The sequence below is a fragment of the Callospermophilus lateralis genome, chromosome 15 (genome assembly GCF_048772815.1).
Source record: "Callospermophilus lateralis isolate mCalLat2 chromosome 15, mCalLat2.hap1, whole genome shotgun sequence".
Classification (NCBI taxonomy): Eukaryota; Metazoa; Chordata; class Mammalia; order Rodentia; family Sciuridae; genus Callospermophilus; species Callospermophilus lateralis.
In genome coordinates, this window is record NC_135319.1 from 9051015 (window position 1) to 9195193 (window position 144179).

Genomic DNA, 144179 nt, shown 5'->3' on the forward strand with positions numbered 1-144179 from the left:
CGCGGGCAGGCATTCCATGCAGGTTCAGAATTTGAAGTAATTTATGGTAAAGCCAAAATTATCTTTTCATGGCTTTGTGGCATGATGGCTCCCAATTTTAATAAAAGATCAGGTTGGGTCTACAATTCCCCCCTTTTCTCTGTGTCCCTTTCAAATCTTTGATAGATTAGGCGAAGAGCACTGAGGAAATTTTAATCCCTCAGGTAAGAGTCTCCAAATTTTTAGAACTCACCCAAAACCGATCTCCCTGATTTTACCTGACTTAATTAATTACTTATAGTGATAGTCTATTTATCTTTCTCTCCATTGTTGTAAGAAGAGTGGCATCACTAATTTTTTCTTCTTCTGTCCTGAGACAGGGTGACGTGAGTGGGCTCGGCGTGAGGGACATGAATTGCCTATTAGAAGTCAGTTGAGAGACATGAGTTGCCTTTTCGAAGTCAGTTCAGTTTGAAGTCAGGTTGGGGAAGAACAGGTTGTAAAGTCATCTGTGAATGGGTTCTTCTATGAGTGAAACAAAAACCATGAGTACTGAATAAATGTTGCAGCAGCTAGAACATGTCACTGTATAGAAATTCCCTCAACAGTCTTTAATATCCCCAGTTATCAGGACTGTCAACTTAATATTTAACTTTAAGTGTTACAGTTGGCCTTCCCAATAATACACAGTTTAATAATTTAATGTCAACTGATCTTGTAAAATCCTTTTACTAGTATGACCTCTGCGTCTAATAGAGAAACCTTTAATTCTGTTACTCAGGGCTGGATCATCGTACTAGCAAACACCAAGCCTACCTGTGTAGGTTAGGAATATCTGTAGGTCTTAAACTGAAAACTTCTGCCTGTGGCAGCTCTTCTTGATAGTCTCTTTTTATTAGTATTAGGCATTCCTGTCTGAGAATCCTTCTTTGTAGCCTCCAGTCTTATTTATTTTGGGAGGATAAGATAAAGTGCATACCTTAAAATATTATTATTATTATTATTATTATTATTATTATTATTATTATTATTATTTAAAATGCTCAGGAATGGCTGTATTTTGGTCTTAACTGTCTTTGCTAAGTGTTTAAGATGAAGCAGTCAAACTGACTTTTGTTTCTATCTATTGTTAACAGTCAGCTGAGCTTTTGTGGGAATCAATTCTGGGGAAACTTGAGAGGAGATTCTCAGTTCTGCTAGTGCCATTTGCGCTAGGTGGATCCAGGTCTTGCTTGACCATTTGGCTTCCCTCAGAAGCATCAGGGATGTCTCCTTTCTCTGATGACTCTCCTGTTTGTAACAAATGCACTGATTGGCTTTCTGTTCTCCAGTGGTCTCATTAATCTCCCTGATCAGGAGGTTATGTGGCTCAGAGTTGCAAAGCTCTTTAGAGAAGTCCCCTGTTCCCTGGATTCAGACTGACTCAGAGGGCAAGAGCCAAATATTGGTTTTCTTGGCCCTTTTCATTTAACATTAATTTTAAATCCTAATCTTAAACATCCAGCAAATAAATTTTAACAGCCTTATACTAAGAGTACTGGGATTTAATGTCTATAACTTTATAATTACCTTTTTATTAATTGGGATCTGTATTATTCTGTCTGTATTGTAGTTAATGACTTATTATCTTGAATAAACCCATGTTGTGTTCTTAAAGCAACACATTTGTAAAACACTAACAGAGAATCTTTAGATCACTTATAAGAAAATTTCAAACTAAAATTAACAAAAGTAAAAATACTTAGTTCGTGTAATATCTTCCCTGAATTTTTTGGCTGAGTTATACATTATATCCCCTGTTTGAGATCCTAGGAATATTGACAATAAAAAAGCTTTTTAACATAACTTTAAAGAAATATTATCTGACCTACTGGTTTCATAGTCATTCTCACATGTAGTAAGATGGGACACACAGCCTTATCTCAGGTAAGGCAGGGCTCTATATAAATCTTAAGTATTTTAGTTCAAAAGCTGATCTTTATTTTTAAATATCATTTGACAAAGTTTACATAAATTGTTTGAGGTCACATGAACATTAGCTAACACCATATGATATCACATTTAAAACATGAATTAAAGAAAGGCTGAAAGTTTTTAACCTTTACAAAGATTAGGCTCTCATTAACTTAAAAATACATTTAAATTGTTCCCCAATGTAAAAAGTAACATAAAACTTTACATATCTTATTGATAACAGGTAAATAAATCCACAATATATTTTTTTTACCACACAACTTCAGAGCACCAGCTTGATATAATGCTCTTTTAACGTTTCTACCTTACAGACTTGCATACCTGTAAGATATAAAAACATTAATAGCATAACAATTACATTTATGTTTCTACATTAATCAAGTTTGGCTTTTAAAGAAATGGCAGTACAGTGCTCAAAAATAACAGTTCTTATTTAATCAGTTGTTTAATTTTTATGGTTGCTTGCTCTAGAAAACATAAATCTTAATAAACTCAATTTTATGGGTAAACTTATGTTTTAAGAAATTTTTGTCTCATTAACACATGACTGATTTTTACAATCTTATACAGAGTTTACTAAAAAAATACAGATCTTAGTAAATCAATCAGATATCTAACAAAAGTACTCATGAATGAGTAATCCCATATCAAATTTACTTTACTTATTTATCAAAAAGTTAGAGAAATGTATTGAACAGTGTAAACCATTTTTATGTTGAAGGAAAGGTACTAGAGCCAAGGCATATTAGACATTTTGTAGATGTTAATATTTTGTTAGATGTTTGAACACCTAGAAAACTTTGTAAGCTTAAATTTAAAGACATTTGTTTTTATCTCTTTTTCCAATTTAAATTGAAACATTTAAATCACGTGAATTAAAGATCTTTGGATCCACTTTTTAAAATTTGTTTTTATGAGCGCTTTTTTTTATGAGCGCTCCTTATATATGTTAATTTGCGTATCATATATATGATATACGGACATATGTATTTATAGACATACAACACATAACAAAATTGTGCACACATAATAATAGTAAAGGCCTTGTAGCTTTTCGCAGGTGAAATCTTTATTGCAATGTTTCAAAAAGTCCACAGTTGGTCAAAGATAGAACTGATCAGAAAAACATTAACCTAGGTCTGTATGCTCAAAATCATGAGGTCAAAAAACATAAAGTATCTAAGAAAAAAAATAAGAGTCCTAGAAAAAATGACTTGCCAGTAATTAGTAAATACCATACAATTTACCTTTTTTTCCCTTAGACCTCAAATCAGTCTCCTACAAAGCTTGCAGGCTTCTTTCATTTGCATTTCAACATAAGTCATGGCTGAGGTCTGGAAGGAGCAGGGAAAAAACTGCTATTCTGAACAGGCATCTCAGGACTAAGGCATTTTAACCATAATTTTCAGGTTCGGATGTTGAAAATTATGATACAAGTTTAAGATACAATTCACAAAATTTTATAACTTTACATCTTGTTTTGTCAACAGACACCATACTATGATTTACTATCCATGTCCAAATTAATGCACTGGTACACACAGTGACATTTTCCCAGGCTACCCAATTCAAAATTGGTGAAAAAAAAAAAAGACTGTATGATTGGGAAGTTTCTTGCCAACTTGGAAGTAGAGTTCTTCAGTTATCCATCCTAAGTATTTAAGTTCTCTGGCATGAATTATCTGAAATCATAAACTAAACAATTACCTAAACCCGACTTTTAACTGAAAGATTGTGCAATGCTTCAAAAACCCATTCAGATACCAGATTGTTAAAATAAAACATCATCATTTAGACACACATTCAGCTAAGATCATTCCCAAAAAACAATTTATAATATCAACACATTATTGCACATGCCTTAAAGGACCAGAAACAAAGACACAATACAGACAGAAAGGAGGTCCAGACTATGGCTGTCAGACAGAACCCTTTAAACCAGAGCAGATAAGAGAAAAATCTCCTATACCAGTGGGACCATAGATGTCCCCACAAGGGGACCAGATGTTTTCACAGAGGGGCAATCTGAAATGTAAAATAAAGTGTCTCCATGGTGACTTTACTGCATTTAGTGTCCCCTTTTTCTTTTTCTCTTTTTTTAACAAGACAGAGGTGGCATAATCCTTACAGTGCAGGGAAGGAAAGAGGTAATTCCCTGAATCAACAGTGCTTTGGCAGCTGCTGGGAGTCCCTCAGTTTCTCCTTTTACATACAGAAGTAGCTCCTCTGATTCAGTTCCACACCAAGCATGCTCTATCTCCTAACATTTCAGTAGATAGCTCTCACAAAGTTCCGGGGCGGAGGGGGGGTACAAGATTTGTAACTTAAAGTTTGGTTCCTGACCTTGAAGCCAATTAATACCAATTTAATAATGAGGACTGGGTTTTGAGAAAAAGAAAAAAGGAAGTTTATTGCTTGGCTAACAAAGGAGAAACACAGGGGACTCTGCCAAAGTTGTGACTCTCTTTATCTGGAGGGACAAGGGGTTTTAAAGGAGTTTCACTTGTTAACCTGGGAGATACTCTGTTCTTAGGTCCCCAGCAGGCATTTTCCTCTGCAATGGGTGTGCTCCAGGCAGCCAGCTAGGGGCTTCTATCATCCTGCTTTACAAAGGGGGATAAAGTTCATTGCAGTTCCTTAAAACACAGTCCAAAGGGGTGTCAGGCTTACTCTCTTTATTTCTGAATTTCATGTCCAATATACTTAAGTTTTTACCACCAAAATCACACAACAAAACGAACAAAAACAAACAAAAAACCAAAAACTAGAACACAGAACACAAATAAACAGAAACCCGGCGCCTAAACACAGAAAGAGGGGAACAGTGCAACATCTTGCTAAAGCTCCAGGGTAGGAGCGCGTGCGTGCCCGTCGGCACCTCTCTACAGTTCCAGAGGAATTCCCTACAGAACAGAACAGAGGACAGAAAGATTCTCGTTACTGTCCTGGACAGAAGTATATGTGAGCCTCCCCGTGCCACATATCTGTCATCAGAAGAGATCTCCCTTAACCGGATATCAGATGTTATAAAGGAGCCACTTACCTATGGAGGCCTCCTCAATCAGGTGCTTGCTAATAGTTTTAGTGCAGAGGATCACTGCAGTGCTCCCTGGACTAAAGGCTCTCTTCCAAATATAAAGAAGAGGGACCAAATCAGGCCTGTGTGGAGAGCGGTTCCTTGGTGCCTATGGTTGATATACCATTCTAATTTGTGAAAGTGCCACAGAAAATAGGGTAAGCCTCCTTCTCATGGTACGCTTGAAAGCAACTGTTTGGATAAAGTGGTTGCCAAGGCAGTGACCTCATTCAGTTCCTGAAGGATGTGACCTCACCTCAATCCCTTGGTAATGGAACTCTCTGAACTTGGGATCCAGGAAGCCAGGCACACAGAGTCAGTCTCAGTCCCAGTCCCAGTGTCTCACTTGCTTCAATTTAGCAAGGACAGAGTCAGTCTTTCTTGGTACCTACTGATGTGAGGATGGCCAAATGCCAGGAGTTCTCTGAAGAGGGGCCTTTCCTGAAAAAGCAGGTAGTGGTTCACAGCTGGCTCCTGAACACTTCACAAAGTTGGACAAGGCACCAGATCTGAGACAGGACACGCCATATTGGGGGAACATAGTATGTCCCAGCAGTCAGAGGATACTCTGGAGAGTGAGAGACCTACTTGGGGAAGGAGGTGCCTTTGTGGGTGTGGATGTGTGTTTGTGGTTTTGTCTCATGTTCTGAGAATAGGCAGGAAAGTTGGTTTGTTTGGTTTGGAGTGAACTGTTTCTAGTAAGTTGTTTCACAAGGCGAGTGTTTCTATGTCTGTGTATCCCACTGTGTCCGTGCTTGTAGACATTAGAAAAGAGAATGCAACAATGGGTGTTTCCTGTCAAGTAGAAAGCTTCCCAGCATTCATCCTGCCCAATTTATGAATGCACTAGAGCTTGCCTTATCAATGGGCAACACCTGCTATTTTCCTAAGTTCCTGTTTTCTCATGAAATCTAGCCACTCTCCAGAATAGGTTCATGCATTTGCGTCCACGATATGTACCACCTCCAAGCACTGTGACATGGACATGTACTGGATAGCTGAAGAGAATGGCAAGCATCTCAGAAAAGTCAGATATCAGTGTGACCCGGAAAGTCTCAGTAGAGAAACCCTGCAAAGGGCCTTTTGATTACCTATTGTTCTGTTGCCCTGAATGTCAGGAAGGTCTTTGCCTCAGGCCACGCTTTTTTGAAGCCTGAAGAAAACAGTTTTCAAACGGAAATGAATGGGCATCAGCTTTTGCTCTTTGCTTAAGTGCATTGTAAAGGGATGTGTCTGAGTCAGCCTCTTGGCCCTGTGTGAGCCTGTGGATTAGATTATCATCACCTGATGGATCTATAGAAAGATCCCATGTGTGGATCCAAAATCAAAATGGCCAAAAAATCAGTCATTGTTGATGAAGTCTCTCCCATTCCTCTGTAAGGTTCCTGACCTCCATCAAGTGAGAAAAGGGATACATTGGGTCAATTGAGTTCTTCAAAGCCCTGCAGATGCTAGCCCATAGGTTCTTGGGTTTTGTTATGAATCCAATTCAAATAAAGAATCTAAACCCCACAGTCAGTAGGCCTCAAATTGAAGAACAGAGCTGTATTAATGGCAGGCATATTTGATCACTCCTGGTTCACAGGAAGGGTGTCCAGGCCACTCTGACTTTTGTCAAATGAGGGAAAAGGGAGATTATTTGGGACACTGTCTTGTGCTGCGCCTCTCATGGAATCCTCCTGCCAGAAGTAATGATGAGTGTCTATTTGGAAGAAGATGACTGCCATTTGGGAGTGTTTTGGATTTAATTGTGGTCATTTGTGTGGCGGTTGGTAGAGATAATTGAGTCCACCTTGTCTTGAACTTTGGTGTGATTCCCCTTAGAGACTGTGTTTTGGAACTGACCTCTGAGAAGGTACAAGGTCCTGTGTCATTGTATATCCATATTTCTGGGATATCTCTACGGAACGTAATTCAAAGCTAAGTATACCAATCAAGGGCCAAATGAACTTCTGGGCTTCAAATCTTACCTAGATTTCTGTTTTCATACTTATATTGAAAGGTTAATAAAATAGGTACTTGTCACTTCCTGTTTTTCTCTATGCTTAATAAAACACTGTTGAAATCTTGAGAACTGTTTGCTATTCTTGTTCCCTGAATGTGCTGCCCCCAACTGCCAAACTGCAGAATGTACTCCATCAACCATTTGCACGCAAACCGCCCACTCGCCCTTACCCATCAATAAACTTTCCTCCCTGCCCTCTCCAAGGAAAATATATAATCACTTCTTAAGCTGTTCTCAGGGCTCTCTGCTGTATTCAAGTGAGCTCTGAGCCCTTGCATGCCGGACTCCCAATAAACCCTTTGCTGTTGCATTAGACAGTCTCTTGGTGGTCTCTTCCACTGACACTCACCCGACCTTTACTTCTGGCGGCCCCAGCGAGATCCGGCAGCTGCAGATGAAAGACCCCCAACGGGCTCCTCTGGGGGTAAATAAGGCCCCTCTTTCTGGTTTCAGGATTCAGGTTAGGGTTTGACAAAATGGCTATTGGTAAAGAGCGTGAGCTCTCTCCCACAGTGGCTGACACACATGTCACAGAGCCACAGGCCATGTCCCTGGGGGATGGACTCGGGAAATCGAGGGACCATAGTCTCCTCGACTCAGTGATATTTTCTTTCAGATTCGGAATTGCCAGCCCATCAGGTTTTGTCGGCTACTCAGTCCTGGTCTCAGTATTGGACGTCCATTGCCTGTCTTTATTGTCTTGTCTTGTCTGTGTCATGTGTTGTTGCTTTCACTGTCTGTGTATATTTAATTATGGGACAGAGCACTTCAATGCCTCTGTCCCTGACCCTTAATCACTGGACCAAAGTCTGCTTAAGGGCTCAGAATCTTTCTTTTTCAGTAAAACACCAGACCTGGCAGATTCTGTGTCTCAGAATAACCCACCTTTGTAGTCGGATGGCCCCTAGAAAGATGTTTCTACTTCGCACTAATTTGAAAAGTCTGAGATATTGTCTTTCAGCCGGGGCCACATAGCCATCCAGATCAATAGCCATATATCTTAACTTGTCAGGATCTCTTCAAATCTTCTCCTCCATGGGTGAAGCCTTTCCTTGTCCCTGCACCCACTCCTACTCCTTCCCCTACGATTCTATCTCTCAAACTCTCTGCTCCTCAACCTCCACCCTCTGTTCTCCCTGAGTCTCAAGACTCTACTCGTCCTTATCCTCTGCCCTTGTCCCCCAACCCCCAAAACCCTGTAAGTAATTCCCCTGCTGCTTACTCAGCCTCTCCACCATTCGAGGAAGCCAGGATGGCCCAGCGCCCTCCAGATGACTGTCCAATGGCACACACAGCCCCTCCTTCCCTGGAGGAAGCTGGCCCGGCTAAAAAAACTCAGAGAACTCGCCAAAGTTTTCACACCTGCCTACTTGGGATGACTGCCAACAACTCCTAGGGACTCTCTTCATGACAGAGGAATGAGAGAAAAACCTCCTGGAAGCTAGAAAAAAATATCCTCGGACCTGATGGGCGACCAACACAACTTCCCAACATAATCAAAGCCGGCTTCCCCTTAAACCAACCCAACTGGGACCCCAACACCTTTGAAGATAGGGAACATCTGTCCAATTATTGCCAGGCTCTAATAGCGGGTATCGAAGGAGCCACTAGGTGACCAACTAATTTGGCCATGGTAAGAGAAATTATTAAAAGGCCTGATGAATCTTCCTCTATGTTTCTAGAGAGAATTATGGAGGCATATAAGAGATATACTCCTTTCGATCCTCAGGCAGCAGATCAAAAGGCATCTGTCACGATGGCCTTAATTGGGGAAGCCGCCATGGATATTAAAAATAAAAGTTAAAAGAGAGATTTAGTCAGAGAAGCCGAAAAAGTATACTATAAGAGAGAAACAGGGAAAAAGAAAGGGAGCAAAGGGAGGATGAGAGAAGCAAAAGAAAGACTAAGGCATTGACTAAGATCCTGGTCAAAACAAGAAAGAGCCCAGAAACTAAGACATAAGGTGACAGGAAGGGATACCTGGGCCCGTGCCAGAGGCCACCCCTGGCCTCAGATCAATGTGCCTACTGTAAAAAAAAAAGGACACTGGGCCAAAGAGTGCCCTATAAAGAGACAGACACGCCAGCCAGCCATTCTGACTCTGGAGGATGACTAAGAAAGTTGGTGCTCAGATTCCTTCCCCTAGCTCAGGGTAACTTTTGAAGTGTAGGGGACCCCAGTAAACTTTGAAGTGAATACAGGAGCAGTATACTCAGCCCTTAAGGCCCCATTGGGCCATCTATCAACTAAAAGGTCTGTAGTTCAAAGGGCTAATGGCAGTAAATATCAGGCTTAGACTACTAAGAGAACCATGGACCTGGGGAAAGGAAAAATCCATCACTCCTTCCTAGTAATCCCAGAATGCCTGCACCCATTGATGGGCAGAGATCTTCTCACCAAGCTCTGGGCCAAAATAACTTTTTACCCTGAAGGCCCCCAAAAGAAATTTCTAAATCCTTCAGTAAAAACTCCTATAGTCACGGCTTTAACTATATTAGAAGAAGATAAACATCCACTCTTCACACCCCCCAAGACTGATCAAACAGGCAAGCTACCCCAGAAATAGATAACAGATTACCCAGATGCCTGGGCAAAAACTGCTGTGTTAGGCCTGGCCGTGAAACAACCTCCAATAACAGTGGAGTTAAAAACCTCAGCCTCCCCCATCAATGTCAAATAATATCTTCTAAGCATAAAAAGCTAAAGATGGGATAAGGCCCTATATTCAGAAATATCTGGCCTTAGGGGTCCTAAGGCCCTGTCAATTGGCCTGGAACACTCCCCTGCTATTAGAAGAAAAAGCCAGGAAACGGGGACTATCAACCTGTTAAAGACCTAAGAGAGATCAACAACAGAGTGCAGGACATTCACCCCATGGTACCTAATCTGTTCAATCTGCTTAGCACTCTGAACCCTGAGCAGAAATGGTATACTGTTCTGGACTTAAAACAAGCTTTCTTTTGCTTGCCTCTGCATAAAGATAGTCAGTTGCTGTTTGCTTTTGGGTGGGCAGTCCCAGAAACCGGAAAGTCTAGTCAACTAACTTGGACTAGACACCCAGAGGGGTTCAAAAACTCCCCCACTCTCTTTGATGAAGCCCTCCATAGAGATCTCAACAATTTCAGAACTACACACCCCGAAGTCACCCAGCTTCAATACGTGGATCACCTGCTACTGGCATCCAACACCAAGGAAAACTGTGAACTGGGACCCAAGCACTATTATCCGAGCTTGCTCAACTCGGGTATAGAGCTTCTGCCAAAATTGCCCAATTTGCCAGCAAGAAGTAATCTTCCTTGACTATTTCCTTAGGGGCGGTAAACGATGGCTCACTGAGCCCAGAAAACAAACCGTTGAGCAGATACCAACCCGATCATACAGCAGACAACTAAGAGAGTTTCTTGGGATTGCTGGGTTTTGCAGGTTATGGATAAATGGGTTTGCGTCCTTAGCTGCTCCTTTATACCCGCTGTTAATGGGAGATGCCCAATTCCAATGGACCCCTGAGTACCAGGAAGTTTTAGATAACATCTAAGGACACTGACACTGAACGCCTCAACTTTACTGAGCTCAGCCTGCAATTACAGAAAGCCCTACACTAAGTTAAAAATGTACGTCAACTCACTCACCTTGGTTCAAAGAAACTGCAGGCATTCCTGTAGGATTAAGAACAGAGTTTTCCACTAACCGACTCACAGCGAAAGGAAATAACTGAACCGGTAACAAAAGCCTGTCGGGTCAGTCAATTGTTTAATGCTTACCCTTCCAAGTTTCTTAGAGGAAAGCACCTACGAGGAACCAGACCAGGACAATTCTGGGAAGTGGACATTACTGAAATTAAGCCAGCAAGGTATGGACTTAAATATCTCCTAGTCTTTGTAGATACATTTTCAGGATGGATTGAAGCCTTACACACACACACACACACACACAGAAAAAAAAAAAAAAAAAAAAAAAAACAACGGCGCAAATGGTTCTCAAGAAGATCCTGGAAGATATTTTTCCAAGATACGGTCTGTCTAAGGTAATAGGGTCTGATAATGGACTTGTGTTCATGGCCCAGGTAAGTCAGGTGTGGATTAATTGTAAATTACATTATGCTTATATACCCCAGAGCTCAGGAGAGGTAGAAAAAATAAATAGAACCATTAAAGAGACCTTAACAAAATTAAGCTTAGAGACCGACATAAAAGATTGGATTATGCTCTTGCCTTATGCACTGTTTCATGCGAGAAATACTCCTTCTGTTTCTTTGTGTAACCTCACCCCCTATGAAATTCTCTATGATACCCATCATCCAGTAAGGGACCTAATCCCCAACTCTAAGGCCTAACAATCCCTTCCACACCCCTTGCTTGACAGACTTAAAGCCATTGAAAGAACTCAGTGATAACTGTGGAAACAGCTGGCCACTGCCTACCAACCTGGGGACGAGGGGATTCCACATCAATATCAAGTAAGAGACTTCGTCTACATAAGACAACATCAGGTGTCATCCCTAGAACCCCGCTGGAAAGGAACATACCAGGTGCTACTTATAAAACCTACAGCGGTAAAAATGGACAGAATCACTTTTTGGATCCATGCCTCTCATCTAAAGCCTTCGCTGTGTCCAGACTCTGGTTGGAAAAGACTGGTAACCATTTCAAATTGTGTATTCGCTATGTGGACAAGACAATAGACTCTCCCCTTGGCCACCAGTACTCCTAACCCTCATCAGCCTTTTCAGCAGTGAAGGCTGGTCTCAAATCCTACTAGACAAGAAGTATGGTATATCTCGCATACATCCCCCTTAGGGACCTGGTGGCTATCTCTCCACCCAGATATTTTTCAGCTTGGTATAGGTCTTTCCTATTGAGATAACCCTGATGAAGAGGATCCCACTAAAGTTCCATTAAATCCCTTCCGTTCCATAGATAATTGAAACAAACATTATGGATGCACGGAAACGCGAGCCAGATTCAGGTTGGCTAGCCTAGATTACTATGCATGCCCGGCGGACTATCAAAGCCACAAACAGCCATGGCTGTGTGGGGGAAAAGCCAACTTCTTGTGTAACTCATGGGGATGTGAGCATACAGGGGCTGCCTGGTGGAACCCAAACTTTTCATCAAATTCAGTACATAGCATTGGCCATATTACCAATTAGACAACCAAAAACTATGGCCCCCATAGGGTTCTCTAGATCCTCAAATTCTGCGTGACATTTTTAACTTCGGCAAGTGCTCAAAAAGGGAAAATTCCCCTATGCGGAATCCTTTTCCCTCCTTCACTCACATCCTGTACTATGCTTCTCCAATAGTTCCTCACCCTCAGCCTTCTGCTCTAGACTCTCTGCTGTCACTCACACCTCAGCAACCTGATTTCTCCCCTCCAATTACTAGATCAAAAACCCCAACCTCTGCCAGTTCTCAGACCATTGCCCCCTTGCTGAGGTAGCAGGTACCGAGGTACCCCTCCACTCACTCACTCCTCTCTTTTTCTGTCTGTGCCTGCACTAGGTCCCACCAAGTCCTCTAAGAAGCTAAACCAAAGCTCAAACCAGCTGAGAGGAGCCCTCAGACCCCTATCCAAGATGTAATAAAAATGGCCTTTAAAATTGCTTTGTCATCACTGAAAACAGGTTTCTAAGAATTTAAAGTCCCTCATAGGCTTTTTGGAATACTCACTCCCATCTTCACCTCTGCTCTACCTGTTCTACTGTTCAAGTTTTGTTCTAGGAAAATCCCAAACCCCTTTTCTATTATTCTTTTACATCTCATCTTCCTCATTCTCAGATCCACGGAGCTGATCTCAGCCTCGCCTTCCCCGTCTTCCCCCTCTGTACCAGGTCCATAGATATGTCTTAAATAACCTTCTCCAGAAGTCTTCACCGAGGCTTACATTAGGTCTTTCAGCAAAAGAGTCCCTCTGAAAGAGTTCAATGTAGATAAACTTCCACTTTTCGTGTTGCCCTGTTCTACTTGGCCACTGGCTGGAAAAATCACCACCCCTAAGCTTGACACCGCCTTACTAGGTTTTCACAAAATATGTGAACAAAGCCTCTGGCCTTGAGCTGGGGCTTCACAGAGATGACTACATTTCTAAGATAAAAAAGTTACCAACTGGGCTTCATGGTGACAGCTGGCAGGGAGAAAAAAAAGAGACAAAAAAAGCTCTCCCTTTCCAAGGTGTCCTTGAAAAGTTAACTTGCCCAGAACAGAGGAACAAAAACAGAAACAAAAACTGATTTTTTGTGAATTTCTACAGACTGTGAACTTCTGATCCACTTCCCTTACATGTTGGGTACAAATTCTAAAACTACCGAAACTTGGGGTTCAGGGGATTAATTGATTACAACAGAAGCAATGCCCTCTAAATCCGGATGCAACAAAATAAGGCTGTTTTCCTGTGTTTGGTGCTATCTTAGGTCCCTTTCCTTGTCCGTCCCTACAACAGTATAATTCTATACACTTTAACATTATTTATGTTTTCATATAATGGTCAATATATGTGATTAATTATGTAATGATGCAGATGTTTTCCAGAGTTCTCTATGATGACGTAGGTTCATTTAAAGATCAAATAGGGGGGCATACAACCCGGTTCCACTGGGAACCTGTATCCCTCACTTTAGCCATCCTATTAGAAATAATAGTTGCTGAAGGGGTGGGCTAGTCCATGAGGCACAACAAAGACACAATTAGAAGCAGAAATAGGCCAAAGCTTAAAGACATTAAGAACCGACATCACAGCTTTACAGGAATTTTAACCTCTCTCTTTCTGAAGTTGTTTTACAAAGCAGGCGAGTGTTGGACCTCCTCTTCATGAGAGAAAGGTGCCTTTTTGCTTGCATTGAGGGAAGAATGTTGTTTTCATGCCGACAATACTGGAGTTGTAAAAGAATCTATGAGTAAATTAAGAAAACGACTTGAAGAGCGTCAAAGAGAGACAGAGGCCCCAAAAGGGAGGATTGAGTCTTGGTTCACATAGTGACCTGATTAACTACGCTTTCATCTGCCATGGCCGGTCCATTAAAAATCCTCATATTATTGTAACTGTAGAACCCTGCTTGCTCAACCGTGTAGTTTTCTTTCTAAACCAAATCGAACCTGTTATTAATCCTAACCATACACTGGTCTCTCAATCTAATTTTACAGAAGAGCACGGACAGAATTGGTATTAAAATACAGGAATATAGAGGATCTTCCACCTGCTGAAAACCTCAAAGGTCCACGCAGAAATGATCCCTGGAGAAGATGTAGGCAAGTATGAAGGACCTGAGAGAGCAAGTCTTCCATGGCAAACAACCTGCTCAGGATGAAGGGATGTGTCTGAATCAGCCACTCTCTTCTTAATGTAGAGAAGATGGACCAAAGCAGGCCTGTGTTGAGAGCTGCTCCTGCATGCCTATGGTTGACATAGCTCTCGGACCTGTGAAAGTGTCACAGGAAGTAGGAGCAGCCTCCTTCTCATGGGAACCTTGGAAGCAACTGTTAGGACAAAGTTGTTGCCAAGGCAGTGACCTCATTCAGTTCCAAAAGGAAGTGACCTCACCTAACTTCCTTGGTGATGGAACTCTCTGAACTTGGAATCCAGGAAGCCAGGCACCCAGAGCCAGTCCCAGTCCCAGTCGCAGTGGTCAAACTTATTTTGATTTACCAAGGACAGACTCAGTCTTTCTTGGGACCTACTGATGTAAGGATGGCCAAATGCAAGGAAAGCTATGAAGAGGGGCCTTTCCTGAGAAAGCAGGCAGTGGCTCACCGCTGGCTCCTGACAACTTCACAGAGTTGGCCAAAAAGACCAGATTTGTGACAGAACAGGCTATTTCCAGGGAACATAGTAAGGCCCACCAGTCCGAGGACACTCCGGATAGTCACAGACCTACTTGGGGGAAGGAGGTGCCTTTGTGGTGTGGGTGTGGGTTTGTGGTTTTGTCTCATGTTCTGAGAATAGGTATGAAAGGCGGTTTGTTTTGTTTGGAGTGAACTGTTTCTAGTAAGTCATTTGACAAGGCGAGAATTTCTATGTCTGTGTATCCCACTGTGTCCATGGTTGTAGACATTAGAAAAGACAATGCATCAATGAATATGTCCTGTCTAGTAGAAAGCTTCACAGCATTCATCCTGCCCTATTTATGAATGGACTGCAGCTTGCCTTATTGATGTGCAACACCTGCTCTCTTCCTTAGTTTCTGTTTCATTCCTGAATTCTGGCCACTCTCCAGAATAGGTTCATGGTTTTCTGTTTAAGATATGTACAACCTCGAAGCTCTGTGACATGACCATGTACTGTATAGCTGAAGGTAATGGTGAGCATCTCAGAAAACTCAGATATCAGTGTGACCAGGAAAGTCTCAGTGGAGAAACCCTGCTTGGGGCCTTTTGTTTACCAATTCTTCTGTTGCCCTGAATGTCAGGAAGGTCTTTTCCTCAGTCCACCACTTTGTGAAGCCTGAAGAAAACAGTTTTCAAATGGAAATGAATGGGCATTACCTGTGGCTCTTTGCTTAATTGCTTTGGAAAGCATGTGTCTGAATCAGCCTATTTACCCTGTGTGAGGCTGTGGCTTAGATTCTCAGCTCCTGATGGATCTAAGGAAAGATCCCATGTGTACATCCAAAACCAAAATGGCCAAAAGAGCAGTCCTTGTGGATGAAGTCTCTCGCCTTCCTCTGTAACTTTCCTGACCTCCATCAAGTCAGATTAGGGATCCTTTGGGTCAAATGAGTTCTTCAAAGCCCTGCAGAGGCCAGCCCATAGTTGCTTGGGTTTTCTCAAGACTCCAATTCACATAAAGAATCCAAACCCCACAGTCATTTGGCCTCAAATTGAAAAAGTGGAGCAGTATTAACGGGAGGCCTATTTAATCTCTTCTGGTTCACAAGAAGGGTGTCCAGGCCACCCTGAATTTAGGCAAATTAGGTGCAAGAGAGCTTATTTTGGACACGGTCTTGGGCTGTGCCCCTCATGGAAAACTCCAGCCTTAGGTTATTGTGAGTGTCTATATGGAAGAAGATGAGCGCCACGTTGGAGTGTTTTGGTTTAAATTGTGGTCATTTGGGTGGCGGTTGAAAGAGATGACTTGGTCCACATGTTCTTGAACACTGGTGTGATTCCTTTAGAATCTGAGTTCTGGAACTGACCTCAGAGAAGTATTGCCATGAATAGTGTTGAAATTTTCAGAAGCCAGGCATGAGCGTCACCCTTGGAAATTGAGTTCTAGGCCCAGGGTGGCTTTCCACAGAGCACTGAGCCTCTCAGCCAGGATACCACAAATTTTATTCTGAAAGACTTGGCACCCATAGTTGAGAGTCAAAACTCATATGGACCTCACATTGTAGACCCAAATGGGCATAACATCATATGATCTTTTGGCCACTCTTTGGGAAGCCTTACCTGTGAGTGTTCTCCAGAGATTTCATTGAAATGAGCTTCCTAACCATTTAATGGTTCATGAAGGAATTGAAACTCACAGTGCCTCCAACTTCATCCTTGAAAAATGGCTAGATAAATACCATGAAATTTTTGAATTTCCCAACACCAGGTGGCACTGGAAAACCTTTTGATGTCCTGTTGCTGATCATGAATATATCAGACAGTGCCTTGATTGACTGGGTTTCATGTAAATGGTGTAGAACAGAGATGCCAGTAAGTTGAACTCTGTTGAGTAGTAGGTTAGAGCAGTGGTGGGCAGGTATGTGATAAAACATCTGTGGTGGGGCCATGTGGATCTTCCATTGGCTTCCAAATGGCTTGTGACTGACATGGTGCATCCAGCAGAACCTTCCATGTAAAGGCAAGTTGTTATATGGAGAGGTTTCACGACATTGTTCAGAATTAGGTTGCTATGGTCAAGGGGGCAAGATATGTGGGATAGGATCCCGGTTCTTGTATCCTCCTGCAAAACCTGACCCACCATACATGACAGAACTTCCTCTTGCACTGTGACCCAGTTGAACTCCTTGTATTTTGTGAAGCAAATACCAAACTTCCAGTGCAGCAGGAAGAAACACCACGAAAATGGAAGATAACCATATGCCTTCACAGTGCACACCGGCACACAATTAGCCCCCAATGGCCACAGTTTACCTAAAAAGAGAATTCAGCACTGCTGCCTCATGTACATTGGGAAGTAAGAAACCATGTCCTCCAGGTCTCATAGATGCAGACCAAGCTTCTATGGTCTCCCTAGAAAGGAAGCTAAAGCTCTTGACAACAACATATTTTTCAAGTGCCCAACCTCACAGGCAGTTTCTCAAGAAGTCTCTAGGCCAGCAGACCTCCATGTTTGTGGAGTTTTCACCCTGTCCCATACTTTTGGAAACTACTCTACCACTTCCAAGTTTGTGAGCATATTCCATTCCACATATTTATTCACAGATTTTCTAAATCTTCTCCTCTAATTGTGTCTTACTTGGGGTGAAGCAATTGTCAAGGCATTGTTCTGGTTGAGAGTGGGAATAATTTTTTGTAGCACATATTTACATACACATTGGATTCATTGTTCAATTTTCCATTCGAAATACTGAATCCTTGACACTAACCCATACCCTACTAGACTCTGAATACTAATTCTAATATGATGGAGAAAAATAACCCAAACAGAATAGAAATACTAGCACTTCAGAGGAGGCATTTTGTATAGTTGGTCTTGCCTTTTGCTTGATATAGGGTAGGAGTTATAAATCTTGCCAATTTTTTGTTGAAATAGTTCTGCATGTGTTTTTAAAGTTAACACATATGTGAATTCCTGTCTCCATTTTTCTGTAGACTATTCAGCACATGTATTTTTATACGCACATATAGAATCCTACCTGGTATCACACGTATATTCTTGAGAGGTGGCTAACTTGGCAGATACAAAGTGTGAGAAGAGATCACTCCTCATTAATGCTTTTGGAACTGAAAATTCAGACTATGAGTGAGCTTCTTAGTTGAAGAACATTATACATAAATCCATGTTCAGTAAAATTAATATTTTTGGATCTGTGGATGATATATATTTCACAATGAATTTTAATTGGCATATATATTGCTACTTTTTAATGTCTCTGTGTGTGTTTTGTGTGTGTGTGTGTGTGTGTGTGTGTGTATATATATATATATATATATATATATATATATATACTCTCTAGATTTTTCAAAATATAAAATATATGTGTCCTATTATACACTCCCTAAATTCATTCGTGTTCATGTATGTGGTTTTATATTAAACTTTTCATAAGATTATTTTAAAAATATTCATCCACCTGAAATACATATTTGTTTTCTAGTACTAAAAAGTTACTTCAGTGAATGGTGCAAACAAATCCTTATATTTTTACAGTAGCTGACCCACTTTAACATCAATGCAAGTAGATTCCTATGGGACATGATGTGTATTTTGACGTTCATTTTTATTAAACACTGGTACATTACTATTTCTGCAGTTTTTGTACAACATAGAATATACATTTCATCCACAAGTTCACAAATTTAAAGAAATTTGTAACACATTCAATCACGTCCTGCTTCAGAAGATATGTATTCCTCCTCTTTTTTGACTGGTCATTTCATGAGACTTCTTTCCAAACACATTATTTTCGATTTCCATAATCAATTTTGAAGCAAAATTCACATACTCTTTATGATAAACCACAACCATAATATTACCATTAGATGTATTACTGGTTGGAATGAATGTATATATATCAATATATGATTCCTGTGTATTTTCAGATATCAATTCAATCCATTATTTAAAGTTGGAACAAGTTATATTATTTATTCGCCGTATGGTCTATTCATGCATTATCTCTATATTCATACATACATGGTACACCTATATGTACCCCCAATACTAATTTATACCCCTTCAAAATATTGCTCCAAGAAATGTTGCAAGAAATACTCATGTCACCTGATCTACATATACGTTTTATCACAGTAATATTTTGGATACAAAATGCAAAGTCACACTTATGTTTGTACCAAAGCCTAAATGGAATGTGAGTATGGATTATGAAAATCACTGATGTCCACGTTGCCTAATGCTCTCAAATGTCAATCCTATTGGTGACTACATATTTGTTACTTCCTAAAATTATATATTCAATCTCAAGCCTGTTGAAAATGTCTATTGCTATCACTCACTTTATACTTTGCCTGATTTCCTAATGTCTCTATTGATATCTGCTTTCCTACATATTTTCCCCAGTTCATCACTGTGACTGACTCTTCACATGTGCTGACATTTACATTTTCTGTCTACGTGAAAACCTATTGCTAAAGAACTATTTGTCCAAATGCTATACTCACACTTTTTTCTAATCCTAACAACTATCTTGCTAATCCTACTGACTCTCCCTCTTTGAATGGTTGTTCTCCTCAACATTCAATCATCCAAGGTATCAGGTCCTATGCCATTGTGCATAGATTTATCTGAGACATCTGTGCAGAACATAATTAAAAGCTAAGTATCCCAATCAAGGACCTAATGCCCTTCTGGGCTTCAAATCTTACCGAGATTTCTGTTTTCATTCATATATTTCACCTATATAACCTTATAAATATCGCAGGTTCCCAATACCATTATTCATCCAGCAGAATGATCCTAACCCAAATCAAACATGTTATTAACCGTAACCATACACTGTTCCCTCAATCTAACTTTACAGAAGAGCAGGGACAGAGTTGGTCTTACAATACAGGAATGTTGGAGATCTTCAACCTGCAGAGAACCTCAAAGGTCCATGCAGAAATGATCCCTAAAGAAGATGTAGGCAGCTATGAAGGACCTGAGAGTGCGAAAGTCATCTTTCATGACAAAAAAAAAAACAGGTCAGGATGAAGAGGTGTGTCTGAAGCAGTCTCTCTCTTCTTAATGTAGAGAAGATAGACCAAACCAGGCTTGTGTGGAGAGCTGTTCCCGGGTGCCTATGGTTGATATTCCATTCTAGCTTATGAAAGTGTCATAGGAAGTAGGGGCAGGATCCATCTCAGGGACCCTTGGAAGCAACGGTTAGGACAAATTGGTTGCCAAGGCAGTGACCTCATTCAGTTCTAGACGAAGTGACCTATGTCACTTTCTTGTTGATGGAACACTCTGAACTTGGGATCCAGGAAGCCAGGCACCCTGAGGCAGTCCCAGTCCAAGTCCAGTGGTCTCAAATGTTTGGATTTAAGAAGGACAGAGTCAGTCTTTCTTGGCAACTACTAAATTGAAGATGGACAAATGCCAGGAAAGCTCTGAAGAGGGGCTTTACCTGAGAAAACAGGCAGTGGCTCACCGCTGGCTCCTGATAACATCACAGTTTTGGCCAAGGAGACCGGATCTGACATAGGACAGCCCATTTTGGGGGAACATATTATAGTCCACCAGTCGGAGGACGCTCCAGATAGTCACAGACCTATTTGGGGAAAGAAGGTGCCTTTGTGTGTGTGTGTGTGTGTGTGTGTGTGTGTGTGTGTGTGTTTGTGATTTTGTCTCATGTTTTGAGAATATGTAGGAAAGTCGGTTTGTTTGGTTTGGAGTGGACTGTTTCTAGTAAGTCCTTTGAGAAGGTGAGTGTTTCTATGTCTGGGTATCCCACTGTGTCCGTGGTTGTAGACAATAGAAAAGAGAATGCATCAATAGATGTGTCCTGTCTAGTAGAAATCTTCGCAGAATTCATCCTGTCCAATTTATGAATGGACTGCAGGTTACCTTATGCATGGGCAACACCTACTACCTTCCTACGTTCCTGATTTCTTCCTGAATTCTGGAAACTCTCCCATAGGCTCATGGTTTTGTGTTCAAGATATGTACCTCCTCCACAATCTGGGACATGGCCATGTACTGGATAGCTGAAAAGAATGGTGAATATCTCAGAAAACTCAGATATCAGTGTGACCAGGAAAGTCTCAGTGGAGAAAATCTGCTTTGGGATTTTGCTTACCTATTGTTCTGTTGCCCTGAATGTAAGGAAGGTCTTTGCCTAAGGCCACACATTTCCAAAGCCTGAAAAAAACAGTTTTCAAATGGAAATAAATGGGCATCACCTGTGGCTCCTGGCTTAATTGCTTTGCAAAGGGATATGTCTGAATCAGCCTCTTAGTGCAGTTTGAGATTATCGCTTAGATTCTCAGCACCTGATGGATCTAAAGAAAGATCCCATGTGTGCATCCAAATCCAAAATGGCCAAAAGAGAAGTCATTGTGGTGAAGTCTCTTGCCTTCCTCTGTAAGGTTCCTGATCTCCATCAAGTGAGAAGAGGGATCTTTGGGTCAAGTGAATTCTTCAAGCCCTGCAGAGGCTAGCCCATAGGTGCTTGGGTTTTCTCATGACTGCAAATCACATAAAGAAACTATACCCGACAGTCAGTATGCCTCAAATTGGAAAAGCGGAACAGTATTAATGGCAGGCCTCTTTGATCAGTCCTGGTTCACAGGAACGTTTTCAAGGAAACACTGACTTTAGACAAATGAAGGGCAAGGGAGCTTATTTTGACATTGTCTTGGGCTGTGTGCCTCATAAAAACTTCCAGCCAAGGTTATGATGAGTGTCTACATGGAAGAAAATGAGGGCCATGTGGGAGTGTTTTGGTTTTAATTCTGGTCATTGGTGTGGCGGTTGGAAGAGATGACTGGGTCAACTGGGCTTGAACTCTAGTGTGTTTCCACGTAGAGACTGAGTTCTGAAACTGATCTCAGAGAAGTATTGCCATGAATTGTGTTGGGATTTTAGGAGGCCATGCATGAGAGACGCCCTTGGAACCTGAGATCTAGGACTAGAATGGCTTTCCACAAAGAACTGGGAATCTCAGCCTGGATATCACATGATTCTATTCTGAAAGACTTGGCAGCCATTGTTGAGAGTCAAAAGACATAGGACCTCACATTGTAGACCTCAATGGTCCTGGCTTCAAGTGACCTTTTGTCCACTCTTTGGAAAGCCTTGCCTGTGAGAGTTCTCTAGAATTTTCTTTGAAATAAACTTTCTAAACATTTAATGGTTCCTGAATAATTGAAATCCACAGTGCATCCAACGTCATCCTTGAAAAATGGCTAGATAAATACCACAAAATTTTTGAAATTTCCATGACCAGGTGGAACTGCAGAAACTTTCGATGTCCTGCTGCTTATCATGAGTGTACCAGACAGTGCTTTGATTGACAGGGTTTCATGAAAATTGTTTAGAACAGAGATGCCAGTATTTTGGAGCCTGCTGAGTAGTGGGCCTAGAGTAGTGGTGGACAGGTGTGTGATAAAACAAAATGGTGGGGCCATTTGGATCTGCCATTGGCTTCCAAATGGCTTGTAACTGACAGAGTGCAGACATCAGACCCTTATATGTAAAGGCATCTTGTTATGTGGCGTAGTTTCAGGGCAATGTTCAGAATCAGGTTGCTATGGACAAGCGGGCAATCTTTGAGAGATAGAAGCCTGGTTGGTGAATTTTCTTGCAGACCCTGACCCACCACACGTGACAGAACTACCTCAAGCACTGTTTCCCAGTTGAACTCCTTGTATTTCGTGAAGCATGACCCAAACTCCAAGTGCAGCAGCAAGAAACACCATGAAAAGTGGAGGATGACCAAATGGTTTCGCAGTCCACACTGGGAGACAATAAGCCCCCAGTGGCCACAGTTTACCTACAAAGAGAGAATTCAGCACTGCTGCCCCATGTTCATTGGAAAATACGAAACGTTGTCCTCCAGGTCACATAGATGCAGACCCAGCTTTGAGGGTCTCACTACAAAGGAAGCTTAACTCCTGACAAAAACCTATATTTCAGTGCCCAACTTCACTGGCAGTTTCTTAAAAAGTTTTAGGCAAGCAGAGCTTCATGTTTGTGGAGTGTGTACCCTGTCCTTACTTTTAGAAACTCCTACACGACCTCCAAGTTTGTGCGCTCCTGAGCATTTTCGATTCCAGAAATGTAATCACAGATTTTGTAACTCTTCTACTCTAATTGTGTTTTCCTTGTGGCGAAGGTAATGACAAGGCATTGTTCTGGATGAGAGTCGGAAGATTAATTTTCCTATTTTCCATTTGAAATTCTGAATCCCTGACACTAACCCATATTCTACTAGACTCTGACTACTAATCCTAATATGATGGAAGAAAATAACCCAAACAGTACATAAATACTTGCAGTTCAGAGTTGGACTTGCCTTTTGCATGATAAAGGGTAGGTGTTATAAATATATTCAATATTTAATTGAAATAGTTCTCCATGTGTTTTTAAAGTTAACAAATATGTGAATTACTGTCTCCCATTCTCTGGAGCCTATTCAGCACATGTATTTTTATATGCACAAATAGAATCCTACAAGTTATCAAACGTACATCCTTGTGAGGTATATGACTTAGCAGATACAAAGTGTGAGAAGTGATCACTCCTCCTAAACGCTGTTGGAACTGAAAATTCAACCTATGGGTGAGCTTCCCAGTGGAACAACATTATACATAAACCCATGTTCACTAAAATAAATGTTTTTGCATCTTTATGATATATATTTCATGATGAATTTCGATTGGCATATATATTGCTACTTTTTAATGTCTGTGTTTGTTTGTGTGTGTGTGTGTGTATATATACTCTCCATATTTTTAAAAATATGAAATATTTGTGTCTTATATACACTCCCTAAATTCATTCATGTTCATGTATGTGGATTAATAATCAACTTTTCACAAGATTATTCTTAGAAATATTCATCCACCCAAAATACATATTTGTTTCCTAGTACTGAAAACTAACTTCAGTAAAAGATGCATACAAATCCTAATATGTCTACATTAACTGACCCAGTTTAACATCAATGCATGTAGGTTCCTATGGGACACGATGTGTATTTTGACGTTAATTTTTATTCCACACTGGTACATTACTATTTCTTCAGTTTATGCACATCTTATTATATATATATTTTATTCACTAGTTAGCAAATTTATAGGCATTTGTTTCACTTTCAATCACTTCCTGCTCCAGAACACATGTATTCCTCTATGTTTCTTGACTGGTCTATTCATGAGACTTTTTTCCAAATATATTATTTTCGATTTTCATAATCAATTTTGAACCAAAACTCACACACCCTTCATGATAAACCATAACCCTAAGATTATCGTTAGATATATAACTGGTTGGAATGAATGATTGCATATCAATATAAAATTTCTTATAAATTTTCAGATATTTATTCAATCCATTATTTAAAGTGGATCCAGTTATATTATTTATTCACAGTATGGTCTATTCATGCATTATGTCTATATTCATAGAAACAGGGTACACCTATTTGTACCCCCATACTAATTTGTAAGTCTTCAAAATATTGCTCCCAGAATTGGTGGAAGAAATACTCTTGTCACCTGATCTACATACACATTTTATTACAGAAATATTCTGGACACAAAAAGCAAAGGTCACACTTACAATTGTACCAAAGCGTAAATGGAAAGTGAGCATGGATTACTAAATACATCCATGTCCAGGTTGCCTAATGCTCTCAAATATCAATTCTATTTTTGACTACATATTTGTTTCTTCCTAAGATTATATATTCAACTTCAAACCTGTTGAAAATGTCTAACCCTATCACACAATTTATACTTTGCTTGATTTCCTAATGTCTCTATTGATATCTGCTTTCCTATATTTTTCCCGAGTTCATCATTGTGACTGACTCTTCACATGTGCTTACATTTACATACACTCTCTACCCGAAATCTTATTGCTAAAGAACTTTTGATCCAAATCCTATACTCACTCTTCTTTCTAAACCTACCAACTACCTTCCTAATCCTACCGACTATCAGTTTTTGACTGGATGTTCTCTTCAACATTCAATATCCAAGGCACAAGGTCTGATGCCAGTGTATATTGATTTATCTGAGACATCTGTGCTGCACATTACTCAAAGCTAAGTATCCCACTCAAGTCCCCAATGCCCTTCTGGGCTTCAAATTTTACCTAGATTTCTGCTTTCATACTTATGTTTCACATATATACTCTTGTAAATATCGCATTTTGCCAATACCGTTATTCATCCCGCAGAATGATTTGTAACCCAAATTAAACATGTTATTAACCCTAACCATACACTGTTCCCTCAGTATAACTTTCTTAAGAGCAGGGACAGTGTGGGTCTTACAATATAGGAATGTAGATGATCTTCCACCTACTGAGAAACTCAAAGATCCATGGAGAAATGATCCTTGCAGAAGATATAGGCAGCTATGTAGGACCTGAGAGAGCAATAGTCATCTTCCATGGCAAACAACCTGGTCAGGATTAATTGATGGTCTGAATCAGCCTCTCTCTTCTTAATGAAGAGAAGATGGACTGAACCAGGCCTCTGTGGAGAGCTGTTCCCTGGTGTCTATGGTTGATATATCATTCTAACTTCTGAATGTGTCACAGGATGTTGGGGCAGCCTCCATCTCATGGGAACCCTGGAAGCAACTGTTAGCACAAAGTGGTTAACAAGGCAGTGACCATATTCAGTTCCTGAAAGAAGTGACCTCACTTCACTTCCTTGGTGATGGAATTCTCTGATCCTGGGATCCAGGAAGGAAGGCACCCAGAGCCAGTCCCACACCGAGTTCCAGTGGACTAACTTGTTTGCTTTTCCCAAAGACATAGTCAGTCTTTCTTGGTACCTACTGATGTGAGGATGGCCAAATGCCAGCAGAGCTCTGAAGAGGGGCCTTTCCTGAGAAAGCAGGTAGTGGCTCACTGTTGGCTCCTGACAACTTCACAGAGTTGGCCAAGGAGACCAGATCTGAAACAGGACAGGCCATTTTGGGGGAACATAATATGGCCCACCAGTCAGAAGACAATGCGGATAGTCACAGACCTATTTGGGGGAAGGAAGTGCCTTTGCCGTTGTAGGTGTGAGTTTGTGGTTTTTTCTCATGTTCTGAGAATAGGTAGGAAAGGTGGTTTGTTTGGTTTGGAGTGGACTGTTTCTAGTAAGTCGTTTGACATGGTGAGTGTTTCTAGGTCTGTGTATCCCACTGTATGCGTGGTTGTAGACATTAGAAAAGAGAATACATCAATGGATGTGTTGTCTCTAGTTGAAAGCTTCCCCACATTCATACTGCCCAATTAATGAATGGACTGCAGCTTGCCTTATGGATGGGCAACATCTACTATCTTCTAAAGTTCCTGTTTTCTTCCTGAATTCTGGCAACTCTCCAGAATAGGCTCATGGTTTTGTTTCCCAAATATGTAACACCACAAGGTTCTGTGACATGGCCATGTACTGGATAGCTGAAGGGAATGGGAGCATCTAAGAAAACTCAGATTTCAGTGTGACCAGTAAAGTCTCAGTGGAGAAACCCTTCTTTGGGCCATTTGCTTACTTCTATTTCTATTACCCTGAATGTCAGGAAGGTCTTTGCTTCAGGCCACACCTTTGTGTAGCCTGAAGAAAACTGTTTTCATATGGAAATGTATGGACATCACCTGTGGCTCTTTGCTTAATTGAATTGGAATGGGATGTGTCTGAATCAGCCTCTTGTCCTTGTATGAGGTTGTGGCTTGGGTTCTCAGCACCTGATGGATCTAAAGAAAGATCCCATGTGCTTCCAAAACTAAAATGGCCAAAAGAGCAGTCATTGTGGATGAATATTTTTGCCTTCTTGTTTTAGGTTCCTGACCTCCATCAAGTGAGAATAGGGATCCTTTGGGTCAAATGAGTTCTTGAAATCCCTGCAGATGCTAGCCCATATTTGCTTGGTTTTCTCATGACTCCAAATCACATAAAGAATCTATACCCTACAGCCAGTAGGCCTCAAATTGGAGAAGTGGAACACTTTAACAGCAGGGATATTTGATCATTCCTGGTTCACAGGAAGAGTGTCCAGGCCATCATGATTTTAGGCAAATGAGGGGCATGTGAGCTTATTTGGACACTACCTTGGGCTCATAGAAACCTCCAGCTAGAGGTTATGATGAGTGTCTACATGGAAGAAGATGATGGCCCTGTGGGAGTGTTTTGATTTTAATTGTGGTCATTTTTTGGCTGATGAAAGGGATGACTGGGTCCACCTGGGCTTGAACTCTGGTGTGATTCCCCTTAGAGACTGAGTTCTGAAACTGACCTCAGTGAAGTATTGCCATGAATTGTGTTGGGATTTTAGGAGGCCACGCATGAGACTCACTCTTGGAAACTGAGATCTAGGCCCAGGGTGGTTTCCAAAGAGGCCTGAGAATCTCAGCCAGGATATCACATGATTTTATTCTGAAAGACTTAGCAGCCATATTTGAGAGTCAAAACCCACATGGACCTCACATTGTAGACGTCAATTGGCCTGGCTTTAGGAGACCTTTTGGCAACTGTTTGAGAAGCCATGACTGTGAGAGTTCTCCAGAGCTTTCATTGAAATGAACTTTCTCAACACTAAATGGTTCCTGAATGAATTGAAACCCACAGTGCCTCTAACTTCATCCTTGAAAAATTGCTAGATAAATACCATAAAATTTTTGAAATTCCCATGACCAGGTGGCACTGCAGAAACTTTTGATGTCCTGTTGCTGATCATGTGTATACCACACAGTGCCTTGTTTTTGACTGGGTTTCATGAAAATGGTGTAGAACAAGAGAAGCCAGTAATTTGGAGCCTGCTGAGTAGGAGGCCTAGAGCAGTGGTGGGCAGGTGTGTGATAAAACATCATGGTGGAGCCATGTGAATCTGCCATTGGCTTCCAAATGGCTTGTGACTGATATAGTGCAGACATCAGACCCTTATATGTAAAGGCATCTTGTTATATGGAGAGTTTTCAGGGCAATATTCAGAATCAGGTTGCTATTGTTATTGGGGCAAGCTATGTGGGATAGAAGCCTGGTTGGTGCATTCTCCTGCAGACCCTGACACACCACACGTGACAGAACTCTCTCTAGCACTGTATCCCAGATGAACTCCTTATGTTTTGTGAAACAAATACCAAATTCCCAATGCAGCAGCAAGAAATACCACGAAAAGTGGAGGATGACCAAATGTCTTCACAGTCCCCACCAGGAGACACTTAGCTTCCAATGGACACAGTTTACCTACAAAGAGAGAATTGAGCACTGCTGCCTCATGTTCATTGGAATATAAGAAACCATGTCTTTCGGTCACATAGATGCAGACCCGGCTTTGATGGTCTCACTACAAAGGAAGCTAAAGCTCATGACAACAACATATATTTCAAGTGCCCAACCTCAGAAGCCGTTTCCCAAGAATTCTTAGGCCAGCAGAGCTCCTTGTTTGTGGAGTGTTTACCCTGTCCTTTACTTTTGGAAACTCCTCTACCACCTCCAAGGTTGTGAACTCCCGAGCATATTCCATTCCATATATGTATTCATAGATTGTCACACTTTTCTACACTAATTGTGTTTTACTTGGGGCGTAGGTAATGTCAAGGCATTGTTCTGGATGTGAGTGGGAAGATTTTTGTGTAGCACATATTTACATACACATTGGATTCATTTTCCAATTGTCCATTTGAAATACTGAATCCCTGACACTAACCCATACCCTACTAGTCTCTGACTAATAATCCTAATATGATGGTGAAAAATAAGCCAAAAAGAGAAGAAACACAAGCAGTTCAGAGGACGCATGGTGTATAGTTGGAAATGCCTTTTGCATTATATAATGTAGGAGTTATAAATCTAGTCAATTTTTTGTTGAAATAGTTCTACATGTGTTTTTAAAATTAGCAAATATGTGAATCCCTGTCTCCCTTTCTCTGTAGCCTATTCAGCACATGTATTTTTATATGCACATATAGAATTCTACCTGATATCACTCGTATACACTTGTGAGGTGGCTGAATTGCCAGATGCAAATTGAGAGAAGAGATCACTCCTCCTAAATGCTGTTGGAACTGAAAATTCAACCTATGGGTGAGCTTCCTAGTTGAAAAACATTATACATGAATCCATGTTCAGTAAAATGAATATTTTTCGATCTGTGGATTATATACATTTCATGATGAATTTCTATTGGCATATATATTGCTACTTTTTTTTCTTTTATTGGTTGCTCAAAACATTACAAAGCTCTTGACATATCATATTTCATACATTAGATTCAAGTGGGTTATGAACTCCCATTTTTACTCCAAATACAGATTGCAGAATCACATTAGTTACACATCCATAATTTTACATAATGCCCTATTAGTTACTGTTGTATTCTGCTACCTTTCCTATACTCTACTATCCCGACTCCCCTCTCTTACCATCTTCTCTCTCTACCATACCTACTGTAATTCATTTCTCTCCTTGTTTATTTTCCCACAACCTCTTATATGTAATTTTGTGTAACAATAACTGTCTCTCTCCATTACCATACAATTTCCCTCTTCTCTCCCTTTCCCTCCCACCTCATGTTTCTGCTTAATGTTAATCTTTTCTTCATGCTCTTCCTCCCTGCTCTGTTCTTAGTTGCTCTCATTATATCAAAGAAGACATTTGGTATTTGTTTTTTAGGGATTGGCTAGCTTCACTAAGCATAATCTGCTCAGTGCAATGCATTTCCCTGCAAATTCCATGATTTTGTCATTTTTTAGTGCTGCGTAATTCTCCATAGTATATAAAAGTCATATTTTTTTATCCATTCATCCATTGAAGGGCATCTAGGTTGGTTCCACAGTGTAGCAATTGTGAATTGTGCTGCTATGAAAATCGATGTGGCAGTATCCCTGTAGTACGCTCTTTTAAGGTCTTCAGGGAATAGTCCGAGAAGGGCAATAGCTGGGTCAAATGGTGATTCCATTCCCAGCTTTCCCAGGAATCTCCATACTGCTTTCCAAATTGGCCGCACCAGTTTCAGTCCCACCAGCAATGTACAAGAGTACCCTTTTCCCCACATCCTCGCCAGCACATGTTGTTTTTTGACTTCATAATGGCTGCCAATCTCACTGGATTGAGATGGTATTTTAGGGTGGTTTTTATTTGCATTTCTCTTACTGCTAGAAATGGAGAGCATTTTTTCATGTACTTGTTAATTGATTCTATGTCCTCCTTTGAGAAGTTTCTGTTCAGGTCCTTGGCCCATTGGGTTATTGGTTATCTTATTGTCTAATTTTCTGAGTTCTTTGTATACTTTGTATACTCTGGATATTAGGGCTCCATGTGAAGGGTGAGGACTAAAAATTTGTTCCCATGATGTAGGCTCCATATTTACCTCTCTTATTGTTTCTCTTTCTGAGAAAAAAAATTCAGTTTATGTAAGTCCCATTTGTTGATTCTTATTATTAACTCTTGTTCTATGGGTGTCCTATTAAGGAATTTGGAGCCTGACCACACAATATGTAGATCGGAGCCAACTTTTTATTCTATCAGACGCAGAGACTCTGATTTGAATCTAGCTCCTTGATCCACTTTGAGTTAATTTTTGTGCATGGCGAGAGGAGGGGATTCAGTTTCATTTTGTTGCATATGGATTTCCAGTTTAGCCAACACCATTTGATGAAGATGCTATCCTTCCTCCATTGCAGGCCATTAGCTCCTTTATCAAATATAAGATAGTTGTAGCTTTTTGGATTAGTCTCTGTGTCCTCCATTCTGTACCATTGGTCCACCCGCCTGTTTTGGTACCAGTACCATGCTGTTTTTGTTATGATTGCTTTGTAATATAGTTTGAAATCTGGTATCGCTATACTGTCTTATTCACACTTCCTGCTTAGAATTGCTTTTGCTATTCTGGGTCTTTTATTTTTCCGTTTGAATTTCATGATTTCTTTATCTATTTCTACAAAAAATTCCTATGGGATTTTGATTGGCATTGCATTAAACCTATAGAGAACTTTTGGTAATATCGCCATTTTGATGATGTTAGTTCTGCCTATCCATGAACAGGGTATATTTTTCCATCTTCTAAGATCTTATTCTATTTCTCTTTTTAGGGTTCTGTAGTTTGCATTATATAAATCTTTCACCTCTTTTGTTAGGTTGATTCCCAAGTATTTAATTATTTTGAGGAAATTGGGAATGCAGTGTTTTGACTCATTTTTGTTTCAGAAGTTTTGTCGCTGATATACAGAAATGCCTTTGATTTATGCATGTTGATTTTGTATCCTGCCACATTGCTGCATTCATTTATTAGTTCTAGTAGTTTTTTCTGTAGACCCTTTTGGGTCTTCTATGTATAGAATCATGTCATCTACAAATAGTGATAATTTAAGTTCTTCTTTTCCTATTTTTATGCCTTTAATGTCTTTCATCTCTCTAATTGCTCTGGCCAGTTTTTCGAGAACTATATTGAATAGAAGTGGTGATAGAGGACATCCCTGTCTTGTTCCAGATTTTAGAGGGAATGCCTTCAATTTTTCTCCATTCAGAGTGATGCTAGCCTGAGGATTAACATAGTTAGCTTTTACAATGTCGAGGTAAGTTCCTGTTATCCCTAGTTTTTAAAATGTTTTGAACATAAAGGAATGCTCTACTTTTTTGAATGGTTTTTCTGCGTCTATCGAGATGATCATATGGTTCTTATCTTTAAGTCTATTGATGTTGTGAATAACATTTATTGATTTCCATATATTGAAACCTCCTTGCATCCCAGGGATGAATCCAAGTTGATCATGGTGCACAATTTTTTTGATGTGCCTTTGTATCCAATTCGCCAGAATTTAAATGAGGATTTTTGCATCTAGGTTCATCAGAGATATTGGTCTGTAGTTTTCTTTCTTTGAGGAGTCTTTGTCTGGTTTCAGAATAAGGGTGATGTTGGCCTGATAGAATGAATTTGGCAGAGCTCCCAGTTTTTCTATTTTCTGAATAACTTGAAAAGTATTGGTATTAATTCTTCTTTAAAGGTTTTGTAAAACTCTACTGTATACCCATCCGGTCCTGGGCTTTTCTAAGTTGTTAGTCTTTTGATTGCTTCTTCTACTTCATCCATTGATATTGGTCTCTTTAAATTGTCTGTTTCTTCCTGACTCAGTCTGGGCAAATCATATGACTTAAGAAATTTATCGATGTCTTCACTATTTTCTATTTTATTGGAATACAGGTTTTCAAAATAATTTCTAATTTGCTTCTGTATTTATGTAGCATCTGTTGTGATATTGCCTTTTTCATCCCGTATGTTAGTAATTTGAGTTCTCTCTCTTCTTCTCTTCGTTAGCATGGCTAAGGGTCGGTCGATCTTATTTATCTTTTCCAAGAACCACCTTTTAGTTTTGTTAATTTTTTCAATAGTTTCTTTTGTTTCAATTTCGCTATGATTTTAATTATTTCTTGCCTTCTGCTACATTTGCTGTTGTTTTGCTCTTCCTTTTCTAGGGCTTTGAGATGAAGTGTGAGCTCATTTATTTGTTTTTCTTTTCTATTTTGAGGAATGACCTCCAGGCGATGAATTTACCTCTTAAAACTTCTTTTCATTGTGTCCCATAGAATCTGATATTATGTGTCTGTATTTTCATTTATCTCTAAGAATTTTTGATTTCCTCCTTTATGTCTTCTGTAACCCATTGATCATTCAGTAACATATTCTTCATTTTGCATGTGATGTATGATTTTTTCTTCCTTCTTTTATCATTGATTTCCAGTTTCATTCCATTATGATCACAAAAAATCATGGTATTATCTCCACCCCTTTATATTTACTGAGGGTTGCCCTATGGCATAACATATGGTCTATTTTTGAGAAGGATCCATGTGCTGCTGAGAAAAAAAGTATATCCACTTAAGGATGGTTGATATATTCTATATATGTCAGTTAAGTCTAGGGTATTGATTGTGATATTGAGTTCTATAGTTTCTTTATTCAACTTTTGTTTGGAGGATCTGTCCAATGGTGAGAGAGGTGAGTTGAAGTCACCAATAATTATTTTATTGTGGTCTATTTGATTCTTGAACTTGAGGAGAATTTGTTTTATGAACATTGCAGCACCATTATTTGCTGCGTGAATATTGATAATTGTTTTGTCTTGTCGGTGAATGGTTTATTTTAACAGTATATAATTTCCTTCCTTATCCCTTTTGATTAAATTAGTCTTGAGGTCGATTTTATTTGATAGGAGGATGGCCACCCCTGCTTGCTTACGAGGACCGTGTGCATGGTATAAATTTTCCCAATCTTTCACCTTCAGCCTGTGTATGTCTTTTCCATTCAGATGTGTCCCCTGGAGGCAACATATTGTTGGATTTGTTTTTTTTTTTTTATTTCAAGTTACAAGCCTATGTCACTTTATTCGAGAGTTTAAGCCATTAACATTTAGAGTTACTATTGATATATGGTTTGTACTGCCACCCATGTTTGCTTATATCTTTTTTTTTTAATTAGTTTGTTTCTCCATGATTAGCTTTTCCCCCGCCCTCTGTCATTACTGAGGCACTTCTCACTGATGGTTTTCGTTGTTGATTTTCATTTCTTCCTCGTGTAGTGTTTTGCTCAAGATGCTTTGCAATGCTGGTTATCTGGCTGCAAATTCTTTTAGGTTTTGTTTATCATGAAATATTTTTATCTCGTTGTCTTACCTTAAGCTTAATTTTGCTGGATACATAATTCTTGGTTGGCATCCATTGTCTTTCAGTGTTTGAAGTACGTTGTTCCAGGATCTTCTCACTTCCAGCATCTATGATGAAAAATCCATTCTTAACCTTTTTGGTTTACCCCCGATTGTAATGATTGTAATCTGCCTCCTTTCTCTGTAAGCTTTTAATATTTTCTCTTTGTTCTGTATATTGGATATCTTCATAACAATGTGTCTTGGCATTGGTCTACTGTGATTTTGTGTGCTTGGTGTCCTGTAAGCATCTACAATTGTTTATCCGTTTCCATTTTTATTTCTGGAAAGTTTTCTGTAATTATTGCATTCAGCAGGTTTCTCATTCCCTTGGTTTGAATCTCTGTACCTTCCTCTATCCATATGACTCATTAGTTTGTTTTTTCTTTATGTTATCCCATATCTCTTGAATGTTTTCTCATAATTTTTTACAGCATTTCTTTGTTGGCTAGACTTTTTTCAAGATGATATATTTTGTCTTCATTATCTCACATTCTGTCTTCTACTTGCTCTACTCTGTTAGTGATACTCTCAATTGAGTTTTTAATTTCTTTTATCATTTCCTTGATTTCTAGAATTATTTTTTGATTTTTCTAATAATCTCTATCTCCTGATAAAGATGCTTAATTTCTTATTTTATCTGTTTATGTAATTCATTTTCAATGCGTTCTATCACTGTTTATTTTTGCTGTGTCGTATCCTCTTTAAGGTTCCATTTCATCTGTCTAAGGTATTCCTTGAGTTCTTTATATGACCATTTTTTTGATGACTCTAGGTGCTCCTGAATATTTAGGTTGTCATTCATTGTTCGTACTCCTTTTCTTCCTTGCTCTTTTATGCTGCTCATGTTACTTCTTGTTCTGTTTGACTACTGAGTTACTGCTTACTCTTATAAATTTATTTGATGCTTGGGAGGAAAGATATTAGAAGGGAAGGGAGAAGTCACTAAAGAGAATGAGAGTAGGCAGGTAGAATTCAAGGAAGGGGGAATAAGAAAATTGAAAAGAAATAAAAAGACAAAAGAAAAAAATACAAAATAAAGAAAGAAAATTTTAAGTAATAGTGATGATTAAAAAATTGAAAATTAAAATTTAAAATAATAATAATAATAATAATAAAATAAAAAATTAAAAAATTAAAACATTAAAAAAAGTTAAAGAACAACAACAACAAAAATGAAAATGAAAGAAAAAGAAAAAAATACAAATAAAAAAATAGTAATAATACATGCAGTCCTAGAGTTCAATTAACTTCTCTTCCAGTAGGTTGAGCTGTGCGCACTGGGTCAAGCTTCTCCTCTCAATAAGTGGGAACCAATCACTGTGCAGCAGCTCTTCCTCCCAGATTGGGCGGGTCTCCAATCCTGAGTGCCTAGGGCCTTCTCTTGTGCTTCCTCAAGCCAGGCACCACTCACCTGTGACGCTCACCACAATACTGGTTACAAGCCAGGCCTCTGCTCCTGGTAGCCCTGTTTCCATGAACGCCTGGGCACACTCTCCTTGTTTGCCTCCCTCAGACCCTAAGTTTGTAGAGCTTGGGGCTGAGAACCCCCAGCGAATTTGCTTGCCCTTCGGGAGCCATGACCCCGGTAGGTGGTGTAAGAGACCTCAATTGTCAGCACTGGTGGGAGCGGTAGCCGGGAATTCCACGCCGCGGGTCCCGAGCCAATCTTGATTCCCTAGGTCTGGGTATCGCGCTTCTTGGAGAGCTGGGAGGGGCCATTACGGCAGAGGTGGGAAGGGCCCTTGAGGTTTTCCTGCTGTGTTGAGAGAGATGGCAATGGGATTACACACTTGTCGCGCTGGTTTCAATGAAGTTATCTCCTCCGACAGTGACATCAGTTCTCTGCCATGGTGGTATCCCATTCAAATGGTGACCGTTCGTTCCCTTTGCTGGGTGACCAATGCAACAGGTGGGTCCTGACTATCTCTCCCAAGCCCCATTTCAATCCTGTGACCACTGCCTATGGAGGCTCAGTTGGCTTTTAACTCTGTCACTTCAGAAAGCCCGACCAGTTATTTCAGCTGGAATATTAGTGCTGAGTCACAAAAACCAGATGAATCTAAGCTTGAATGCAGCCAATCCGGGCTTTGTGTGTGTTCTGAGGGGCCCAGACTGTTCCCCCCAGATTCACAACAGGTTATAATAAACTTTCCACAAGATTATTTTCAGAAATAATCATCCAGCTGAAATACATATTGTTTCCTTGTACTGAAAACTAAATTCAGTGAATGGTGCATACAAACCCTATTATTTCTACAGTTACTTAGCCAGTTTAAAATCAATGCAAGTAGATTCCTAGGGGACATGATGTGTATTTTGACTTTCATTTTTATTCAACACTTGTACATTACTATGTCTTCAGTTTATGCACATCATGGGATATATATTTCAGTCACAAATTAGAAAATTTATAGGCATTTGTTTCACGATCAATCACTTCCTGATTCAGAACACATGTATTCCTCCATGTTTCTTGACTGGTCTTTTCATGAGACTTCTTTTAAACACATTATTTTTGTTTAACATCATCACGTATAAAGCAAAACTCAAACAGCATTCATCATAAACCATAATCCTAATATTACCATTAGATATATAACTGGTTGGAATGAATGATTGTATATCAATATAAGATTTCTTTTATATTTTCACATATCAATTCAATCCATTATTTAAAGTGGAATCAGTTATGTTATTTATTCATAGTATGGTCTATTCATGCATTATCTCTATATTAATAGACACAGGGTACACCTCTTTGTACCCCTAATACTAATGTATACATCTTCAAAATATTGCTCCCAGAAATGGTGAAAGAAATACTCATGTCACCTGATCTACATATACATTTTATCACAGTAATATTCTGAACAAAAAAACATAAAAATGTCACACTTATGATTGTATCAAAGCCTAAAAGGAAAGTGAACGTGGATAACTAATAACATCCATGTCCCGGTTGCCTAATGCTCTCAAATGTCATTCCCATTCGCGACGACATATTTGTTTTTTCCTATGATTATGTATTCAAACTCAACCCTGTTGAAAATGTCTAATCCTATCACTCACTTTATACTTTGCCTGATTTTGTAATGTCTCTATTGACACCTGCTTTCCTACATATTTTCCCCAGTTCATCATTGTGACTGACTCTTTACATGTGCTGACATTTACATTCACTCTCTAAACGAAACCCTATTGCTAAAGAAGCTTTTTATTCCAAATCATATACTCACTCTTCTTCCTAAACCTACTGACTATCTTCCTAATCCTACTGACTATCCCTTTTTGACTGGATGTCCTCTTCTACATTCAATCATCCAAGGTACAAGGTCCTATGCCACTGTATTTCGATTTAACTGAGACAATTTTACAGAACATAATTCAAAACTAAGTATCCAAATAAAGGGCCCAATGCCCTTCTGGGCTTCAAATCTTTCTTAGATTCCCGTTTTCATACATATATTTCACCTATATATTCTTATTTATATCGCAGGTTTTCATTCTCATTATTCATCCTGCAGAATGATTCCTAACCCAAATCGAACATATTATTAACCCTACCCATACACTAACTTTGCAGGAGAGCAATAACAGTGTGGGTATTAAACTACAGGAATCTAGGGGATCTTCACCTGCTGAGAAACTCAAATGTTCATGCAGAAATGATCCCTGGTGAAGATGAAGGCAGCTATGAAGTACCTCAGAAAGCAAAAGTCATCTTCCATGGCAATCATCCTGGTCAGGATGAAGGGTTGTGTCTGAATCAGTCTCTCTCTTCTTAATGTATAGAACATGGACCAAACCAGTCCTGTGTGGAAGCTGTTCCCGGGTGCTTATGGTTGATATAACATTCTAACTAGAGAAAGTGTCCCATGAAAATCAGGACAGCCTCCACCTCATGGTATTTTTGGAAGCAACTGTTAGGACAAAGTGGTTGCCAAGGCAGTGACATCATTCATATCCTGAAGGAAGTGATCTCACCTCACTTCCTTGGTGACGGAACTCTCTGAACTTGAAATCCAGGAAGCCAGGCACCCAGATACAGTCCCTGTCCTAGTCCCAGTGGTCTGACATGTTTGGATTTACCAAGAACAGAGTCAGTCTTTCTTGGTACCTACAGATGAGAGGATGGCCAAATGCCAGGAAACCTCTGAAGAGGGGCTTTTCCTGAGAAAGCAGGTAGTGTCTCACTGCTGGCTCTTGAGAACTTCACAGAGTTGGCCAAGCATACATGATCTGAGACAGGAGAGGTCATTTCAGAGGAACATAGTATGGCCTACCAGTCAGAGGACACTCCAGGGTGTCACAGACCTACTAGGGGGAAGGAGGTGCCTTTGTGGGTGTGGGTGTGCATTTGTGGTTTTGTCTCATGTTCTGAGAATAGGTAGGAAAGGCGGTTTGTTTGGTATGGAGTGGAATATTTCTATTAAGTCCTTTGACAAGGCGAGTGTTTCTATGTGTGTGTATCCCACTGAGTCCATTGTTGTAGACATTAGAAAAGACAATTCATCAATGGATGTGTCCTGTCTAGTAGAAAGCTTCCCAGCATTCATCCTTCCCAATTCATGAGTGGACTCTGGCTTGCCTTATGGATGGGCAACACCTACAAGCTTCCTAATTTCCTGTTTTCTCTCTCAATTCTGGTCACTCTCCAGAATAGTATCATGGTTTTGTGTCCAAGATTTGTACCACCTCCAAGATCTGTGACATGGCTATGTACTGGATAGCTGAAGGAAATGGCTAGAATCTCAGAAATCTCAGATATCTGTTGACCAGGAAAGTCTCAGTGGAGAAACCCTGCTTTGGTCCTTTTGCTTACCTATTGTTCTGTTGAATGTCAGGAAGTTTTTTGCCTCAAGCCACCACTTTGTGAAGCCTGAAGAAAAGAGTTTTCAAATGGAAATGAATGGGCATCACCTGTGGCTCTTTGCTTAATTGCTTAGAATTGGGATATGTCTGAATCAGCCTGTTGGCCCTGTGTGAGGCTGTGGCTTAGATTCTCAGCACCTGATGGATCTAAAGATAGATCCCATGCGTGCATCCAAAACCAAAATGGCAAAAAGATCAGATATTGTTGATGAACTCTCTTGCCTTCCTCTGGTAGGTTCCTGATATCCATGAAGTGAGAATAGGGATCCTTTGGGTCAAATGAGTTCTTCAAAGCCCTGCAGAGGCTAGGCCATAGGTGCTTGAGTTTCATGACTCCAATTCACTTAAAGAATCTAAACCCCAAAATCTAGAAGGCCTCAAGTTGGAGAAGCCAAGCAATATTAAAGACAGGCCTATTTCATCACTCCTGGTTCAAAGGAAGAGAGTCCAGGCGACCCTGACTTTAGGCAAATGAGGGTCAGGGAGCTTATTTTGGACACTGTCGTGGGCTGCGTCCCTTATGGAAACCTCCAGCCAGAGGATATGATGAGTGTCTATATGGAAGAAGATGAGGGCCATGTGAGAGTGTTTGGTTTTAATTGTGGATATTTGTCTGGCGGTTGGAAGAGATCACTGGGTCCACCTAGGCTTGCACTCTGGTGTGATTCCCCTTAGAGACTGAGTTCTTTTACTGATCTCAGAGAATTATTGCCAGGAATTGTGTTGGAACTTTAGATGGCCATGCATGAGAGTTGCCCTTGGAAAGTGACATCTAGGCCCAAGTTGACTTTCCACAGAGCACAGGGAATCTCAGCCAGGATATCACATGATATTATTCTTAAAGACTTGGCAGCCATATTTGAGAGTCGAAACACACATGGACCATACATTGTAGACCTCAATGGGCCTGGCTTAATCTGACTTTTGGCCACTTTTGGAAGCCTTGCCTGTAAGAATTCTCCAGAGATTTTATTGAAATGAGCTTCCTCACCATTTAATGGTTTCTGAGTGAATTGAAATCCACAGTGCCTCTAACTTCCTCCTTGAAAATTGGCTAGATCAATACCATGAAATTTTTGAAATTCCCATGACCTTGATTGACTGGGTTTTATGAAAATGGTGTTGAACAGAGATGCCAGTAAGTTGGATTATGCTGAGTAGTTGTACTAGCGTAGTGGTTGGCAGGTGTGTAATAAAACATCTGTTATGGGGGCATGTGGATCTGCCATTGGCTTCCAAATGGATTGTGACTGACATTTTGCAGCCAGTACACCCTTATATGTAAGCGTATTGTTATATGGAGAGGTTTTAGGGCAATGTTCAGAATCAGGTTGCTATGGTCAATGGGGCAAGCTATGTGGGATAGAAGCCTGGTTGGTGCATTCTCCTGACGAACCTGACCCACCACACTTGACAGAACTTACTTCAGCACTGTGTCCCAGTAGAACTCCTTGTATTTCATGAAGCAAATACCACGAATAGTGGAGGATGACCAAATGGAATTACAGACCACAAGGGGAGACACTTAGACCCCAGTGGTCACAGGTTACCTACAAATAGAAAATTCAGCACTGCTGCCTCATGTTCATTGGAAAATTAGAATCCATGCCATCCAGATCACATAGATAAAGACTCAGCTATGATGGTCTCACAACAAATGAAGCTAATGCTCCTGACAACAGCATATATTTCATTGCCCAACCTCAGAGGCAGTTTCTCCAGATGTTAGGCTGGCAGAACTTCATGTTTGTGGAGTTTTTACCCTGTCCCTTACTTTTGGAAACTCCTCTACCACCTGCAAATTTGTGAACTCCTGAGCATTTTTCATTCCACATATGTATTCACAGATTTTCTAACTCTTCTCCTCTAATTGTGTCTTATGTAGGGCAAAGGTAATGTCAAGGCATTGTGCTGAATGAGAGTGGGAAGATTTTTGTGTAGCACATATTTGCATACACATTGGATACATTTTCCAATTTTCCATTCGAAATACTGAATCCCTGACACTAACACATACCCTACTAGACTTTGACTTCTAATCCTAATATGGTGGAGAAAAATAACCCAAACAGGATAGAAATACAAGAGGTTCACAGGAGGCATGGTGTATAGTTGGACTTTCCTTTCGTATGATAAATGGTAGGTGTTATAAATCTAGCGAATTTTAATTGAAATAGTTCTCCATGTGTTTTAAAAGTTAACAAATATGTGAATAACTGTCTAACTTTCTCTGTAGCCTATTCATCACATGTATTTTTATATGCACATATAGAATTCTACCTAGTATCACTCGTACATTTTGTGAGGTGGCTGGCTTGGCAGATGCAAATTGTGAGAAGAGATCACTCCTAATAAACGCTGTTGGAACTGAAAATTCAACATATGTGTGAGCTTCTTATTTGAACAACATAAATCCATGTTCATTAAAATGAATATTTTTGGATCTGTGGATGATATATTATTTCATGGTGAATTTCGATTGGCATACATAATGCTACTTTTTAATGTCTGTGAGTGTATATATATATATATATATATATATATATATATATATATATATTCATTCTCCAGATTTTTCAAAATATGAAGTATATTTTTCTTATTATACACTCCCTAAATTCACTCATATTCATGTATGTGGATTTATAATCAAGTTTTCACAAGAATATTCTCAGAAATATTCATCCACCTGAAATACATATTTGTTTCTTAGTACTGAAAACTAACTTCGGGGGATCATATGATGGTGGTGAAGGGAGTGCATCACCCCCATGTACCGCATCACTGTGCAGAAGAATGACGAGTTGTAACGGCTAAAACCTATCTTGTTAGAAATTTCCAGCAAAATTGGGGTGCTCCAAAACCTAGTGGACATATTTCCATCTCACGAGGATCAGCTGTGCGGGCTCAAACACGAGTGATTTGTCCTCACGGAGGGTCATGCTGCTTATTCAGGAAATCGGTCTGCGGCTAGAGTCTGCGGCTTGCACTGGGAAACGAAGAGTTAGCAATGCAAATATACAGCTGTGTGGATTCTGTGGGCTCCTGCCAGGTAGGCAATCACTGTGCTAAGTGCTGAATTCTGGGGTTGAGACGGGGAAGGATGCGGTCCAATTCGGTTCTCCACACCGGTCAGACCACAGAGGAAGCCAGCGGCCACCATCTTGGAGAGTTGATGTCACCATCCCTGTTTTCGACTGATCGAAGCTCATTCAGCTATAGAACAGGTAATTTCAGGATGCCATTCACCTTTGTGTCGCAGACAAATTACTCAGGCTCAGTGCTAAAGAACCTGCAGAAACTCCGTCTTGGAGCCTGCTCCTATTAGAACATACACCAAGCCCAGAGCGGCCGAATTCCGCCTCTCGAAACTGATCTGGCCCAGGGCTAAAGAACGTGAGGAAACTGCTTCTCGGTCCGGGTCTTGCTGAATACTGTGGAGGTAAATATCAACCGAGCCTTCATAGGCAGTGGCAAAAGGATTGAGACGCGGCTTGTGAGGGCCGGTCAGGACTCACCCATTGCTTTGGTCACCCAGAAAAGGGAACGAAATGCTGCCTTTCTCATGGGATACCAACATGGCAAATTTCTGATGTCATCAGAAAGCAGCAGAGGAGATAACTTCATTGATACCAGCAGTGACAGAAACAGTTGGTCTCCTGGTGAAGAAAGGGAGTCACAAACACCCGGGTCTCTCTCACTTTGTCATCAAGCCAGAGGGGCAGAGCAGAGCAGCCGCCCGCACCTGGAACAGACCCAGTGACACACCTGCATGGTAGTCACATCAACCCAATTGGAGTAGAGGCAGAACAGAGCCGCCGCCCGTGCCCAGAACAGGCTCAGCGACCCGCAGGTGTGGTAGTTACGTCACCCCAATTGGAGTAGTTGCAGAGCAGAGCCTTCTCCCGCACCTAGTACAATCCCAGTGGGTAACCAGCATGGTAGTCACATCACCCCAATAGGAGTAGGGGCAGAGCAGAGCCTTTGCCCATGCCCAGAACAGGCCCAGCAACCTGCCGGCATGGTAGTCACGACACACCAATTGGAGTAGGGGCAGAGCAGAGCCACCACCCTCGCTCACAAGGTAGCAGACCTGCACCTGACCAGAAGAAGAGGCCCAGCGGCCTCCTGACGCGGCAGACACTTTACCCCATTTGGAGTAGGGGCAGAACAGATTTGTAGCCCGTGCTCACAAGGTAGGCTGACCTGCGACCAACCGGTGGACCAGGCCCAGCGGCCCACCGGCGTGGTAGTCACGTCACCCCAATTGGAGTAGGGGTAGAGCAGAGCCGCCTCCCGTGCCTGCATGGTAAGCAGACCTGCGACCGATCAGAAGAACAGGCCTAGCGGCCCATCAGCGTGGTAGATAGATCACCCCAATTGGTGGAGCAGCACAGCCACCCCCGCCCCTGCAAGGAAGACTTTTCAAATATACAAGAGCAATATAAATATATAGGGGGAAAATTTCAAAATCACAACAGTTTCACCAAGCAGAAAGAAACGCGAGCAGTATGAAAAGACAAGGAAAAAAGAACCACAAGCAATGCAGGTCAACACAACTTTAGAAGAGGTAATAGCTGCAGCAGATGGAATGTCAGATAAAGAACTCAGGATATACATGCTTTGGATGATCTGGAGTCTCAAGGAAGACATTAGACAGCAAAATCAGACAATGAAAGATCACTTCGACAATGAATTACATAAACAAATCCAAGAAGCAAAAGATCAACTATACAGGGAGATAGAGGTTGTAAAAAATAACAAACAGAAATCCTAGAAATGCAGGAAGCAATAAACCATCTTAAAAACTCAATTGAGAAAACTACCATCAGAGTAGAACACTTAGAAGATAGAACATCAGACAATGAAGACAAAGTATTTCAACTTGAAAAGAACATAGACAGCTCAGCAAAACTGTTAAGAAACCATGAACAGAACATCCAAGAAATATGGGATAACATAAAGAGACCAAACTTAAGAGTCATTGGGATACAGGAAGGTATAGAGGTCCAAACCAAAGGAATGAGCAATGTATTCAATGAAATAATACGAGAAAACTTCCCAGACTTGACGAATGAGACAGACTCCCAAGTTCTAAAAGCCTACAGAACGCCCAATGTGAAAAATCATAAGAGATCCACACCTAGACACATTATAATGAAGATGCCCAACATACAGAATAAGGAGAGAATTTTAAAAGCTACAAGAGAAAGGAAGCAGATTACATTTAGGGGTAAACCAATCAGGATAACAGCTGATCTTTCAACACAGACTCTGAAAGCTAGAAGATCCTGGAAGGACATTTTTCAATCACAGAAAGAAAATGGGTTCCAACCATGTATTGTGTATCCAGCGAAATTAAGCTTCAGGATGGAAGATGAAATTAAAACTTTCCACGATAAACAAAAGTTAAAAGAATTTGTATCTAGAAAACCATCTCTTGAAAACATTCTTGGCAAAATATTACAGAGTAAATGGAAAATAATGAAATATTTACAGAGTAAATGGAAAATAATGAAAACCAACAGTGGGAGGTAGGACATTAAAGGGGGGAAATAATCAAAGAGGAAAACAATCCATGTTTAATAACATAAATAAACAAATATGGCTGGAAGAACAACCCTTATCTCAATAATAACCGTAAATGTTAATGGCTTAAACTCACCAATTAACAGACACAGGCCAGTAGAATGGATCACAAAACATGACCCAATAATATGCTGCTTACAGGAGACGCATTTGATAAGAAAAAGACATACATACACTGAAGGTGAAAGTTTGGGAAAAATCATATCACTCATATGGACTTCGGAAAAAAGCAGGAGTGTCCATACTCATATCAAATAAAATAGATTTCAAGCCAAAGTTAATCAAAAGGGATAAAGAGGGACACTACATACTGTTCAAGAGTACCATACACCAGCAAGATATAACAATCATAAATATATGTGCCCCAAACAATGGTGCAGCTATGTTCATCAAACAAACTTTTCTCAAGTTCAAGAGTCTAATAGACCACCATACAATAATCATGGGAGACTTCAACACAGCTCTGTCACCACTGGACAGGTCTTCCAAACAAAAGTTGAAATAGAAAAATATAGAACTCAATAACACAATTATTAACCTAGACTTAATTGACATATATAGAATATACCACCCAACATCAAGCAGTTACATTTTTCCTCAGCAGCACATGGATCCTTCTCAAAAATAGATCATATATTATGTCACAGGGCAACTCTTAGACAATATAAAGGAGTAGAGACAATACCAAGCATCTTATCTTATCATAATGGAATGAAAATAAAATCAATGATAAAAGAAGGATGGAAAAATCATGCATCATTTGGAGAATGAACAATTGGTTACTGAGTGATCAATGGGTTATAGAAGACATCAAGGAGGAAAATAAAAAATTCCTAGAGAAAAATGAAAACACAGACACAATATATCGAAATCTATGGGACATATTGAAAGCAGTTGTAAGAGGAAAATTCATTGCTTGGAGTTCATTCCTTAGAAAAAGAAAAAACCAACAAATAAATGATCTCATACTTCATCTCAAAATCTTAGAAAAACAAGAGCAAACAACAGCAAAAGAAGTAGAAGGAAAGAAATATTAAAATCAGAGCAGAAATTAATGAAATTGAAACAAAAGAAACAATTGAAAAAATTGACAAAACTAAAAGTTGGTTCTTTTAAAAAATAAATAAAATGGACAGATCCCTAGCCATGCTAACGAAGAGGAGAGAGAACTCAAATTACTATCATACGGGATGAAAAAGGCAATATCACAACAGATATTTCAGAATTACAGAAGATAATCAGAAATTACTTTGAATCCTTATACTCCAATATAATAGAAGATAGTGAAGGCATCGAAAAATTTCTTAAGTCATATGATCTGACCAGAGTGAGTTAGGAGCATATAGACAACCTGAACATACCAATACCAATTGAGGAAATAAAAGAAACCATCCAAAGACTACCAACTAAGAAAATCCCAGGACCGTATTGGTATACAGCAGAGTTTTACAAAACCTTTAAATATGAACTAATACCAATACTTTTCAAGCTATTTCAGGAAATTGAAAAAGAGGGAGATCTTCCAAATTCATTCTACGAGGCCAATATCACCCTGATTCCTTCACCAGAGAGACACTTCAAAGAAAGAAGACTAAAGACCGATATCTCTAATGAACATAAATGCAAAAATCTTAAATTAAATTCTGGCGAATCAGATACAAAAACATATCAAAAAAATGTGCACCAAGATCAAGTAGGATTCATCCCTGTGATGCAAGGAGGGTTCAATATACGAAAATCTATAAATGTTATTCACCACATCAATAGACTTAAAAATAAATACCATATTATCATCTAGATAGATGCAGAAAAAGCATTCGACAAAGTACAGCATCCCTTTATGTTCAAAACTCTCGAAAAACTAGGAATAACAGAAAGATTCCTCAATATTGTAAAAGCAATCTATGCTAAACCGCAGGCTAGCATCATTCCTAATGGAGAAAAATTGAAGACATTCCCTCTAAAATCTGGAACAAGACAGGGATGCCCGCTCTCACCACTTCTGTTCAATATGGTTCTCAAAAGACTGGCCAGAGCAATTAGACAGATGAAAGAAATTAAAGGCATATAAATAGGAAAAGAATAACTTAAATTATCACTATTGCAGATGACATGATTCTATACCTAGCAGACCCAAAAGGGTCTACAAAGAAACTAATAGAGCTAATAAATGAATTCAGCAAAGTGGCAGGATATAAAATCAACACGCATAAATCAAAGGCATTCCTGTATATCAGTGACAAATCCTCTGAAATGGAAATGAGCACAACCACTCCATTCACAATATCCTAAAAAAAAAAATGGGAATCAACCTAACAAAAGAGGTGAAAGTCTTATACAATGAAAACTACAGAACCCTAAAGAGAGAAATAGAAGAAGATCTTAGAAGATGTAAAAATATACCCTGTTCATGGATAGGCAGAACTAACATCATCAAAATGGCGATATTACCAAAAGTTCTCTATAGGTTTAATCCAATGCCAATCAAAATCCCAAAGGCATTTCTTGTAGAAATAGAGAAAGCAATCATGAAATTCATATGAAAAAATAAAAGACCCAGAATTGCAAAACAATGCTAAGCAGGAAGTGTGAATCAGGCGGTATAGCGATACCAGACTTCAAACTATACTACAGAGCAATAGTAACAAAAATAGCATGGTCGGGGCTGGGGATGTGGCTCAAGTGGTAGCGTGCTCGCCTGGCATGCGTGCGGCCCGGGTTCAATTCTCAGCACCATGTACAAACAAAGATGTTGTGTCTGCTGATAACTAAAAAATAAATATTAACAAAAAAAAAAAATAAATAAATAAATAAAATAGCATGGTACTGGTACCGAAAAAGGCAGGTGGACCAATGGTACAGAATAGAGGACACAGAAACCAATCCACAAAACTACAACTATCTTATATTTGATAAAGGGGCTAAAAGCATGCAATGGAGGAAGGATAGCATCTTCAACAAATGATGTTGGGAAAACTGAAAATCCATATGTAACAAAATGAAACTGAATCCCTTTCTCTCGCCATGCAGAAAAGTTAACTCAAAATGGATCAAGGAGCTTGATATCAAATCAGAGACACACTGTCTGATAGAATAAAATTTGGTTATGATGTACATACTGTGAGGTTGGGCTCCAAATTCCTCAATAGGACACCCATAGTACAAGAGTTAATAACTAGAATCAACAAATGGGCCTTACTCAACTAAAAAAGTTTTTTCTCAGCAAAAAAAAAAAAAAAAAAAAAACAATAAGAGAGGTAAATAGGGAGCCTACATCTTGGCAAGAAATCTTTACTACTCACACTTCATATAGAGCCCTAATATCCAGAGTATACAAAGAACTCAAAAAATTAGACAATAAGATAACAAATAACCCAATCACCAAATGGGCCAAGGACCTCAACAGACACTTCTCAGATGAGGGCATACAATCAATCAACAAGTACATGAAAAAATGCTCACCATATCCAGCAGTCAGAGAAATGCAAATCAAAACCACCCTAAGATACCATCTCACTCCAGTAAGATTGGCAGCCATTATGAAGTCAAACAACAAGAAGTGCTGGCAAGGATGTGGGAAAAGAGGTACACTTGTATATTGCTGGTGGGACTGCAAATTGGTGCAGCCAATTTGGAAAGCAGTATGGAGATTTCTTGGAAAGCTGGGAATGGAACCACCATTTGACCCAGCTATTCCCCTACTTGGTCTATTCACTAAAGACCTAAAAAGAGCATGCTACAGGGACACTGCTACATCGATGTTCATAGCAGCACAATTCACAACAGCAAGACTGTGGAACCAACTTAGATGCCCTTCAATAGAAAAATGGATAAAAAAATGTGGCATTTATACACAATGGATTATTACTCTGCATTGAAAAATGAAAAAATCAAAGAATTTGCAGGGAAATGGATGGCATTAGACTAGATTATGCTAAGTGAGGCTACACAATTCCTATAAAACAAATGCCAAATGTCATCTTTGATATAAGGAGAGTAACTAAGAACAGATAGGAACAAAGAGCATGACAAGATGATTAACATTAAACAGGGATGAGAGGTGGAAGGGAGGGAGAAGGGAAATTGCATGGAATTGGAAGGAGACCCTCGGGGTTATACAAAATTACATACAAGAGGAATTGAGGGGAAAGGGAAAAATAATACAAGGGGGAGAAATTTATTACAGTAGAGGGAGTAGAGAGAGAAGTGGGGAGGGGCGGGGAGGCCAGGGGGGATAGTAGAAAGGCAGCAGAATACAACAGACACTAATATGGCAATATGTGAATCAATGGATGTGTAACTGATGTGATTCTGCAATCTGTATACAGGGTAAAAATGGGAGTTCATAACCCACTTGAATCAAAGTGTGAAATATGATATATCAAGAACTATGTAATGTTTTGAACAACCATAAATAAAAATTAAAAAAAAACTATCTTTGGTGAATAATGCACGCAATTCTACTATTTCTACAGTAACTGACCCAGTTTAACATCAATGCAAGTAGATTCCTATTGGACATGATGTGTATTTTGACGTTCACTTTTATTCAACACTGGTACATTACTATTTCATCAGTTTATGCACATAACAGGATATATATTTCATTCACAATTTAGAAAATTTATAGGCATTTGTTTCACTTTCAATCACTTCCTGCTTCAGAACACATGGATTCCTCCATATTTCTTGACTGGTCTTTTCATGAGACTTTTTTCCAAACATATTATTTTCGATTTCCATAATCACTTTTGAAACAAAACTCACACACACTTCATGATAAACAATAACCCTAAGATTACCATTAGATATATAACTGGTTGGAGTGAATGATTGTATGTCAATATATGATTTCCTATATATTTTCAGATATCAATTCAATCCATTATTTAAAGTGGAACCAGTTATAATATTTATTCACAGTATGGTCTATTCATGCATTATCTCTATATTCATAGACACAGGGCACACCACTTTGTACCCCCAATACTAATTTATATGTCTTCAAATATTGTTCCCAGTAATCGTGGAAGAAATACTCATGTCATATGATCTACATATACATTTGATCACAATATTTTTCTAGGCACAAAATGCAAAGATCACACTTATGATTGTACCAAATACTAAATGGAAAGTGAACATGGATTACTAAAACGATAAATGTCCAGGTTCCCTAATGCTTTCAAATGTCATTCCTATTGGTGACGACATATTTGTTTCTTCCTAAGATTATGTATTCAATCTCAACCCTATTGAAAATGTCTAATCCTATCACTCACTGTATAATTGCCTCATTTCGTAATGTCTGTATTGATATTTTCCTTTCTACATATTTTCCCCAGTTAATCATTGTGACTGACTCTTCACATGTGCTGAAATTTACATTCACTCTATAACCAAAACCCTATTGCTACAGAACTTTTGCTCCAAATACTATACTCACTCTATTTCCTAAACCTACTGACTACCTTCCTAATCCCACCGACTATCTCAATTTGAGTGGATGTTCTCTTCTAAAATCAATCATCCAAGGTTTAAGGTCCTATGCCATTGATTATCGATTTATCTGAGACATCTGTGCAGAACGCAATTATAAGCTAAGTATCCCAATCAAGGGCCTAATGCCCTTCTGGGCTTCAAATCTTACCTAGATTTCTGTTTCCATACTTATATTTCACCTCTATAATCTTATAAATATCGCAGGTTCCCAATACTATTAATCATCCTTCGCAATGATTCGTAACCCAAATCGAACATGTTATTAACCCTAAACATACACTCTTCCCTCAATCTAACTTTGCAGAGGAGCAGGGACAGAGTTTGTCTTACAATACAGGAATGTAGGGTATCTTCCTCCTGCTGAGAACCTCAAATGTCCATGCAGATTTGATCCCTGGAGAAGATGTAGGCAGCTATGAAGGACCTGAGAGAGCAAATGTCATCTTCCATCGCAAACAACCTTTCCAGGATGAAGGGTTGTGTCTGAATAAGCCTCTCTCTTGTTAATGTAGATAAGATAGACCAAACCAGGCATGTGTGGAGAGCTGTTCCTTGGTGCCTTTGGTTGATATACCATTCTAACTTGTAAAAGTGTCACAGGAAGTAAGGGCAGCCTCCATCTCATAGGACAAAGTGGTTGCCAAGGCAATGACCTCAAAGAATTCCTGAAGGAAGTAATCTCACCTCACTTCCTTGGTGATGGAACTCTCTGAGCTTGGAATCCGGGAAGCCAGGCACCCAGAGCCAGTCTCAGTCCCAGTCCCAGTGGTCTTATTTTTTTGATTTACCAAGGACAGAGTCAGTCTTTCTTGGTACCTACTGAGGTGAGGATGAACAAATGTCAGGAAAGCTCTGATCAGGGGCCTTTCCTGAGAAAGCAATTAGTGGCTCACCGCTGGCTAGTGACAACCTCAAAGATTTGGCCAAGGAGACCATATCTGACACAGGACAGGCGATTTCATCAGAACATAGTTTGGCCCACCAGTCAGAGGACACTCCCAATAGTCACAGACCTACTTGGGGGAAGGAGCTTCCTTTGTGTGTGTGGGTGTGTGTTTGAGATTTTGTCTCATGTTCTGAGAATAGGTAGAAAAGGCGGTTTGTTTGGTTTGGAGTGAACTGTTTCTGTTAAGTCGTTTGACAAGGCCAGTGTTTCTTTGTCTGTGTATCCTACTGTGTCCGTGGTTTTAGATATTAGAAAAGAGAATGAATCATTGGATGTGTCCTGTCTAGACTCAACTTGCCCAATTTATGAATGGACTGCAGCTCGACTTATGGTTGGACAACTCCAACAATCTTCCTAAGTTCGTGTTTTCTTCCTGAATTCTGGCCACTCTCCAGAATAGGCTCATGTTTTTTTTGTCCAAAATATGTACCACCTCCAAGCTCTGTGATATGGCCATGTACTGGATAGCTGAAAGAAATGGGAGCATCTCAGAAAACTCAGATATCAGTTTGACCAGGAAATTCTAAGTGAAGAAACCCTGCTTTGGGCCTTTTTCTCACCAATTGTTCTGTTGCCCTGAATGTCAGGAAGGTCTTTGCCTCTGGCCACACCATTGTAGAGCCTAAAGAAACAGTTTTCAAATGGAAATGAAAGGGCATCACCTGTGGCTCTTTGCTTAATTGGTTTGGAAAGGGATGTGTCTGAATCAGCCTTTTGGCCCTGTGTGAGACTGTGGCTTAGATTCTCAGCACCTGATGGATCTAAAGAAGGATCCCATGTGTGCATCCAAAACCAAAATGGACAAAAGAGCAGTATGTGTGGATGAAGTCTCTCGCATTCCTCTGTAAGTTTCCTGTCCTCCATCATGTGAGAATAGTGATCATTTGGTTCAAATGTGTTCCTCAAAACCCTGCAGAGGCTAGCCCATAAGTGCTTGGTTTTTCTCAAGACTCCAATTCACATAAAGAATCTAAAACACACAGTCAGTAGGCCTCAAATTGGAGAAGCAGTGCCATATTAATGGCAGGCCTATTTGATCACTCTTGTTTCACTGGAAGGATGTCCTGGCCACCCTGATTTTAGGCAAATGAGGGGCAAGGGACGTTATATTGGACACTGTCTTGGGCTGCACCCCTCATGGAAACCTCCAGCCAGAGGTTATGATGATTTTGTAAATGGAAGAAGATGAGTGCCATGTGGAAGTGTTTTGGATTTAATTGTGGATATTTGTGTGACAGTTGGAAGACATAACAAGGTCTACCTGGGCTTGAACTCTGGTGTGATTCCCCTTATAGACTGAGTTCAGGAACAGATCTCAGAGAAGTATTGCCATGTATTGTGTTGTGATTTAAGAGGCCATGTATGAGAGTCACCCTTGGAAACTGAGATCTAGCCCCAGAGTGGCTTTCCACAGAGCACTGGGAATTTCAGCCAAGATATCACATGATTTCATTCGAAAGACTTGGCAGCCATAGTTGAGAGTGAAAACACACATGGACCTCATATTGTAGACCTTAATGGGCCTGGCTTAATGTGACCTTTTGGCCATTCTTTGGGAAGCCTTGCCTGTGAGGGTTCTCCAGAGCTTTCATTGAAATAATCTTGCTCACCATTTACTGGTTCCTGAATGAATTGAAACCCACAGTGCCTCCAACTTCACCCTTGAAAAATGTCTAAATAAATACCATGAAATTTTTGAAATTCCCATGACCAGGTGGCACTGGAGAACCTTTGGATGTCCTGTTGCTGATCATGGATGTACCAGACAGTGCCTTGCTTGACTGGGTTTCATGAAAATGGTGTAGAACAGAGGTGCCAGAAAGTTGCAGCCAGCTGAGAAGTGGGCCTAGAGCTGTGGTGGGCAGGAGTGTGATAAAACATCTGTGTTGGAGCAATGTGGATCTTCCATTGGCTTCCAAATGGCTTGTGGATTACATGAAGCAGCCAGCAGACCCTTGTAATTAAAGGCATCTTGTTATATGGAGAGGATTCAGGGCAATGTTCAGAACCAGGTTGCTATGGACAAGGATGCAATGTGGCAAGTTTTGAGGGATAGAAGCGTGGTTGGTGCGTTCTTCTGCAGACTCTGAACCACCACACATGACAGAACTCCCTCCAGCACTGTGTCTCAGTTGAACTCCTTGAATTTCATGAAGCAAATACCAAACTCCCAGTTCAGCAGCAAAAACCCCACAAAATGTGGAAGAGGACCAAATGGCTTCACAGTCCAACGGGGAGACACTTAGCCCCCAGAGGCCACAGTTTACCTAAAAAGAAGAAAATCAACACTGCTACCTCATGTTCATTGGAAAATAAGATACCATGTCCTCCACGTCACATAGAGGCAGACCCAGCTTTGATGGTCTCACTACAAAGGAAGCCAATTCTCCTGACAACAACATATTTTTCACGTTCCCAAACTCAGAGGCAGTTGCTCTAAAAGTTTTTAGGCCAGCAGAGCTCCATGTTTGTGGAGTGTATACCCTGTCCCTTACTTTTGGAAACTCCTCTACAACCTCCAAGGTTGTGAACTCCTGAGCATTTTCCATTCCAGATATGTATTCACTGATTTTCTATCTATTCTTCTCTAACTGTGTCTTACTTAGGGTGAAGGTAATTTCAAGGCATTGTTCTGGATGAGAGTGGGAGGATATTTGTGCAGCATATATTTGCATACAAATTGGATTCAATTTCCAATTTTCCTTTTGAAATACTGAATCCCTGACACTAACCCATACCTACTAGACTCAGACAACTCATCCTAATATGATAGAGAAAAATAACCCAAACCTATAGAAATACAAGCAGTTCATTGGAGGCATGTTGTATAGTTGGACTTGCATTTTGCATTATACAAGGTAGGAGTTATAAATCTAGTCAATGTTTAATAGAAAAAGATCTCCATGTGTTCTTAAAGTTAACAAATATGAGAATTCATGTTTCCCTTTCTCTTTAGCCTATTCACACTTGTATATTTATATGCATATATAGAATCCTACCAGGTATCACACGTACATCTTTGTGAGGTGGCTGACTTGGCAGATACAAATTGTGAGAAGAGATCACTCCTCCTAAACGCTGTTGGAACTGAAAATTCAACCTATAGGGAGCGTCCTAGTAGAACAACATTATACATAAACTCATGTTCAGTAAAATAAATATTTTTGCATCTGTGGATGATATATATTTACTGATGAATTTCGATTGGCATTTATATTGCTACTTTTTAATGTCTGTGAGTGTTTTGTGTGTGTGTGTGTGTGTATGTGTGTGTGTGTATACTCTCCAGATTTTTCAAAATATGAAATATATGTGTCTAATATACACTCTCTAAATTCATTCATGTTCATGTATGTGGATTTTTAATCAACTTTTCACAAGATTATTCTCAGAAATATTCATCCACCTGAAATACATATTTGTTTCCTAGTACTGAAAACTAACTTCAGGGAATGATACATACAAATCCTAATTATTCTACAGTAACTAACCCAGTCTAACATCAATGCAAGTAGATTCCTATGGGACATGATATGTAATTCTTTATTCATTTGTATTCGACACTGGTACATTATTATTTCTTCAGTTTTTGCACATCATAGGATATACATTTCATCCACAAGTTCACAAATTTGTAGGCATTTGTTTCAAATTTAATCACTTTTTTCTTCAGAACACATGTATTGTCAGGGTTTCTTTACTGGTATTTTCATGAGTCTTCTTTCCAAACACATTATTTCCATAGTCACTTTTGAAGCAAAACTCACACACTCTTCATGATAAACCAAAACACGAATATTACCATTAGATGTATAACTGCTTGGAATGAATGATTGTATATCAATATACGATTTCCTGTAATTTTTCAGATATTAGATCAATTCATTTTTTAAAGTTGAAAAAAGTTATATTATTTATTCACATTAGGGTCTATTCATGCTTTATCTCTATATTCATAGACACAAGGTACACCTCTTTGTACCCCCGATTCTAATTTTACATCTTCAATATATTGCTCACAGAAATGGTGGAAGACATACTCATGTCACCTGATGTACATATACATTTTATGAAAGTAATATTCTGGACAAAAAAATGTAAAGTTCACATTCATGATTGTACCAAAGCCTAAATGTAAAGTGTACATGAATTACTAAAAACATCCATGTCCAGGTTGCCTAATGCTGTCAATTGTCAATCCTATTGGTGACTACATATTTGTTTCTTCCTAATTTATATATTCAAACTCAACCCTGTCGAAAATGTCTAATCCTATCACTCACTTTATACTTTGACTGATTTCATAATGTTTCTATCGATATCTGCTTTTCAACATATTTTCCCAAGTTGATCCTAGTGACTGACAGTTCATATGTGCTGACATTTACATTCACTCTATAATCGAAACCCTATTGCTAAAGAACTTTTGGTCCAAATCCTATACTCACTCTTCTTTCTAAACCTACCAACTATCTTCCTAATCCTACCAACTATCCCTTTTTGACTGGATGTTCTCTTCTACATTCAATCATCCAAGGTAAAAGGTTCTATGCCATTGTATATCGAATTATCTGAGACAACTTTGCAGAGCATAATTCAAATCTAAGTATCCCAATCAAAGGCCCAATGTCCTTCTGGGCTTCAAATCATACCTAGATTTTTGTTTTCATACTTATATTTCACCTCTATATTCTTGTAAATATCGCAGCTTCCCAATACCATTATTCATCGCACAGAATGATTCATAACCCAAATCAAACCTGTTATTAACCCTAAACATACACTGTTCCCTCAATCTCATTTTACAGAAGAGCAGGGACAGAGTGGTTTTTACAATACAGGAAAGTTGGGGACCTTCCACCTGCTGAGAACTTCAAAGGTCGATGCAGAAATGATACCTAGAGAAGTTGTAGGCAGGTATGAAGGACCTGATAGAGCAAAAGTCATCTTCCATGGCAAACAACCTGGTCAGGATGAAGGGATATGTATGAATCAGCATCTCTCTTCTTATTGTAGAGAAGATGGACCAAACCAGGCCTGTGTGGAGAGCTGTTCCCGGGTGCCAATGGTTGATATACCATACTACCTTGTGAAAGTGTCACAGGAAGTAGGGGAAGCCTTCATCTCATGGGACCTTTGGAAGCAAGTGTTAGGACAAAGTGGTTGCCAAGGCAGTGACCTCATTCAGTTCCAAAGAAAGTGACATACCTCATTTCCTTGGTGATGGAACTGTCTGAACTTGGTATCCAAAAAGCCAGGCACCAAGAGGCAGTCCCAGTCCCAGTCCCAGTGGGCTCACTTGTTTGGATTTACCAAGGACAGAGTCAGTTTTCTTGGTACCTTCTGATGTGAGCATGGCCAAATGCCAGGAAAGCTCTGAAGACGGATCTTTCCTGAGAAAGCAGGTAGTGGCTCACCACTTTTTCCTGACAACTTCACAGAGTTAGCCAAGGAAAGCAGATCTGAGAGAAGACAGACCATTTCAGGGGAACATAGTATGGCCCACCAGTCAGAGGACACTCTGGATAGTCACAGACCTACTTGGGTGAAGGAGGTGCCTTTGTGAGAGTGGGTGTGGGTTTATTGTTTTGTCTCATGTTCTGACAATAGATGGGAAAGGCGGTTTGTTTGGTTTGGAGTGGACAGTTTCTAGTAAGTCGTTTGACAAGGCGAGTGTTTCTATGTCTGTGTATCCCACTGTATCCATTGTTGTAGACATTGGAAAAGAGAATGCATTAATGGATGTGTCCTGTCTAGTGTAAATCTTCCCATAATTCAACCTGCCCAATATATGAATGGAGTGCAGCTTGTCTTGTCAATGTGCAACACCTGCTATCTTTCTAAGTTGCTGTTTTCTTCCTGAATTCTGGCCACTCTCCAGAATAGGCTCATGGATTTGTGTCCAAAATATGTACCACCTCCAAACTCTGTGACATGGCCATGTACTGGATAGCTGAAGAGAATGGCGAGCATCTCAGAAAACTCAGATATCAGTGTGACCAGGAAAGTCTCATTGGAGAAACCCTGCTTTGGGCCTTTTGCTTACTTATTGTTGTTTTGTACTGAATGTCAGGAAGTTCTTTGTCTCAATCCACCCCTTTGTGAAGCCTGAAGTAAACAGTTTTCAAATGGAAATGAATGGCATTACCTGTGTCTCTTTGCTTAATTGCTTTGGGAAGGGATGTGTCTGAATTAGTCTCTTGTCCATGTGTGTGGCTATGACTTAGATTCTCAGCACCTGATGCATCTAAAGAATGATCCCATGTGTGCATCCAAAACCATAATGACAAAAAAATCATTCATTATGGATGAAGTCTCTTGCCTTTTTCTGTTAGGTTTCTGAACTCCATCAAGTGAGAATAGGGATTCTTTGGGTCAAATGAGTTCTTCAATTCCCTGCAGAGGTGCTTGGGTTTTCGCATAACTCCAAATCACATAAAGAATTGATACCTGAAATCTGTAGGCCTCAAATTGGAGAAACACAGAAGTATTAACGGCAGGCTTATTTGATCACTCCTGGTTCACAGAAACGGTGTCCAGGCCACCCTGACTTTAGGCAAATGAGGGGCAAGCGAGCTGATTTTGGACACTGTCTTGGCGTTTCTCATGACTCCAATTAACATAAAGAATCTAGACCCCTCAGTCAGAGAGCCTCAAATTGGATAAGCGGAGCAGTATTAAGGGCAGGCCTATTTGATCACTCCTGGTTCATAGGAAGGGTGTCCAGGCCACCCTGAAGTTAGGCAAAAGAGGTGCAAGAACCTTATTTTGGACATTTTCTTGGGCTGCACAACTCATGGAAAACTCCAGGGAGAGGTTATAATTAGTGTCTATATGGAAGAAGAATAGGGCCATGAGGGAGTATTCTGGTTTTAATTGTTTCCTTTTGAGTCGCGGTTGGAAGAGTTGTCTGGGTCCACCTGGACTTGAACTCTGGTGTGATTCTCCTTATAGACTGAGTTCTGGAACTGACCTGAAAGAAGTATTGCCATGAATTGTGTTGGGATTTTAGGAGGCCAGGCATGAAGTTGCCATTGGAACCTGAGATCGAGACACAGGTTGGCTTTCCACAGAACACTGGGAATCTCAGCCAGGATATTACATGATTTTATTCTGAAAGACTTGGCATGCATTATTGAGATTCAAAACACACATGGACCTCGCTTTATAGACCTCAATTGGCCTCGCTTCATGTGACTTTTTGGCCACTCATTGGGTAGCTTTGCCTGTGAGAGTACTCCAGAGCTTTCCCTGAAATTAGCTTCCTAACCCTTTAATGGTTCCTGAATGAATTGAAACCCACAGTGCCTCCAACTTCATCCGTGAAAAATTGCTAGATAATTACCATAAAATTTTTAAAATTCCCATGACCAGATGTCACTGGAGAACCTTTGATGTCCTGTTGATGATCATGAGTATACCAGACAGGGCCTTGATTGACTGGGTTTCATGAAAATGGTGTAGAACAGAGATGCTAGTAAGTAGGAGCCTGGTGAGTAGTGGGCCTAGAGAAGTGTTATGCAAGTGAGTGATAAAACATCTGTGGTGGAGCCATGTGGATCTTCCATTGGCTTCCAAATGGCTTGAGACTGACATGGTGCAGCCATCAGACCCATATACATAAAGGCATATTTTTATATGGAGAGGTTTTAGGGCAATGTTCAGAATCAGGTTGCTATTGTCGAGGGGGCAAGCTACGTGGGATAGAACCCTGGTTGGTGCATTCTCCTGGAGACCATGCCCACCACAGCTGACAGAACTCCCTTCAGCACTGTTTCCCATTTGAACTCGTTGTATTTCATGAAGCAAATACCAAACTCCCAGTGCAGCAGCAAGAAAAACCACGATAATTGGAGGATGACCAAGTTGTTTCACAGTCCACACGGGGAGACACTTAGCCTCAGTGGCCACAGTTTACCTACAAAGAGAGAATTCAGCACTGCTGCCTCATTTTTATTGGAAAATAAATAACCATGTCCTCCAGGTCACATAGATGCAGATCGAGCTTTGATTGTCTCACTACAAATAAAGCTAAAGCTCCTGAAAACAACATATATTTTAAGTGCCCAAACTCAAAGGCAGGTTCTCAAAAAGTCTTTAGGCCAGCAGAGCTCCATGTTTCTGGAGTGTTTACCCTGTCCCTTACTTTTGGAAACTCCTCTACCACCTCCAAAGATGTGAAATCTGGAGCATTTTCCATTCCTGATAGGTATTCACAGATTTTCTTACTCTTCTCCTCTAATTGTGTCTTACTTGGGGCGAAGGTAATGTCAAGGCATTGTTCTGGAGGAGAGTGAGAAGAATTTTCTGTAGCATATATTTGCATATACATTGGATTCAGTTTTCTATTTTCCATTCAAAATACTGAATCCCTGACTCTAACCCATACCCGACCAGACTCTGACTACTAATTCTAATATGATGAAGAAAACTAACCCAAACAGAATAGAAATACAAGCAGTTCAGAGTAGGCCTGGTGTATTGTTGGACTTGCCTTTTGCATGATAGAGAGTTGGAGTTATGAATCTAGTCGATTTATTGTTGAAATAGTTGTCCATGTATTTTTAAGGTTAACAAATATGTGAATTCCTGTCTCCCTTTCTCTGTATTCTTATATGCACATATAGATTCCTACCTGGTACCACACATACATTCTTGTGAGGTGGCTGACTAGGCAGATACAAATCATTAGAAGAGATCACTCCTACTAAACCTGTTGGAATTGGATATTCAACCTATGGGTGAGCTTGCTAGTTGAACAGCATTATACATAAATCCATGTTAAGTAAAATTAATATTTTTAGATCTGTGGATGATATATATTTTATAATGAATTTTGATTGACATACATATTGCTACTTTTTTGTCTGTGTGTGTGTTTTGTATATATATATATCAAAATATGAAATATATGTGTCTTATATACACTCCCTAAATTCATTCATCTTTATGTATGTGGATTTATAATCAACTATTCACAAGATTATTCTGAGAAATATTCATCCACCTGAAATTTGCCTAATGCTCTCAAGTGTCAATTCTATTTGTGACTACATATTTGTTTCTTCCTAAGATTATATATTTAAACTCAACCCTGTTCAAAATATCTAATCCTATCACTCACTTTATAATTTGCCTGATTTCGTAATGTCTCTATTGATATCTGCTTTCCTACATATTTTCCCCAGTTCATTACTGTGACTGACTCTTCACCTGTGCTGACATTTACATTCACTCTCTAATCGAAACGCTATTGCTAAAGAACTTTTTTTCCAATTCCTATACTCACCCTTCTTCCTAAAAGTACTGACTATCTTCCTAATGCTACAGACTATCCCTTTTTGACTGGATGTTCTCTTCTACATTCAATCATCCAAGTAAATGTGGGGCGAGCTTCAGAGGAGGAGACCACCAACAGACTATCTCATGCAACATCAAAGGGTTTTTTGGGTGTCCAGCATGCTGGGGCTCAGAGATCACTTGAATAGAGCAGATAGCCCTGAGAATAGCTTAAGTAGAGCTATACTTTCCCTGGAGAGGGCAGGGAGGGAATTTTATTGATGGGTCAGGGCGAGTGGGTGGTTTGCGTGCAACTGGGTGAGGGAGTACATTCTGCAGTTGGGCAGTTGGGGACAGAACATTCTGGGAACAAGATTTGCAAGCATTTCTCAAGATTTCAACAGTGTTTTGTTAAGCATACAGAAAAACAAGAAGTGACAAGTACCTATTTTATTAACCTTTAATTCCCCACTTCTTCTTCTGGCTACTTTTAATCATAAAAATGATCATTGGAGGGTGTCACATTCTATGTCTGCTAGTGGGGTATTACCATAAGTTTAACTCGTCCAATTTGAGTCTGGAAAAAAGAAATTACATGGTTGAGCAAACAGGGTTTTATAGTTAGCAATAATATGAGGATTATTATTGGACCTGCCAGGGTTGATAAAAACGTAGTTAACCAGGAGGAGTGTGTGAACCAAGACTCAAGCCACCATTTTTGGGCCTCTCTCTCTTGTTGATGCTCTTCAATGTGTCTTTTAAATTTACTCATAGATTTTATTACAACTCCAGTATGGTCAGCATAAAAACAACATTCTTCCCTCAATGCAGCACAAAGGCCCCCTTCTCTAATGAAGAGGAGGTCCAACTCTCAACTGTTCTGTAAAACAACTTCAGAGAGAGAGGTTAAAGATTCATGCAAAGCTCTGATGGAGGTTTCTAATATCTTAGTTTTGCTCTATTGCTGCTTCTAATTGGGTCATTTGTTGTATCCCATGGACAATGGCAGTGGTTCCTGTGCCCACCCGTGCAGCAACTCCTATTCCTAATAGGATGGCTAAAGTGAGGGATACATGTTCCCAGTGGAACCGGTTGTATGCCCCCCCCTATTTGATCTTCAAACGAACCTGCGTCATGATAGAGCACTCTGGGAAACATCTGCACCATTTCAAAATTAATCACATCTGTTGACCATTTCATGAAAACATAAACAATGTTTAAGTATATAGAATTATGCTGTTGTAGGGACAGAAAAGGCAAGGCCCCTAAGATAGCACTGAAGACAGGGAAACAGTCCTATTTTGTTGCAACTGGATTCAGAGGGCATTGCTTCTGTTGTAATCAATTAATCCCTGAAACTCAAGTTTAGGTAGTTTCAGAATTTTGTACCCAACTTATAAGGGATGAGGCTCAGAAGTTTACAGTCTGCAGAAGTTCAAAAAAGCAGTATTTGTTTCTGATTTTTCCTCTGTTCTGGGCAAGTTAAATTTTCAAGGACACATGGGAGGGGGAGAGCTTTTTATTCCCTTTCTTATTTTCCCCCTGCCAGCTGTTACAACGGAGCCCAGTTGGTAATTTCTTTATCTTAGAAATGTAGCCATCTCTGTGAAGCCCCAGCTGAAGGCCAGAGGCCTTGTTCACATATTTTGTGAAAAACTAGTTAGGGGTTGTCTAGCTTAGAATTACTGAGTTTTTTAGCCAGTGGCCAAGTAGAACAGGGCAATACAAAAAGAGAAAGTTTATCTACATTGAACTCTTTATAGAAACTCTTTGCTGAAAGTTCTAAAGTCAGCCATGGTGAAGACTTCTGGAGAAGGACATTTAAGACTTTTCTGTGGGCCTGGTACAGAGGGGGAATACGGGGAAGGTGGGGCTGAGAGAAGCTCCAAGGATCTGAGAATGAGGAAAAAGAGAGATGTAAAAGAATAATTGGAAAGGGGTTTGGGAATTTCCTAGCAACAAAACTTCAGCAGTAGAACAGGTAGAGCAGAGCAGAAAACAGGAGTGAGTATCCCAAAATCCTGTGAGGGACTTTAAATTTTAGTAACCTGTTTTCAGTGATGACAAAGCAACTTTAATGGCCATTTATATTACATCTTGATTAAGGGTCTGAGAGCTCTCCTCAGCTCGTTTGAGCTTTGGGTTAGCTGGAAAGAGGACCTGGTGGGACCCGGTGAGGGCACTGACAGGAGAAGAGAGGAATGAGTCGGTGGAGGGGTACCTCAGTACCTGCTACCTCACAAGTGGGCAATTGTCTGAGAACTGGTGGAGGTTTTGGTTTCTGATCTAGTAATTGGAGGGGAGAAATCAGGTTGCTGAGGTATGAGTGACAGCAGAGAGTCTGGAGCAGAAGGCTGAGGATAAAAATCTATTGGAGAAGCATAGTTCAGGATGTGAGTGAAGGAGGAAAAAAGCTTCCACATAGGGGAATCTCCTTTCACCCTTTTGAGCACTTGCAGAAGTTAAAAAGGTCACGCAAAATTTGAGGATCTAGAGACCCCTCTGGGGGCCATAGTTTTTGGTTGTCTACTTGGTAATATGGCCAATGCTGTGTACTGAATTTGATGAAGTATTGGGGTTCCATCAGCCAGCCCCTGTATGCTCACATCTCCATGACATACAGAAGAAGTCGGCTTTTCCCCCACACAGCCGTTACTGATTGTGGCTTTGATAGTTTGCCGGGCAAACATAGTAATCTAGGCTAGCCATCCTGCATCTGGCTCGCGTGTCCCTACATCCATAATGTTTGTTTCCATTATCTATGCTACGGAAGGAATTTAATGGTATTTTAGTGGGATTTTCTTCATCAGGGATATCCCAATAGAAAAGACCTATGGCCAGCTGACAAATGTCTGGGTGGAGAGATGGCCACCAGGTCCCTAAGGGGGCTGTATGCAAGATAGATTATACTCTTTTCCAGTAGGATTTGTGATCAGCCATCGCTGCTTAACAGGCTGATGAGGGTTAGGACTACTTGTGGCCAAGGGGAGAGTATATAACCTTATCCACATGGCGAATACACAATTTGAAACTGTTACCAGTCTTTTCCAGTTTCCAGAAAGATTCTGGACAAGGAGCAGGCTTCAGATGAGAGGCATGGATCCAGGAAGTGATTCTGTATACCTTTACCACTGTAGGTGTTATAAGTAGCACCTGGTATGGTCCTTTCCAGCGGGGTTCCAGGGATGACACCTGATGTCGTCTTAAGTAGATGAAGTCTGTTATTTGATATGCATGTGGAATCCCCTGGTACACAGTTTGGTAGGCAGTGGCCAGCTATTTTCACAGGTATCACTGAGTTCTTTCAAGAGCTTTAAGTCTGTCAAGCAAGAGGGTGTGAAAAGGATCCTTAGGTCTTACAGTTGGGCTTAGGACACTTACTGGACGAGGGTCACCATAGAGAATTTCTCAGGGCGTAAGGTTAATCAAAGAAACAGAGGGATTTTTTCTTGCATGAAACATTGCATAAGGCAGGAGCATAGTCCAATCTTTTATGCTGGTCTCTAAGCTTAATTTCGTTAAGGTCTCTTTAATGGTTCTATTCATTCTTTCTACTTGTCCTGAACTCTGGGGTCTATAAGCACAATATAACTTCCAATTAATCCCCAGGTTCCTGGCTAAACCCTGACTTATCTGGGCCATGAACATCGGTCCATTATCAGATCCTGTTACCAGCTTAGCTTCCTCCAATGGTAGAGATGCTTAGTCAGCAGCAGGGGAATCACTTAGAGTGTGTTGTGTGTTAGGGGATGAGGGCAGGGGATAAGGAGGGGAAGAAGAGTCCAGTAGAGTCAAATCTTGTGACTCAGTGAGAACAGAGGGTGGAGGAGGAGGAAGAGGTGAGGGTTTGAGAGATCATGGGGGAAGGAGTATGAGCAGAGGCATGGGCAAGGAAAGGCTTCACCCATGGAGGAGGAGATTTGCAGAGGTCCTGCAAAGTTAAGATATATGGCTGTTGATCAGGATGGCTATGTGGCCCTGGCTGAAAGACAATATCTCTGACTTTTTAAATTAGTGGGAAGTAGAAAGATCTTTCTAGGGGCCATACAACTCCAAAGTGGGCCATTCTGAGGCACAGAGAGTCTTCCAGGTCCAGCGTTTTACTAAAAAAAGAAAGATTCTGAGCCCTTAAGCGGACTTTGGTTCAGTGATCAAGGGTCAGGGACAGAGGCATTTAAGTGCTCTGTCCCACAATGAAAGGTACACAAACAGTAAAAGCAAAGACACATGACACAGATAAGACAAGACCATAAAGACAGTCAATGGACGTCCAACACTGAGACCAGGAATGCGTAGCCGGCAAAACCCGATAGGATGGCAATACTGAATCTAAAACAAAATATCACTGAGTCGAGGAAACAATTGTTCCTTGATTCTCCGAGTCCTCTGCGGGGTCCCCCAGGGAGGTGCCCTGTGTCTCTGTGACACGTCTCTCAGCCACCGTCGGAGAGACCCCAGGCTCTTCATCGCCAGCCATTTTGCCAAGCCCTAACATGACACCTGAAACCAGAAAGAGGCACCTTACTTGCTCCAAGAGGAGCCCGTTGGGGTCTCTCATCCGCCACTGCCGGAACTCGGTGGAACCTCAATATGTAAAGGTCAGGCGAGTGTCGGAGGAAGAGACTACCAAGAGACTGTCTCATGCAACAGCAAAGGGTTTTTTTGGGTCCAGCTTGCTGGGGCTCACAGCTAACTTAAATAGATCAGAGAGCTCTGAGAACAGCTTATGCAGAGCTTACACACATTTCTTGGAGAGGGAAGGGAGGGAAGTTTACTGATGTGTAAGGATGAGTGGGCGGTTCACGTGACACCGAGTGAGGCAGTACATTCTGCAGTTTGGCAGTTGGGAACAGTACATTCTAGAACAAGATTAGCAAACATTTCTCAAGATTTCAACAGTGTTTTGTTAAGCATACAGAAAAACAGGAAATTAAAAGTACCTATTTTATTAACCTTTCACTACCGACTATCCCTTTCTGACTGGATGTTCCTTCTACATTAATTCATGCAAGGTACAAGGTCCTATGCCATTGTATATCGATTTATCTGAGACATCTCTGCAGAACGTAATTCAACGCTGCATATCCCAATCAAGGGCCCAATGCCCTTCTGGCCTTCAAATCATACTTAGATTTCTTTTTTCATGCATATATTACACCTTTATATTCTTATACACATAGCAAGTTCCCAATACCATTATTCATCCAGCACAATGATTTCTAACCCAAATCAAACATGTTTTTAACCATAATCATACACTGTTCCCTCAATCTAACTTTATAGAAGAGCAGGGAAAGAGTTGATTTTACAATACAGAAATGTAGGGAAACTTCCACCTGCTGAGAACCTCAAAGGCCCATGCAGAAATGATCCCTGGAGAAGATGTAGGCAGCAATGAAGGACCTGAGAGACCAACAGTCATCTTCCATGGCAAACAACCCGGTCAGGATAAAAAGTTGTGTCTGAATCAGATTCTCTTCTTAATGTAGAGAACATGGACCAAAACAGGCCTGTGTGGAAATCTATTCCTGGGTGCCTATGGTTGATATACCATTCTAACTTGTGAAAGTGTCACAGGAAGTAGGGGCAGCCTCAATCTCATGGGACCCTTGGAAGCAACAGTTAAGACAAAGTGGTTGCCTAGACAGGGACCTCATTCAGTTCAGGAAGGAAGTGACCTCACCTCACTTCCTTGGTGATGGAACTCTCTGAACTTTGGATCCAGGAAGCCAGTCACCCAGAGCCAGTCCCAGTCCCCGTCCCTGTGGTCTCACTTATTTGGATTTACCAAGGACAATCAGTCTTTCTTGGTACCTTCAGACGTGAGAAGACCAAATGCCAGGAAAGCTCAGAAGCGGGGCTTTTCTTGAGAAAGCAGTGAGTGGCTCACCGTTGGCTCCTGAGAAGTTCACAAAGTTTGCAAAGGAGACCAGATCTGAGACAGGACAGGCCATTTTGGGGGAACATATTATGGCCTACAAGTCAGAGGACACTCCGGATAGTAAAAGACCTACTTGGGGGAAGAAGGTGCCTTTGTGGGTGTGGTTTCGGTTTTGTGGTTTTGTCTCATTTTCTGAGAATAGGTAGGAAAGTCAGTTTGTTTCGTTTGAAGTGGACTGTTTCTAGTAAGCCGTTTAACATGGGGAGTGTTTCTCTGTCTGTGTATCTCACTGTGTCCGTGGTTGTAGACATTAGAAAAGAGAATTCATCAATGGATGTGTTGTGTCTAGTAGAAAGCTTCTCAGCATTCATATTGCCCCATTTATGAATGGACTGTAGCTTGCCTTATTGATGTGCAACACCTGCTATCTTCCTAAGTTCCTGTTTTCTTCCTGAATTCCGGCCAATCTCAAGAATAGGCCTATGGTTTTGTGTCCAAGATATTTACCACCTCAAAGCTCTGTGACATGGCAATGTACTGGATAGCTGTAGGGAATGGGGAGCACCTCAGAAAACTCAGATATCAGTGTGACCAGGAAAGTCTCAGTGGAGAAACCCTGCTTTGGGCCTTTTGCTTACCTATTGTTCTGTTGCCCTGAATGTCAGGAAGGTCTTTGCCTCTGGCCACCCCTTTGTGAAGCCTGAAGAAAACAGTTTTCAAATGGAAATGATTGGGCATACCCGTGGCTCTTTTCTTAAGTGCTTTGAAAAGGGATGTGTCTGAATCAGCCCCCTGGCTCTGTGTGTGGCTGTGACTTAGATTCTCAGCACCTGATGGATCTAAAGAAAGTTCCCATGTTTGCATCCAAAGGAAAAATGGCCAAAAGAGCAGTCATTGGGATGAAGTCTTTCGACTTCCTCTGTAAGATTCCTGAACTCCATCAAGTGAAAATAGGGATCCTTTGGGTCAAATGAGTTCTTTAAAACCTGCAGAGGCTAGCCCACAGGTGCTTGGTTTTTTCATGACTAAAATTCACATAAAGAATCTAAACCCCACAGTCAGTAGGTCTCAAATTGGAGAATTGGAGCGGTATTAATGGCAGGCCTATTTGATCACTCCTGGTTCACAGGATAGGTGTCCAGGCCACCTTGACTTTAGGCAAATGAGGGTCAAAGGAGCTTATTTTGGACACTGTCTTGGTCTGCACCCCTCATGGAAACCTCCAGCCAAATTATGATGAGTGTCAATATGGAAGAAGATGAGGGCCATATGGGAATGTTCTTGTTTGAATTGTGGTAATTTGTGTGGTAGTTGGAAAAGATGACTGGGATCACCTGGGCTTGAACTCTGGTGTGATTCCCCTTAAAGAATGAGTTCTGGATCTGACCTCAGAGAAGTATTGCCGTGAATTCTCTTGGGATTTTACTAGGCCAGGCGTGAGAATCGCCTTTGGAAACTGAGATCTAGGCCCAGGATGGCTTTCCACAGAGCTTGGGGATTCTGAGCCAGGATATCACATGATTTAATTCTTAAAGACTTGGCAGCCCTAGTTGAGAGTCCAAACACATATGGACCTCACATTGTAGACCTCAATGTGTCTGGATCCATGTGACCTTTTTGCCAGTCTTTTGGAAGGCTTTTCTGTGAGTGTTCTCCAGAGCTTTCATTGAAATGAGCTTCCTCACCATTTAATGGTTCCTGAATTAATTGAAACCCAAAGTGCCTCTAACTTCATTTTTGAAAAATGACTAGATTAATACCATGAAATTTTTGAAATTCCCATCACCAGGTGGCACTGGATAAACTTTGGATTTCCTGTTGCTGATCATGAGTGTACCAAAGAGTGCCTTGATTGACTGGGTTTCGTGAAAATGGTGTAGAACAGAGATGCCAGTAATTTGGAGCCTGGTGAGTAGTGGGCGTAGAGAAGTGAACTTTAGGTGTGTAAATAAATATTTTTGGTAGGACCACCTGGATCTTCCATTGGCTTCAAAAGACTTGCGACTGACATGGTGCAGGCAGCAGACCTTTATATGTAAAGGCATCTTGTCATATGGAGAGTTTTCAGGGCAATGTTCAGAATCAGGTTGCTATAGTCAAGGGGAAAGCTATGTAGGATAGAAGCCTGGTTCGTACATTCTCTTCACGACCCTGACCAACCACACATGACAGAACTCCCTCCAGCATTTTGTCCCAGATGAACTCCTTGTATTTCGTGAAGCAAATACCAAACTCCCAGTGCAGCAGTAAGAAAAACCCTGGAAAGTGGAGGATCACTAAATGGCTTCACAGTCCACACAGAAAGACATTTAGCTCCCAGTGGCCACAGTTTACCTACAAAGGGAGAATTCAGAACTGCTCCCTCATGTTCATTAGAAAATAAAGACCATGTCCTCCAGGTCATAGAGATGCAGACCCAGATTTCATGGTGTCACTACAAACGAAGCTAAATCTCCTGACAATTACATATATTTTTTGTTCCCAACCTCAGAGGAAGTTTCTCAAGAAGTCTTTAGGCCAGCACAGCTCCATATTTCTGGTTTGTTTACCCTCTCCCTTACTTTTGGAAACTGTTCTACCACGTCCAGTGTTGTGAAATCCTGAGCATTTTCCATTCCACATATATATTCACAGATTTTCTAACTCCTCTCCTCTAATTGTGTCTTACTTTTAGCGATGGTTATGTCAAGGCATTGTTCCGGATGAGAGAGGGAAGATTTTTGTGTATCACATTTTTGCATACACATTAGATTCATTTTCCTTTTTTCCATTTGAAATACTTAATCCCTGACACTAACCCATACCCTACTAGACTCTGACTACTAATCCTAATATCATGGAGAGAAAGAAACCTAACCGAATAGAAATACAGGCCTTTCATAGGAAGCATGGTGTATACTTCTATTTGCCTTCTGCATTATCAAGAGTATGTGTTTTAAATCTAGTCAATTTTTCATTGTAATATTTCTCCATGATTTTTTAAAATTACCACATATATAAATTCCTGTCTCCCTTTCTCTGTATCCTATTCAGCACATGTATTTTTTTATGCATATATATAATATCCTACCTGGTATCACACAGACATTCTTGTGAGCTCCCTGACTTTGGAATATAAAATTGTTAGAACAGATGACTCTCCCTAAATAATGATGGAACTGAAAATTCAACCTATGGGTGAGCTTCCTAGTGAAAAACACTATACATAAATCCATGTTCAGTAAAATGAATATTTTTGGATATGTGGATGAATTATATTTCATGTTGAATTTCGATTGGCATATATATTGCTAAATATTAATGTGTGTGTGTGTGTGTGTGCGTGTGTGTGTGTTTGTGTATATTTTTTTTTAAATCTGGAAAAAAAAATATATATATATATATATTCTCCAGATTTTAAAAAAATATGAAAAAGATGTGTCTTATTTTACACTCCCTAAATTCATTTATATTCATGTATGTGAGTTCAAAATCCAATTTTTACAAGATTATTTTCAGCAATATTTATACACCTGTAATACATATTGGTTTCCTACTACTGAAAACTAAGTTCAGTAGGTGGTGCATACAAATCCTAATATTTCTACAGTACCTGACCCAGTTTAACATCAATGCAAGTAGATTGCTATGGGACATGATGTGTATTTTGAAGTTCATTTTTACTCAACACTGGTATATTACTATTTTTTCAGTTTATGGACATCATAGGATATATTTTTTCATCCAAAACTTGACAAAATTATAGGCATTTGGTTCACTTTTATTTACTTACTACTTCAGAACACATGTATTCCTCCATGTTTCTTTACTGGTCTTTTCACTAGACTTCTTTCTAAACACATTATTTTTGATTCCATAATCATTTTTGAACCAATACTCACTCTTCACGATAACCGTAACCCTAATATTATCATTACATATATAACTTGTTGGAATGATTGTATATATATATATCAATATAAGATTTCCAATATATTTTCAGATGCAAACTCAATTCATTATTTAAAGTTGGAACCAGTTATATACTTTATTCATAATATGGTCTATTCATGCAACATCTCAATAATCATCAACACAAGGTACACCTATTTGTATCACCAGTACTAATTTATAAGTTTCCAGAATATTACTTCCCATAATGGTGGAAGAAATACTCATGTCACGTTATCTACATATACATTTTATCACGGTAGTATTCTGGACACAAAATGCAAAGGTCACACATATGATTGTACCAAAGCCTAAATGGAAAGTGACCATGGATTACTAAAAACATCCATGTCCAGGGTGCCTAATGCTCTCAAATGTCAATCCTATTGATTACTACATATTTGTTTCTTCCTAAGATTATATATTCAACCTCAAGCCTGTTGAAAATGCCTAATCCTATCACTCACTTTATACTTTGCCTGATTTTCTAATCTTTCTATTGATATCTGCTTTCCTACATATTTTTCCCAGTTCATCATTGTGACTGTCTCTTCACATGTGCTGACATTTACATTCACTCTCTAACTGAAACCCTATTGCTAAAGAACTTTTGGTCCAACTCCTAGACTAACTCTTCTTCCTAAACCTACTGACTATCTTTCTAATCCTACAGACTATCCGTTTTTGACTGGATGTTCTCTTCTACATTCAATCATCCTAGGTACACGGTCCTATGCCATTGTATATCGATTTATCTGAGACCTCGGTGCAGAACATAATTCAAGCTAAGTATACCAATCAAGGGTTCTGTAGCCCTGAATGTCAGGAAGGTCTTTGCCTCAGGCCATCCCTTTGTGAAGCCTGAAGAAAAAAATTTTCAAATGGAAATAAATGGGCATCACCTGTGGCTCTTTGCTTAATTGCTTTGGAAAGGGATTTGTCTGAATCTGCCTCTTGACCCTGTGTGAGACTGTGGCTTAGATTCTCAGCACCTGATGGATCTAAAGAAAGATCCCATGTGTGCATTCAAAACCAAAATGGCAAAAAGAGCAGTCATTGTGGATGAAGATTCTTGCCTTTCTCTGTTAGGTTCCTGACCCCCTTCAAGTGGGAATAGGGATCCTCTTTGTCAAATGAATTCTTCAATGCTCTGCAGATGTGCTTGGGTTTTCTCATGACTCCAAATCACATAAAAAATCTATACCTGACATTCAGTAAGCCTCAAATTATAGAAACAGAGCGGAATTAATGGCAGGCCTTTTTGATCACTCCTGGTTCACAGGAAGGGTGTCCAGGCCACCCTGACTTTAGGGAAATTAGAGGCAAGGGAGCTTATTCTGGAAACTGTCTTTGGTTGCGACCCTCATGGAAACTTCCATCCAGAACTTTTGATGAGGGTCTTTATGGACGTAGATGAGGGCCATGTGGGAGTTTTTTTTGTTGTTGTTTTAATTGTGGTCATTTGTGTGGGGGTTGGAAGAGATGACTTGGTCCACCTGGGCTTGAACTCTGGTGTGATTCCCCTTAGAGCCTGAGTTCTGGAACGTACCTCGTAGAAGTATTGAAATGAATTGTGTTGGTTTTTAGGAGGCCACGCATGATTGTCACCCTTTGAAACTGATTTCTAGGCCCAAGGTGGCTTTCCACAGAGCAATGGGAATCTCAGCCAGGAAATCACATGATTTTATTCTGAAAGACTTCGCAGCAATTGTTGGCCCTCGGAAGCAAGAAGGAGTGGCCATACTCATATCGAATAAAATCAACTTAAAACCTAAGTTAATCAAAAGTGATAAAGAAGGACACTATATACTGTTAAAAGGCACCATTCACCAACAAGACATAACAATTATCAATTTGTATGCACCAAACAATTGTGGTGCAAAGTAGTAAAACAAACTCTCCTCAAGTTCAAGAGTCATATAGGCTATAACACAATAATTACGGGTGACTTCAGCACACAACTCTCGCCATTGGACAGATCCTCTAGAGAAAATCTGAATTAAGAAACTATAGAACTCAATAGCACAATCAATAACCTAGACTTAACCAACATATATAGAATATATCAAACATCATAAAGTGGATACATGTTCTTCTCAGCAGCACATTGGTCCTACTCAAATATAGACCATATATTATTCCATATGGAAACTCTTAGTAAATATAAAAGTATGGAGATAATACCATGCACCATATCTGATCATAATGGAATGAAACTTGAAATTAATGATTGAAGAAGGAAGGAAAAATTCTACATCACATGGAAAATGAACAATATGTTACTGAATGATCAATGGGTTACAGAAGACATAAAGGAGGAGATAAAAAATTTCTTAGAGACAAATGACAATACAGACACAACATACCGGATTCTATGGGAAACAATGAAAGCAGGTTTAAGAGGGAAATTCATTTCTTGGAATTCTTTCCTCAAAAAAAGAAAAAAACAACAAATAAATGATCTCACACTACATCTCAAAAACCTAGAAAAAAAAAGAGAAAAACAACAAATGTAGTAGAAGACAAGAAATTATTAAAATTAGAGGAGAAATCAACAAAACTGAAACAAAAGAATTGAAAAAATAAAAATTGGTTTTTTGAAAATAAATTAAATCGACAGGCCCTTAGCCATGCTAATGAAGAGAAGTAGAAAGAGAACTCAAATTACTAACATATGGGATAAAAAAGGCAATATCACAACAGACACTACAGAAATACAGAAGATAATTAGAAAGTATTTTGAAACCCTATATTCCAATAAAACAGAAGATAATGAAGATATCGATAAATTTCTTATGTCATATGATCTGCCCAGATTGAGTCTGGAAGACACACACAATTTAAATAGACCAATAACAAAGGAAGAAATAAAAGAAACCTTCAAAAGACTACCAACCAAAAAAAGCCCTGGACCAGATGGTTATACAGCAGAGTTCTACAAAACGTTCAAAGATGAATTAATACCAATACTTTTCAAGCTATTTCAAGAAATAGAAAAAGAAGGAGTTCTTCCAAATTTATTCTAAGAGGCCAACATCACCCTGATCCCAAAACCAGACAAAGACACTTCAAAGAAAGAAAACTGCAGACCAATATCTTGGATGCAAAAATTCTCAATAAAATCCTGGCAAATCAAATACAAAAGCATATAAAAAAATTGTGCTTCATGATCAAGAGGGATTCATCCCAGGGATGCAAGGCTGGTTCAATATACGGAAAACAATAAATGTAATCCATCACATCAATAGACTTAAAAAGAAGAACCATATAATCATCTCGATAGATGCAGAAAAAGCATTCTACAAAGTACAGCATCCATTTATGTTTAAAACTGTATAAAAACTAGGAATAACAGGAACTTACCTCATCATGGTAAAAGCTATGTATGCTAAACCTCAGGCTAGCATCATCCTAAATGGAGAAAAACTGAAGGCATTCCCTCTAAAATCTGGAACAAGACAGAGATGCCCTCTATCACCACTTCTATTTAATTTAGTTCTTGAAATACTATCCAGAGCAATTATACAGACAAAGGAAATTAAAGGCATAAAAATAGGAAAAGAAGAACTTACATTATCGCTATTTGTGGATGACATGATAATATATTTAACAGACCCAAAAGGGTCTACAAAGAAACTGCTAGATTTAATAAATGAATTCAGCAAATTGGCAGGATATAAAATCAACACGCATAAATCAAAGGCATTCCTGTATGTCAGCAACAAAACTTCTGAAATGGAAATGAGGAAAACCACTACATTTACAGTATACTCAAAGGAAATAAAAAACATGGGAATCAACCTAACCAAAGAGGTGAAAGATTTATACAATGAAAACTACAGAACCCTAAAGAGAGTGATAGAAGAAGATGTTAGAGGATGGAAAAATATTCCCTGTACATGGATAGGCAGAAATAACATCATCAAAATGGCGATATTACCCAAAGTTCTCTACAGGTTTAATGCGATGCCAATCAAAAACCCAATGGCATTTCTTGTAGAAATAGATAAAGTAATCATGAATTTTATATGGAAAAACAAAAGACCCAGAATAGCGAAAGCAATTCTAAGCAGGAAGTGTGAATCCAGAGTTCAAACTGTACTACAAAGCAATAGTAACAAAAACAGTGTGGTACTGGTATCAAAACAGGCAGATGTACCAATGGTACAGAATAGAGGGCACAGAGACAAATCCACAAAATTACAACTTTCTTATATTTGAAAAAGGGCCTAAAGCATGCAATGGAAGAAAGATAGCATCTTCAACAAATGGTGCAGGGACAATTGGAAATTCATATGCAACAAAATGAAACTGAATCCCTTTCTCTCACAATGCACAAAAGTAAACTCAAAATGCATCAAGGAGCCAGATATAAAATCAGAGACACTGCGTCTGATAGAAGAAAAAGTTGGCTACGATGTACATACTGTGGGGTTGGGCTCCAAATTTCTTAATAGGACACCCATAGCCCAAGAGTTCATAAAAAGAATAAACAAATGGGACTTACTTAATCTAAAAAAGTTTTTTCTCAGCAAGAGAAACAATAAGAGAGGTAAATAGAGAGCCTAAATCATGGGAACAAATTTTTACCCCTTACACTTCAGATAGAGCCCTAATATCTAGAATATACAAAGAACTCAAAAAAATTAAACAATGAGATAACAAAAAACCCAATCAACAAATGGGCCAAGGATCTTAACAGACACTTCACAGACGAGGACATACAATCATTCAACAAGTACAGGAAAAAATGCTCACCATCTCTAGCAGTCAGAGAAATGCAATCAAAACCATCCTAAGATACAATCTCACTCCAGTAAGATTGGCAGCCATTATGAAGTCGAACAACAATAAGTGTTGGTGAGGATGTGGGGTAAAGGGTACACTTGTACACTGCTTGTGGGCCTGCAAATTGGTGAGTCCAATATGGAAAGCAGTATGGAGATTCCTGGGAAAGCTGGGAATGGAACCACCATTTGACCGAGATATCGCCCTTCTCAGACTCTTCCCTGAGGATCTTAATAGAGAGCAGTATAAGGATACTGCCACATCGATGATCATAGCGGCACAATTCACAAAACTAGACTGTGGAACCAACCTAGATGCCCTTCAATAGACGAATGGATAATAAAAATGTGGCATCTATACACAATGGAGTATTACACAGCACTGAAAAATGACAAAATCATAGAATTTGCAGGGAAATGAATGGCATTAGAATAGATTATGCTAAGCGAAGCTATCCAATCCTTAAAAGACAAATGCCAAATGTTTCCTTTTATATAGAGAGAGCAAATAAGAACAGAACAGGGAGGAAGAACATGAGAAAAATATTAAAACTAAACAGAGATGATTCGGGGGAGAGAAAGGGAGAGAGAAGGAAAATCATATGGAAATGGTAGGAGACTACTCAATGTTACACAAAATTACATATAAGAGGTTGTGAGGCTAAAGAGGGGAAAACAAGGGAGAGAATTAAACAACAGCAGATGAGGTAGAGAGGGAAAATGGAAGGGGAGGGGGAATAGTAGGGGATAGGAAAGGTAGCAGAATACAAAAATAACTAGTATGCTATTATGTAAAAACGTGAGTGTGTAACTGATGTGATTCTGCGATTTGTATTTGGGGTAAAAATGGGAGTTCATAACCCTATTGAGTCAAATGTATGAAAGGTGATATATCATGAGCTTTATAATGTTTTGAACAACCAAAAAAAAAAAAAGAATTGAATTTCCAATATTTGAGTCATTTAACAACTTTATTTTTTAATAAAATTGTCTTTTATTAGTTATCTTACTTGCTGGTATCTGCCTTTCAGTTTTAAAAAACTATGTGCTGTAGCCATTCATCCATGTAGTATGTAACAGAAAATTTTGAGTGTCTCCATATAATCAGATTGGCAAGGCATCAAGGTTTCCTTCACAAACAAGGTGAAGGCTTTGCCATTAGAAATTTAATATTCTGCAAAACAATTTTTTTAACTTTCCAATTAAATTTCCAAAAAAATTTAGAAAAAGAAGAATGTAAACCCCACAGTAAGAAGGCCTCAAAGTGGAGAAGTGGAGCATTTACGGCAGGCCTATTTGATCACTCCTGGTTCACAGGAAGTGTGTCCAATCCAGCCTGATGTTAGGCAAATGAGGGGCAAGGGAGCTTATTTTGGGCACTGGTTTGGATGTGCCACTCATGGAAAATTCCATCCAGAGTTTATGATGTGTGTCTATATGGAAGAAGATGAGGGCCATGTGGGAGTGTTTTGGTTTTAATTGTGGTCATTTGTGTGGTAGTTGGAAGAGATGACTGGGTGCACCTGGGCTTGAACTCTGGTGTGATTCCCCTTAGAGAATGAGATTTGGAACTGACTTCAGAGAAGTATTGCCATGAATGTTGTTGGGATTTCAGGAGGCCACGCATGAGAGTCGCCCTTGGAAACTGAGATCTAGGCCCAGGGAGGCTTTCCAGAGAGCACTGGGAATCTCAGCTAGGATATCACAGGTTTTATTCTGAAAGACCTGGCAGCCATCGTTGAGAGTCAAAACACACATGGAAATCACAATGTAGACCTCAATGGGCCTGGCTTCATGTGACCATTTGGCCACTCTTTGGGAAGCCTTGCCTGTGAGAGATCTCCAGATCCTTCATTAAAATGAGCTTCCTCAACATTTAATGGATCCTGAATGAATTGAAACCCACAGTACCAACAACTTCATTTGTGAAAAATAGTTAGATAAATACCATGAATTTTTAGAAATTCTCATGACCAGGTGGCACTGGAGAACCTTTGGATGTCCTGTTGCTGATCATGAGTATACCAGACAGTGCCTTGATTGACTAGGTATCATGAAAATGGTGTAGAACAGAGATGCCAGGAAGTTGGAGCCTGCTGAGTAGTGGGCCTAGAGCAGTGGTGTGCAGGTGTGTGATAAAACATCTGTGGTGGGGCCATGTGGATCTGCCATTGACTTTCAAATGCCTTGAGACAGACACGGTGCAGCCAGCAGACCCTTCTATATAAAGGCATCTTGTTATATGGAGATTTTTCACGGCAATGTTTAGAATCAGGTTGCTATGGTCAAGGGGCAAGCTATGTGGGATAGAAGCCTAGTTGGTGCATTCTGATGCAGACAGTGACCCACCACACGTGACAGAACTCCCTCCAGCACAGTGTCCCACTTGAACTCCTTGTATTTCGTGAAGCAAATACCAAACTCCCAGTGCAGCAGCAAGAAACACAACGAAAAGTCGAGGATGACCAAATGGCTTCACAGTCCACATGGGGAGACACTTAGCCCCAGTGGCCACAATTTATCTACAAAGAGAGAATTTAGCACTGCTGCCTCATGTTCATTGGAAAATAAGAAACCATGTCCTCCTGGTCACATAGATGCAGACCTAGCTTTGATGGTCTCACTACATCGGAAGTTAAAGCTCCTAACAACAACATATATTTCAAGTGCCCAAGCTCAGAGGCAATTTCTCAAGAAGTGTTTAGGCCAGCAGATCTCTATGTTTGTGGAGTGTTTACCATGTCACTTACTTTTGGAAACTGCTCTATCAACTCCAAGGTTGTGAACTCCTGAGCATTTTCCATTCTAAATATATATTCACAGATTTTCTAACTCTTCTCCTCTAATTCTGACTTACTTGGGGCGAAGGGAATGTCAAGTCATTGTTCTGGATGAGAGAGGGAAGATTTTTTTGTAGCACATATTTGCATACACATTGGATTCATTTTCCAATTTTCTGTATGAAATACTGAATCCCTGACACTAACCCATACCCTACTAAACTCTGACTACTAATCCTATTATAATGGAGAAAAATAACCCAAACAGAATAGAAATACAAGCATTTCAGAAGAAGCATGGTGTATAGTTGGAATTACCTTTTGCATGATACAAGGTAGGAGTTATAAATCTAGTCAATTATTTGTTGAAATAATTTTCCATGTGTTTTTAAAGTTAAGAAATATGTGAATTCCTGTCTCCCGTTCTCTGTAGCCTATTAAGCAAATGTATTTTTATATGCACAAATAGAATCCTACCTGGTTTCACATGTACATTCTTGTGAGGTGGCTGACTTGGCAGATACAAATTGTGAGAAGAGATCACTCCTCCTAAACACTGTTTTAACTGAAAATTCAACCCATGCGTGAGCTTCCTAGATGAACAACACTATACACATATTCATGTTCAGTAAAATGAATATTTTGGGATATGCGGATGAGTTATTTTTCATGATGAATTTCAATTGGCATATATATTGCTACATTATAATGTGTGTGTTTGTGTGTCTATATATATATATATATATATATATATATATATATATATATATATATATATTCTCCAGATTTACCAAAATATGAAATATATGTGTCTTCTTATACACCGCCTGAATTCATTTATATTCATATATGTGGATTTATCATCAACTTTTAACAAGTTTATTCTCAGAAATATACATCCACTGAAATACATATTTGTTTCCTAGTACTGAAAACTAACTTCAGGGAAGGGTGCTTACAAATCCTAATATTTCTACAGTAACTGACCAAGTTTAACATCAATGCAAGTAGATTCCTATTGGATATGATGTGTTTATTAAAGTTCATTTTAATCAAACCTGGTACTTTATTATTTCTTCAGTTTATAGACATCATAAAATATATCCTTTCATTCACAAGTTCACAAATTTATAAACATTTGGTTCACTTTCAATCACTTCCTCCTTCAGAACACTTACATTTCTCCATGTTTCTTGACTGGTCTTTTCACTAGACTTCTTTTTAAACACATTATTTTCGATTCCATAATCATTTTTGAAGCAAAACTCACACACTATTCATGATAAACTTTAAACCTAATATAACCATTAGTTATATAAGTGGTTGGAATGAATGTATGTATATCAATAAATGATTTCCTCTATTTTTTCAGATATCAATACAATCCATTATTTAAATTTGGAACCAGTCATATAATTTATTCACAGTATGGTCTATTAATGCATCATCTCTATATTCATCAACACAGGGTAAGCCTATTAGTATCCCCAGTACTAATTTATATCTTTTCAAAATATTTCCCGCAGAAATGGTGGAAGAAATACTCATGTCACCTGATCTTCATATACATATTATCACAGTAATATTCTGGACACAAAATGCGAAGGTCACCCTTATGATTGTACCAAAGCCTCAATGGAATGTGAACATGGATTACTAAATATATCCATGTCCAGGTTGCCTAATGCTCTCAAATGTCAATCTTATTGGTGACTACAAATTTGTTTCTTCTTAAGATTATGTATTCAACCTCAACCCTGTTGAAAATGTCTAATCCTATCACGTTATACTTTGCCTGATTTCCTAATGTCTCTATTGATGTCTGCTTTCCTACATATTTTCCCCAGTTCATCATTGTGCCTGACTCTTCACATATGGTGTCATTTATATTCACTCTCTAACCGAAACCCTATTGCTAAAGAACATTTTGTCCAAATCCTAGACTCACTCTTCCTCCTAAACCTACTGACTATCTTTCTAATCCTACACAAAATCCCTTTTTGACTGGATGTTCTCTTCTACATTTAATCATCTGAGGTACAGGGTCTTATGCCATTGTATATCAATTTAACTGAGACCTCGGTGCAAAACATAACTCAAGCTAAGGATCCCAATCAAGGGTCCAAATCCTTCTGGGCTTCAAATATTACCTAGATTTCTGTTTTCATACTTATGTTTTACCTCTATATTCTTATAAATATTGCTGGTTCCCAATACCATCATTCATCCAGCAGAATGATTTCCAACCCAAATCAAACATGCTATTAACCCTAACCATTCAATGTTTCCTCAATCTCACTTTACAGAAGAGCAGGGACAAAGTTGGTATTACAATACAGGAAGTTAGGAGATCTTCCACCTGCTGAGTACCTCAAAATCCATGCAGAAATGATCCCTGGAGAAGATGCAGGCAGCTATGAAGGACCAGAGAGAACAAAAGTCATATTCCATGGCAAACAACATGGTCAGGATGAAAGGATGTGTCTGAGTCAGCCTCTCTATTCTTAATGTAGGGAAGATGAACCAAACCAGGCCTGTGTGGAGAGCTGTTCCCAGGTGACTATGGTTTCTATACCATTCTAACATGTGAAAGTATCACAGGAAGTAGGGCAGCCTCCATGTCAGGAGACAATAGGAAGAAACTGTTAGGACAAAGTGGTGGCCAAGACAGTGACCTCATTCATTTTCTGATGGTAGTGACCTCACCTCACTTCCTTGGTGATGGAGCTCTCTGAATTTTGTGATCCAGGAAGCCAGGCACCCTGGGCCAGTCCCAGTCCCAGTCGCAGTGGGCTCATTTCTTTGGATTTACCAAGGACAGAGTCAGTCTTTCTTGGTACTTACTGATGTAAGGGTTTCCAAATACCAAGAAAGCTCTGAAGAGGGGTCTTTCCTGAGAGGATAGGAATTGGCTCACCACTGCATCCTTACAACTTCACAGATTTGACCAAAGAGACCAGATCTGAGACAGAAAGGCCATTTCTGGGGAACATTGTATGTCCTACCAGTCAGAGGACATTCCAGATAGTCACAGACCTACTTGGAAGAAGGAGGTGCATTTGTGGGTGTTGGTTTGTGTTTGTGTTTTTTTCTCATGATCTGAGAATTGGTAAAAAAGGAGGTTTGTTTGGTTTGGAGTGGACTGTTTCTAGTAAGTCATTTGACAAGGAGACTGTTTCTGTGTCTGTGTATCCCACTGTGTTTTTCTTTGTAGATATTAGAAAAGAAAATAGTTCATTGGGTGTGTCCTGTCTAGTAGAAAACTTCCCAGTATGCATCCTTCCCAATTAATGAATGGACTGAGGCTTGCCTTATCCATGGGAAACACCTGCTATCTACCTAAGTTCTCATTTTTTTTCCTGAATTCTGGCCACTCTCAAGATTAGCATCATGTATTTTTGTACAAGATACGTACCACCTCCAAGCTCTGTGACATGGCCATGTACTGGATAGCTGAAGGGAATGGCGAGCATCTCAGAAAACTCACATATCAGAGTAACCAGGAAAGTCTCCTAGGAGAAACCCTGCGTGGGGCCTTTTGATTACCTATTGTTCTGTTGCTCTGAATGTCAGAAAGGTCTTTGCCTCAGGCCAAACCTTAGTGAAGCCTGAAGAAAAGAGTTTTCAAATGGAAATGAATGGGAATCACCTGTGGCTTTTTACTTCATTGCTTTGGAAAGGGATTTGTCTGAATCAGCCTCTTGGCCCTGTGTGAGCCTGTGGTTTAGATTTTCAGCACCTGATGGATCTAGAGAACAGTCCCATGTGGGCATCCAAAACCAAAAAGGAAAAATGATGAGTCATTGTGGATGAAGCCTCTCGCCCTCCTCTGTGATATTCCTGACCTCCATCAAGTGAGAATAGAGATCATTTGTGTCAAATGAGTTCTTCAAAGCCCTGCAGAGGCTGGACAATAGGTGCTTGCGTTTTCTCATGACTCCAATTCACACAAAGAATCTATACCCCACAGTCAGTAGGCCTCAAATTTGAGAAGTGGAGCAGTATTAACAGCAGTCCTATATGATCACTTCTGTTTCACAGGAATTTTGTCCAGGCCACCCTGACTTTAGGCAAATGAGGGACAAGGGAGATTATTTTTGACACTGTCTTGGGCTGTGCCCCTCATGGAAACCTCCAGCTAGAGGTTATGATTAGTGTCTATATAAAAGAAGAAGAGGGCCCTGTGGGAGTGTTTTGGTTTTAATTGTCGTCATTTGTGTGGCAATTGGAAGAGATGCCTGGGTCCACCTGGGCTTGAACTCTGTTTTGATTCCCCTTAGAGACTGTGTTGTGGAACTGAACTCAGAGAAGTATTGCCATAAATTGTGTTGGGATTTTTGGAGGCCACGCATGAGACTCGCCATTGGAAACTGAGATCTAGGCCCAGGGTGACTTTCCACAGAGCACTGGGAATCTCAGCCAGGATATCACAAGATTTTATTCTGAAAGATTGTCAGCCATAGTTGAGAGTCAAAACACACATGGAATTCACATTGTAGACCTCAATGGGCCTGGCTTCATGTGACCTTTTGCCCACTCTTTGGGAAGCCTTGCCTGTGAGAGTTCTCCAGAGCTTTCATTGAAATGAGATTCCTCACCTTTTAATGGTTCCTGTATAAATTGAATCCCACAGTGCCTCCAACTTCATTATTGAAAAATATCTAGATAAATACCATGAATTTTTTGAAATTACCATGACCAGGTTGCACTGGAGAACCTCTGGATGTCCTGTTGCTGATAATGAGTGTACCAGACAGTGCCTTGATTGACTGGGTTTCATGAAAAAAGTGTAGAACATAGACGCCAGAAAGTTGGAGCCTGCAGACTAGTGGGCCTAGAGCAGTGGAGTGTAGGTGTGTGAAAAAAACATTTGTGGTGGGGCCACGTGGATCTGCCATTGGCTTAGAAATGACTTGTGACTGACATGGTACAGCCAGCAGACCCTTCTATGTAAAGGCATCTTGTTATATGGAGAGGATTCCTGCCAATGGTCAGAATCAGGTTGCTATTGTCAAGTTGAAAAGCTATGTGGGATTGAAGCCTCACTGGTGCATTTTACTAACCCACCACACGTGAGAGTACATCCTCTAGCACTGTGTCCCAGTAGAACTCCTTGTATTTTGTGAAGCCAATACCAAACTCACAGTGCAGCAGTAAAAAACACCACGAAAGTGGATAATGACCAAATGGCTCTACAGGCAACACAGTTAGATACTTAGACCCCAATGGCCAAAGTTTACCTACAAAGAGAGAATTCAGCACTGCTGCCTCAGGTTCACTAGAAAATAAAAAACCATGTCATCTAGGTCACATAGATTGAGACGCAGAATTGATGGTCTCACTACAAAGGAAGCTATAGCTCCTGACAACAATATATATTTTAACTGCCCAACCTCAGAGGCAGTTTCTCAAAAAGTCATTAGGCCAGCAGAGCTCCATGTTTGTGGAGTGTTTACCCTCTACCTTTTTGTAACCCGTTCTACCTCCTACAAGTTTGTGAACTCCTGAGCATTTTCCTTTCCACATATGTATTTACAGATTTTCTAACTTTTCTCCACTAATTGTGTCTTATTTGGGGCAAAGGTAATGTCAAAGCATTGTTCTGGATGAGAGTGGGAAGATTTTTGTGTAGCACATATTTGCATACACATTAGATTCATTTTCCTATTTTCCATTTGAAATACTGAATCCCTGACACTAACCCATACCCTACTAGACTCTGACTACTAATCCAGATATGATGGAGGAAAAAGAAACTTAACAGAATAGAAATACAAGCCTTTCATAGGAGGCATGGTGTATACTTGGACTTGCCTTCGGCTTTATCAACGGTATGTGTTATAAATATAGTCAACTTTTCATTGTAATACTTCTCCATGAGTTTTTAAAATTAACACATATGTAAATTTCGGTCTCCCTTTCTCTTTAGCCTATTCATCACATGTATTTTTTAATGCATCTTTAGAATTCTACCTGGTATCACATGTACATTCTTGTGAGCTCGCTTATTTTGGAAGATACAAATTGTGAGAAGAGATCGCTCCCTCTAAATACTGATGGAACTGGAAATTCAAACTATGGGTGAATTTCCTAGATGAACAATATTATGCATAAATAAATGTTCAGTAAAATGAATATTTTTGAATACGTGGATGATATCTATTTTATTATGATTTTCGAATGGCATATATATTGCTACATTTTAATGTCTGTGTATGTGAGTGTCTATCTATTTATCTATCTATCTATCTATCTATATAGATATAGATATCTACTCTTTAGATTTTCCATAATATGAAATATATGTGTCTTATTATACACTTTCTAAATTCACTCATGTGTGTGTATGTGGATTTATAATCAAATTTTCACAAAATAATTCTTAGAAATATTCATCCACCTTAAATACATATTTATTTCCTAGTACTGAAAACTAAATTCAGAGAATGGTGCATACAAATCGTAATATTTCCACAGTGACTGACCCAGTTTCTCATCAATGGAAGTAGACACCTATGGGACCATGATGTGTATTTTGAAGTTCATTTTTATTCAACGCTGATACATTACTATTTCTGCAGTTTATGGACATTATAGGATATATCCTTTCATCCACAATTTCACAAATTTATAGGCATTTGGTTCACTTTCAATCACTTTCTACTTCAGAACACATGTATTCCTCCATGTTTCTTGACTGTTCTTTTCATGAGATTCTTTCCAAACACATTATTTTTGATTTCCATAATCATTTTTGAAGCAAAACTCAGACACTCTTCATGATAAACCATAATGCTAATATTACCATTAGATGTATAACTGGTTAGAATGAATTTATGTATATCAATATAAAATTTCCTATATGTTTTCAGATATCAATTCAATCCATTATTTAAAGTTTGAACTACTTATATTATTTATTCACAGTATGGTCGATTAAGGCATCATCTCTATATTCATAGACCGATGATATACCTATTTGTATCCCCAATACTAATTTATAAGTCTTTAAAATATTGCTTTAAGAATATTGGAAGAAATACTCTAGTCACCTGATATACATATACATTTCATCACAGTAATATTCCTGACACAAAATGCAACGGACACACTTATGATTGTACCAAAGCCTATATTGAAAGTGAGCATGTATTACTAACAACATCCATGTCCTGATTAACTAATAATCTCAAATATCATTCCTATTGGTGACTACATATTTGTTTCTTCCTAAGATTAAATATTGAAACTGAACCCTGTTAAAAATGTCTTATCCTATCACTCACTTTGTACTTTGCCTGATTTCCTAATGTCTCTATTGATATCTGATTTCCTACACATTTTCCCCAGTTCATCACTGTGACTGACTCTTCAAATATGCTGACATTTACATTCACTCTCTAACAAAACCCCTATATCTAAAGAACTTTTGGTCCAACTCCTCGACTCACTGAAATGGGTTCTTCAAAGCCCTGCAGAGGGTAGCCCATAGGTGCTTGGGTTTTCTCATGACCCCAATTCACGTAAAGAATCTATGCCCCACGAGAGTAGGCCTCAAATTGGAGAAGTAGAGAAGTATTAATGGCAGGCCTATTTGATCACACCTGATTCACAGGAAGGGTTTCCAGGCCACCCTGTCTTTAGGCAAATAAGGGGCAAGTGAGCTTATTTTGGACACTGTCTTAGCCTGCGCCCCTCATGGAAACCTCCAGCAAGAGGTTATGATGAGAGTTTATATTGAAGAAGATGAGGACCATGTGGGAGTGTTTTGGTTTAATTGTGGTCATTTGTGTGGTGGTTGGAAGAGATGACTGGGTCCACATGGGCTTGAACTCTGGAGTGATTCCCCTTAGAGACTGAGTTCTGGAAATGAACTCAGAGAAGTATTGCCATGAATTGTGTTGGGATTTTAGGAGGCCACACATGAGAGTTGCCCCTGGAGACTGAAATCTAGGCCCAGGATAGCTTTCCAAGGAGCACTGGGAATCTCAGTCAGGATATCACATGACTTTATTCAGAAGGACGTGGCAGCAATTGTTGAGACTCAAAACACACATGGACCTCAATTGTAGACCTCAATGGGCCTGGCTTAATGTGACCTTTTAGCCACTCTTTGGGAAGCCTTGCCTCTGAGAGTTCTCCTGAGCTTTAATTGAAATAAGTTTCCTCACCATTTCATGGTTCCTGAATAAATTGAAAGCCACAGTGCCTCCAACTTCATCCTTGAAAATTGGCTAGATAAATACCATGAATTTTTTAAATTCCCATGAACAGGTGGCACTGGAGAACCTTTGGATATCTGTTGCTGATCACGAGTGTACCAGACATTGCATTGATTGACTGGGTTTCATGAAAATGGTGAGAACAGAGATGCCAGAAAGTTGGAGCCTGCTGACTATTGGGCCCAGAGCAGTGGTGGGCAGGTGTATGATAAAACATCTGTCGTGGGGACACGTGGTTCTGCCATTGGTTTCTGAATGACTTGTGACTGACATGGTGCAGCCAGCAGAACCTTACAAGTAAAGGGACCTTGTTATATGGAGAGGTTTCAGGGCAATGTTCAGAATCAGGTTGCTATGGACATGGGTGCAAGCTTTTTGGGATAGAAGCCTGGTTGGTGCATTCTCCTGCAGACCCTCACCCACTACACGGGAGAGTACTCCCTCTAGCACTGTGTCCCAGTTTTTCTCCTTGTATTATGTGAAGCCAATACCAAACTCCCAGTGCAGCAGTAAGAAACAAGACGAAAAGTGGAGTATGAGCAAATGGCTTCACAGATCACATGGTTAGACACTTAGACCCCAGTGTCCTCAGTTTACTAACAAAGGGAAAATTCAGAACTTCTGCCTCATGTTCAATAGCATATAAGGAACCATGTCATCCAGGTCACATAGATGCCGACCCAGGTTTGATCATCTCAATACAAAGGAAGCTAAAGCTCCTGACAACAACAAATTTTTCAAGGGCCCAAACTCAGAGGCAGTTTCTCAAAAACTCATTAGGCCACCAGAGTTCCATGTTTGTGGCGTGTTTACCCTGTACCTTACTTTTGGAAATTCCTCTACCACCTCCAAGGTTGTGAACTCCTGAGCATTTTTTTTCCAGATATATATTCACAGACTTTCAAACTCTTCTCCACTAATTGTGAATTACTTGTGGTGAAGGAAATATCAAGGCATTGTTTTGGAGGACAGTGGGAAGATTTTTGTCTAGCAAATATCTGCATACACATTAGATTCATTTTCCTATTTTCCATTAGAAATACTGAATCCCTATCACTAACCCTTACCATACTAGACTCTGACTACTAATCTTCATATGATGTAGAAAAAGAAACCTAACAGAATAGAAATACAGGCCTTTCATAGGAGGCATGGTGTATACTAGGACTTGCCTTCTGCTTTATCAAGTGTATGTGTTATAAATCTAGTCAACTTTTCATTGTAATACTTCTCCATGAGTTTTTAAAGTTAACACATATGTACATTTCTGTCTCCCTTTCTCTGTAGCCTATTCATCTTATGAAATTTATTATGCATATTTAGTATCCTACCTGGTATCACACGTACATTCTTGTGAGCTTACTGTTTTAGGAAGATACAAATTGTGAGAAGAGATCACTCCCTCTAAATACTGATGGAACTGAAAATTCAACATATTGGTGAATTTCCTAGATGAACAGCATTATTCATAAATCCATGCTCAGTAAAAAAGAATATTTTTGGATATGAGGATGATATATATTTTATGATGAATTTTTTTTATTGGCTGTTCAAAACCCTACAAAGCTCTTGAGATATCATATTTCATACATTAGCATACATTAGCTTCAAGTGAGTTATGAACTCCCTTTTTTACCCCAAGTACAGATTGCAGAATCACATGGGTTACACATCCACATTTTTACATAATACCATAATAGTAACTGTTGTATTCTGCTACCTTTCCTATTCTCTACTATCCCCCCTCCCCTCCCCTCCCATCTTCTCTCTCTACCCCTTCTACTGTAATTCATTTCTCACCTTGTTTATTTTCCCATTCCACTTACAACCTCTTATATGTAATTTAGTATAACAATGAGGGTCTCCTCCGTTTCCATGCAATTCCCCTTTTCTCTCCCTTTCCCTACCACCTCATGTCTCTGTTTAATGTTAATCTTTTCTTCCTGCTCTTCCTCCCTGCTTTATTCTTAGTTGCTCTCATTATATCAAAGATGACATTTGGTATTTGTTTTTTAGGGATTGGCTAGCTTCACTAAGCATAATCTGCTCTAGTGCCATCCATTTCCCTGCAAATTCCAAGATTTTGTCATTTTTTAGTGCTGCGTAATACTCCATGGTGTACAGATGCCACATTTTTTTAATCCATTCATCCATTGAAGGGCATCTGGGTTGGTTCCACAATCTAGCTATTGTAAATTGTGCTGCTATGAACATCGATGTGGCAGTATCCCTGTAATATGCTCTTTTAAGGTCTTCAGGCAATAGTCCGAGAAGGGCAATAGCTGGGTCAAATGGTGGTTCCATTCCCACCTTTCCCAGGAATCTCCATACTGCTTTCCATATTGGCCGCACCAATTTGCAGCCCCACCAGCAATGTACAAGAGAACCCTTTTCCCCACATCCTCGCCAGCACTTGTTGTTGTTTGATTTCATAATGGCTGCCAATCTTACTGGAGTGAGATGGTATCTTAGGGTGGTTTTGATTTGCATTTCTCTGACTGCTAGAGATGATGAGCATTTTTTCATGTACTTGTTGATTGATTGTATGTCCTCCTCTGAGAAGTTTCTGTTCAGGTCCTTGGCCCATTTGTTGATTGGGTTATTTGTTATCTTATTGTCTAATTTTTTGAGTTCTTTGTATATTCTGGATATTAGGGCTCTATCTGATGTGTGAGGAGTAAAGATTTGTTCCCATGATGTAGGCTCCCTATTTACTTCTCTTATTATTTCTCTTGCTGTGAAAAAACTTTTTAGTTAAGTAAGTCCCATTTGTTGATTCTTGCTATTAACTCTTGTGCTATGGGTGTCCTATTAAGGAATTTGGAGCCCGACCCCACTATATGTAGATCGTAGCCAACTCTTTCTTCTATCAGACGCAGAGTCTCTGATTTGATATCAAGGTCTTTGATCCATTTTGAGTTAACTTTTGTGCATGGTGAGAGGAGGGGGTTCAGTTTCATTTTGTTGCATATGGATTTCCAGTTTTCCCAACACATTTGTTGAAGATGCTATCCTTCCTCCATTGCATGTTTTTAGCCCCTTTATCAAATATAAGATAGTTGTAACTTTGTGGATTGGTCTCTGTGTCCTCTATTCTGTACCATTGGTCCACCCACCTGTTTTGGTACCAGTACCATGCTGTCTTTGTTACTATTGCTCTGTAATATAGATTGAAATCTGGTATCACTATACCGCCTGATTCGCACTTCCTGCTTAGAATTGCTTTTGCTATTCTGGGTCTTTTATTTTTCCACATGAATTTCATGATTGCTTTATCTATTTCTACAAGCAATGCCTTTGGGATTTTGATTGGCATTGCATTAAACCTATATAGAACTTTTGGTAATATCGCCATTTTGATGATGTTAGTTCTGCCTATCCATGAACAGGGTATATTTTTCCATCTTCTAAGATCTTCTTCTACTTCTCTCTTTAGGGTTCTGTAGTTTTCATTGTATAAATCTTTCACCTCTTTTGTTAGGTTGATTCCCAAGTATTTTATTTTTTTTGAAGATATTGTGAATGGAGTGGTTTTCCTCATTTCCATTTCAGAAGTTTTGTTGCTGATATACAGGAATGCCTTTGATTTATGCGTGTTGATTTTATATCCTGCTACTTTGCTGAATTCATTTATTAGTTCTAGCAGTTTTTTTGTAGACCCTTTTGGGTCTTCTAGGTATAAAATCATGTCATCCGCAAATAATGATAATTTAAGTTCTTCTTTTCCAATTTTTATGCCTTTAATTTCTTTTGTCTGTCTAATTGCTCTCGCCAGTGTTTCGAGAACTATATTGAATAAAAGTGGTGATAGAGGGCATCCCTGTCTTGTTCCAGATTTTAGAGGGAATGCCTTCAATTTTTCTCCATTCAGAATGATGCTAGCCTGAGGCTTAGCATAGATAGCTTTTACAATGTCAAGGTAATTTCCTGTTATCCCTAGTTTTTCTAATGTTTTGAACATAAAGGGATGCTGTATTTTGTCGAATGCTTTTTCTGCGTCTATCGAGATGGTCATATGGTTCTTATCTTTAAGTCTATTGATGTGGTGAATAACATTTATTGATTTCTGTATATTGAACCATCCTTGCATCCCAGGGATGAATCCTACTTAATCATGGTGCACAATTTTTTTGATGTGCCTTTGTATCCGATTCGCCAGAATTTTATTGAGGATTTTTGCATCTAGGTTCATCAGGGATATTGGTCTGTAGTTTTCTTTCTTTGAGGTGTCTTTGTCTGGTTTCAAAATCAACGTGATGTTGGCCTCATAGAATGAATTTGGAAGAGCTCCCTCTTTTTCTATTTCCTGAAATAACTTGAAAAGTATTGGTATTAATTCTTCTTTAAAAGTTTTGTAAAACTCTGCTGTATACCCATCCGGTCCTGGGCTTTTCTTGGTTGGTAGTCTCTTGATTGCTTCTTCAATTTCCTCCAATGATATTGGTCTGTTCAAATTGTGTGTATCCTCCTGACTCAGTCTGGGCAAATCATATGTCTTAAGAAATTTGTCGATGTCTTCACTATCTTCTATTTTATTGGAATATAGGTTTTCAAAATAATTTCTAATTGTTTTCTGTATTTTTGTAGCATCTGTTGTGATATTGCCTTTTTCATCCCGTATGTTAGTAATTTGAGTTCTCTCTCTTCTTCTCTTCGTTAGCATGGCTAAGGGTCTGTCAATCTTGTTTATTTTTTTGAAGAACCAACTTTTAGTTTTGTTGATTTTTTCAATAGTTTCTTTTGTTTCAATTTCGTTGATTTCCGCTCTGATTTTAATTATTTCTTGCCTTCTGCTGCATTTGCTGTTGTTTTGTTCTTCCTTTTCTAGGGCTTTGAGATGAAGTGTGAGCTCATTTATTTGTTGGTTTTTCTTTTTTTTGAGGAATGACCTCCAGGCGATGAATTTCCCTCTTAAAACCGCTTTCATTGTGTCCCATAGATTCCGATAAGTTGTGTCTGCATTTTCATTTATCTCTAAGAATTTTTTGATTTCCTCCTTTATGTCTTCTGTAACCCATTGATCATTCAGTAACATATTGTTCATTTTCCATGTGATATAGGATTTTCCCATCCTTCTTTTATCATTGATTTCCAGTTTCATTCCATTATGATCAGATAAAATGCATGGTATTATCTCCACCCCTTTATATTTACTGAGGTTTGCCCTATGGCATAATATATGGTCTATTTTTGAGAAGGATCCATGTGCTGCTGAGAAAAAAGTATATCCACTTGATGATTGTTGATATATTCTATATACGTCAGTTAAGTCTAGGTTATTGATTGTGTTATTTATATCTATAGTTTCTTTATTCAACTTTTGTTTGGAGGATCTGTCCAATGGTGAGAGAGGTGTGTTGAAGTCACCCATAATTATTGTATTGTGGTCTATTTGATTCTTGAACTTGAGGAGAATTTGTTTTATGAACATCGCAACACCATTATTTGGTGCATAAATATTGATAATTGTTATGTCTTGTTGGTGAATGGTTCCTTTTAACAGTATATAATGTCCTTCCTTATCCCTTTGGATTAACTTAGTCTTGAAGTCGATTTTGTTCGATATGAGGATGGCCACACCAGCTTGTTTGCGAGGACCGTGTGCGTGGTATATTTTTTCCCAAACTTTCACCTTCAGCCTGTGTATGTCTTTTCCTGTCAGATGTGTCTCCTGGAGGCAGCATATTGTTGGATTTGTTTTTTTAATCCATGTTACCAGTCTTTGTCGCTTTATTGGAGAGTTTAAACCATTGATGTTTAGAGTTACTATTGCTATATGGTTTGTACTTCCATCCATGTTTGATTATTTGTCTCTCTCTTTTTTTTTTTAAATTTAGTTTATTTCTCCATGAGTAGCTTTCCCCCCTCCGTCAGTCTTTACTGAGGCACTTCCCACTGTTGGCTTTGGTTATTGTTTCTCATTTCTTCCTCGTGTAGTGTTTTGGTCAAGATATTTTGCAATGCTGGTTTTCTGGCTGCAAATTCTTTTAGCTTTTGTTTATCATGAAAGATTTTTATTTCGTTGTCGTACCTGAAGCTTAATTTTGCTGGATACAGAATTCTTGGTTGGCATCCATTGTCTTTCAGTGTTTGAAATACGTTGTTCCAGGATCTTCTCACTTTCAGTGTCTGTGATGAAAAATCCGCTGTTAACCTTATTGGTTTACCCCTGAATGTAATCTGCCTCCTTTCTCTTGTAGCTTTTAATATTTTCTCTTTGTTCTGTATATTGGATATCTTCATAACAATGTGTCTTGGTGTTGGTCTACTTTGATTTTGTATGCTCGGTGTTCTGTATGCATCTACAATTTGTATATCTGTTTCCTTTTTTTATTTCTGGAAAGTTTTCTGTAATTATTTCATGTAGTAGATTACACATTCCCTTGGTTTGAATCTCTGTGCCTTCCTCTATCCCGATCACTCTTAAATTTGGTTTTTTAATGTTATCACATATCTCTTGGATGCTTCTCTCGTGATTTTTAACCAGCCTATCAGAGTTGGCTAGACTCTTTTCAAGATGATATATTTTGTCTTCATTATCTGAAGTTCTGGCTTCTACTTGCTCTACTCTGTTAGTGATACTCTCATTTGAGTTTTTAATTTGGTTTATAAGTTCCTTCATTTCTAAGATTATTGTCTGATTCTTTTTTATAATCTCTATCTCCTGATAAAGATGCTTAACTTCTTCTTTTATCTGTTTTTGTAATTCGTTCTCAATGTGTTCTTTTGCTGCTTGAATTTGCTGTCTCGTATCCTCTTTAAGGTTCCATTCCATCTGTCTAAGGTATTCCTTGAGGTCTTTATATGACCATTTTTCTGATGAATCTATATTCTCCTGGATATTTAGGCCTTCCTGCATTATTTGTACTCCTTTCCTTCCTTGCTTTTTTATATTGCTTCTTGTTCTGTTTGACTACTGAGTTGTTGATTACTCCTATAAATTTATTTGCTGCTTGGGAGGAAAGGTATTATACGGGGAGGGAATAAGTCACAAAAGAGAATGAGAGTAAGCAGGCAGAATTCAAGGAAGGGGGAATATGAGAATTGAAAATAAATGCAAAGACAGAAGAAAAGAAGAGAGAGAGAAAGGAAACAGAAAATTAAAAAGAATTAAAAAGAAATCATAATTGCAATAATAAAAATGAAAATTAGTATTAAAAAATAAAATAAAATGATTTAAAAAAAATTTGGGGAAAACAACAACAAAAACAAAACAAAACCAATAAAAAGAAAAAAACAAAAAAAAAGAAAAAATTTTTAATACATGCAGTCTTTTAGACTCATCAATTCAGATTGTTAACTACAATTCTGGTATGAGAGAGATCATCCATAGTGTGAATAAAACAGGAGACCAGAGAAAAGAAAAAAAAAAAAATACATGCAGTCTTAGAGTTCGATTCACTATTCTTCCAGTAGGTGGAGCTGTGCCCACCAGGCCAAGCTTCTCCTCTCAGTAGGCGGGAGCCAATCGCTGTGCAGCAGCTCTTCCTCCTGGACTGGGCGGGTCTCTAATCCTGAGTGCACCGGTGATGCTCACCACAATATTGGCTACACACCAAGTCTGCTGTTCCTGTGAGCCCTGTTTTCAAGAATGCCTGGGCACATTCTCCCTGTTTGCCATTCCCTTGGACCCTAAGTTTGTAGAGCTTGGGGCTGAGAACCCCCAGCGAATTTGCTTGCCCTCTGGTAGCCACGCCCCTGGAAGCTGGTGCAAGAGACCTCAGTTGTCAGCACTGGTGATAGCGGTAGCCGGAATTCCGCGCCGCGGGTCCCGCGCCACTCCTGATTCCCCCGTGTAAGAGCCGGGCGGGCGGGGCCTTTAGCAGCTCCCGGCAGGCGGGGACTGTCCACACGAGCGCAGGGTTGGTGGTTGGGTGTTTGTTTCCAGTGCCAAACCGCCAAAGGCGGCGCACAGAGCTGGGAAGGCAGGACCCAGCCTTCCGTATGCTCGCTGCAATGTGTGAGCAGCGGTTTTTCGGCTGAGCAGGCGGGACTGCGCCCTCGCGGGAGCTGTTCACACGAGCGCGGCGGGGCAGGGGTGGGGGGGTGGGGGTCGTTGTTCACAGCGCCGAGCCGGCGGGGGGGAGGGGGTGGTCGGTGGGGGTGGTCGTTTGCAGCGCCGAACCGCCTCTGCGCTAGGCCGGCTGGGGCCCAAGCAGGCTGTGGCCGTTTGTAAGTACGCTGCAAAGTGTGGGCAGCAGCGGGAGTTCGGCGTTGGCCGTGAGTTCCTGCTGAGTTTCACTCGCTAAGATTCACTCGTCTGGGACAAAGTGACCCCTCTAATAGACTTACTAATTCCTGGCAGGTCTCCTTTCAGCGGAATTTTGCTAGAAGTCCCTCAGCAAGCCGCATGCAGGTGAATTAATGGTCCTCTCTGCTCCCGTTACTGCGGAGGCATTGAAAGTGCTGCCTCCTTGCCGGCAGCCATATTGGGTCCCTCCTTTTATGATGAATTTTGATTGGCATACATATTACTACATTTTAATGTCTGTGTTTATATCTTTATATATATATTTTTTTTTTCTCCAGATTATTGAAAATATGAAATATATGTGTCTTATTATACACTCACTAATTTAACTCATGTTCCTATATGTGGATTTATAATCAAATTTTCACAAGATTATTCTCAGAAATATTCTTCCACATGAAATACATATTTATTTCCCAGTACTGAAAACTAACTTCGGTGAATGGTGCTTACAAATCCTAATATTTGTACAGTAACTGACCCAGTTTAACATCAATGCAAGTAAAATCCTATGGGACATGATGTGTATTTTGAAGTTCATTTTTATTCAACACTGGTACATTACTATTTCTTCAGTTTATGGACATCATAGGATAATAGTTTTCATCCACAAGTTCACAAATCTGTACGCATTTGGTTCACTTGCAATTACTTCCTGCTTCAGAACATATGTAGTCCTCCATCTTTCTTGACTGTTCTTTTCTTGAGATTCTTTCCAAACACATTATTTTCGATTTCCATAATCATTTTTGAAGCAAAACTCCCACACTCTTCATGATAAACCATAATGCTAAAATTACCATTAGATGTATAACTGGTTAGAATGAACTTATGTATATCAATATAAGATTTCCTATATATTTTCAGATATCAATTCAATCCATTATTTAATGTTTGATCCAGTTATATTATTTATTTACAGTATGGTCTATTAAGGCATCATCTTTATAATCATAGGCACAGGGTACACGTACTTGTGTCCCCAATACTAATTTATAAGTATTAAAATGTTGCTTTCAGAAATGGTTGAAGAAATACTGTAGTCACCTGATATACATTTACATTTCATCACAGTAATATTCCTGACACAAAATGCAACGGACACCCTTATGATTGTACCAAAGCCTCAATTTAATGTGAGCATGTATTACTAACAACATCCATGTCCTGATTAACTAATGATCTCAAATATCATTCCTATTGGTGACTACATATTTGTTTCTTCCTAAGATTATATATTCAAACTCAACCCTGTTAAAAACGTCTTATCCTATCACTCACTTTGTACTTTGCCTGATTTCCTAATGTCTCTATTGATATCTGCTTTCCTACACATTTTCCCCAGTTCATCACTGTGACTGACTCTTCACATATGCTGACATTTACATTCACTCTCTAACCAAAACCCTATATCTAAATAACTTTTGGAACTATCCCTTTTTGTCTGGACGATCTCTTCTTCATTCAGTCATCCAAGGTACAAGGTCCTATGCCATTGTATATTGATTTATCTGAGACAACTTTGCGGAAATAATTCAAAGCTAAGTATCCCAATCAAGGGCCCAGTGTTCATCTGGGTTTCAAATCTTTCCTAGATTTCTGTATTCATACTTATATTACACCTATATATGCTTGTAAATATTGGAGGTTCCCAATACCATTATTCATCTCGCAGAATGATTCCTAACCCAAATTGAACATGTTATTAACCCTAACCATGCACTGTTCCCTCAATTTAACTTTACGAAGAGCAGGGATAGAGTTGGTGTTATAATACAGTAGGTAGGGGATCTTCCACCTATTGAGAACCACAAAGATCCATGCAGAAATGATCCCTGGAGAAGATGTAGGCAGCTATGAAGGACCTGAGAGAGCAAAAGGCATCTTCCATGGCAAACAACCTGGTCAGGATGAAGGGTTGTGTCTGAATCAGATTCTCTCTTCTTAATGTAGAGGAGATGAACCAAACTAGGCCTGTGTGGAGAGCTGTTCCCAGGTGACTATTGTTTCTAAACCATTCTAACTTGTGAAAGTGTCACAGGAAGTAGGGACATCCTCCATGTTATTAAAACTTAGGAAGCAAATGTTAGGACAAATTGGTTGCCAAGGCAGTGACCTCATTCAGTTCCTAAAGGAAGTGACCTCACCTCACATCCTTGTTGATGTAACTCTCCAAATTAGGGTTCCAGGAAGCCAGGCACCCAGGCCCAGTCCCAGCACCAGTTCCAGTGTTCTCACTTGTTTGGATTTTCCAAAGACAGAGTCAGTCTTTTGTGGTACCTACTTATGTGAGAATGGCCAAATTCCAGGAAAATTCTGAAGAGGGGCCCTTCCGGAGAAAACAGGTAGAGGCTCACTGCTGGCTCCTGACAACTTCACAGAGTTGACCAAGGAGTCCAGATCTGAGACAGGATAGACCATTTCTGGGGAACATAGTATGGCCCTCCATTCAGAGGACACTCTGGATTGTTCCAGACCTACTTGGGGGAAGGAGGTGCCTTTGTGGTTGTGGGTGTGGGTTTGTGGTTTTTTCTTTTGTTCTGAGAATAGTGAGGAAAGGGGGTGTGTTTGGTTTGGAGTGGACTGTTTCTAGTTAGTCCTTTGACAAGGTGAGTGCTTTTAGGTCTGTGTATTCCACTGTGTTCGTGGTTGTAGACATTAGAAAAGAGAATGCCTCAATGGGTGTATCCTCTCAAGGAGAAAACTTGCCAGCATTCATCTGGCACAATTTATGAATGGAGTGTGGCTTGCCTTATCAATGGGCAACACCAACTATCTTCCTACGTTCCTGTTTTCTTCCTGAATTCTGGCCACTCTCCAGAATAGGCTCATGATTTTGTGTCCAATATATGTACCACTTCCAAGCTCTGTGACATGGCCATGTACTGGATAGATGAAGGGAATGGCAAGCATCTCAGAAAACTCAAATATCAGTGTAGCCAGTAAAGTCTCAGTGGAGAAACCCTGCTTTGGGCCTTTTGATTACCTATTGTTATGTTGCCCTCCATATCAGGAAAGTCTTTGTCTCAGGCCACCCCTTTGTGAAGCCTGAAGAAAACAGTTTTCACATGGAAATTAATGGGCCTTACCTTTGTGTTTACAATAAAACCTTCACAAATTTGGCTCTCATTAAGTTAAAAATACTTTTAGATTGTATCTCAGTGTAAAAAGTAACATGGAACTGTACATATCTTATTGATAACAAGTCCAATTATAGAACACAAATGATATACATAAATCTCCAACATGTTTTTCTTTTAAGCCTAGAATTACCATACAACCTTAGAACACCAGCTTGATACAATGGTCTTTGGAAGCTTCTGCCTTACAGACTTGTATACCTGGAAGATATGAACACATTAACACCACAATTACATTGACGTTTTTGTATTAAACAAGTTTAGATTTTAAAGAAATAACATGGCACAATTTTATAAAAACAGTGCTTGTTTTACCAGCTGTTTAATTTTTTAAGATTACTTGCTCAAAACTTACACATATAACCAAGTTACACACACCTTTTTTTATTATTTACTTAAACCCTTTCAATTACTTAATCATATAGACTCTCTTATCCGGAAACACATTTTTCCTCTATTTGATCTATATCTAGAACCTTTTTAGTTTCTCTTTTCCATCTACTAACCTCTTTCTGTTCACATTTCAATACAATACTTGTAAATTTCTGAATTTAAGCAGATTATTTTATAGACATCTACATTTTATTAGGGCCTTTTTGAAAACCTAGAAAACTTATAGGCCTAATTTTAAAAACATCTTTATTTTTATCTGTTTACCCAATTTGAATTAAAACATATGAATCACGTGAATCAAAGACATTTGGATACATTTTTAAATTTTTCATGAGCGCTCCTCACCTGTCAATTGTCATATCACTGCATGATATATGGACATACACACATACAGACATACCAACATATAACACGTAACACAAATGTAACACATAACACAATAGTAAAGGCCTTGTAGCTTTTTCAGGTGAAATCTCCATTGCAATGCTAAAAACTCCAGAGTCGATCAAAAATAGAACTGATCAGAAAACATTAACCCATCAGCAGAATCAAGATAATGAGCTCAAAAAAAAAAAATTACAGAATCTAAGAAAAGCAAGAGTCCTAAAAAAGATGACTGGCAGTAATTAGTAAATACCATATAATATACTCTAGTTTGAGTTCAGGTAAAAAGACACTTTTACTCTTTTTTATCTGTCTCCTGCTGAGTGCTGCAGGCTTCTTTTATTTGCATATCAACGTAAGTCCTGGCTGAGGTCGGGAAAACTGGAAAGACTGGAATTCTGAGCAGAAACCTCAGGCCTAAGGCATTTTAGCTATAAGTCATAATTTCCAGGTTTGGATGTTGAAAATTTTGATGCGAGTTTAAGATGTAATTCTCAAAATTTTATTTCTTTAGATTTTTCTACACTAGAAAAACTTGCTGACACAAAACTGAAAATAGGATCATTTTTTGATAATATTAAAGCCACCATCAGAAGATGTTAGTATAGGATCATTAAGCCCCTTTCTTTGTTATGAAGTTTCTAATAGTATTAAGTTACATTAAATTGGCTGAAAAATTTTTAAAAAGAACCACACACTACGATGTGTATCCGAAATTAAGCTTTAAAAATTTCCAAGACTGTTGCTAATTAATGTCATTTCAATAAGCCAGACCAATGTTTTAATTTAGTACCTTTTTTTAAAATCTTACACACTGATGGGAATAGATACCATATCATAATTTATTATCTCTGCCCAAGTTAATGCACTGATATATCTAGTGAAATTTTTTCAGGCTGCCTAGTTCAAAATTAAAACTCTTTAATTTTTTTTTATCCTAAGTATTTAAGTTTCCTAGCATGAACAACCTGAAATCAAACTAAACAATTGTTTAAACCCAACTTTTAACTGTAAGATAGTGCAATGCTTTAGAAACCCATTTAGATACCAGATGGATAAAATAAAAAAATCATTTTTAGATACACATTCACCCTAGATCATCCCCAAAAAACAATCTATAATATCAACATATTAATGCATTCATTGTCCCTTCTGTTAAGTAAACAGAGGTGGAAAAATCCTTAAAGTGCACGTAAGGAATAAGGGAGTTCCCCACAGCAAAATGGCTTTGGCAGCTGCTGGGAGTCCCTTAGCCTCACCATTTACTTACAGGATTAGTTCCTCTGGTTTGCTTTGACCCCAGGCACCAGGCATATTCTATGTCTCCCAACTTTGCAGTAGTCAGCTCCCAAAAATTTCATCCTCTGCTTGCAGTTGTTTTGAGTGCTAGGCTTCCCCAAGAGGGCAGAGTGGGGTTTATTTAAAGTCCCCTCTGGGGTGTCAAAATTTATGACTGAAGGCTTGGTTCCCATCCCAAAGCCAATTAATGTCAATTTAATAATGAGGACAGGGTTTTGAGAAAAGTTTAAGCGAGATATCAAAGTTCTTAGACCCCAGACATTTCCCTCTGCAGTGGGCATGCTCAAGCCAACTACGGGAAGAAAAGAAATCACTGCTTCCATAATCTTGCTTAACAAAGGGCAGTAAAGTTTATCAAAGTTCTTTAAAGCACAGCTAAGAGAGGTGTAGAAGGTGAGAACAGAAAAACTGGCGGTTCTATTGACTTTTGGTCCCTCACAGGAGAAGCATTAGTTTAAAATTTAGCTAAAGTAACTTCCACATATGTAAGGCAGGTTGGAACTCGGGACTCTGCATCGGTCCAAACAATGCCATCACATTTAACAGAAACACAGATAAAATGACACACAAAGACCATCATGCAGCTCCCGTTTGTTCACAACCTCAAGATCTACAATCTTGTGACTCAGGGAGAATGGAGGGAAGAGGGGGAGGAGTAGAAGGTTTGAGTGATAGGATCCTGGGTGAAGGGGTCGGATTGGAGGCAGGGACCAGGAAAGGCTTCAAGGACAGAGGCATGGAATGGCTTTGTCCCATAATGAGAGTTTCTCAAACAGAGACAAGGACAATACAAACGTGACACAAACATGTACACACAGTTAACATTTAACACGAGTTCAGAAGTAAAGATTAGAACCTAGTAACTGGCAAAACCTGATGGGTTAGACCACAAAGACAGACAGTGAATTCAACCTGAGAGAAAAAAGTAGCCAGCAAGATATGATGGGTTGCCAGCAGAGTCACCTAATGTGGGCTCATCCGTCCCTCCTCACCTAATGAGGGCACATCCGTCACTCCCCGAGTCCTCCAAGGCATCCCTTGCAAGGACATGGCCTGTGGCTTTAGGACACGTTTGTCCACCACTGACAGGGGGAACTTACATTCTCCGCTGGCAGCCACTCTGCCAACCGAAACTGAAAACGGAAAAATGGAACCTGAACAAAAAGCTCTGAGCGATCGCAAGGAAAAATGGAAAGAAGTGCCTTACTTACCCCCCGAGGGGTCTGTTGGGGTGTCCTTGTCCTATGCTGCGTGATTCCCGTCCAACGCACCAAATGTAAGGTTCCGGTGAACGTTGGAGGAAGAGACCACCAAGAGACCGCAGCTCATGCAACAGAAAAGGCGTTCATTGAGGATCCAATCCAGCATACTGGGGCTACGTGCTCACTCAAGAAGGGAGAGCAGCCCAGAGCCCCGAGCAGGGGTTGAGCAGTGCTTAACTACACTTTTTGGGGAGGGCGGGACTTTACATATATCACAGTCTCCTTTAAGAAATCAACATACACCGCAGAAAAATCAAACAACAATTCCTAAACATGATTAGTTCATTCATTGGCAGGAACAGGTCAGGCGGGAGTGATAGGTCAGTTCTAAAGCGAGGTACACATTCAAACAGATTGGTTTAGGCCTTGCGATGCCTATGTGCCAGGCCACACAGGGTCCTAGGTTATTAAACAACCAGGCGGTCAGGGGGAATATTTACTGGGCAGTCCGGAATTGTACTACAAGCTACAGGAATTTCAGGTTTTGCATGTAGCATAGGAACTTAACAATACCTGGTCCTTTACATTTTAACTCAGGCCTTGCAGCTTAGAAACTTTACAAAACCCGGTCTTTTACACTTCAACTTTTACACTTTAATTTCAATTTATTTTACCCTTACAGATCACTCCTGGTGCACAAGAAGGGTGTCCAAGCAACCCTGAATTTAGGCAAATGAGTGGCAAGGGAACTTATTTGGGACACTTTCTTGGGCTGTGCCCCTCATGGAAACCTCCAGCCAGATGTTATGATCAGTGCCTTTACAGAAGAAGAGGAGGGCCATGTGAGAGTGTTTTAGTATTAATTGTGGTCTTTTGTGTGACGGTTGGAAGAGATGACTGGGTCCACCTGGGCTTGAATTCTTGTGTGAATTCCCTTAGAGACTGACTTCTGGAACTGAACTCAGAGAAGTATTGCCATTAATTGTGGTGATATTTTAGGAGGCCAAGCATGAGAGTCGCCCTTGGAAACTAAGATCAAGGCCGAGGGTGGCTTTCCACAGAGCACTGGGAATTTCAGCCAAGATATCCCATGATTTTATTCTTAAAGACTTGGTAGCCATAGTTGAGAGTCAAAACACACATGGACCTCACATTGTAGACCTCAATGGGCCTGGCTATATCTAACCTTTTGGCCACTCTTTGGGAAGCCTTGCCTATGAGAGTTCTCCAGAGTTTCATTGAAATGAGCTTCCTCAACATTTAATGGTTCTTGAAACCCACAGTGCATACAAACACAATAAAAATACAAGCAGTTCAGAAGAGGCATGGTGTATAGTTGGACTTGCCTTTTGCATTATGTAGGGTAGGTGTTATAAATCTAGCTAATTTTTTAATTGAAATAGTTCTCCTTGTGTTTTTAAAGTTAATAAATATTTGAATTCCTGTATCCCTTTTTCTGTAGCCTATTCATCACATGTATTTTTATATAAACATATAGAATCCTACCTGGTATCACATATACATTCTTGTGAGGTGGCTGACATGGCAGATACAAATTATGACAAGAGATCACTCCTCCTAAATGCTATTGGATCATAAAATTCAGCCTAAGGGTAATCTTTCTAGTTGAACAACATTATTCATAAATCCATGTTCAGTAAAATTAATATTTTTGGATCTGTGGACGATATATATTTCATCATGAATTTAAATTGGCATATATATTGCCACTTTATAATGTCTGTGTGTGTTTTGCTCTTTGCTTAATTGCTTTGGAGAGGGATGTGTCTGAATCAGCCTCTTGGCCCTGTGTGAGGCTGTGGCTTAGATTCTCAGCACCTGATGGATCTAAAGAAAGATCCCATGGGTGCATCCAAAACCAAAATGGCCAAAAGAGCAGTTATTGTGGATGAAGACTCTCACCTTCCTCTCTAAGGTTCCTGACATCCATCAAGTGAAAATAGGGATCCTTTGGGTCAAATGAGTTCTTTAAAGCCCTGCAGAGTTTAGCTCATAGGTGCTTGGGTTTTCTCATGAATCCAATTTACATAAAGAATCTAAACCCCACAGTCAGTAGGCATCAAATTGGAGAAGCCAAGGAGTATTAATGGCAGGCGTATTTGATCACTCCTGGTTCACAGTCAGGATTTCCAGGCCACACTGACTTTAGGCAAATGAGGGGCAAGAAAGGTTATTTTGGACACTGTCTTGTGCTGTGCCCCTCATGGAAACCTCCATCCAGATGTTATGATGAGTGTCTACATGAAAGAAGATAAGGGTCATGTGGGAGCATTTTGTTTTGAATTGTGGTAATTTGTTTGGCGCTTGGAACAGATGACTGGGTCCACCTGGGCTTGAACTCTGGTATGATTCCCCTTAGAGACTGAATTCTGGAAGTGACATCAGAGAAGTATTGTCATGAATTGTGTTTGGATTTTACTAGGCCATGCAACCTAGATCTCAGCTATTAATTGTGGTGCAGGAAGATCTAGGTGCAGGGTGGCTTTGCCCAGAGCACTGGGAATCTCAGCCTGGATATCACATGATTTTATTCTGAAATTCTTTAAAGCCACAGTTGAGAGTCAAAACACACATGGACCTCACATTGTAGACCTCAATGGGCCTGACTTCATGTGACCTTTTGGCCACTCTTTGGGAAGCCTTGCCTGTGAGTGTTCTCAAGATCTTTCATTGAAATGAGCTTTTTCAACATTTAATGGTTCCTGAATGAATTGAAACCCACAGAGCCTCCAACTTTATCCTCGAAAAATGGCTTGATAAATACCATGAAATTTTTGAAATTCCCATTACCAGGTGGCACTGGAAAACTTTTGGATGTCCTGTTGCTGATCATGAGTGTATCAGACAGTGCCTTGACTGACTGGGTTTCATGAAAATTGTGTAGAACAGTGATGCCAGTATTTTGGAGCCTGTTCATTAGTGGGCCTAGAGCAGTGGTGTGAAGGTGTGTGATAAAACATGTGTGTTGGGGCATGTGGATCTGCCATTGGCTTCCAATTGCCTTGTGACTGACAGGGTACAGCCAGCAGACCCTTATATGTAAAGGCATCTTGTTATATGGATAGGTTTCTGGGCAATGTTCAGAATCAGGTTGCTATGGACAAAGGGGCAACCTATGTGGGACAGAATCCTGGTTGGTGCATTCTCATGCAGACCGTGTCCCTCCACACGTGACAGAACTCCCTTCAGCACTGTGTCCCAGTTGAACTCCTTGTATTTCATGAAGCAAATACCAAACTCCCAGTGCACCAGGGAGTAACACCACGAAAATTGGAGCATGACCAAATGGCTTCACAGTCAACCCGGGGAGACACTTACACCCCAGTGGCCATAGTTTAACTACAAAAAGAGTATTCAGCACTGCTGCCTCATTTTCATTGGAAAATTAGAAACAATGTCCTTCAGGTCACATATTTGCACACCCAGATTTGATGGTCACACAACAAAGGAAGCTAAAGCTCCTGACAACAACATGTATTTTAAGAGCCGAACCTCAGAGAGTTTCTCAAGAAGTCTTTACACAAGCAGAGCTCAACGTTTGTGGAGTGTTTACCGTGTCCCTTACTTTTGGAAACTCCTCTACCACCTACAAGTTTGTGAACTCCTGAGCATTTTTTATTCCTGATATGTATTTACAGATTTTCTAACTTTTCTCCTCTAATTGTATCTTACTTGGAACTAAGGTAATGTCAAGGCAATCTTCTGGATGAGAGTGTGAATATTTTTTTGTAGCACATATTTGCATACCCATTAGAGTCATTTTCCAATTTTCCATTCGAAATACTGAATCCCTGACACTAACGCATACCCTAATAGACTCTGACTACTACTCCTAATATGATGGAGAAAAATAACACAAACAGAATAGGAATACAAGCAGTTCAGAGGAATCATGGTGTATAGTTGGACTTGTTTTTTGCATGATTAATTTTAGGTGTTATAAATCTAGTCAATTTTTAATTGAAATAGTTCTCCATGTGTTTTTAATGTTAACAAATATGTGAATTCCTATCTCCCTTTCTCTGTAGCCTATTCAGCACATGTATTTTTAAATGCACATATAGAACACTACCTGGTATTACACCTACATTCTTGTGAGGAGGCTAATTTGGCAAATACAATTTGTGAGAAGTGATCACTCCTGTTAAACTCTGTTGGAACTGAAAATTTAAACTAGGGGTGTGTTTCCTAGAAGAACAACATTATACATAAATCCATGTTCTAAAAGAAATAATTTTGCATCTGTGGAAGATATATATTTCATGATAAATTTCGATTGCTAATTTATTGTCTGTGTGTGTTTTTTTTTGTATATATATATATATATATATATATATATATATATATATATATATATATACACATACACTCTCCAGATTTTTCAAAATATGAAATATATGTGTCTTATATACACTCCCTAAATTTATTCATGTTCATGTATATGGATTTATAATCAACTTTTCACAAGATCATTCTCAGAAATATTCATCCACCTGAAATACATATTGTTTGCAGTACTGAAAACTAACTTCAGTTAATGTTGCATACAAATACTAATACTTCTACAGTAACTGACCCAGTTTAATATCAATGCAAGTACATTCCTATGTGACATGATGTGTATTTTGAAATTCATTTTAATTCAACACTGGTACATTACTATTTCTTCAATTTATGCACATCATAGGATATATATTTCATCCACAAGTTAGCAAACTTATAGGCATTTGTTTCACTTTCAATCACTTCCTGCTTCAGAACACATGGATTCTTCCAGGTGTCTTGACTGGTCTTATCATGAGACTTCTTTCCAAATACATTATTTTTGATTTCCTTTATCACTTTTGAAGCAAAACTGACACTCACTTCATAATAAACCATAACTATAATATCACCATTAGATGTATAACTGGTTGGAATGAATGATTTTATATCAATATAGTATTTCTTATATATTTTCTGATATCAGTTTAATCCATTATTTAAAGTGGAACCAGTTATATTATTTATTCATTATATGGTCTATTCATGCATTATCTCTATATTCATAGACACAGGGTACACCTCTTAGTACCCCCAATACTAATTTATTCGTCTTCTAAATATTGCTCCCAGAAATGGTGGAAGAAATACTCATGTCACCTGATCTACATATGCATGTTATCACAGTAATATTCTGGACACAAAATGCGAAAGTCACACGTATGATTGTACCAAAGCCTAAATGGAAACTGAACATGGATTACTAAAAACATCCATATCCAGGTTGCCTAATGCTCTCAAATGTCAATCCTATTGGTGACCACATTTTTGTTTCTTCCTAAGATTATATATTCAACCTCAAAACTGTTGGAAATGTCTAGTTTTTTCACTCACTTTATACTTTGCCTGATTTCCTAATGTCTCTATTGATATCTACTTTCCTACATATTTTTCCCAGTTCAACATTGTGACTGACCCTTCACATGTGCTGACATTGACATTCACTCTCTAACCGAAACCCTATTGCTAATGAACTTTGGTCCAAATCCTATATTCTATCTTCTTTTGAAACATACTGACTATCTTCCTGATCCTATCGACTATCCCTTTTTGAGTGGATGTACTCTACTACATTCAATCATCCGAGGTACAAGGTCCTATGCCATTGTATATCGATTTTTCTGAAACATGTATGCAGAACGTAATTAAAAGCTACGTGTCCCAATCTATTGCCCAATGCATTTCTGAGCTTCAAATCTTACCTAGATTTCTTTATCCATACTTATATTTAACCACTATACTTCTATATATTGCAGGTTCCCAATACCATTATTCATCCCACAGAATGATTTCTAACCCAAATCGAACCTGTTATTAACCCTAACCATACACTGTTGCCTCAATCTAACATTACAAAAGAGCAGGGACAGGGCTATTCTTTCAATAAGGGATGTAGGTAATCTTCCAACTGCTGAGAACCTCAAAGTTCGATGCAGAAATGATCCCTGGAGAAGATGTAGGCAGCTATGAAGGACCTGAATGAGCAAAAGCCATCTTCCATGGCAAACAACCTGGACAGGACGAAGGGATGTGTATGCATCAGACTCTCTCTTCTTAATGTAGAGAAGATGGACCTAACCAGGCCTGCATGTAGAGCTGTTTCATGGTGTCTATTTTGATATACCATTCTAACTAGTCAAATTGTCACAGGAAGTAGGGGCACCCTCCAACTCATGGGACCATTGGAAGCAAGTGTTAGAATAAAGTTGTTGCCAAGGCAGTGACCTCATTCAGTTCCAAAGAAAGTGACATACCTCATTTCCTTGGTGATGGAATTCTCTGAAATTGGGATGCAAGAAGCCAGGCACCAAGAGCCAGTCCCAGTCCCAGTCCCAGTGGGCTCACTTGTTTGGATTTACCAACTACAGAGTCAGACCTTCTTGGTACCTACTGATGTGAGGATGGCCAAATACCAGTAGAGCTCTGAAGAGGGGCCTTTCTTGAGACAGCAGGTAGTGGCTAACCGCTGGCTCCTCACAGAATAACAGAGTTGGCAAAGGAGACAAGATCTGAGACCAGACAGGCCATTTCGAGTGGAACATCGTATGGCCCACCAGTCAGAGGACACTCCAGATAGTTAAAGACCTATTTTTGGGAAGGAGGTGCCTTTTTGGTTGTGGGTGTGAGTTTGCGGTTTTGTTTCATGTTCTGAGAATAGGTAGGAAAGGTGGTTGGTTTGGTTTGGAGTCGACTGTTTCTAGTAAGTCTTTAGACAAGGCGAGTGTTTCTATGTCTGTGTAGCCACTGTGTCCGTGGTTTTAGACATTAGAAACGAGAATGCATCAATGGAGGTGTCCTGTCTAGTAGAAAGCTTCACAGCATTCATCCTGCACAATTGATTAATTGACTGTTGCTTGCCTTATGGATGGGAAACACCTACTAACTTCCTAAGTTGCTGTTTTCTTCCTGAATTCTGGCCACTCTCCAGAATAGTATCATGGTTTATTGTCCAAGATATGTACCACCTCCAAACTCTGTGACATGGCCATGTCCTTGATAGCTGAAGGGAATGGGAACATCTCAAAAAACTCAGATATCAGTGTGACCAGTAAAGTCTAAGTGGAGAAACCCTGCTTGGCTCTATTTGCTTATCTATGTTTCTGTTGCCTTGAATGTCAGGAAGGTCTTTGCCTCAGGCCACCCCTTTGTGAAGCCTGAAGAAACAGTTTTCAAATGGAAATGAATGGGCATCACCTGTGGCTCCTTGCTTAATTGCTCTGGAAAGGGATGTGTCTTAATCAGACACTAGGCCCTGTTTGAGGCTGTGGCTAAGATTCTCAGCTCCTGATAGATCTAAAGAAGATCCCATGTGTGCATCCAAAACCAAAATGGCAAAAAATCTGTCATTGTGGATGAAGTCTTTTGCATTCTTCTGTTTGGTTCCTGACCTCCATCAAGTGAGAATATGGATCCTTTGGATCAAATGAGTTCTTCAAAGTCCTGCAGAACTGCTTGGGTTGTCTCATGATGCCAAATCACATAAAGAATCTATACCTTACAGTCAGTAGGCCTCAAATTGGAGAAGCAGAGCAGTATTTATGGCAGGCCTATTTGATCACTCCTGGTTCATAAGAAGGGTGAACAGGCCACCCATACTTTAGAAATATCAGGGGCAAGGGTGCATTATTTGGACACTGTCTTGGGCTGCGCCACTCTTGGAAACCTGCAGCCAGAGTTAATGATGAGTGTTTATATGGTTAAAGATAAGGGCAATGTGGGAATGTTTTGGTTTTAAATGTGGTCATTTTTGTGGCGTTTGGAAGAGATGACTGGGTTCACATGGGCTTGAACTCTGGTGTGATTCCCCTTAGAAACTGAGTTCTGGAACTGACCTCAGAGAAGTATTGCCATGAGTTGTGTTGGGATTGTAGGAGGCCATGCATGAGAGTCGCCCTTGAAACCTGAGATCTAGGCCCAGGAAAGCTTTCAACAGAGCACTGAGAATCTCAGCAAGGATATCACATGATTTTATTCTGAAAAACTTGGCAGACAGAGTTAAGAGTCAAAACACACATGGACCTCACATTATAGACCTTAAAGGGCCTGGCTTCATGTGACCTTTTGGGCACTCTCTGGGAAGCCTTGCTTGTGAGAGTTCCTCAGAGCTTTCATTGAAATGAGCTTCTTCGCCATTTAATGGTTCCAGGATGAATGGAAACCCCAAAGTGCCTCCAACTTCATTCTTGAAAAATGGATAGATAGATATCATAAAATTTTTGAAATTCCCAATGACCACGTGGCACTGGAGAACCATTGGATGTCCCATTGCTGATCATGAGTGTACCAGACAGTGCCTTGATTTACTGGGTTTCTTGAAAATGGTGTAGAACAGAGATGCCAGTAAGTTGGAGCGTGCTGAGTAGTGGGCCTAGAGCAGTGGTGTGCAGGTGTGTGATAATACATCTGTGGTGTGGCCATGTGGATCTTACATTGGCTTCCAAATTGCTTGTGACTGACTTGGTGCAGCCAGCAGACCATTATATGAAATGGCATCTTGTAATATGGAGAGGTTTCAGGGCAATGTTCAGAATCAGGTTGGTATGGTCAAGGGGGCAAGCAATGTGGGATAGAAGCCAAGTTGGGGCATTATCCTGCAGACCCTGACCCACCACATGTTACAAGACTCCCTCCAGCACTGTTTCCCAGTTGAATTCCTTGTATGTCATGAAGCAAATACAAAACACCCAGTGCAGCAGCAAGAAACACCAGGAAAAGTGGAGGATGAAGAAATGGCTTCAAAGTCCACATGGGGAGACACTTAGCCCCCAGTGACCACAGTTTAGCTACAAAGAGTGAATTCAGCACTGCTGCCTCATGTTCATTGGAAAATAAGAAACCATGTCCTCCAGGTCACATAGATGCAGACCAAACTTTGATGGTCTCACTACGAAGGAAGTTAAGCTCCTGACAACAACATATATTTCAACTGCCCAAACTCAGAGGAAGTTTCTCAAGAAGTCTTTAGGCCAGCATAGCTCCATGTTTGTCGAGTGTTTACACTGTCCCTTACTTTTGGAAACTGTTCTACCACCTCCATAGTTGTTTAATGCTGAGCATTTTCCAGTCCAGATATGTATTCACATATTTTCTAACTCTTCTCCTCTAATTGTGTCATACTAGGGGCGAAGATAATTTCAAGGCATTCTTCTGGATGAGAGTGGGAATATTTTTTTGTAGCACATATTTTCATGCATATTAGATTCATTTTCCTATTTTCTAATTGAAATACCGAATCCCTGACACTAACGCATAACCTACTATACTCTGACTACTAATCCTAATATGATGGAGAAAAATAACTCAAACAAAATAGAAATACAAGCATATCAGAGGAGGCATAGTGTATAGTTGGACATGGCTTTTGCATGACAAAGTGTAGGTGTTATAAATCTAGTCAATTTGTAATTGATATAGTTCTCCATGTGTTTTTAAAGTTAACAAATATGTGAATTCCTCTCTCCCATTCTATGTAGCCTATTCAGCACATCTATTTTTATATGCATATATAGAATCCTACCTGGTATCACACGTACATTCCTGTCAGGTGTCTGACTTGGCAGATACAAATTGTGAGAAGTGATCACTCCTCCTAAACACTGTGGGATCTGAAAATTCATCCTCTGTGTGAGCTTCCTAGTTGAACAATATTATACATAATTCCATGTTCAAGAAAATGAATATTTTTTGATCTGTGGATGATATATATTTCATGATGAATTTCGATTGGCATATATACTACTACTTTTTAATGTGTGTGTGTGTGTGTGTGTGTGTATACACACTCCAGATTTTTTAAAATATTAAATATATGTGTCTTATTATACACTCCTTAATTTCATTCTAGTTCATGTATGTGGATTTATAGTCAACATTTCACAAGATTATTCTCGGAAGTATTCAACCACCTGAAATACTATTTGTTTCCTATTACTGAAAATTAACTTCAGTGAATTGTGCATACAAATCCTAATATTTCTACAATAATTGACCCAGTTTCTCATCTATGCAAGTACATTCCTATGGGACATGATGTGTATTTTTATGTTCATTCTTATTCACCACTGGTATTTTACTTTTTCTTCAGTTTATGCACATTATAAGATATATATTTCATCCACAAGTTAGCAAAATTATAGGCATTTGTTTCACTTTCAATCATTTTCTGCTTCGGAACACATGTATTCGTCCATGTTTTTTGACTGGTCTTCTCATGAGACTTCTTTCCAAATACATTATTTTCGATTTCCATAATCAATTTTGAAGCAAAACTCACACACCCTTCATGATAATCCATAACCCCAATATTACCATTAGATGTATAACTGGTTGGAATAAATGATTTTATATCAATATAATATTTCTTATATATTTTCAGATATCAATTCAATCCATGATTTAAAGTGAAACCAGTTATATTATTTATTCACTGTATGGTCTATCCATGCTTTTTCTCTATATTCATAGACACAGAGTACACCTCTTTGTAAACCCAATACTAATTTATACGTCTTCAAATTATTGCTCCCAGAAATGGTGGAAGAAATACTCATGACACCTTATCTACATATACATTTTATCACAGTAATATTCTGGACACAAAAAGAAAAGGTCACACTTATGTTTGTACCAAAGCCTAAATGTAAAGTGAATATGGATTACTAATAACATCCATGTCCAAGTTGCCTAATGCTCTCAAAAATCAATCCTATTTGTGACAATATATTTGTTTCTTCCTAAGATTATATATTCAAATTCAACCCTGTTGAAAACATCTAATCCTGTCTCTCACTTTTTACTTTTCCTGATTTCATAATGTCTCTATTGATTGCTTTCCTACATATTTTCCCAAGTTCATCATTGTGACTGACTCTTCACATGTGCTGACATTTCCATTCACACTCTAATCGAAACCCTATTGCTAAGGAACTTTTGTTCCAAATCCTATACTCACTCTTCCTCCTAAACCTACTGACTATCTTCCTAATCCTACCGATTAACCCTTTCTGACTGGATGTTCTCTTCTACATTCAATAATCCAAGGTACAGGGTCTTATGCCATTGTATATCGATCTCTCTGAGACATCTCTGCAGAACATAATTCAATGCTAAGTATCACAATCCCTTGATTCCAATGCTAAGTATCACAATCCCTTGATGCCCAATCCCCTTCTGGGCTTCAAATTTTACTTAGATTTCTGTTTTCATACATATATTTCACCTCATTATTCTTGTACAATTTTTCATCCATCAGAATGATTCCTAACCCAAATCGAACATGTTATTAACCCTAACCACACACTGTTCCCTCAATCTAACTTTACAGACGAGCAGGGACAGAGTTGGTCTAACAATACAGGAATTTAGGGGATCTTCCACCTGCTGAGAACCACAAAGATCCATGCAGAAATGATCACTGGAGAAGATGTAGGCAGCTATGAAGGACCTGAGAGAGCAAAAGTCATCTTCCCTGGCAAACAACATGGTCAGAATGAAGGGTTGTTTCTGAATCAGCCTCTCTCTTTTTAATATAGAGAAGATGGACCAAACCAGGCTTGTGTGGAGAGCTGCTCCTGGGTGCCTATGGTTGATATAGCATTCTAACTTGTGAAAGTGTCACAGGAAGTAGGGGCAGCCTCTTTCTCATGGTAGCCTTGGAAGCAACTGTTAGGACAAAGAGGTTGCCAAGGCAGTGATCTGATTCAGTTCCTGAAGGAAGTGACCTCACATCACTTCTTTGGTCATGGAACGCTCTGAACTTGGGATCCAGGAATACAGGAACCCATAGCCAGTCCAGTCCCAGTCCCAGTGGTCTCACTTGTTTGCATTTACCAAGGACACAGTCAGTCATTCTTGGTACCTACTGATGTGAGGATGTCCAAAACGCAGGAAAGCTCTGATGAGGGGCTTTTCCTGAGAAAGCAGGTAGTGGCACACTGCTGGCTCCTGACAACTTCACAGAGTTGCACAAGGAAAGCAGATCTGAGACAGGAAGGCCATTTCTTTGGAACATACTATGGCCCACGAGTCAGTGGAAACTCCAGATAGTCACAGACCTACTTGGGGGAAGGAGGTGTCTTTGTGGGTGTGGGTGTTGATTTGTGAATTTGTCTCATGTTCTGAGAATAGGTAGGAATGGCGGTTTGTTTGTTTTGGCGGGACCTGTTTGTAGTAAGTCCTTTGACAAGGCATGTTTTTGGATATCAGTGTATCCCACTGTGTCCCTGGTTGTAGACATTAGAAAAGAAAATGCATCAATGGATGAGTCCTGTCTAGTTTAAATCTTCTCAGAATTCATCCTGCCTGATTTCTAAATGGACTGTGGCTTGTCTTATACATGGGCAACACCTACTATCTTCCTAAGTTCCTGTTTTCTTCCTGAATTGTGGGCACTCTCCAAAATAGGCTGATGGTTTTGTGTCCAAAATATGTACCACATCCGAGCTCTGTGGCATGGCCATGTACTACATAGCTGAAGGAAATGGTGAGCATCTCAGAAAACTCAGATATCAGTGTGACCAGGAAAGTCTCAGTGGAGAAACCCTGCTTTGGGCATTTTGCTTACCTATTGTTCTGTTGCCCTGAATGTCAGGAATAACTTTGCCTCAGGCCACCCCTTTGTGAAGCCTGAAGAAAACAGTTTTCAAATGGAAATAAATGGGCATCACCTGTGGCTCTTTGCTTAATTGCTTTGGAATGGGATGTGTCTGATTCAGGCTCTTGGCCCCCTGTGAGGCTGTGGCTTAGATTCTCAGAACCTGAGGGATCTAAAGAAAGATCTCTTGTGTATCCAAAACCAAAATGGCCAAAAGAGCAGTCATTGTGGATGAAGTCTCTCGACTTCTTCTAAGGATCCTGACCTCCATCAAGTGAGAATCAGGATCTTTTTGGTCAAATGAGATTTTCAAAGCCCTGCAGAGGCTAGCACAGAGGTGCTTGGTTTTTCTCATGACTCCATTTAACATTAAGAATCTAAATCCAAGAGTCAGTAGGCCTAAAATTGGAAAATCGAAGCAGTATTAACAGCAAGCCTTTTTGATCACTCATGGTTCACAGGAAGGGTGTCCAGGCCACCTTGACTTTAGGCAAATGAGGGGCAAGGGAGCTTATTTTGGATACTGTCTTAGGCTGCGCAACTCATGAAAACCACCAGCCAGTGGTTATGATGTGTGTCTATATGGAAGAAGATGAGGGCCATGTGGGAGTGTTTTGGTTTTAATTGTGGTCATTTGTGTGGCGTTTGGAAGAGATGACTGGGTCCACCTGGGATTGAACTCAGGTGTGATTTACCTTAGAGACTGAGTTCTGGAACTGACCTCAGAGAAGTATTTCCATGAATTGTGTTGGGATTTTAGCAGGACATGCATGAGAGTCGCCCTTGGAAACTGAGATCTAAGCCCAGGGTTCCTTTCCACAGAGCACTGAGAATCTCAGCCAGGATATCACATGATTTTATTTTGAAAGACTTGGCAGCCATAGTTGAGAGTCAAAACACACATGGACCTCACATTGTAGACCTCAATGGGCCTGGCTTCATGTGACCTTGGGCCACTCTTTGGGAAGCCTTGCCTGTGAGAGTTCTCCAGAGCTTTCATCGAAATGAGCTTACTCAACATTTAATGGCTCCTGAATGAATTGAAACCCACAGTGCCTCCAACTTCATCATTCAAAAATGGCTAGATAAATGCCACCAAATTTTTGAAATTCCCATGACCAGGTGGCACTGGAGAACCTTTGGATGTCCTGTTGCTGATCATGAGTGTACCAGAAAATGCCTTCATTGACTGCGTTTCATAAAAATGGTGTAGAACAGAGATGCCAGTAAGTTGGAGCCTGCTGATTAGTGGGCCTAGAGCAGTTGTGTGCAGGTGTGTGACAATACATCTGTGGTGGGGTCATGTGGATCTTACATTGGCTTCCAAATGGCTTGTGACTGACATGGTGCAGCTAGCAGAACTTTGTATGTAAAGCATCATGTTACATGGAGAGTTTTCAGGGCAATGTTCAGAATCAAGTTCCTATGGTAAAGGGGGCAAGCAATGGGGGATAGAAGCCTGGTTGGTGCATTCTCCTGCAGACCCTGACACACCATACGTTACAGGACTCCCTCCAGCATTGTGTCCCAGTTTAACTCTTTGTATGTCATAAACCAAATACAAAACACCCACTGCAGCAGCAAGAAACACCACGAAAAGTGGAGGATGACCAAATGATTTCAAAGTCCAGACGGGGAGACACTTATCCCCCAGTGGCCAGAGTTTAGTTACAAAGAGTGAATTCAGCACTGCTGCCTCATGTTCATTGGACAATAAGAATTCATGTCCTCCAGGTCACAAAAATGCAGACCCAAGTTTGATGGTCTCACTACAAAGGAAGCTAAAGCTTCTGACAACAACATATATTTCAAGTACCCAACCTCATTGTCAGTATCTCCAGAAGTGTTTAGGCCAGCAGAGTTCCATGTTTGTGGAGTTTTACCCTGTCCCTAAGGTTTGGAAACGTCTCTTCCACCTCAAAGGTTGTGAACTACTGAGCATTTTCCATTCTACGTATTTATTCACAGATTTTCTAACTCTTCTCCTCTAATTGTTTCTTACATGGGGCGTGGTTATTTCAAGCCATTGTTCTGAATGAGAGTGGGAATTTTTTTTTGTGTGTAGCACATATTTGCATACACATTGGATTTATTTTCCAATTTTCCATTCGAAATACTGAATCCATGACACGAACCCATACCCTACTAGACTCTGACTACTAATTCTAATATGATGCAGAAAAGTAACACAAACAGAATTGAAATACAAGCAGTTCAGAGGAGGCATGGTGTATAGTTGATCTTGCCTTTGGCATGATAAATGTTAGGTGTTATAAATCCAGTCTATTTTTAATTGAAATAGATCTCCATGTGTTTTTAAAGTTAACAAATATGTGAATTCCTGTCTCCCTTTGTCTGTAGCCTATTCAGCACATGTATTTTTATATGCACATATCAAATCCTACCTAGTGTCACACCCACATTCTTGTGAGGTGACTGATTTGGGAGATACAATTTGTGAGAAGACATCACTCCTCCTAAACGCTGTTGGAACTGAAAATTCAAATAATGGGTGAGCTTCCTAGTAGAACAACATTATACATAAATCTCTGTTAAGAAAATTGAATATTTTTGGATCTGTGATTGATGTATATTTCATGGTGAATTTCGATTTGCATATATGTTGCTACATTTTAATATCTGTGTGTGTGTGTGTGTGTGTATACACACACACATACACACACACACTCTCCAGATTTTTCAAAATATGAAATACATGTATCTTATTTACACTCCCTAAATTCATTTATGTTCAAGTATGTGGATTTATAATCAACTTTTCACAAGATTTTCTCAGAAATATTTATCCACCTGAAATACATAATTGTTTCCTAGTACTGAAAACTAACTTCAGTGAATGGTACATACAAATCCTGTTGATAGCCACAGCCAAGGGTCTCCAGTAAGGACCATATGTACTATTGCACAACCAAAGGCAGGCATGGTCCCTAAGCCACATGCTTGTTGTTTAAACAGAGAGGGGGAGATGTTGAGAGCCACAGCCAAAGGGGCCCCAGGAAACCTCCAGCTGCCAGCAAACTTCCAGCTGCCGGCTGATGATTGGCTCACAGCGGCCCCAGCAACATCTAGCTGATTGGCTCCTCTGCGGTGGTGCTCATTGCAGATGCTCATTGAGCTGTTTCCCCGCCCTTTCAGACTGCCAGTGGATGATTGGCTCACAGAGGCCCCAGCAACATCTAGCTGATTGGCTCCTCTGTGGTGATGCTCAATGGGATGTTTCCCTGCCCTTTCAGACAATGGAGCTGCTCATTGGTGGACTTTTTTGGCTCCGCCCATGTGACCCAGCCAATCAGTCTCAAAAGGAGGAGGCTTGTGGTTGAGGGAGAGGCTTGTGGGAAGACTGTGGTGGCAGTTGGGCTCTGAGGGTTTTTCCTGAGAAGCTGTTTTGTTTGGCTTGTGTGGTTCTAAAAATGAAGTTCGTTTCTTTTGACAATTGGATCCTGAATTGTGCCCAGCCAGACTGATGATAATCATGTAAAATATTGATTTTAAATCCACATACATGAACTTGAATGAATTTAGGGAGTGTATAATAAGACACATATATTTCATATTTTGGAAAATCTGGAAAATCTGGTGAGTATATATACATATATATATATACATATAAACACACACACACAACAATTAAATGTAGCAATATATATGCCAATCGAAATTTATCATGAAATATATATCATCCACATATCTAAAAATATTCATTTTACTGAACATGGATTTATGTATGATGTTGTTCACTAGGAAGCTCACCCATAGGTTGAATTTTCAGTTCCATCAGTATTTAGGGGAAGTGATCTATTCTCATAATTTGTATATTCCAAAGTCAGTGAGCTCACAAGAATGTACGTGTGTTACCAGGTAGGAGTCTATATATGCATAAAAATATACATGTTCTAAAGAGGCTACAGAGAAAAGGAGACAGGAATTTACATATGTGTTAACTTTGAAAACTCATGGAGAAATATTACAATGAAAATTTGACTGGATTTATAACACATATCCTTGATAAAGGAGAAGGAAAATCCAAGTATACACCATGCCTCCTACAAAAGGCCTGTATTTCTATTCTGTTAGGTTTCTTTTTCTCCATCATTTTAGGATAAGTAGTCAGAGTCTAGTAGGGTATGGGTTAGTGTCGGGAATTCAGTATTGCAAATGGAAAATAGGATAATGTATCCAATGTGTATGCAAATATGTGCTACACAATAATCTTCCCACTCTCACCTAGAACAATGCCTTGACATTACCTTTGCCCCAAGTGAGACACAATTAGAGAAGAAGAGTTAGAAAATCTGTGAATACATATCTGGAATGGAAAATTCTCAGGAGTTCTCAACCTGGGAGCAGGTAGAGAAGTTTCCAGAAGTAAGGGACTGGGTAAACACTCCACAACCATGGAGCTTTGCTGGAAAAAAGACTTCTGGAGAAACTGCCTCTGAGGTGTGGCACTTGAAATATATGTTGTTGTCAGGAGCTTTGTCTTCATTTGTAGTGAAACCATCAAAGCTGGGTCTGAATCTATGTGACCTGGAGAACATGGTTTCTTATTTTCCAATGAACCTGAGGCAGCAGTGCTGATTTCTCTCTTTGTAGGTAAACAGAGGCCACTGGGCCAAAGTGTCTAACCGTGTGAACTGTGAAGACATTTAGTCATCCTCCAATTTTCATGGTGTTTCTTGGTGCTGAACTGGGAGTTTGGTATTTGCTTCAAGAAATACAAGGAGTTCAACTGGGACACAGTGTTGGAGGGAGTTCTGTGACATGTGGTGGGTCAGAGTCTCCAGGAGAACGCACCAACCCGGCATCTATCCCACATAGCTTGCCCCCTTGACCATAGCAACCTGATTCTGAACATTGCCCTGAAACCTCTCCATATAACAAGATGCCTTTGCATATAAGGGTCTGCTGGGTGCACCATGTCAGCTAAAAGCCATTTGGAAGTCAATGGCAGATCCACATGGCACCACCATAAATATTTTATCACACACCTGCACACCACAACTCTGGGCCAACTACTCCGCAGTCTCCATCTAACTGACATCTCTGTTCTATACCACTTTCATTATACCCAATCAATCAAGGCACTGTCTGGTACACTAATGATAAGCAACAGGACAGAAAAGGTTCTCCAGTGCCACCTCATCATGTGAATTTCAAAAATTTTATGGTATTTATCTAGCCATTTTACAAGGATGAAGTTGGAGGCATTGTGGGTTTCAATTCTTTCAGGAATCATTCAATGTTGAGGAAGCTCATTTCAATGAAAGTTCTGGAGAACTCTCACAGGCAAGGCTTTCCAAAGAGTGGCCAAATAGTCACATGAAGCCAGGCCAATTGAGGTCTACAATGTGAGGTCCATGTGTGTTTTGACTCTCAACTATGTCTGGCAAGTATTTCAAAATAACATCATATGATATTCTGTCTGAGATTCCCAGTGCTCTGTGGAAAGCCACCCCGGGCCTAGATCTCTGTTTCAAAGGGCAACTCTCATGGGTGGCCGCCTAAAATCCCAACACAAATCATGGCAATACTTCTCTGAGGTCAGTTCCAGAACTCAGTCTCTAAGGGGAATCACACCAGAGTTCAAGCCCTGGTGGACCCAGTCATCTCTTCTGACTGCCACATAAATGACCACAATGAAAACCAAAACACTCCCAAATGGCCCTCATCTTCTTCCATATAGACACTCATCATAACCTCTGGCTTGACGTTTCCTTGAGGGGCACAGCCCAAGACAGTGTCCAAAATAATCTCCCTTTCCTCTCATTTGCCTAAAGTCAGGGTGGCCTGGAAACCCATTCAGTGAACCATGAGTGATCAAATAACCCTGACTTTAATACTGCTCTGCTTCTCCAATTTGAGGCCTACTGTCTGTGGAGTATAGATTCTTGATGTGAATTGGAGTAATGAAAAAACCCAATAACCCATTGGCTACCCTCTGCAGGGTTTTGAAGAACTCATTTGACCCAATAAATCCCTATTCTCATTTTATGGAGGTCAGGAACCTTACAGAGGAAGGTGAGAAACTTCATCCTCAATGACTGCTTTTTCGGCCATTTTGGTTTTTGATGTGCCTTCTGGAATGTTACATATTTTTTTTTGGTTTCAGTGTCTTCTGGAATGTTACATAATTTTTTTCTTTAGACATTATTGCCAGAGTTCCTATCTTCATCCCAGTGCAGGTGAAATCAAAGATAATACCAATCTACAGCTTCTGCAATAGCCATCCCTGTACTGCTTGCAGAACTTGCCTGGACACATTGTGAACTCACCTAAATGCATTGTGAACTATCTGTTGGTGCAGCGACTTGTGGTAGTGTTGGGGTATATTTGCTGATGATGTCATCGGTGGTACAATTTTTCCAAAAGGAGCCGTCAATTGGCTTGGTGTATCTTCCTCCCTTCTGCGTGTCATGATCGTCCAGCTAAAATTTGGGGGGCCAACAGAGGTGAAGCAAAGAACCTCACCCACTCCCGCTGGTACAAAGACCTCTCCACAGGTGTGGCTCTATACTGGACGGGTAGTCAGTGACGGGTAAGATCCAATTGCAATGGTACCAACTTAATGGGTAAAGACCATATGTACTATTGGACAACCTAAGGCAGGCACGGTCCCTAAGCCACATGCGTGTTGTTTAAACAGAGAGGGGAAGATGTTGAGAGCCACAGCCGAAGGGGCCCCAGCAAAATTCCTGCTGCCAGCAAACTTCCAGCTGCCGGCTGATGATTGGCTCACAGCGGCCCCAGCAACACCTAGCTGATTGGCTCCTCTGCGGTGATGCTCAATGGGCTGTTTCCCTGCCCTTTCAGACCACAAAACTGCTCATTGGGGGACTTTTTTTGACTCCGCCCACATGACCCAGCTAATCGGCCTCAAGAGCAGGAGGATTGTGGGAGGCGGAGAGAGGATCGTGTGGGAGGGAGAGGTTTTGGGAAGCCAGTGGTGGCAGTTGGGGCTCTGAAGGTTTTTCCTGAGAGGCTGTTTTGTTTGGCGTGTGTGGTTCTAAAAATAAAGTTAGTTTCTTTTGACAAGTGGCTCCTGATTGTGCCCAGCAAGACTGCGGCATTATCCTAATATTTCTACAATAACTGACCCAGTTTAACATCAATGCAAGTAGATTCCTGTGGGAGAGGACATGATGTGTATTTTGACGTTCATTTTTATGTAACAGTGGTACATTACTATTTCTTCAGTTTATGCACATCATAGTATATATATTTGATCCACAAGTTCAAAAATTTATAGGCATTTGTTTCACTTTCAATCACTTTCTGCTTCAAAACACATGTATTCCTCCAGGTTTCTTGACTGGTCTTTTCATGAGACTTCTTTCCAAACACATTATTTCCGATTTCCATAATCACTTTTGAAGCAAAACTCACACATTCTTCATGAAAAACCATAATGCTGATATAACCATTAGATATATTACTGGTTGGATTGAAGGATTGTATATCAATGTAAGATTTTCTGTATATTTTCAGATATCAATTCAATCCATTATTTAAAGTTAGAACCAGTTATAATATTTATTTACAGTATGGTCTATTCATGCATTATCTCTACAATTATAGACACAGTGTACACCATTTTTACCTCCAAAAATAATTTATACGTCTTCAAAATATTGCTCCCAGAAATGGTGGAAGAAATACTCATGTCACCTGATCTACATATACATTTTACCACAGTAATATTCTGCACACAGAAAGAAGAGGTCAAACTTATGTTTGTACCAAAGCCTAAATGGAAAGTGAGCATGGATTATGGAAAACATCCATGTCCATATTGCCTAATGCTCTCAAAAGTTCATCCTTTTGGTGACTACATGTTTGTTTCTTCCTAAGATTATATATTCAAACTCAAGCCTGTTGAAAATGTATAATTCTATCACTCACTTTATACTTTGCCTGATATCCTAATGTCAATTGATATCTGCATTCCTACTTTTTTCCCCAGTTCATCCTTTTGACAGACTCTCCACATGTGCTGACAATTACATTCACTCTCTATCCGAAACCCTATTGCTAAAGATCTTTTCATCCAAATCCTATACTCACTCTTCTTTCAAAACCTACCGACTATCTTACTAATCCTACAAATTATTTCTTTTTGACTGGATGTTCTCTTCAACATTCAATCAACCAAGGTACAAGGAATTATGCCATTGTATATCGATTTATCTGAGACATCTGTGCAGAATATAATTCAAAGCTAAGAATCCCAGCCAAGGGTCCAATGCAATTCTGAGATTCAAATATTACCTAGATGTCTGTTTTCATACTTATATTTTACTTATATTCTTATAAATATCGCATGTTCCCAATACCATAATTCATCCCGCAGAATGATTTCTAACCCAAATGGAACATGTTATTAACCCTGACCATACACTGTTCTCTCAATCTAACTTTACTGAAGAGCAGGGACAGAGTTGGTCTTTCAATACAGAAATTAGGGGATCTTCCACTTGCTGACAACCTCCAAGGTTATTAAAGAAATGATCCCTGGATTAAATGTAGGCAGCTATGAATGACATCAGAGAGCAAAAGTCATCTTCCATGACAAACAACCTGGTTAGCATGAAGGAATGTGTCTGAATCAACATTTCTTTTCTTAATGTATAGAAGATGGACCAAACCAGGCCTATCTGGAGAGCTTTTTTTGGGTGCCTTTGGTTGATATACCATGCAAACTTGTGAAAATTTCACTGGAAGTAGGGGCAGCCTTCAACTCATTGGACTCTTGGAAGCAACTGTTAGGACAAATTGGTTGCCAAGGCAGTAACCTAATTCAGTTCCTGAAGGAAGTGACCTACGTCACTTCCTTGGTGAAGGAATTCTCTGAACTTGGGATCCATGAAGACAGGCACCCAGAGCCAGTCCCAGTCCCAGTCCCAGTGGGCTCACTTGTTCGGTTTTACCAAGGACAGGGTCAGTCTTTCTTGGTACCTACCTATGTGAGGATGGTCAAATGCCAGGAGAGCTCTGAAGAGGGACCTTTTCTGAGATAGCAGGTAGTGGCTCACCGCTGGCTTCTGACAACTTCACAGAGTTGGCCAAGGAGACCAGATCTGAGTCAGGACAGGACATTTCGGGAGAACATTGTATGGCCCACCAGTCAGAGGACACTCTGGATAGTCACAGACCTACTTGGGGGAAGGAGGTGCCTTTGTGGGAGTGGTTGTGGTTTTGTGGTTTTGTCACATGTTCTGAGAATAGGTAGGAAATGCGGTTTGTTTGGTTTGGATTGGACAGTTTCTAGTAAGTCACTTGAAATGTGAGTGTTTCTATGTCTGTGTATCCCACTGTGTCTGTGGTTGTAGACATTAGAAAAGAGAATGAATTAATGGATGTGTCCTGTCTAGTAGAAAGCTTCCCACCATTCATCCTGCCCAATTGATGAATGGACTGCGGCTTGCCTTCTGGATGGGCAAAACCTACTATCTTCCTAAGATCCTGTTTTCTTCCTGAATTCTGGCCACTCTCCAGAATAGGCTCATGGTTTTGTGTCCAAGATATATACCACCTCCAAGCTCTGTGACATGGCCATGTACTTGATAGCTGAAGTGAATGGGGAGAATCTCAGAAAACTCAGATATCAGTGTGACCAGGAAAGTCTCAGTGGAGAAACCCTGCTTTGGGTCTTTTGCTTACCTGTTCTTCTGTTGCCCTAAATGTCAGGAAGGTCTTTGCCTCTGGCCACCCCTTTGTGAAGCCTGAAGAAAACAGTTTTCAAATGAAAATGTATGGGCATCACCTGTGGCTCTTTGCTTAATTGCTTTGTAAAAGGATGTGTCTGAATCAGCCTCTTGGTTCTGTGTGAGGTTGTGGCTTAGATTCTCAGCATCTGATGCATCTAAAGATAGATTCCATGTGTGCATTCAAAACAGAAATGGCAAATGAGTCTCTTGCCTTCCTCTATTAGATTCCTGACTTTCATCAAGTAAGAATCGGGGTCCTTTAGATCAAATGAGTTCTTTGAACCCCTGCAGAAGTGCTTGGGTTTTCTGATGACTCCAAATCACATAAAGAATCTATACCTGACAGTCAGTAGGCCTCAAATTGGAAAAGCAGAACAGTATTAACGCCATGCCTATTTGATCAGTTCTGGTTCACAGGAAGGGTGTGTAGGCCACCCTGACTTTCGGCAAATGAGGGGCAACGGAGCTTATTTTGGACAGTGTCTTGGTCTGCGCCCCTCATGGAAACCTCCAGCCAGAGGTTATGATGAGTGTCTATATGGAATAACATGAGGGCCATGTGGGAGTGTTTTGGTTTTAATTGTGGTCATTTGTGTGGCGGTGGGAAAAGATGACTGCGTCCACCTGGGTTTCAACTCTTCTGGGATTCCCCTTGGAGACTGAGTTCTGGAACTGACCTTAGAGAAGTATTGCCATGAATTGTGTTGGGATTTTAGGAGGCCACGCATGAGAGTCACCCTTGGAAACTGAGATCTAGGCCCAGGGTGGCTTTCCACAGAGCACTGGGAATCTCAGCGAGGATATCACTTGATTATATTCTGAAAGACTTGGCAGCAATAGTTGAGAGTCAAAACACACATGGACCTCACATTGTAGACCTCAATGTGGCTGGCTTTATGTGACCTTGGGCCACTCTTTCAGAAGACTTGCCTGTGAGAGTTCTCTAGAGCTTCCATTGAAATGAGCTTCCACAACATTTAATGGTTCCTGAATGAATTGAAACCCACAGTACCTCCAACTTCATCCTTGAAAAATGGCTAGAAAATACCATGAAATTTTTGAAATTTCCATGACCAGCTGGCACTGGAAAACCATTTGATGTCCTGTTGCTTATCATGAGTATACAAGACAGTGCCTGGTTTCACTGAGTTTCATGATAATGGTGTAGAAAAGATATGCCAGTAAGTTGGAGCCTGCTGAGTAGTGGGCCAAGAGCAGTAGAGTGTAGGTGTGTGAAAAAACATCTGTGGTGGGGCCACGTGGATCTGCCATTGGCTTATAAATGGTTTGTGACTGACATGGTGCAGCTAGCAGACCTTTGGATGTAAAGGCATCTTGTTGTATGAAGAGGTTTCAGGGCAATGTTCAGAATCATGTTGCTATTGTCAAGGGGGCAACTCTGTGTGATAGAAGCCTGTTTGGTACATTCTCCTTCCGATCCTGACCACCACACGTGACAGAACTCCCTGCAGCACTGTATCGCAGTTAAAATCCTTTATTTCATAAAATAAATACCAAACTTTCAGTGCAGCATCAAATAACATGACGAAATGTGAAGGATGATCAAATGGCTTCACAGTCCACATGGGGAGACACTTAGCCCCAATAGCCCCAGTTTGCCTACAAAGAGAGAATTCAGCACAGCTGCCTCGTGTTCATAGGAAAATAAAAAAAAAAAACATGTTCTTCAGGTCACATAGATGCAGACTCAGCTTTGATGGTCTCACTACAAAGGAAGCTAAAGCTCCTGACAACAACGTATATTTCAAGTGCCCAACCTCAGAGGTATTTTCTCAAGAAGTCTTAAGGCCGACACAGCTCCATGTTTGTGGTATTTACCCTGTCCCTTACTTTTGGAAACTCCTCTACCACCTTCAAGGTTGTGAAATCCTGAGCATATTCCATTCCAGATATTTATTATGAACTCAAACAACCACAAGTGCTGGCAAGGATGTGGAGAAAAGGGTACACTTGTACATTGCTGGTGGGACTGCAAATTGGTGCAGCCAAATTGGAAAGCAGTATGAAGATTTCTTGTAGAGGTGGGAATGGAACCACCATTTGACCCAGGTATTCCCCTTCTCAGTCTATTCCCTAAAGACCTAAAAAAAAATGCTACAGGGACACTGCTACATTGATGTTCATAGCAGCACAATTTACAATACCAAGACTGTGGAACCAACCTAGATGCACTTCCATAGATGAATGGATAAAAAATGTGGCATTTAGACACAATGGAGTATTACTCTGCATTAAAAAATGACAAAATCATATAATTTGCAGAGAAATGGATGGCATTAGAGCAGATTATGCTAAGTGAAGCTAGCCAATCTCTAAAACCAAATGCCAAATGTCTTTTTTGATATGAAGAGAGTAACTAAGAACAGAGTAGGGATGAATAGAATGAGAAGAAAATTAACATTAAACAGGGATGAGAGGAGGAAGGGAAAGGGAGAGAGAAGGGAAATTGCATGGAAATAAAAGGAGACCCTCAGGGTTATACAAAATTACATACAAGAGGAGGTGAGGGAAAGGAAAAAATTTTACAAGGGGGAGAAATGAATTACAGTAAAGAGGTCGAGAGAGAAGAGAGGAGGGGAGGTAAGGAGAGGGGGATAGTAGAGGTTAGGACAGGCAGCAGAATACGACAGACATTAGTATGGCAATATGTAAATAAATGGATGTGTAACTGATGTGATTCTGTAATCTGTTTACGGGGTAAAAATGGGAGTTCATAACCCACTTGAATCACAGTGTGGAAAATGATATATCAAAACTATGTAATGTTTTGAACAAGCATAAATAAAAATTAAAAAAAAGAAAACTAACTTTGGTGAATGGTGCAAAGAAATCCTAATATTTCTACAGTAACTGACACAGTTTAACATCAATGCGAGTAGATTCCTGTGGGAAATGATGTGTATTTTGATGTTCATTTTTATTCAGCACTGGTACATTACTATTTCTTCAGTTTATTCACATCATATTATAATATTTCATCCACAAGTAAGCAAATTTATTGCCATTTTTTTAAATTTCAATCACTTCCTGCTTCAGAACTCATGAATTCCTCAGTGTTCCTTGACTGGCATTTTCATGAGACTTCTTTCCAAACACATTATTTTCGATTTCCATAATCACATTTGAAGCAAAACTCACACAAACTTCATGATAAACCGTACCCTAATATTAACATTAGGTGTATAACTGGTTGTCATGAATGATTGCATATCAATATAAGATTTCTTATATATTTTCAGATATCAATTCAATCCATTATTTAAAGTGGAACAAGTTATATTATTTATTGAAATTAAGGTCTATTCATGCATTATCTGTATATTCATAGAAACAGGGTACACCTCTTTTTACCCCCAATGCTAATTTATACGTCTTCAAAATACAGCTCCTAGAAATGGTGGAAGAAATAATCATGTCATCTGATCTACATATACATTTTATCACAGTAATATTCTGGAAACAAAATGCAAAGGTCCCACTTAGGATTGTACCAAAGACTAAATGGAATGTGAACATGGTTTACTAACAACATCCATGTCCATGTTGCCTAATGCTCTCAAATGTCAATCCTATTGGTGACCTACATATTTGTTTCTTCCTAAGATTAGGTATTCATTCTCAACCCTGTTGCAAATGTCTTATCCTATCACTCACTTTGTACTTTGCCTGATTTCCTAATGTCTCTATTGATATCTGCTTTTCTACAAATTTTCCCCAGTTCATCATTGAGTCTGATTTCTTCATATGTGCTGACATTTATATTCACTCACTCCCCGAAAAAAAATTGCTAAAGAATTTTGTTACATATTCTATACTAACTCTACTTTCTAAACATAACGACTATCTTCTTAATCCTACCGACAATCCCTTTTGACTGGATGTTCTCTTCAGCATTCAATCATTCAAGGTTCAAGTTCCTCTGCCATTGTATATCGATTTATTTGAGACATGTGTGCAGAGAGTAATTCAAAGCTAAATATCCCAATCAACGGCCCAATGCCCCTCTGGGATTCAAATCTTACTTTAATTTCTGTTTTCATACATATATTTAACCTCAATATTCTTATAAATATCACAGGTTCCCAATACCATTATTAATCCAGCAGAATGATTCCTAACCCAAATCGAACATGAAATTAACCCTAACCATACACTGTTCACTCAATCTAACTTTACAGAAGAGCAGAGACAGATTGTTCTTACAAAACAGGAATGTAGGGGATCCTCCACCTGTTAAGAACCTCAAAGGTCCATGCAGAAATGATCCCTGGAGAAGATGTAGGCAGCAATGAAGGACCTGAGAGACAAAAAGTCATTTTTCATGGCAAACAACCTGGTCAGGATGAAGGGTTTTGTCTGAATCAGCCTCTCTCTTCTTAATATAGAGAAGATTGACCAAACCAGGCCTGTGTGGAGAGCTGTTCCCGGGTGCCTAAGGTTGATATACCATTCTAAGTTGTGAAAATGTCAAAGGAAGTAGGGGCAGCCTCCATCTCATGGGACCCTTGGAAGCAACTGTTAGGACAAAGTGGTTGCCAAGGCAGTTACCTCATTCAGTTCTTGAAGGAAGTGACCTACCTCACTTCCTTGTTGATGGAACTTTGTGAACTTGGGACCAAGGAAACCAAGCACCAGAGCCAGTCCCAGTCCCAGTCCAAGTGGTCTCATTTGTTTGAAATCACCAAGGACAGAGTCAGTATTCTTGGTAATGACTGATTTGAGGATGGCCAAATGCCAGGAAAGATCTGAACAGGGGCCTTTCCTGACTAAGCAGGTAGTGGCTCACCGCTGGCTCCTGACTGCTTCACAGAGTTTGACAAGGAGACCAGATCTGAGACAGGACAGAACATTACCGGGGAACATAGTATGGCAAACCTGTCAGAGGACACTCTGGATAATCACAGCCCTACTTGGGGGAAGGAGGTGTCTTTTTGAGTGTGGGTGTGTGGTTTTGTCTCTGTTCTGAGAATAGGTAGGAAAGGAGGTTTCTTTGGTTTGGAGTGAACTGTTTCTAGTAAGTCGTTTTACAAGGTGAGTGTTTCTATGTCTGTGTATTCCACTGTGTCCGTGGTTGTATACATTAGAAAAGAGAATGCATCAATGCATGTGTCCTCTCTAGTAGAAAGCTTCCCAGCATTCATCCTGCCCAATTAATGAATGGAGTGTGGTTTCCATATCGATAGGCAACACCTACTACCTTTTAAAGTCCCTGTTTTCTTTCTGAATTCTGACAACTCTTCAGAATAGGCTCTTGGGTTTGTGTCCAAGATATGTACCACCTCCAATCTCTGTCACATGGCCATGTACTGGCTATCTGAAGGGAATGGCCAACATCTCAGAAAACTCAGATATCAGTGTGACCAGGAAAGTCTCAGTGGAGAAACCCTGCTTTGGGCCTTTTGCTAACCTATTGTTTTGTTGCCCTGAATCTCAGGATGTCTTTGCCTCTGGCCACCCCTTTGGGAAGCCTGAGAAAAACACTTTTCAAATTGAAATGAAGGGCATCACCTGTGTCTCTTTGCTTAATTGCTTTGGAAAAAGATGTGTCTGAATCAGCCTCTTGGCCCTGTGTGAGGCTGTGGCTTAGATTCTCAGCACCTGATGGATCAAAAGAAAGATCCCATGTGTGCATCCAAAATCAAAATGCAAATATTCACTCATTGTGAATGAATTATTTTACCTTCCTTTGTTAGGATCCTGACTTCCATCAAGTGAGAATAGGAATCCTTTGGGCCAAATGAGTTCTTCAAATCTCTGCAGAGGGGCTTGGGTTTTCTCATGACTCAAATTCACATAAAGAATCTAAACCACAGAGTCAGAAGGCCTCAAATTGAAAAAGCCAAGCAGTATTAATGGCAGGCCTATTTGATCACTCCTGGTTTACAGGAAGTGTGTCCAGGCCACCTCGATGTTAGACAAATGAGGGGAACAGGACCTTAATTTGGACACTGACTTGGGCTGTGGACCTCATTGAAAACTCCAGCCAGACGTTATAAGGAGTGTCTATATGGAAAAAGATGAGGACCATGTGGGAGTGTTTTGGTTTTAATTGTGGTCATTTGTGTGGCGGTTGGAAGAGATGACTGTTCCACTGGGCTTGAACTCTGGTGTGATTCCCCTTAGAGACTGAGTTCTGGAACTGACCTCAGAGAAGTATTGCCATGAATTGTGTTGGGATTTTAGGAGGCCACACATGAGAGTCGCCCTTGGAACCTGAGATCTAGGCCCAGGTTGAATTTCCACAGAACACTGGGAATTTCAGCCCGGATGTTACATACAATTTTTCTTAAAGACTTGGCAGCCATATTTGAGTTTAAAACACACATGGACCTCCCATTGTGATCTCAATGGGCCTGGCTTCATGTGACATTTTGGCCACCCTTAGGGAAACCTTGCCTGTGAGAGTACTCCAGAGCTTTCTTTGAAATTAGCTTCTTCACCATTTTATGGTTCCTGAATTAATTGAATCCCTCAGAGCCTCAAACTTCATCCGTGAAAAATGGCTAGAAAATTACCATGAAATTTTTGATATTTTCATGATCAGCTGGCACTGGAAATACTTTGGATGTCCTGTTTCTGATCCTGAGTATACCAGACACTGCCTTGATTGACTTTGTTTCATGAAAATGGTGTAGAACAGATATGCCAGTAAGTTGGAGCCTGGTGAGTAGTGGGCCTAGAGCAGTGGTATGCAATTGTGTGATAAAACATCTGTGTTGCGGCCATGTGGATCAGCCATTGGCTTCCAAATGGCTTTTGACTGACATGGTGCAGCCAGCAGACCCATATATGTAAAGGCATCTTGTTATATGGAGAGGATTCACTGCAATGTTCAGAATCATGTTGCTATTCTCAAGGGGGCAATCTACATGGAATACAACCTTGATTGGTGCATTCTCCTGAAGACCCTGACTCACCACACCTTAAAGAACTCCCTCCACCACTCTGTCCCATTTTAACTCCTTGTATTTCTTGAAGCAAATACCAAACTCCCAATGGAGCAGCGAGAAACACCACGAAAAGTGGAGGATGACCAATTGGCTTCACAGTCCACACTGAAAGACACTTAGACCCCAGTGTCCACAGTTTACCTACAAAGAGAGAATTCAGCACTGCTGCCTCATGTTCATTGGATAATAAGAAACCATTTCCTCCAAGTAACATAGATGCAGACCCAGCTTTGATAGTTTCTCTACAAAGGAACTAAATGTCCTCACAACATCAAATATTTCAAGTGCCCACCCTTAGAGGCAGTTTCTCAAAAAGTATTTAGGCCAGCAGAGCTACATGTTTGTGGAATGTTTACCCTGTCCCTTACTTTTAGAATCTTCTCTACCACCTCCAACGTTGTAAACTCCTGAGTATTTTCCATTCCAGATATATATTCACAGATTTTCTAACTCTTATCCTCTAATTGTGTCTTACTTGAGGAGAATGTAATGTCAAGGCATTGTTCTGGATGAAAGTGGGAAGATTTTTGTGTAGCACATATTTGCATACACATTGGATTCAATTTCCTATTTTCCATTAGAAATGCTGAATCCCTGAAACTAACATATACCCTATTAGACTCTGACTACTAATCCTAATTTGATGGAGAAAAATAACACAAACAGAATAGAAATACAAGCAGTTTAGAGGAGGTATGTTTTATAGTTGGAGTTGCCTTTTGCATGGTATAGTGTAGCAGTTATAAATCTAGTCAATTATTCGTTGAAATAGTTCTCCATGCGTTTTTAAAGTTAACAAATAAGTGAATTCCTGTCTCCCTTTCTCTGTAGCCTATTCAGCACACGTATTTTTATATGCACATATAGAATCCTACCTGGTACCACACGTACATTCTTGTGAGGTGGCTGACTTGGCAGATACAAATTGAAAGAAGAGATCACTCCTCCTAAACGCTGCTTGAACTGATAATTCAAATGTGAGTGAGCTTTCTAGTTGAACAACATTATACATGAATCGATGTTCAGTAAAATGGATATATTTGGATCTGTGGATGATATACATTTCATGGTGAATTTCGTTTGGCATATATATTGCAATTTTTAATATCTCTCTCTGTGTGCGTATATAAATATATATACAGATACACTCTCAAGATTTTTCAAAATATGAAATATGTGTCTTATTACACACTTCCTAAATTCATTCATATTTATGTTGTGGATTTATAATCAACTTTTCACAAGATTTTCTCAGAAATATTCATCCACCTAAAATACGTATTTGTTTCTTAGTACTGTTTCCATCCCAGATATGCATTCACGGATTTTCAAACTCTTCTACTCTAATTGTGTCTTACTTGGGGTGAAGGTAATGTAAAGGCATTGTTCTGCATGAGAGTGGGAAGATAATTGTGTAGCATATATTTTTATACACATTGGATTCATTTTCCTATATACCATTGAAAATACTGAATCCCTGACAATAACCCATACCCTACTATACTCTGTCTACTAATCCAAATATGATGGAGAAAAACAACCCAAACAAAATAGAAATACAAGCAGTTCAGAGGAGGCGTGGGGTATAGTTGGACTTGCCTTTTGCACGATAAATGGTAGGTGTTATAACTCTAGTCAATTTTTAATTGAAATAGTTCTCCATGTGTTGTTAAAGTTAACAAATATGTAAATTCCTGTCTGCCTTTCTCTGTAGCCTATTCAGCACATGTATTTTTATATGCTTATATAGAATCCTACCGGGTATCACACGTTCATTTTTGTGAGGTGACTGACTTGGCAGATACAACTTGTGAGAAGAGATCACTCCTCTAAACGCTGTTGGAACTGAAAATTCAAAGTATGGGTGAGCTTCCTAGTAGAACAACATTATACATAAATCCTTGTTCAGTAAAATAAATATTTTTGCATCTGTGGATGCTATATATTTTATGATGAACTTCGATTGGCGTATATATTCCTACATTTTAATGTCTGTGTGTGTGTTTTGTGTGTGTGTGTGTGTGTGTATATATATATATATGCACATATATATGTATATACACATATATATAATTATGAATATATATATATATATATATATATATATATATATATATACTGTCCTGATTTTTAAAATATGAAATGTATGTATCTTAAATACACTCCCTAAATTCATTCATGTTCAAAAATGTGGATTTATAATCAACTTTTCAGAAAATTATTCTCAGAAATATTCATCCACCTGAAATACACATTTGTTTTGTAGTTCTGAAAACTAACTTCAGTAAATGGTGCTTACAAATCCTAATATTTGTACAGTAACTAACCCAGATTAACATCAATCAAGTACACATCATGGGACATGATGTGTATTCTGACGTTTATTTTCATTCAACACTGGTGCATTACTATTTCTTCAATTTTTACAAATCATAGGATATATATATTTCATCCACAAGTTCACAAATTTATACGCATTTGTTTCACAATCACTTCCTGCTTCATAAAACATGTATTCCTGGAGATCCAACATGGCGGCCGGCGAGGAAACAGCCCTCTCAATATCTCCACATTAACGGGATCAGAAACACTCATTAAAACAGCTACATTCTACCTACTGAGGATCATCTAGCAAAATTCCATTGAAAGAAGACCTGCCGAGAATTAGTAAGTTTATTAGATGTGACAGTTTGCCCCAGACAAGTGAAACTTGACCGGCGGGCGCAGAGTCCAATCCCGCGGCCACCGGCTGCTTCTGCAAGCGGCAGGTGGCCCAGAGCAGTGCGGCAGAAGGGTCCCCGCCCGGGCAGCAGACAGCTTCCGCCATCCCGGCTACCCTGGCGGCCCCGCTCTTGCCCTGCAAACAACCACCCCGCCCGCTTGGTTCTTAGCCACGCGGCTGCAGCCACCCGGCTTTACAAGCGGCCCCCGGCGGGCCCGCTCGGCGAGAAGGGTCCCTGCCCGGCCGGCAGACAGCTCCCGCCATCCCCCTCTGGCTCTGCAAACAACCACCCCGCCCGCCTGGTTCTTAGCCAGGAGGCTGCAGCCGCCCGGCTTTACAAGCGCTGTCGACGGCCCTACTCGGTGAGAAGGGTCCCTGCACGGCCGACAGACAGCTTCCGCCATTCCCCTCTGGCTCTGCAAACAGCCACCCCGCCCGCCTGGTTCTTAGCCACGCGGCTGCAGCCACCCGGCTTTACAAGCGGCCCCCGGCGGCCCCGCTTGGCGAGAAGGGTCCCCGCCCGGCCGGCAGACAGCTCCCGCCATTCCCCTCTGGCTCTGCTAAGATAACAATGCAAAGATACAGCGCTATGGATTCTGCAGGCTCCCGCCAGCTGTGCAAATACTGTACTCAGAGCTGAATTCTGGGCTTGAGACGGGGAAGGAAGCCATCCAATTCGGTTCTCCACATCGGTCAGACCACAGAGGAAGCCAGCGGCCACCATCTTGGAGAGCTGACGTCATCATCTCTGTTTTTTTTTTTTTTTTGACTGATCACAGCTCTTTCAGCTATAGATCAGCGGGGAAAACTTAAGGGCCCCTCCCAGCTCTCCTGTGAGCGCAATAGCCACACCGAAGGCGGCACGGGAGCCGGCGGCAGCCGCGGCTGCGGCGAGGGAGCCGGCGGCAGCCGGGGCAGCGGCACGGGAGCCGGCCGGAACCGGCGGGAGCCACAGCAGCGGCGCGGGAGCCGGTGGGAGCCGCGGCGGCGCTGGCACAGGAGCCGGCAGGAACCGCGCGGCGTGGGACTCCCAGCTACCGCTCCCACCAGTGCTGACAACTGAGGTATCTTGCACCGACTTGCCTTGGCGTGGGACTCACGGCTACCGCTCCCACCAGTGCTGACAACTGAAGTCTCTTGCATCAGATACGGGGGCGTGGCTACCAGAAGGTAAGCAAATTTGCTGGGGGTTCTCAGCCCCAAGCTCTACAAACTTAGGGCCTGAGGGAGGCAAACAAGGAGAGTGTGCCCAGGCACTAATGAAACAGCTGCTCCACGCGTGTGCAAGGTAGGCGGAACTGTGACCACCGACAAAACAGGCCCAGTGGACTGCCAGACACATCGCTCAGATTGGGGGAGGGGCAGAGCCGCGGGGCGCCTGCAAGTTACGCAGACCTGTGAATCACCAGCAGATCAGGCCCAGCAACCGCGGAGCGGCAGAGCCACCCCCGGGCCTGCAAGGTAGTCGCACTTGCCACACACCAGCAGGTCAGGCCCAACAAACTGTGGAGGGGCAAAGCTGCCCCACGATCCTGCTAGGTAGGCAGTACCCTGACCACCAACAGAACAGGCTCAGAGGATGGCCAGACACATCGCCCGCCCCGGTTGGGGGAGGGGCAGAGCCGCCAGGCGCCTGCAAGGTAGGCAAACCTGCGTCTCACCAGCATATCAGGCCCAGCAACCCGCGGAGCAGCAGAGCCACCCCCGGGCCTGCAAGGCAGGCGCACTTGCCACTCACCGGCAGGTTAGGCCCAGCAACTCTCGGAGGGACACAGCTGCTCCACGCACGTGCAAGGTAGGCGGAACCGTGACCACTGACAAAACAGGCCCAGTGGCCCGCCAGATACATCGCCCCAGTTGGGGGAGGGGCAGAGCCACTACCAGCGCCTTTTAGGTAGACAGACCTGCAACCGACAGACAGAACAGGCCTAGTGGCCAGCGGAGGGACAAAGCCGCTGCTCACCCCTGCAAGATAGGCGGACCTGTGACCACCGAAAGAACAGGCCCATCGAAAGTACAGGCACAGCGGCCTCCCGGCATGGTAGACACATTGCCTCAATTGAAGGAGGGGCAGAACCACCGCCAAAGCCTGCGAGGGAGACTTTGCAGCTATACAAGAGCAATATAAATATATAGGGGGAAAAATCAATAACACAACAGTTTCACCAAGCAGAAAGAAACGCGATCAATATGAAAAGACAAGGAAAGAAAGGACCACAAGCAATGCAGGTCAACTCAACTTTAGAAGAGGTAATATCTGCAGCAGATGGAATGTCAGATAAAGAATTCAGGATATACATGCTTCAGATGATCTGGAGTCTCAAGGAAGACATTAGACAGCAAAATCAGACAATGAAAGACCACTTCGACCACTTTGACAATAAATTACATAAACAAATCCAAGAAGCAAAAGATCAATTATACAGGGAGATAGAGGTTATAAAAAACAAACAAACAGAAATCCTGGAAGTGCAGGAAACAATAAACCAACTTAAAAACTCAATTGAGAATACTACCAGCAGAGTAGAACACTTAGAAGATAGAACATCAGACAATGAAGACAAAGTATTTCAACTGGAGAAGAACATAGACAGCTCAGCAAAGCTGTTAAGAAACCATGAGCAGAACATTCAAGAAATATGGGATAACATAAAGAGACCAAACTTAAGAGTCATTGGGATACAGGAAGGTACTGAGGTCCAAACCAAAGGAATGAGCAATCTATTCAACGAAATAATACGAGAAAACTTCCCAGACTTGAAGAATGAGACAGAATCCCAAATCCTAGAAGCCTACAGGACGCCGAATGTGCAAAATCATAAGAGATCCACACCTAGACACATTATAATGAAGATGCCCAACATACAGAATAAGGAGAGAATTTTAAAAGCTACAAGAGAAAGGAAGCAGATTACATTTAGGGGTAAACCAATCAGGATAACAGCTGATCTTTCAACACAGACTCTCAAAGCTAGAAGATCCTGGAATAACATATTTCAAACACTGAAAGAAAATGGGTTCCAACCAAGAATCGTGTATCCCGCGAAATTAAGCTTCAGGATGGAAGATGAAATTAAAACCTTCCATGATAAACAAAAGTTAAAAAAATTTGCAGCTAGAAAACCATCTCTTCAAAACATCCTCGGCAAAATATTACAGGAAGAGGAAATGGAAAATATCAATGAAAACCAACAGCGGGAGGTAGTACAGTAAAGGGGGGGGGGAATAATCAAAGAGGAAAACAAACCATGTTTAGTAACATAAATAAACAAATATGGCTGGAAGAACAACCCATATCTCAATAATAACCCTAAATGTTAATGGCTTAAACTCACCAATTAAGAGACACAGGCTAGTAGAATGGATCACAAAACAAGACCCAACAATATGCTGCCTTCAGGAGACGCATTTGATAGGAAAAGACATACATAGACTGAAGGTGAAAGGTTGGGAAAAATCATATCACTCATATGGACTTCGGAAACAAGCAGGAGTGTCCATACTCATATCAAATAAAATAGATTTCAAGCCAAAGTTAATCAAAAGGGATGAAGAGGGACACTACATACTTCTCAAGGGAACCATACACCAACAAGACATAACAATTATAAATATATATGCCCCAAACAATGGTGCAGCTATGTTCATCAAACAAACTCTTCTCAAGTTCAAGAGTCTAATAGACCACCATACAATAATCATGGGAGACTTCAACACACCTCTCTCACCACTGGACAGATCTTGCAAACAAAAGTTGAATAAGGAAACTATAGAGCTCAATAACACAATTAATAACCTAGACTTAATTGACATATATAGAATATACCACCCAACATCAAGCAGTTACACTTTTTTCTCAGCAGCACATGGATCCTTCTCAAAAATAGATCATATATTATGTCACAGGGCAACTCTTAGACAATACAAAGGAGTAGAGATAATACCATGTATCTTATCTGACCATAATGGAATGCAATTGAAAATTAACGATAAAAGAAGTAAGGAAAAATCATGCATCACTTGGAGAATGAACAATAGGTTACTGAATGATCAATGGGTTATAGAAGACATCAAGGAGGAAATTAAAAAATTCTTAGAGATAAATGAAAACACAGACACAACATATCGGAATCTATGGGACACATTGAAAGCAGTTCTAAGAGGAAAATTTATTGCTTGGAGTTCATTCCTTAGAAAAAGAAAAAACCAACAAATAAATGATCTAATACTTCAACTCAAAATCCTAGAAAAAGAAGAGCAAAACAACAGCAAAAGAAGTAGAAGGCAAGAAATTATTAAAATCAGAGCTGAAATTAATGAAATCGAAACAAAAGAAACAATTGAAAAGATTGACAAAACTAAAAGTTGGTTCTTTGAAAAAATAAATAAAATCGACAGACCCTTAGCCACGCTAACGAAGAGAAGAAGAGAGAGAACTCAAATTACCAGCATACGGGATGAAAAAGGCAATATCACAACAGACACTTCAGAAATACAGAAGATTATCAGAAACTATTTTGAATCCTTATACTCCAATAAAATAGAAGATAGTGAAGGCATCGATAAATTTCTTAAGTGATATGATTTGCCCAGATTGAGTCAGGAGGATATTGACAACCTAAACAGACCAATATCAATTGAGGAAATAGAAGATACCATCAAAATATTACCAACTAAGAAAAGCCCAGGACCGGATGGGTATACAGCAGAGTTTTACAAAACCTTTAAAGAGGAACTAATACCAATACTTTTCAAGCTATTTCAGGAAATAGAAAAAGAGGGAGAACTTCCAAATTCATTCTATGCGGCCAACATCACCCTGATTCCTAAACCAGACAAAGACACTGCAAAGAAAGAAAACTACAGACCAATATCTCTAATCAACCTAGATGCAAAAATCCTCAATAAACTTCTGGCGAACCGGATACAAAAACATATCAAAAAAATTGTGCACCATGATCAGGTAGGATTTATTCCTGGGATGCAAGGCTGGTTCAATATACGGAAATCAATAAATGTTATTCACCACATCAATAGGCTTAAAAATAAGAACCATATGATCATCTCGATAGATGCGGAAAAAGCATTCGACAAAGTAGAGCATCCCTTTATGTTCAAAACTCTAGAAAAAATAGGGGTAACAGGAACATACCTCAATATTGTAAAAGCAAGCTATGCCAAGCCTCAGGCTAGCATCATTCTGAATGGAGAAAAACTGAAGGCATTCCCTCTAAAATCTGGAACAAGACAGGGATGCCCTCTCTCACCACTTCTGTTCAAAATAGTTCTCGAATCACTGGCCAGAGCAATTAGACAGACGAAAGAAATTAAAGGCATAAAAATAGGAAAAGAAGAACTCAAATTATCACTATTTGCAGATGACATGATTCTATACCTAGCAGACCCAAAAAGGTCTACAAAGAAACTATTAGAGCTAATAAATGAATTCAGCAAAGTGGCAGGCTATAAAATCAACATGTATAAATCAAAGGCATTCCTGTATATCAGCGACAAATCCTCTGAAATGGAAATGAGGACAACCACCCCATTCACAATATCCTCAAAAATAAAATAAAATACTTGGGAATCAACCTAACAAAAGAGGTGAAAGACTTATACAATGAAAACTACAGAACCCTAAAGAGAGAAATAGAAGATGATCTTAGAAGATGGAAAAATATACCCTGTTCATGGATAGGTAGAAGTAACATCATCAAAATGGCGATATTACCAAAAGTTCTCTATAGGTTTAATGCAATGCCAATCAAAATCCCAACGGCATTTCTTGTAGAAATAGAGAAAGCAATCATGAAATTCATATGGAAAAATAAAAGACCCAGAATAGCAAAAACAATGCTAAGCAGGAAGTGTGAATCAGGCGGTAAAGCTATACCAGACTTCAAACTATACTACAGAGCAATAGTAACAAAAACAGCATGGTACTGGTACCAAAACAGGCGGGTGGACCAATGGTACAGAATAGAGGACACAGAAACCAATCCACAAAACTACAACTATCTTATATTCGATAAAGGGGCTAAAAGCATGCAATGGAAGAAGGATAGCATCTTCAACAAATGGTGTTGGGAAAACTGGAAATCCATATGCAACAAAATGAAACTGAATCCCTTTCTCTCGCCATGCACAAAAGTTAACTCAAAGTGGATCACGGAACTTGATATCAAATCAGAGACATGGCGTCTGATAGAAGAAAAAGTTGGCTATGATCTACATACTGTGGGGTCGGGCTCTAAATTCCTCAATAGGACACCCATAGCACAACAGTTAATAACTATAATCAACAAATGGGACTTACTCAAACTAAAAAGTTTTTTCTCAGCAAAAGAAACAATAAGAGAGGTAAATAGGGAGCCTACGTCCTGGGAACAAATCTTTACTCCTCACACTTCAGACAGTGCCCTAATATCCAGAATATACAAAGAACTAAAAAAATTAGACAATGAGATAATGAATAACCCAATCAACAAATGGGCCAAGGACCTGAACAGAAATTTCTCAGAGGAGGGCATACAATCAATCAACAAGTATATGAAAAAATGCTCACCATCTCTAGCAGTCAGAGAAATGCAAATCAAAACCACCCTAAGATACCATCTCACTCCAGTAAGATTGGCAGCCATTAGGAAGTCAAACAGCAACAAGTGCTGGCGAGGATGTGGGGAAAAGGGTACTCTTGTACATTCCTGGTGGGAATGCAAATTGGTGCGGCCAATTTGGAAAGCAGTATGGAGATTTCTTGGAAAGCTCGGAATGGAACCACCATTTGATCCAGCTATTCCCCTACTCGGTCTATTCCCTAAAGACCTAAAAAGAGCACACTATAGGGACACTGCTACATCCATGTTCATAGCAGCACAATTCACAATAGCAAGACTGTGGAACCAACCTAGATGCCCTTCAATAGACGAATGGATAAAAAAAATATGGCATTTATACACAATGGAGTATTACTCTGCATTAAGAAATGACAAAATCATAGAATTTGGAAGGAAATGGATGGTATTAGAGCAGATTATGCTAAGTGAAGCTAGCCAATCCCTTAAAAACAAAAGCCAAGTGTCTCCTTTGATATAAGGACAGTAGCTAAGAACAGAGTAGGGACAAAGAGCATGAGAAGAAGATTAACATTAAACAGGGATGAGAGGTGGGAGGGAAAGGGAGAGAGAAGGGAAATTGCATGTAAATGGAAGGAGACCCTCAGGGGTATACAAAATTACATACAAGAGGAAGTGAGGGGAAAGGAGGAAAAATATAAGGGGGAGAAATGAATTACAGTAGACGGGGTAGAGAGAGAAGAGGGGAGGGGAGGTGGGAGGGGGGATAGTAGAGGATAGGAAAGGCAGCAGAATACAACAGACACCAGAATGGCAATATGTAAATCAATGGTTGTGCAACTGATGTGATTCTGCAATCTGTATGTGGGGTAAAAATGGGAGCGCATATCCCACTTGAATCAAAGTGTGAAATATGATATATCAAGAACTATGTAATGTTTTGAATAACCTACAATAAAAATTAATTAAAAAAAAAACATGTATGCCTCCAGGTTTCTTGACTGGTCTTTTCATGAGACTTCTTTCCAAACACATTATTTTTGATTTCCATAATCACTTTTGAAGCAAAACTCACACACCCTTCATGATAAACCATAACCTTAAAGTGGCCATTAGATATATATCTGGTTGGAATGAATGTTTGTATGTCAATATAAGATTTCTTGTATTATTTCAGATATAATTTCAATCCATTATTTAAAGTCGGAACCAGATATATTATTTATTCACAGTATGGTCTTTTCATGCATTATCTCTATATGCACAGACAAAGGGTACACCTCTTTTTACCCCCATTACTAATTTATACGTCTTTAATATGTTGCTGCCAGAAATGGTGGAAGAAATAGTCATGTCACCTGATCTACATATACATTTTATCACAGTAATATTCTGGACAAAAAAAGCAAAGGTCACACTTAAGATTGTAGAAAAGACTAAATGAAAAGTGAGCATGGATTACTAAACATCCATGTCCAGGTTGCCTAATGCTGTCAAATGTCAATCCTATTGGTCACTACATATTTGTTTCTTTCTAAGATTATATATTCAAACTCAACCCTGTTGAAAATATCTAATCCTATCACTCACTTTATACTTTGCCTGATTTCGTAATGTCTCTATTGATATCAGCTTTCCTAACTATTTTCCCCAGTTCATCATTGTGACTGTCTCTTCACTTGTGCTGACATTAACATTCACTGTCTACCGGAAACCCTATTGCTAAACAACATTTGGTCCAAATCCTATACTCACTCTTCTTTCTAAACCTACCGAGAATCTTCCGAATCCTACTGACTATCCCTTTTGACTGGAAGTTCTCTTCTTCATTTAATCATCCATGGTACAAGGACCTAAGCCATTGTACATCGATTTATCTGACACATCAGTGCAGAACATAATTCAAAGCTACGTATCCCAATCAAGGGCCCAATGCCATTTTGGGCTTCAAATCTTAGCTAGATTTCTCTTTTCATACTTATATTTCACCTATATATTCTTGTAAATATCGCAGTTTCCCAATACCATTATTCATCCAGCAGAAAGATTCCTAATCCAAATCGAACCTGTTAGTTAACCTAACCATACACTGTTCAGTCAATTTAACTTTACAGAAGAGCAGGGGTAGAGTTGGTCTTACAATACAGGAATATAGGGGATCTTCCACATGCTGAGAAACTCAAAGTTCCATGCAGAAATGATTCCTGGAGAAGTTGTAAGCAGCTATGGAGGACCTAAGACAGCAAAAGTCATCCTCCATGGCAAACAACCTGGTCAGGATGAAGGGTTGTGTCTGAATCAGCTTCTCTCTTCTTAATGTAGAGAAGATGGACCAAACCAGGCCTGTGTGGAGAGCTGTTCCCAGGTGCCAATGGTTGATATACCATTCTAACTTGTGAAAGTGTCACAGGAGGTAGGGGCAGTCACCATCTCATGGGACGCTTGAAAGCAATTGTTAGGACAAAGTGGTTGCCACGGCAGTAACCTCATTCAGTTCCTGAATGAAGTGACCTACCACTCTTCCTTGATGACGGATCTCTCTGAACTTGGGATCCAGGAAGCCAGGCACCCAGAGTCAGTCCCAGTTTCTTTCCCAGTGGGCTCAGTTGTTTGGAATAACCAAGGACAGAGTAAGTCTTCCTTGGTACCTACTAATGTGAGGATTGCCAAATGCCAGGAGAGCTCTGAAAAGGGGAATTTCCTGAGAAAGCAGGTAGTTGCTCACCACTGGCTCCTGAAAACTTCACAGTGTTGGCCAAGGAGACCAGATCTGAGAAGGACAGGCCATTTCAAGGAAACATAGTATGGCCCATCAGTCAGAGTACATTCCAATTAGTCACAGACCTACTTGAATAAAGGAGGTGTCGTTGTGGGTGTGGTTGTGATTTTGTGGTTTAGTCTCATGTTCTGAGAATAGGTAAGAAAGGCGGTTTGTTTGCTTTAGAGTGGACTGTTTATAGTAAGTCATTTGACAAGGTGATTGTTTGTATGCCTGTGTATCCCACTGCGTCTGTGGTTGTAGACATTATAAAAGATAATGCATCAATGGATGTGTCCTGTCTAGTAGAAAGCTTGCCAACATTCATCCTGCCCAATTTATGAGTGGACTGCAGGTTGCTTTAGGGACGGGCAACACCTACTATCTTCCGAAGTTCCTGTTTTCTTCCTGAATTCTGGCCACTCTCCAGAGTAGGCTCATGGTTTTGTGTCCAAGATATGTACCACCTCCAAGCGCTGTGACATTACCATATACTGGATAGCTGAAGGGAATAGCAATAATCTCAGAAAACTCAGATATCAGTGTGACAAAGAAAGTCTCAGTAGAAAAACCCTGCTTTGGGCCTTTTGCTTACCTATTTTTCTGTTGCTCTGAGTGTCAGGAAGGTCTTTGCCTCAGGCCACCAATTTGTGAAGCCTGAAGAAAACTGTTTTCAAATGGAAATGATTGGGCATCACCTGTGTATCTTTGCTTAATTGCTTTGGAAAGGGATGTGTCTGAATCAGCCACTTGGCCCTGTGTGAGGCAGTGGCTTAGATTCTCAGCACCTGATGGAACTAAAGAAAGATCCCATGTGTGCTTCCAAAACCAAAATTGCAAAAAGATCAGTCATTGTGTATGAAGTATCTTGCCTTACTCTGATAGGTTTCTGATCTCCATCAAGTGAGAATAGGGATTCTTTGGGTCAAATGAGTTCTTCAAAGCCCTGCAGAGGCTAGCCCATATGAGCTTGGGTTTTTCCATTACTCCAAATTACATAAAGAATCTATACCTGACAGTCAGTAGGCCTCAAATTGGAGAAGCAGAGCAGTATTAAGGCCAGGCTTATTTTATCACTCCTGGTTCACAGGAATGGTGTCCAGGCCTAGCTGACTTTAAGCAAATAAGGGACAAGGGAGCTTGTTTTGGATACTATCTTGTGCTGCGCCCCTCATGGAAACCTCAAGCCAGAGGTTATAATGAGTGTCTATATGGAAGAAGGTGAGGACCATGTGGGAGTATTTTGGTTTTAATTGTGTTCATTTGTGTAGCAGTTGGAAGAATTGACTGGATCCACCAGGGCTGGAACTTTGGTATGATTCCCCTTAGAGACTGAGTTCTGGAACTGACCTCAGAGAAGTATTGTCATGAATTGTGTTGCGATTTTAGAAGGCCACGAATGAGAGTCACCCTTGGAAACTGAAATCTAGGCCAAGGGTGGCTTTCGACAGATCACTGGGAATCTCAGCCAGGATATCACATGATTTTATTTTGAAAGACTTGGCAGGCATAGTTGGGAGTCAAAACACACATGGACCTCACATTGTAGACCTCAATGGGCTGTGCTTCATGTTACCGTTTGGCTACTCTTTGGGAAGCCTTGCCTTTGAGAGTTCTCCAGAGCATTCATTGAAATGAGGTTCCTCAACATTAAATGGTTCCTGAGTGAATTGAAACCCACAGTTTCTCCAACTTCATCCTTGAAAAGTGGCTAGATAAATACCCTGAAATTTTTGAAACTCCCATGACCAGGTGGCACTAGAGAACCTTTGGATCTCTTGTTGCTGATCATGAGTGTACCAGACAGTGCCTTGATTGACTGGGTTTCATGAAAATGGTGAAGAACAGAGATGCCAGTAAGTTGAGAATGCTGAGTAGTGGGCCCAGAGCAGTGGTGTGCAGATGTGTGATAAAATATCTGAGGTGGGGCCGTGTGGATTTCCAATTGACTTCCAAATGCCTTTTGGCTGCCATGGTGCATCCAGCAGAGCCTTACATGTAAAGGCATCTTATTATATGGAGAGGTTTCAAGGCAATGTTCAGAATCAGGTTGGTATGGTCAAGGAAAAAGCCATGTGAAATAGAAGCCTGGTTGGTGCATTCTCCTGCAGTTCCTGACCCACCACACGTGACAGAACTCCCTCCAGCACTGTGTCCCAGTTGAACTCCTTGTATTTCGTGAAGGAAATACCAAACTCCCAGTGCAGCACCAAGAAACACCACAAAAATGGAGGATGATCAAATGGCTTCACAGTCCACACAGGGAGACACTTAGCCCCCAGTGGCCACAGTTTACCTACCAAGAGAGAATTCAGCACTGCTGCCTCATGTTCATTGGAAAATAAGAAACCATGCTCTCCATTCACATAGATGCAGACCCAGCTTTGATGGTCTCACTAGAAAACAAGCTAAACCTTCTGACAACAAAATATATTTAATGTACCCAACCTCAGAGGCAGTTTCTCAAGAAGTCTTTAGGCCGGCAGAGCTCTATGTTTGTGGAGTGTTTACCTCTTAGACCAGGATGTAAGAAAAGAACAGTGACTCCAGGTAAAATCAAATTAAAGTAAGCTTATTATTTCCACTGGCTGGGCTGCCTCTCCCTCCCAAAATTGCGAGAACAAGAGAGCAACCCCACCTTTACTACAGCCCAGGTTTGTAGCCCAGAAAGTTACACAAAAATGGGATAACAGATAACAAAACTCTAACAAGCATCACACTAATGGGAGTTTACAGTTTTTTTTTTTTTTTTTTTGCTAGCACCAACATCAAAATTTATGAGGACCATTAGAGCCTCAGAGAGGGTCATTGTCTGG